This window comes from Rhinopithecus roxellana, chromosome 10 (assembly GCF_007565055.1).
Source record: "Rhinopithecus roxellana isolate Shanxi Qingling chromosome 10, ASM756505v1, whole genome shotgun sequence".
Classification (NCBI taxonomy): Eukaryota; Metazoa; Chordata; class Mammalia; order Primates; family Cercopithecidae; genus Rhinopithecus; species Rhinopithecus roxellana.
The window spans coordinates 57040778-57177858 of record NC_044558.1 but is presented as its reverse complement, the minus strand read 5'-3'; the positions used below and the strand labels follow the sequence as shown (position 1 = coordinate 57177858).

The following is a 137081-nucleotide window of genomic DNA, read 5'->3' as shown; positions in this document are numbered from 1 at the left end:
CAGAATAAGCCTGCACGTTAGAGCTGGCTAGGTCAGGGAGTGCAAGGAGAGGTGCCTTTTCGACCTGGAGAAAGAGTACTCTCCCCCACAGCTTTTGATAGTTAATGCTGAAGTTACCAAGTAAAGGTTGAAGAAATGGAGGAGAGGAAGGTGCGGGGGGGGGGGGGGGGGGGGGGGGGGGGTGGGGGGTGGGGGGATGGTCGTAGGTGTTTTTAACCAAGTTAGATTTTGAAGTTATTACAAATATGTTCCCTGTTCAAATAGCATGGTCCCCATTTTCCAGGCTCCACTGTGTGAGGCGGGTTCACAGCCTCAAGGTTCTCCCTGCGGTTTGGGATAGGGAAAAACGCTAATCCTGCATTCTAAAATTTAAAAAAATAAATAAATAAAAATAAAAATCCTGGAAGCTTAATTATCGAGCAACTCAGATAAGTCTTCTTCCCACCACTCACCTTTCGATTATTTGAATAATTCAAAAAAACACGAATTCTGATTGTTTGTGGAGACTCATCACCCCTGGACAGTAAAAAGAGAGAGAAACAAGGAAAATCGAATAGGGAACAGCGCTCCAAGATGGTGAAATGGGTCTTCTGTGCATTTTTCCTGGTATAGAAAGACAGAGTCGCCTTCCTGGGCATTATTTCCTGGAGGATATTTTATCTGTTGTGATAAAATGTATAGAGTTAGATGAAGTCACCAAAATGTATATACGTGTGTGTATGTGTATATATATGTGTGTGTATATATGAGAGAGAGAGAGAAGAGAGAACAAACAAGGGTTTCTACTTGTCTATGAAAAATTTTATTTCTTGGCAGAAAGAATATTTGGGCTCCATTTTGTTTGTTTGTTTGTTTGTTTTGTTTTTTTTCCAAGATGATCATAGCTGTGTAGGACCAGACTCCTCCACATAGTTTTTAAGCTGAATATGCACTTGCAAAGCATAGTTGGGGCATCACCCACATAGCCTTCAGGTGAAAACTCGGCTTGAACCTGCAAATTCAGATTTGTCTTCCAGGCGTACTGGGCAGAGCATCTGAGATCCCCTGTTGGCTTCACAGCCTATGGAATGAGCCCGGAGAAGCCAGGAGACTACAGTGCATGTTTCTGGACCTTGCAAAGAACTCACTTCCCTAAAGGCTGAACTCAGAGAGCTAGACACCCTGAAGGATCAAGTCATCAAGGATCAAGGAGCAGTCATGTTTGAGGGGGAGAGGGTTGGTTGGGCTTTCTTCTTCCCAGGATAAACCACATTTGGGAAGCTTTTTTCAAGGGTGAGGGTGAGGCTAAACTTTGAAAAGTAGTGAATCTGCTTTTCTTACTGGTAATATTTGGAAGGAAAAATTCACCACTGTTTATGATCTTGCCCCTACTACTTAAAGTACAAAGCATTTTAAAGATAAGACTTCAAACAGAAAATTTGTAGACCCCAGTGCACCAAGTTTAGAAGCAGATTTGAAACATGACCAACTGTAAATGCATATTGTCATTGTAGGCTTCTGTATAAGACATAACCATGCCATTTCATATGTATTATATTCAGCAAATGACAACAAATACACAGCAACATGAAAAGTAATAGTAAGATTCCTGATAGCTGAATAATTTGCTTTCTTCCTTTGCCATTATTCCAGCTAAGATTAACCAGCTTTTCAGAAGTCTATTATCATGGTTTATCCCCCTTTGGTTCCCAGCCCTTGCCCACCACCTCTTGCTTCCCCACATTTCTTTTTGAGCCCAAGATTCACTCAACCTTCTTTGGCAAATCTTTATAGGTGTATGATTATCTTTAAATCACTTCCCTACCCCAAAACTGGGCATAAACAACAGAAAATAGTCTTTTTCTTCGTTTGTTTCCCCATTGGGAGGATCCCTTTCCACAGGGACCTGTGAGGGGAGAAGAGAAGAAAGGCTGATTCTTGGTCTTGGCAGTGGATGTTGCTAAGAGAAATTGGCAGTCAGGATGTGTCTCTCTGGAGGCACAGGGACCTAGCTCCCAACGTTCCGCAGGTCGTCTGTTCACACAAGCAGGCTCATGAATGCCCAGGCCTTAGGGTGGGTCCGCTGTCTACCCACACACTCAGAGCTCTCCAGGAGCTTACTTCTCTCCTACCCCACTAATAAATGTACCCACCGGTGTGCTCGGCAATAGGTGCACATAACGTGCACACAGGGCATCAATCAGGATTGCGTATGTGACTATGCCTGCCCCACTGGACCTGCTCTAGCGCCGGGCAGTGGAGCGGGCGCTTCCTAGTGTGGGCACTTATCCTGCCGCTCGGGTCGGCCATTTATTGTCTTGTGGGGAAGCAGCTTTCGCCAAGAAGCTTGGTCTGGGTTAGTGAAATAAAATACTAAACAATTATTACATGCAACATTTTTAAACCAGCATATTAAAATAAACTAAGGAACTCTCTGCGTTGAGAGAAAGCCACAGGAAAAGGAGGAGAAGGAGTTAGATGCTGGCGCCAAGTTTCTGGCGGAGCCAGGAGGCGGTGACTCCTCAGGCTAAGCGGAATCGCCATCCAGGCTCCCGAAGCGACCCGAATCCCAAAATCCGTGGAAGAAAATCGCGCTAAAAGAACAGAGCCAACGCCAGCGTCCTGCCAAGTTTGGCGAGATGGCACGTTGGTTTCAGGAGCACAATGCCGCTAAATGACGCCTAAGGGAAAAATTTTCCCAGAGAATTGTCTGGGAGCAACAGCAAAGACATGGTGTTTTTATTCTCTTAGACATGGTGTTTTTATTATCTATTAAAAATATAACTTTAAAAAGCATCTCTGCACTTACATATACTTAAATACTATTGCCGTTTAATGGCTAACTGCATTAGAAAACAACGTGAATGGAAATGCATTAACAAAGCCTCTACACTAATACACGTGTTTACCCACAGAACTGTAAGTCGGTCAAGCCTCCCACCATCTCAGCATAGGCATATAAACAATTAAAGCCTTTAAACTTTTTAATTAAACTTAACTATGTTGTCATATTGAAAGAAAACATTATTTTTTAAAAATTTTAAGATTATTATATGGATAATAAGGTAATCCTAATTACATGAATATGGGTATCTGAGGATACATTTCTTATGTTAATATTTATCTGAAGTTCCCTTAACACCAAACAAAACATATATTACATACTTTCTTGTCTAGAAATGCCTATAATAGATGAAAGGAATAAATCTGTATTTCTCCTTTGGAGGGAAATTCATTAACAAGCCAAGCACTGAAAAGAGAGCTACAAGTGCTTTAAATCACAAATACAGGCTATAGCAGACTATTCTCCCAAGGCCTCAGAGTAGGAGAAGAGTTGCACAAGGTCCCCTCTTTTGGGGCTTTAAGAAATACATCTCTGCAAACTTGAGTATGTTCTTCTTTCCCATCTATTTGCTTGTAGTGGCTAAGCCTAAGGAGAGATGACTGCCTTTGAATAGAGCAGTTGGGTCTTTCCCAAGCTCACAGTCTCACCATGTTTTCTTCCTTTTCATGTCCACCTCATCAGCCTGCCCCAACCAGCACCCCTGTTACAACACCCGCAAATGTCTGTCTCCATACTACACAAGCACAATGCATACTTGTTGCAACACATATTCCCCAGGGTGTTCACTGTCCAAAAACCAGGACTTAACAATCATGTTCCCCAGAAATGCTAAAGACTATCAAATTCAAGGTGTCTGGGGTAGTCTCTTTGCCTTGAAAGATATTTCTTCTGATCTGAGTTAATTTTTTTCTGACTATGCAGGTGAATGCATAAATCCAATGTTTGGGAAAAGGAAAAATGGATGTCCCCATTCTCCTTTCTAGTTCCTTAGATTCCATCAGCTTTGCTGCATGTACAAGGCAACACCACAGCTAAGATTTAAAATGTGCCTCTAAATACTCTCTGAAGAGGGGGAAATTTGGATGAGAGGGAGGATGGTAGTGAGGGAGGTAAAGTTTAACAGTCCCCAACCCCAAGGATATCAGAGTGATAGTTTCCCTCCAGTCACTAAAACTGTACCAAATTATATATGTTTAGGATGATTTAATTAATTACTACCAGTGAGAATCATGTCCCAGATACCCAAATATACAAGCTCCCTTCTACCTTTTTGTTCCATAGATCCCAGTCAAGGTTAGTCATTTTAGCAAGAAGTTGTTTCTTTCCCCCTTTAGTTGAGCCTTGGGTCTCTCTTCCCTCTCTTTTGGAAGTGGAGGGGTTAAATTTTCTTTCTTTTGATGAGGCATCTTCTGAAAGTCCTTTAATTTCTTGTGTTCTGCTCAGTGATTTTCATATTAGAATGTACTTTTGCTGCAACTGCTGAGGTGACTGGTCATGGAGAGAACTAGGCTGTGATCCACTTAGGATATAATTTTTCCTCTTCCCTGTGATGAAATACATATATACATATATTCCTTATATATAATTTTTCCTCTTCCCTGTGATGAAATACATATATACATATATTCCTTCCATCATCTCCCTTTTAGGATCCCACCAAATTCCAATTCCCACACCATGGTGGGACTAAGGAGGCCCCTCACCTCATTAGAGGTGAAATGCTCGGCCCTTCAGCTCTGTCTTTTGTATTTGGTCATTCTTTAGGACAGGTTAACCAGTGTACTTTGACCCAGAAGAATGCTGTATTAAGACCCATCCCCTCCCTGCCCTAAGAAAAATGTTATTTTCCATATCTGCTTTTAAAGTAACTGGAAATCTTTTAAAAGAAGGAAAAAAAGATTGGCTGGTCTGCCTCCCTTCTAGGAGCCTCAAACCTAAACTTTAAAAGATGAAGGAAATGATTGAAAGCGATAAATACCTTTTCCAGGCATTCGGTTTGTTGGCTTTCTGACCAGAAGGGGCTTTTGTTAGGTCTCTACGAGGAAGCCAAATTCAGCCCCCAGCAAATACTCTTCCACCTCTTTCCCATCCCCCCTCAGCTCTCTTGTCTAACTTGAAAATGAACTTGGACTTCCCTCTCAGACAGGCCCTAAAACCGGGTGAGATTTTATTTGTCTGTTTCTGAAGGGCTTCCTAAAAGGAGAAGGGTGTGTAGGGGGAGGGGAAGGGGACAGGGGGCCTTTTCCCCCAGTAGAGGACAGGGTGGGGGTAGGAGCTATGGCGAAGCCAGAAGGCGGCAGGAGATACTTTGTTAATTTCTTAACTCTGTGTTTATTCCCTGAACTTCTTTTGTCAATGAAGGGTTAGAGTAGGGAGGGGGCCAAGTGACAGACTGAGATACTGCCCAAAAAGAAAAGGGGGTGGGTGGGGTGAGGGCTAGAAAAGGGCTGAGGAAGGAGGGGATGAGGAGGGTTGGGGAAGGGGCTCTGTGATGAGCTTGACAGGGGTAGGAGGGCGGGGAAACTGTGAAAGAAAGAGGACTGGGGTTAGGGACTCCAGAGACCACTGGAGGAGGCTTTCTGACAGTTCTCCATGGAAGGGGCCACTTGATTTCCCCGGACCAAACCCAGTGCACCACCAAGCAGAGTCTGCACCTGGGGGCATGCTAGAGGAGAATCCAGGAGAAGATTTGTGATAGCCTAAACTTGGACCCCTGTATGGATCCCTGCAGAACCAGAGAGGAAAAGGTCTTCGAGGTGATCCCAAACCTCAGCCAGCACTGCAAGTCCTAACTAGACAGCAGAGAGGAATGGATTTCCCTGATATCTACCACAGGGAAATAGGTGGGGCCTGGAGGAAGGCAAGTTTTGATTTAAGAGCGGAAAACTCTGAAACAAGGAGCAAAGTGATGCCTCAGCTACCCTGGTCCCATCTTCCCTCAAGCTGGGGGCCTAGGGAGGGAGAACAATAAAGATGGAAGATGCCAGGATAGCAGCCGCTGTCCAGGAGGTGAGTTCCCAAGCTAGTAGAAGAGGCCTAGTGGCCCTTTTCAGAGGCTGGGCTGTGGGAATGGAAAGATCAAAGTAGAGCAGGTTCCAGAGGGATGAGGGACCTCCGGGAGCCCAGAAAAGTGGAAGGAACGGAAAAAGGAAGGGAGGGGATTGGACAGGTCCGGGGAACTCCAGGATCAGCCAGTTTTCTTTCCTTCTCTACCAACATCACCCTCTGCAGCCCATCTGGAATTTTTTCCAAGCATGTGGGAGGGTCTTCCCACATAGACACACCCTCAAGGGTATACCTTCTCATATCCCCTTTCTGAACCCCCAATCCCTACCTATAAGTGGCCTCTCTCAAACATCCCTTTCTTGGCTAGCCCAGGCCCTGTCCTCCTCTGTCCTCCACAAATCTCCTCCTCCATCGGCAACCTGAACCTTGGACAGGAAAGGGCCCCCAAACCCTTTGCCTGCCCTGTAAGGCCCCAAGTCTGGGCCAGAATCCAGACCCTATGGTGGTGAGGCTCTTTGTTCTCCTACAGCCTCAACCCACCCCCTCCTTTTTTAAAACTGGAATTTCTCCCATAAAAAGCGGGTGGGGGGAGCAGGAGCTTCAGAGCTTTAAGCTCCCCCCCCCCAACATATGGAGGAAACAGAGAAAAGGGTTGCAGGGAGAGAAATAATTTGATACCTAATTTTCAGAGGAGAAAATCTGGGCATTGAATCAGGGACACAGCAACGCCATTTCTTTCATCCTTCTCCCTAGTCTAGCACTGAAGCTACACCCAGCCCTCAAATGTGTGCATCAGGCTTGCACCCTCCGCTTGCAAATGTTGCTAAGTTACACCTCTGACTTCATCTTAGATACAGTGGGGCATGAATTCCACCCGTTAACTTCAGAAAGACACAGATATTTGCTTCTTCGTTTTTCTATATTTTCCTGGGGGATGTCTTCGTAAGTAGAGTAGGAAAAACATGTCAATTAAAAGTGTATACAGACAGACAAGCAGAGACTTTTATTTGCATACAGAGGATTTAGGCAGAGAGCTGGTTATCTTTAGGAACACATTTGGGCTGTGTCCACAAGGCCGTGTGCTGACACAGTGCAGGCAGCCTGCACCCATCCCTAAACCCACAGGCACGCACGCACGCGCGCGCGCACACACACACACAAACACACACTTCCCGCGAAAAGGTACATTAAATATCTCCTTTATGTGTTGGAGCATTTAAAAGAAAACATTTCAGAGTCGAACTTAGCCGAGAGCTCGGTGCATGGACGGTAGCTGAGGGTAGAGTGGCTCCTGCCGCTCCGCGATGTAGAAGTCCCTTTGAAAAAGCAGCCGGGAGCAGAGCCGGGGCTTCCCGACGAGGCTGAGGAGCTGTTTTCCATTTTCCTTCCGTATAATTAAATGCTCCGTCTTTTTCCGCATACCAGCAGCTGGATTTTCTCTAAACTTCATCCACAGTCAAACCTCACCGCCTAATCCCCGAAGGCCAGCGGGGCGAGCCCGGGTGAGCACTGCAGCCGAGGGTTTCAGCGCCAGGCCCTAGAAAGGCTTTCTAGGGCGAGATCGCCTTGGAGATGTAATTACTACGTTTCTAGTGGTGCATATTCTCCTGGAGTGTTTAATTTGATTTTATTTGTGTCTCAGCGAGAGCCACATTTTTTTTCGGGGGAGGGGAGAGAAACCACCCCAGGCTTAAAGTTAATTAACCAGCAAGGCTTTACTTTCCACCGTCCTCCTGCAAGCTCTTTCTTCGGCGCCTCCCTCCCCGATCCCGGCGCTCCAGACTTGGAGACTGCGTTTGCAGGCGCGAAAGGTCTTGGGGAACCAAGCGAAAGAAGAGGGAATTGTTCAGAGCACGCGGACTTCCTCAGTCGCCTTTACTGCGCTTAGTCCAAAATTTCCCCTCCAGCCTTCCCACTCCTCCAAGTCGCTTTGGAGGCCTACGACTTCGGCTGGTCTTCTTGAGGAAGAGGACTATGGTTCCCTTTCTTTCTTCTCGCCACTACATTTTGGCCGCATAGTGCTCCTAATAAATGGAATTGTAAAGTTGCTGGGTTAATTAAATCTGTATCTCATTGCAATAGGAATAGTTAATGCCCTTATATAAACCTGGAAAAGACCATACTATTAATTTTATTTATTGCTTGGCCACCCTGCACCCAGATCCTTCACGCCGTTCTGGTTCCTACTCCCGCCATTCCGGTTCCTCCTCCCAAAGGCTGGAGATGTGTCTTTGAGTTCTGGCCCACGGAAAACGGGTCCGGCTTTGGGCCTGACCAGGGAGGGGGCCCCAAGAATGGGATGGGCATTTCAGGCCCTTTGTTTCTCCTGGCAGTCCCGCAGAACCCTGTCCACAGCGCCCCAGTTCTTCCACCTGGGCGCAGCACTTCGCAGAAGGGGAGGCCAGGATCTGGGTTCCATCTTTACTACCCGCGGCTGGAAAAAGACAGGCCTCCACCCCCCCACCCCCACCAGCCAGGCCTTAGGCAAGGGGGCCAAGGTCACACGACCCAGTCTAGACTTGGCCAGGCCCTGTTTGCTCTCCTCGTTTTACCTTGACCTTGGACTCCAGCAGCAGGATAAGCAGTTTCCTAGCAGAGCCGGCTCCCGTCAAGACCCTATCTTCCACTGGGCTCATCTCTCCTCGCCCCTCCGTCATTGCCCTCAATACACACTTGAGCTGGTCTCCTTATGTCTCAACCCTCTTTCTGTTGTATTTTTCCTCCTACTGCCAGCCCAGCCCGCAGCCTGCTTTCCGAACTCTGAGCTGACTCTTCTGGCTCAAGATCACGCGGATAAGAATTACTATCCTAATTCACCGATGTCCGAGTGCTCTCAACCGTCAAACACCACCTTCTCCCCACAAAGAGGAGGGTCGCGGCCCGAAGGGGTCTCTGCAGACCTGTCCATTTGCTTTCCATTTGAGGGGTGCAGTGGGTCTGGCTGAGCGAGGCGCTACTGTGTGGCCATGGCCTGTGCGCTGGCTACACACGAGCACTCAGCATTTAAAACCTGTGGCAGAGGCAGGAAAGAAGGAAACGCTGCAGCCCCTTTCCCCTCTTATTTTTCTCTCTTCATTACTATTTCTCAGGGAGGTCCTCTGCTGAAAGGGAACTTGACTCAATTCCACGGACATACTCCCTCAGAAAAGGGTGACTCTATTGAGGCTCCTGACAAGTTGGGAGATTGGGAGGAAAGAAGGGAGAGCTTTTGAAGAATCAGTAAGTTGGTGTTAATTTTTTCTTTGAAATAGGGGGCAGTTTTAGATCATGAAACTATTCCACACTAAAAGAGGGTGACCTAAGAAAGCTGTGGGAGCTCCAGTGAAGGTATTCAAACTGGGGACCAGGCCCCTGAGGGCACAGGTGGGTTCTGCAGGGTCCCCAGAGTGGCGCCAGAGAGGTCCCTCGAAAGCGGTAGCACTGAATCTCCCCCATTTTCCACGTTTTCTTTTGTATAGCTACAGAAGAGAGCGCGCTCTCCTTCGCATCCAGGGCTTTTAGCTTTCCCAGGCTGAATATTACACCCCCGCCACCCGCATTTCTTTAAAAAACCTCACTCTGAGATTTTTTTCTGTTGCATATTTAAATATCAGTCTATTCTATTGTTTTTATTTCCCTCGTTTTATTCTATCTCCATTTATTGCTGAGTATACTCCATTGCTTCACAATCCCCTGCCCCAGGTGATGAATTCTGTATTTGGGGGTTGTCACACCCCTCTCCGCTTGAGAAAAATCCAGCGAGGTAAAGGAGAGTGTCCTTTTCAGACATCTGGGGTTCTGGGGAAAGTGGCTGAAAGTAGGAAATGGAAACACAATCCTGGCATCAAAGGCTCACTACGCGGCATCAGGTTCTTTCCAGCCGCGAGCGGAGGGGAGCTGCCAGGGCTGGAGCGCTCCTGCCTGTTTTCTATTATCTTCATTTATTATTCTTTAAAATCTGGTTTCTTCCCCACCCTTAGCTTCAAGCCCCAATCCAGAGACTTGGGCAGTCACAGTGATCGGTTTGGGGATAGGGGTCCGTCTCCCCCGTGCACATTCTATGCCTAGGAGGAGGCGCCCAGTTACAGCCCTCTCCTCCCTTTGCGTCGGCCAAATTCAGCCTCCCCCACCCCCTCCCTGGGGCCGGCCAGGGGGCGTCTCCCTGTCCCTTTAAATCTCCCAGCTCCCGCCTCCTTTGGCCAACCGAGATCCAATCAGCAGAGACCTTTTTCTTTTCGCCCCGCCCCACCTAGAGGGGAGGGAACCCCAGAAGACCTGACCCGGGCATCACGTGCGCAGAGAGCGTCACATGGGCGCGGGAGGGGTGCTGAGAGGTGGAGGGCGGGAACCGGCGGATTTCTTAATGAAGTCTCACCGCATGCGTAGAGGGAATGTAGGGAGGGAGGTGGAAGCACTAGGAGGAGGGGAGGGGTGGAGAGAAAAGAGGGGAGGGATGGGGGAGGGGAAACAGGAGCGAGGTGTCTCCCTTGCTCGCTGCCTCTGGCAAGTGGAGTTTTTAAAAAGCTCCAGCAGATCATGTCATGACGACTTCGCTGCTCCTGCATCCACGCTGGCCGGAGAGCCTTATGTACGTCTATGAGGACAGCGCGGTGGAGAGCGGCAGCGGCGGCGGCGGCGGAGGAGGAGGCGGCGGCGCGGGCGGAGCGGGGGGCGGCTGCAGCGGAGCGAGCCCCGGCAAAGCCCCGAGCATGGATGGTCTGGGCAGCAGCTGCCCGGCCAGCCACTGCCGCGACCTGCTTCCGCACCCAGTGCTGGGCCGCCCGCCCGCTCCCCTGGGCGCCCCTCAGGGCGCCGTCTATACGGACATCCCTGCCCCGGAGGCGGCGCGCCAGTGTGCCCCGCCGCCCGCGCCCCCCACCTCGTCCAGCGCCACCCTGGGCTACGGCTACCCCTTCGGGGGCAGCTACTACGGCTGCCGCCTGTCGCACAACGTGAACCTGCAGCAGAAGCCTTGCGCCTACCACCCGGGCGATAAATACCCAGAGCCGTCGGGCGCCCTGCCGGGTGACGACTTGTCCTCCAGGGCCAAGGAGTTCGCCTTCTACCCCAGCTTTGCCAGCTCCTACCAGGCGATGCCCGGCTACCTGGACGTGTCGGTGGTGCCCGGGATCAGCGGGCACCCGGAGCCGCGTCACGACGCTCTCATCCCCGTCGAAGGCTACCAGCACTGGGCTCTCTCCAATGGCTGGGACAGTCAGGTGTACTGCTCCAAGGAGCAGTCGCAGTCCGCCCACCTCTGGAAGTCTCCCTTCCCAGGTAAGGACGGGACCTGAGCACCGCCGCCGCCGAGGACCCCTCCCCGCCCTGCCTGCCCCGGGGCTCCGCGCCCCAGCCACCCCCGCCGTCTGGCCCCGGCGCGCCCGCTCGGCTGGGCTGCCTATGGAGCCGGCCGGGCGAGCTGCACTGAGGAATGCGCTGGGGAAGAAATCTGCTCCGACACGTTCTCTGTAGCTGCCCGGCCGAGAATGAAGCAATCACAGGCGCCCGAACGCCGGGCCGCCGGCTCTGCTCCGTTCGGTGGCTCGCCTCCGCCTCCCCTCCCCGGCTCCAGCCTCCCGCCGGGCTCTTGGCCCCTTAACCCGCTTCCGGCCAGGGATGGGGGCAGGGTGGGCCTATAGTGCCTTGGAATCCAGGACAAAACCCCCAACCTACCGAATAAGTGGGGAGGGGGGAGAATAAGAACCCCCACTTTCTTTGACAAAATTTGCAGGATCGTTCAGGCAGTAGACAGTATTTTTTAAATAGGGGACTAATTTGCTGGGGTCTACAGAAATGTGGAATTTCTTTTTTTCCTTTCTTGACATATTTAAAAATCTGGCCACGAATTTCCTGATTGTTGAGGGAACAGAAGATCCAAAATCTCTGGAGAGGGAGTGGAGAGGAGGCTCGAATCCCTCCCTAGCAATGTAAAGTTTTCCTTGCCTCTCTGGTATATTGAGCTCAAATTTATAGACATTTCCACTGCCAACTCCCCCATATGTGGTCGAGAAAGAGAGTTAGTAATTGGTGCCCCAAACACAGAAAGAAGGGCGTGGGGATGAGAAATGGGAGAGGAAGACCTGTTCAGGGGCTTCTGGGGTCCAGGCCAGGCTGGGAACCCCTTGGTCTTGTCTGGCTAAGTACCCTAAGTGAGAATTCATTCCCCTCTTGTTCGGTCTCCAGTTGAAGAGAGAAAGGATCCTGCAAATCCCACCGCTCTCCTTACAAGACCAGTCCCAGGTTTCCCAAAACCACACCAAGAGCTTTGGATCCTGCCCTGTGCTGAGAAATCAGGATTCCAGTCTAGGGAGTCAGGTATTTGAGTCTGTTCTCCCTGTAAGAAGAGCTCAGTGGGAGAGCGTTCTCCCTTCTGATACCTACAGAGGTCTTTGGGGGCTGGGGGCCCAGGGCAGCCACAGATGTCTCCCGACAGTGCCCAGCTCCCCGACCAGTTCCACATGCCAGGCTCAGGAATGTTTTCCTTGGAAAGAATAGACCCAAAGACCTCGTAAGGGTGGGCCTGAAATTCCTCTGCATCCGGAATTGGAGGCAGAGGTAGGTGGTTTAAAAAATAATTACCGAATGATATTAGAGAGTGTAGCAGATAACATTCTTGTGAATATTATGAAATTACTTAGTATAACACAACTCAATACCAGGGTATGACCTACACTAGGCACCGTGACTTCTGATCGCCAGAATTAAGGATGGTACAATTTTAGTACATGGTATTGTGCATCACCTACCCTGTATTGGCTATAATATTTTTACATAATATGATTTCTTTTATTAACTACCTAATATGAAATATACCATAATACATTTCTAGAAGATAGGCAATTCACATGTTCGTAATATAGCAATGTATTTTAGAGAGATGGCCCTTTAATTCTCTATCTCGCCAAAACACAAAGCTTCTTAGGAGATTGGGGTGCAGCAGGAATTCCTGGGGCAGGGAAGCCAATGGGCTATGCCAAGAGGCTAAGGGGTAAGGGAGCAGGTGCCCACCAAACCCACTGTGGATGGGGGCACAGGCCCATAGCAATGTGCAATGGGTTTAGAGTGAAGAGGTAGAAGAGAAGGAGCTGTTCTATGTATGAATGTGGTGTGGAGTAGGGGTGAAGGATTGGAGAAAAGCTGAGAAATATCTTTGAGCAAAATAAACATCTCAAAGATTCCCAGGAAAACAAAACAAAACAAAACAAAACAAAAACAACCTCCACTAAAAATAAATACTTTTTTGATCACAGCCTCCTAGAGAAAAATAACTTTGAAATAAAAAACTATAGCCCAATTGAGATTTAATACACTTGCAAATTATGGCATGGAAATGGATATAAAACCTAGCATGCCTCAGCAGCTATGTGCTCCCACAATCCCCGTGTGGAAATAGAATTGGACTGATGTATCAGTGAGTGCAGAGGTACAGGCAAGAGGCAGATGAATAAGAAATTATCTTCAGACACTCTCCATCTTTCTACCCACTCAGAGATCTTTTAGAAGTAGTGAGATTTCAAGATAACTCTGTCTATGCAATTGTGGTTTGTTCGGCAACATGTAGGCATAAACACCGCTGTCTCTCTACAGTGCCTCTGGCTCTGAGAAACCTCATCTGTGGCAGTCTGGGCTGGTTTGGGAGATGGAGGCAATTGTTCAGCAAGATCCAGATAATTAGGGCCAAGATGTGTCGTGGCTTCTTCCTTCTCCCAATTATACAGGTTCTTGCTTTATTGCTCTGTTTTTTGTTTTTTGTTTTTTTCTCTCTCTCCCTACGGTGAGTGTAGACTTTTTTTTTTTTTTTTTTTTTTTTTTTTTTTTTTTTTTTGAGAGGAGAGAGAGGCAGAAATTCCAGGAGGGAATCAGAAAGGGAGAAAAAAGAGAGATAGGGTTCAGGAGACAGAAAGAGGGAGAAAGAAACAGTGGGCTCTTTGGGCCATACTAGAAGTCCTTACTGACAAGCCTTTGGATTTGGGTTGGAAAGAGTAGCAAGCTGGATTTCTAGCTGGACAAGGCACTCTTCAGAGCCCAGAGCTTGCTCGTGGGGGGTGGGTGGTCAAGAGTGGGTGGGCTGTGGGGAGCTAAACACAGGGGCCCCCAAGCCCAAAAAGAAAGCCATGGCTGAGCATTGATATGATTTTTATTTACTCCTCAAAGGTGTCTATTAGGTTTCCAGGCATGAAATCATTTGTGTATGTGATCTGGATGGAGACTAGGGAAGGGGTGATTGTAAGACTAGTAACTAAGCCCCCACTCACTTTAGGCAGTGTATGCACATCTCCAAGTCTAAGCTACCAGATGTTTCTTCATCTCTACATACCACTTCCTTTCCAGATAAGGCAGCAGACAAAGAAAGGGGGCTTCTTTGAGATGACAAAACTGGAGTTATTTCCCCAGGAGACCAAAACAACCTGCAGTTGGTCTGATCCAGGACAAATTGGCTTAATCAATTCTTGGCATCCTATAGAGAAAAATAACCAGTTTAAACCAGTTGTCTACTTTTTAAACTGATTTTATTTTTTAGGGTTGATTAAATCTCATTGGAAATTTAGAGCTAGAGTTTAGGAAACCAAAATTGGGTAGGTAATTGTAAGAGTTTAAAGAAAGTAAAGTAAAAAATTAGGGACAATTATCTGGCTAATTCAGAAACAAAAGCCCACCTTTACCCTACTTTATTCTTCTCCAGGGAAAAGGAGGTGTTTTAAAGCTGGATTGTATCAGCTGGCCTATTTCCATTTTAAAACTTACTGTATCATTTTGAGAGTCAGAAAGTCTGCCTTTAAAATCTGGTTCTGCCACTTAGATTATTTTACCCACTCTGAGCCTCAGATTCCTGATCTTGTAAAATGAGTTTAACAAAATAAGCCTGAAAAAATGTTCTGAGGATTAAAAACAACAATAACAACAACAAAAGCAACAAACTCCTGGTATCACTACTTACCCTTTTCATTTTATTCTTGTCAACAAATCATCAGTTCCCCAAATCATGGTTATGTCTGTAAGAGTAAAACAAATTTGAGAACTGAGAGATTTAAAGACAAAAGGTCTTGTTCAAAAACAAATCCTTTTTAACCTAAAGGATCCATACTGTTTAAATAAAGTTATTTTGTTTTTAAGATTTTTTTTTTTTAAATCATGGTTTATTCACACAGAGGCAGAGAAAAATGCCAGGTCCAACAGTTTTCCTGAGAAATTGTCACCAGAAGACAGTCAAACAAGGCCATGGGACCCCCTGTCTCCCATTTTCTTCCTGAGCATTTTATTTTCTCCTGTGTATCACTGTGACACTACTCTTCCCACTGTGTATAGATAAGAGTCCCTGAGAGAAAGCAGACCCAATGGGGATGGGTACAGGGAAAGTGTTTTGTGAGGGTGGGATGGGAACAAACATTTCAGAAAGAACTATGTGTCTTCCCTCTGGGCTGTGTCTATAGTTTCAAAAGGCAGTAAGAATGAAGGGGAAACCCCAAATATTCAGCCCTCCTCATTAGCTTTCACCTAAAGTCTAATAATTACATGGAAAAAATTGAGGACTGAGCTATCCAGATAACCTCCCTAGTTCCCCACTTCCCCTTGAAAGTATTGCTGTGACCTTTATTGACAGGGATGAGGGTGGAGTAGAAAATGGAGTTAGAAGTGATATATATTGGTTTTAGTTTCTGTGAAATTCTCAGAGCCTAAAGAAACAGAACTGGTGATATTGGTTTGGATGACAGGTATCTAGGGTATACGATTATGGTTGGTGTATGGGATGTAGACAGTTTCCTTCAGCCATGAAGGAATGGAGAGGGAAGGGGGTTGGAACAGAATTTGCCCTGTTTTGGTGGGACTGTGGTGTGGACCCCCTACTTCTAGCGACACCTGATTCCCTATATCTCAGATTCAGGACCCCCCACCTTGGGTGTTGTTAGGTGGTTCACAACATTGGACCCCAATTCCTAGAGTGTGGACCTCCAAGCAGGCTTGCTTCACCTGGACACTTATCTTCTATCTGTGCCTCACATCCCTAACATAGGGCCACTGTCCAAAGGCATGAAGACCCATCTGGTGATCTGGGCCCACTGAAGCTGACCCCCTGCCTGCCGTGCCCTCCCTGAAACATATAGCAGAATGTCTTCCTCTGACAACGGGGCAGAATATAAACTAATAAGCACCCAAACGATCTAACTCAGGAAGGAGGGATTTTTCTGAATATCTGAAATTCTGCAAGCATGGCAGGCCAGGCTGGAACTTGGAGGGCCCCTTCTAAGCGTACAAGGATCCTAATATCGAGTGCTGTGCAGAGCCATATTGGGGTCTGAAACAAAAGAGAAAATCAGTAATACCGAACCCATGTTTATTTATTTATTTATTTATTTTTTATTTTTTATTTTTTTTTGAGACGGAGTCTCGCTCTGTCGCCCAGGCTGGAGTGCAGTGGCCGGATCTCAGCTCACTGCAAGCTCCGCCTCCCGGGTCCACGCCATTCTCCTGCCTCAGCCTCCCGAGTAGCTGGGACTACAGGCGCCCGCCACCTCGCCCGGCTAATTTTTTGTATTTTTTAAGTGGAGACAGGGTTTCACTGTGTTAGCCAGGATGGTCTCGACCTCCTGACCTTGTGATCCGCCCGCCTCGGCCTCCCAAAGTGCTGGGATTACAGGCTTGAGCCACCGCGCCCGGCCCCATGTTTATTTTTTTAATTGATACTGTGTTCATCATGGATGTTTTTGTATTCGTTTTGCTTTTGTAAACGTTGCATTAAAATATCGTCTTGATTACTGAATTTTTGGCGCCCCCTCCCTTAAACCTTGAGCCCAGTGGCCTCACCATAGTTGTGGTCTTGCTAAAATAACAGAAATGAAAAGCATTTGGGACTTCACTATGCAGAGCAATCCTCTGGCCCCGTTGAGCCCCTGCCAGAACTCTGTGCGTAGGCAGCCTCGGGTCCTCTAGGCCAGTCCAGCCGCGTGCCTCACTTCTTCTCCCTTGCCTTATCTCCCCGCAGACGTGGTTCCCCTGCAGCCCGAGGTGAGCAGCTACCGGCGTGGGCGCAAGAAACGTGTGCCCTACACTAAGGTGCAGCTGAAGGAGCTAGAGAAGGAATACGCGGCTAGCAAGTTCATCACCAAAGAGAAGCGCCGGCGCATCTCCGCCACCACGAACCTCTCTGAACGCCAGGTAACCATCTGGTTCCAGAACCGGCGGGTCAAAGAGAAGAAGGTGGTCAGCAAATCGAAAGCGCCTCATCTCCACTCCACCTGACCACCCACCCGCTGCTTGCCCCATCTATTTATGTCACCGCTTTGTACCATAACCGAACCCACGGAAAGATGCTGCGCGGGTGCAGAAGAGTATTTAATGTTAACGAGAGAGAAGAACCGCGCCGCCCGGAGGCAGAGGGGCTCCATGGCCGCAGTGGGCCATCCCCAACTCCCTATCCCATCCCCAGCCTCCACCCCCATCCAGATGGGACTCACCCGGCTTCAACAGCTTTGGAAATGGGTCCCGGGTGGGCCGTGGGAGGAAGGCTGTCGACCTCTACTCCTCCTTGTGCTCACCTTGCCAGAAAGTCCAGTGGCAGCGCAGAGCCCAGTCATTCCAACCAAAGCAGGGTTGGGGAATCCCGAATGGCCCCAATTCTTGCCTCATCCTATCACCAGGCTAGTAGAGGACCCTCCCTAAGGGCGCAGCTTCAGCGCAGGATCTGTCCAGCTCATACTTTCCTTCGCTGTCCCTCTCGCACTCCTTAGGCAAGATTTCCCAGTAAAAATTTTCTGTGCATATTTTAAAAGTCGTGTTAACATTCATGATAATTATGAGGGATCTGGCAGCGTGATTGGAGTATGGATGGTTCCGTAAAAGCTGGAATCAACGCAGCCCCTACGCTCCATCCCAACCAAGAAACTGCATTTCTTGGGGCCAGGTGGGGGCTGCCTTTGCCCCACTGCCTCCCCCGTTCTGCTCTCTCAGTCAACATGTGGAAATCCAAGGAGGACAAAGACTCCAGCCACGCTGCTAAATAGGGCTTCTCTCTCCTCTCTCTTTCTCTCTCTAGGTGGTAAGGTTGGGGATTAGGCCAGGCACAGAAGCAGAACTTTTTTCTAAGGATAAACATCTCTTCCAAGAGGATGGAGAATGGGTTTCTCAACAAAGTCCCTTTCCAGTCACCTTTCCATCAAGGCACTAGCTCCGGAGGGACTCCTCACACTTTCACTTTTACTGATTTCCAGAGGAAAGCTAGAGGAACTAGTTCAGGAGGCAAGAAGATCTGGCCCTCAATTAGCTAAATGAGCTAAATGTAGATGCTGCCTAACAGTTCCCTCCTCAAAGACCACCTTGGTGCTGTGGGGGTCCTTTGCCTCTTCCCTTCCCACTGGTGCATTACAAAACAGTGTTCTTTTGAAATGTTCATCAGAAATAGGCTTTTTTTTTTTAAATGTTGTGTATCTGTATATAGTATTGTGATGTCTGAATGACAATGTACTGAATGCAAAAAGGAAAAAAACCCCCACAAACATGTTTTTAAAATAAAATATCTTTTTTTGCCTTGATTTTATTGCCTAGATTCTTTCTGAAGTCTCTTCTGTTCACTGGCTCTTCAGGACAGTCTACTATGCCCTGATTCTGCCAGAATGATCGGGGGCAGAGTATAGACATCACTCCCAGCTGGGTAGATTCCAAACCCTTGTTTTGCTCCACTTAAGTTTTTGAGTTATCTATACCATCTATATAGGAGAAAACTTCCCATCCTGACGCCCAACTTAGTTGAGTGTATGTTGAGGAAGGAAAGATGTAATTGGTGACTGAAAGGCCTGGAAGCAGGTGAGTGACAAAAATACATTGATGGTCACTGATTAATAATTGGGGCTCAGATCTGTTTCTGGGTACTGAGAAAATGGCATCCCAGCTGGGAAGTGGGTGAGGTAAATGTGGTGGCCGGCGGCAGCGGGGAACTAACCTTAGGCTCCTGGTGCCCTATGGCCCCCAGAGGGCCCCAGATACATTCAGCCAGTTCAGGACTGGAGTTGGGGCTGGGTTGGGGTCAGCACAGCCTGGCAGGGCACCTTCAAGCTCAGCTTTTCCTGGCTGTACTATTTTCTTCCCCCCACTTAACCTATGCAGAGAGGCTGAGCTGCTAGGACGCCTTTGGCCCCCAGTTTGCCAAACCGATCCCACTTTTACTCTCCACATTCCTGGGAACCCCAGTCTTCAAGGCAATGAGGAGCCTATGTAGATGCTGCCACTAATTTGTTTTCCTGGTCGTGTCAGTGCCTATCTCCCTATCTGGCAGAGTTAATGAGATCATTAAGTTGTCAGGTTAAGAGACTTTTTAAAAGCAATATAGCCTAAAACAATGTTATCTCAGATTAAATCTTTACTGCAGCAATTTTTATTTATATATAATATTTTTCCTCTCCTGAGACGCAGAAACACTGGAGATGTCAGGTTGGAAATCAGAGTTCTCCGTTCTCCCTTTGCCTGATGGGGCTGAAGCTTTAACAATTTCATTTAAATAAATGTTCCTGGGGGTTAAACACATGCACATTTTGCGCGCGCGTGCGCGCGCGCGCGCACACCCACACCCACACCCACACATACACATGGAGGCTGAGAGACAAAGAACCTGAAGAATTTGCCCTCTGTGGAGGTTCTGCTACTGACGTGGCTGCCAGTGCTTCTGGTCTCAACTCTGGGTTAACTACTAGAGAGCCACACGCTGGGCAGTGGAGATTTGAGGGAGAATTTCCAGGAATAAGGTTCATTCTTAATTCCATCTCTCCTTTATCTCCTCACCCACCATCCCAACCTCTCTCTCCAAATCCCTGGGTTTCCCCTGAGATGAAAGGAGTTGGAGACTGAGTGTGTGTGTTTGGTCAGAAAAAGAAACTGAGCGGACAAGAGGCCTGGGGTTCTCTTACTATGACCCCACCCTTCCTGACTGCTTTGGGTAGTCCCAAGCACAGCTGTAGGCAAACTGGAAATTGGGGATTCTGATTAAAGAGAAGTCTAGAGTTCTCTGAGGAATCCCTCTGCTTCTGCACACAAACCCATTTATAATCATATGAGGTAGTCATCCCATACTGAGGGAACCATCCTAAGGCTCTAGAAGGGAATAATGTAGAAAAAGAAGAGGAGCCAGGCGCAATGGCTCATGCCTGTAATCCCAACACTTTGGGAGGCTGAGGCAGGCGGATTGCTTGAGCTCAGGAGTTTGAGACCAGCATGGAAAACATGGTGGAACCCTGTCTCTACCAAAAACAGAAAAACTTTGCCTGGCATGGTAGTGCATGTCTGTGAAGTCTGAGGTGGGAGGATCTTTTGAACCCTGGTGGGGGGCGGGAGGGTGGAGGTTGCAGTGAGCCGAGATCTCACCATTGCATGCCAGCCTGGGTGACAGAGTGAGACTCTGTCTCGGAAGAAGAAGGAGAAGGAGAAGGAGGAAGAAGAGGAGGAAGAAGAGAGGAGGAGGAGGAGGAGGAAGAGGAGGAAGAGGAGGAGGAGGAAAAAAAAAAAAGAGGAAAGCCTGTGCAGGCACACTACTGATGCATTGGGACACTGGTAAGTCTAACAAGGACTGCAGTTCCTGAGTGCCTGTGAGCCCTCGTGCGGTGCATTAAATATACCCAGATTTATTTTGGAGGAGTATCATGCCTGGATTTATTTGGAGATGACTTTCCCATAAGAGTAAGCAAACATTGTGTGAGTGTGTGTGAGCATGTGTTTTGGGGAGGCACAGTTGTGAAATGTACTATTCTTTCCCTGAATAAGGATTTTTTTCTTCAACACAACTCTGATTGTGTTGATCTCTCACCTTTCCTTCTCCCAAGAATTGGCATGGTCTTTGAGGACTCAATGAGATAGTTCATCTCTTAGTCATGTCTCTAATGTGTCTTTCTCTCCAAGGCCAGTCTCCTAGTGTTTGTGTTAAAAGTAAAATTAGGTATGAAGGAAAATATGAGGGTACCAGGGGGTACAGGGTGATCTGAAGAGCTGGTGAAACCACTGTGTGGAAACACAGACACACAGAGGGACTGAGACTCCTGCTATCTTTCTCGTAATCTGATAGCACTCCCCAATCCCCCTATATCCCTAGGCCAGAGCTGGGAGGCTCAGGCAGCCTAGGGCCTCACAGGACTCTCCATCTGGTGGTCACTCCCCGGGGCTGCCAGAGAGGGCTTCAAGAGATCCTTTGCTGAGCTTGGGGGAAAAACCCTTCCCCACCCACATCTAAGTCTCCAGACAGAGGCCCAGCAGAATGGGCCTTTCAGCTAGCAGTCCCACAGCCCGAACCCACCTGAGAGAACAAGGACAGCAGTTCTTTCGGCAGATCCCTCCATGACTGTCTGCTCCTGAGACCATCTGCTCCTGGGGTTGATCCACAGGCGGCTGGGTCAGCAGTGTGGGGACAGCAGGCCAGTGTGGGTGCAAGGCAGGGACAGGCCCTTGGGGCAGCCGCTATCTCTCTGAACAGCCCTCCCATTGGAGGTGGGGTCCTTGTGGCAGGCAGCCCCTTCAGTGGCTCCATCTGTTCAAAAGAGAACTCCCCACCCTAGGATCTGCCTGGATCTGTCCTGGGTGGTACTGGAGCCTACCCCCAAGAAAACTCCAAGAGTGGTTCAGGCAGATGTGTATCTAGACCTGCACTAGTGGAGAATTGAGGGGCCCTGGGGAGCCAGGGGCTTGTGGGAGGAGGAGGAGGGGGCCAGAGTCTTTTCACAACCAACCAGGCTCTTCCTCTTTTAGCCTTGACCGTGACTAGGTCTTTCTGACCTTGACATCACAGGGAGCACACGGAAGGGGGGGAGGGTGGAAAAGGCCTTGATCTTCCGGTGCCAGCGAAGGGGAGGGCTGCTTGCCCCCTTGATGCGCCATCCCCCTTCCCGCCGGAGCTCGCCGCCTCTGTTTACACACAGAGGAGGTGTCGTCTCCAGTCTAGACAAGGGCGCTAATAACGCCCATAAAAGGCGGCCTCTCCAGAGATGCTCTGGCAACTCCGCTCCCGCGCGCCTGCCGCTGGCCGCTTTATCCACCTCCCCCCGCCCCGCCCTCCTCTGATACCTTGGCGAGGCTGGCGCACGGCCTTGGAGAGGGGGAATCCAGAAGATTTCTAGAGGTTGAGAACTCCTATCCCTCACCCTTATGAACCTCTTCTGTCTCCAAAGGTAAGTGGACTCTCGTTCCTATCCGCGCTCTCCCAGCCCAGCGAGCCCCGGAGTTGGTAGTCCATTCCCCACCCCCAACCGCCTCCAGGGCCCGTTGCTCCCACCCCAATCTGCCCGAGCCCTCCTCCTCTGCCCGGAACTGGGGCCCCGGGCTTGGAAAGCAGTTATATAGCGGTGCTGAGCAGACCCTAAGCAGATCTCAGTTCCTCCCCAGAGCTGGGCCTGGCCAGTGGACAGGGTCAAAGCCAGAAAAGGACGCCGAGGAGCGAGGGCGCACCGGGTAGTCCTCACCCCCTGACCCAGTTTAGAGGTCGGTGGAGACGTCTCTGTTGCATTGCAGGCGGCTGTGGGTGTGGCATTTAATGCGATTTTTTTTAACTTGGTTCCCACACCTTGCCTGACACTCAGTAATTCACTAGGTGGAGGAGATCCTCTGCTGGTGGAGGGGGGAAAATGTCAGAGCTGCAGCCCTATTTAACTGTTAGCGCGCCACCGAAGGAAAAGACAAAACGGGGGAAGGTGGTCCATTTAGGGATGCTCATATTGGGGTGGAGAGATGGCCTCCCAGATGCCCTTGCCTGGGGGCTCTCACCTCCCCCGCATTTTCTGAGAGGCAATCGGGCTGGGATCTTTTGGTGACAGAGGACTAGAGAAGCCGCGGGAAAACTGGAGGAGGTAGGGGCTCCGTTGGCCCCAGGCTACTTGCCTGAGCCTAAAAGCCTGACTGGGCTCTGTCCTTCTGGCTGCAAATCCCTAGAAAGCAGCACCTGGGGAAGGGATTTCCCAATCTGCTCCTTACCTCCCGGGCACCCGCAGGGAGGGCTGGGAGCCAGGTGGGCTCCAACCCCTGAAGGAGTTTGGAAACCACGAAATAGGAGACTGAGCTCCCTACTCTGCCCGCTACCCTTGTTTGAACCCGACAAAAGTCAGGTCCCAAACCCAAGTTGCCCCAAAGAGGCAAGACAGAGAGGGCTGCAGGGTTGAGTGGGCAGGCCCTCCCACTCAGCCCCCCTTTCATCTTCCCTTCTCTCCGCGGGCCAAACCCCTGCTCACACCCCTTCTGGGGCTGAGGCCCAGCCTAATTTGCATACAAGGCAGAACCGCTTTCTGCAAACTAGACAGTGACCTTGAACTGGGCCCCTGCGGCCTCTGGACAGACCATGGGTAAGGCAGTACTGCGTGGAATCACTCCCGACCATGGGTCGGCGGGGGAGCCAGAACGCAGTCGCTCACAGCCGATTCCCCGCGGCCTAAACCTCCAGCAGCCGCGTTGCCTCTGCCACCAGAATCAGCGTAGATTTTATAATTAACTCCTTTCGCCGGGCTCAGCCGCAGTGGAGGCTGCTAGGATGCAGGAGGGATGGAGGCACAGAGAAGGTGTGAGAGAGGCGGCGTTGCATCCAGCTGGAGGAAGAGCTGAGGGACGCAGGCTGCTTTGGTCTTCAAGGAAAACCTTGGACCGCATCCGTGCCTTCAGCTTTAATTAACCCCGAGTTAATGAGCGAGGCTTAGTCGAGCCTGGCCAGCTGCGGCGGGAGCAGTGGTCCAGGGGCCAGCAGGCAGGCCACCGCTCTAGCCTTGTGATTTGATAAATGTGCGGGAGAGTTCGCACCAATCGCTCCGCGGTTCGGGTGCCTCGGCCCCACCACCTACAGTTTGGCGCGTGGTCAGCGAAATGTCGGCGGGTTAAGCCCGGCTGGACACGGCTGCCTCAACGCCTCGGGCGGCGAGTCCCTCCCAGTCTCCTCACCCAGTCCCAGCCTGCTTTCCGCGAGCAGCTCTCACCGAGGCTGGATTTAGATTTGAAGGGTCTCACCCGAGCCTCCCGCCGGCCCCGGGGACCCAGGTTGGGAGCGGCATTTTTGTCTGAGTCCTATTAAAAAACGGGTGCCTGAGCTGCGTGTGTGACGGGTTTCCTTAACCGCAAACAGAGCCTCGGTGGTGCTCCGGAAGGCTGGACGCTTAGATTACCTCGGTCCTTGCCAGGGTCCTGAAAACCCATAGGTTCCCAGTGGGTCTCAGGGAGCAGGACACTAGGGATGCGAATTTTGCTAGTGGTTGTCGGCAGCTCTCCCTGAGAGGAATCAGGGTCAGCTACAGAGAAGGAAGAGGGGTTTGTGCGTGCTTCTTTGCCCGCAGAGTCCAAAACCTGGGGAAAATAGACCCCTTTGATGGGGCTAAATCAGGCTAGAAGAAATGCATGTCTGGAAGAAGGAAGCCTTCACCCAATCTTCATTTCTCCTGTGTTGCATCCGCCGCCCTGTGGCCGCTGCTCCTCGCGCTCAGCGGCCTGGCTCGGGAGGGCAGCGAGCAGAGCTCCCGGCCTGGGATTTGCCTGCTGGGGTGGAGGGAATGGGGAGAGGCTGATTCCTTCCTCTCGGGGTCCCTTTTCTAGGAGATTGGAATTATCTAGGAAGGGAAAAGAGAATGAGGAGAATACTCCACCCCACAAAGGCTAGTGATTATTTGGCAAAGTCCAGCTCCGCATCCCTCACACCAACAATAGCGGCTGAGCACAGAGGCCTGGAGAGCCTGGGCGGAGACCTAGCTGCCCGCACGATGTTCTGATTGAAATCAGCAGCAATATTAAAGTCACACCCTGTTTATCTTTATGACCAAAATAACCCTCAAATAAAATGTTTTTAAAAAACTGAAATTTCAGTGACGCTCATCAATACGGCTCGAGAAGGGGAAATAAGATGTTACAGATGCTGTGACCTGGAATTTGCAGCTGAGGGATGTTCCTCTCCGCAGCCTCGCAGCCCCTTATCAATTAGGCACAAAAAGGCCAATCCAGGCTGAGTCTCCTGCTCATTCCTTGCGGCCACCGGCTCTAACCGAAGGTGACCACTTCGGGTTTGCAGCCCATAGCTTGCCCTAAGTTCCGACAAGTGGGCCTAACGCGGGGCGGCTTCTGGGGGCGGGAGGGGCCAGGCCAGGCCGGGCAGCTAGGCGAGCAGGGGCGGGGAAGGGGAACCGGCCTTGCAGGGCGAGGGGCAGGCACCGAGCTGAGAGCTTCGAACTGCTCCGGGCAGGGCTGCGCCCGCGGGGACACATTTCTGTCGGAGTGAGCAGCTACGGTTTGGGATATGAAATCGCCCGGGGAGCGGTGGAATTCAAAGAATCTGCGTTTCTCTCTGCCGCGTCCTGCAGAGAAGAGAAGGGAGGGAGAGGGAAAAAAAGGGAGAATCTTCTCTGCTTGGGTCCGCTTTAGTAGCTTCGGCTTATTCTCAGGCTTTCTCTGATATTTAACTTTCACCTAAATGGGTTTCTTTTGCATTCTCTCCGACTCTCTGTCTTCAATTTTCTTTCAATCTTCTGGTATTTTTTCGTATTTAGACGTTTACCGAACTATTTATCCAACCCTGTATTACTTAAGCTGTGCATTGGTTAGGAACTCGAAAAATCACATGGAAATTCGAGTGTTTTCTCTATTAGACCCCAAAAGGATACATCTGGTTTGGGGGAGTTTTATTTTGTCTTTCCTTTTAATCCGCTGTGTTCTGTGGACCTAGTTGAGATCAGGTTGTGGTTTTGGAGATGTTGATTATCTCACCAATAGCCAGTATTGCTTCTCGGCCTTCTCTGGAGGGAGCTTCTGAGTTTGCACCATAAATATAATTTCACCCCCCAATAAGATAATCCTTCAAGGTTTTTTTTCCTTCAATCCCAGCCCCCTCAGGAGGCAACCTACTGCGGGCCTCTGCACTGCTATCTGATGGTCCCAGGAGAAGGCTGGGCTGGGTCTGGGGTGCGAATGTCTCCTCCGCAGTGAGAATTAGGCCCCTGTCAGACCAGTTAAGCCCTGTTAGGGGGTCCAAAGATTTCCGCTGCAAAGACTCCAGGAGACCCCCAGAAGCTCCTCAGTCCCCCGGAAATGACAGTAGAAGAGTAGTTCTAGCCCCCAGATTTTCAGGAGCAGGCAGGCAGGTCCATGCGGAGCTAGGCACCTCCTTTCGCTGCATTCTCTGCCTCTCTTCCGCATCCTTCCTCTAGCCGCGAGTGGAAGTGTGAGGCTGGGTGGCTCCCGGTTCCAGCGGAAAACCCGGCATTATCAGTTATCCTTGAGTACTGGGGAAGAAGACTCCAAATGTCTCTCCAAATTCCTGAGGATAAAGAGCTGATAAAGAAGCGTGCAGCAGCAGCTGGGCCTGGGAGAGATAACGGCAGGGAAACCTGTCCTTACCCCCACTTCGCCTCTACTGTAAATAAACCCCGAGCCAAAGGGCTCATCCGTCTCCTTAAACAGCCAGTAAACTTTATATGACACAATATCTAATAGTAATTTATTGGGGAGATATTGTAAATTCCAACGGTTTTAGTTAATAAAGAAACTAATTAAAGAGGGACGGGCTGTGCTTGGCCAGCTGTTGGCGATAAGATAATACATGAAGGGGGTGCAGGTTATAGGGGTGTATATATGCGGGCATTTTTTTGGTGTGTGTATGTTTTTTTTCCCTCTTGCTCCGTGTTGGGCAATTGCTTTACTCTCTGCGTTAGATTATATATTTTTTAAAAAAACCTCAGAATTCAGCAAATAAACCTGCCCCCGCCCTTTGTTCCCCCACTAACCCCCAGGATTGAGGAAGGGGGAAGTTGGAGTTGGTGCGGGATGGTAGGGGGGATCGGTTGTCCCCACCCCTCCCCCTGGCGGCTGCGCCCACGTGAGCGGGGCGGCCAATGGGTGGCCGGTGCAGGTTTAACTATGTTTAATGTCAGATAGCAATAAAGTAGAAGCTGCCGGTCGGGCCCCGCGGAAATGGGCGAGCATAATCTCCTGAATCCCGGGTTTGTGGGGCCTCTGGTAAACATCCACACGGGAGACACCTTCTACTTTCCCAACTTCCGCGCGTCCGGGGCTCAGCTTCCCGGGCTTCCTTCGCTGTCCTACCCACGCCGCGACAACGTATGCTCCCTGCCCTGGCCGTCGGCGGAGCCGTGCAATGGCTACCCGCAGCCCTACCTCGGCAGCCCAGTGTCTCTCAACCCTCCCTTCGGCCGCACGTGCGAGCTGGCGCGCGTGGAGGACAGCAAGGGTTACTACCGCGAGCCGTGCGCCGAGGGTGGCGGCGGGAGCCTGAAGCGTGAGGAGCGCGGGCGCGACCCGGGAGCCGGGCCCGGGGCAGCGCTGCTCCCGCTGGAGCCGTCGGGGCCGCCGGCGCTCGGCTTCAAGTACGACTACGCGGCGGGAGGCGGCGGTGGCGACGGCGGCGCAGGACCCCCGCACGACCCGCCCTCCTGCCAGTCGCTGGAATCCGACTCCAGTTCGTCCCTGCTCAACGAGGGCAACAAGGGCGCCGGCGCAGGCGACCCCGGCAGCTTGGTATCGCCGTTGAACCCCGGCGGCGGGCTCTCGGCCAGCGGTAAGGACCCCGGCCACTCACGCGGCGGATTCAAACCCGACATCTTACCAGGGCGGGCAGAGCAGGACTGAGCTAGGGACGCCTGGGGTAACAGAATGTGTGGCGAGGAAGAGCTTCTTTTAAAATGAAGTGCGGGTGGGGGGAGCCTATAAACATGTAAATACCCCCATAAAATAACTAGAGAGAGTTCCTTTTTCGTCCGCCTGCGGCTGGAGGCGGCAGGGATTCCGGAATTGGGGGATCCTGATGGGGACTCCCCAGGCCTGGGGGTGAGGAGGTAGGGACAGAAAGCCTGGCTCTAGTTCTCCCAGGCGCCTCTCCCTCCACCTTCCCACAGACCCCCATTACTTACATTTCAAAAGAAATGCCAGTGGACACATTTACTCTGCCACTCGCCCATGTCTGTTCTAACTGATCCGGGATCCAGTCCTGAAGGATGTGAGAGGAATGGACCAGGAAATAGGGAAGAAGAAAATTGGGGAGAGGTTTGGGGAGAAAGGAGGGGCAGGGACATAGAAGGGTCATGAATACTGCAGCAGGAGGTAGGGTTGTGGAGGTAAGGGCAAGGAATGAAAGAAAAAAAGAGTAAAGAAGGTGGGGGAGTTGGTGGGGATGGGGGTCTGGGTAGAAGAGGGGATTCAGATGACTGGCGGCAAGCAGAAGGCAGAGAAAGGGCCTGGAGTCCAGGCGTGAGGCCAAGATGAAAGGGTCTGGGGAAGGGCCGAGGGCACTGGACTGGTCACCCTTTGATCCTCTGGCCAACCCCTGCCATTCATCTCCACCCAGGCGCGCCCTGGTACCCGATCCACAGCCGCTCTCGGAAGAAGCGCAAGCCCTATTCGAAGTTGCAACTGGCAGAGCTGGAGGGCGAGTTTCTGGTCAACGAGTTCATCACACGCCAGCGCCGGAGGGAACTCTCAGACCGCTTGAATCTTAGTGACCAGCAGGTCAAGATCTGGTTTCAGAACCGGAGAATGAAAAAGAAAAGACTTCTGTTGAGGGAGCAAGCTCTCTCCTTCTTTTAGCGGGCAGGACACGGGCGCCAGCCCCAGACTGAGCCTGTCCCTGGCAAAGAGCAAAAGAGGGGGCCGCCTAGAACACAGTCCCCGCTTAGAACGCCAGGAGTCTCTGGCAGGCCTTCCCTGGACATCCTCTTGTCTGTTTTGTTCGTGGTTCCCTCCCATACACACCCAAAACACCCTGCCAGGTCCCAGAGAGAAGGGAAGAAACCTAGCCAGGGAGAGCCGAAGCCCGCGGCTGCCCGCGGTTGGCAGGGCCAGGAAGGCTGAGGTGCTACCGGCTGGTTTATTTGAGGCAGGACTGGGGCGCTGCACCTCCGCTGAGGATCTGGAGAAGCCGCGGCCCAAATGTCCCCTTCCTCTACTTCCCTTCCGTGGTCTTAATTCTCTTTGCCTGCAGGAGCAGCAGACAGCAGGGCCAGTGGAACCAAGGCACCCCAACCTCACAGTCGGTGGGGCTAGAAGAGGCTGGGAGTAGAGAGGAGGGTGGAGGGTCAGCAGAGAGAGCTGAGGGGGTCAGGTGGCTCTGGCAGGGCTGGAGGAAGTGGGGAACCAAGGAGGAAGTGTGGTTTGTGAGAAAATGATCAAGACCCAGAGTCTGCTTGGGTCTGGGTTCCCCAGGACATCCAGTGGACTGAAGCTTGGGCGTTTGGCTGGCTGGGCTGTGGACAAGGACTATCAGCCTCATGTTCCCTCTAGGACCAGAACAGTGTCCTGGTCCCCAGCCCTCTCCTGAGCCCCTTGCCCGCACCAGGCGAACATCTGTTCACAGGTGTCCTGCCATCCACTCTTCCGTTGCCTGCGGCGGCTGCCGGCCTGATGCAGCAAGCAGGGACCTGAGACCCCAGAGGACACAGCCTCAGGTTCAGTAGCAGGGGACCTCAGACCCCAGAGGTCCCCACCTGGCTCTCCAGAAAGAAAGTCCAAGAGGCTGTAGATGGGGCTACAGAGCACCACACTGATTGGCCGGGCGAGTTTCTGGCAGCCACAGCGGAGGCCTCTGATTCTCCCTTCCCGGCTGGCGTTCATGGTCATGGCCGCCAGAGGCTGGACCAGAGTAATTTATGAGGCGGGAGGAGAATTCGCCCTTAAAGGGGCTACCAGCCATTGAGGCCCCACTCAACCCCAGTTTCCCAGGCTGGTGACAATGAAGGAGGGGGGTGCTGCAGCCCCCCCACCCACCTCCCTTCTCTCTTTTCCCCGCCCACCCACCCAACATTGCCCTTTGTCTTCAGACTGGCTGCCTCTGCCTCCTGGCCTGCAAACCTCCACAGCCTAGCACATGGACCAGACCAGAGGGAGGGGCACAGCCCTAGAACCCATTGGAGGTCTGAGAATGGCTTCTCTGAGTGGGAAGACCTTTCATCCAGACTCCTTCAGACCCCAGCCCTAGTCCAGTAGATGCTGGGCTAGCTTCAGAGAAAGGAGCAGTGAGAGAACCATCAACCTTTCTGCACTTCATTTTTATCCTTCTCCCCAAGTGTCCCCCAGCCTCCCATCTGCTGTCCCGCCCTTTCCAGGAGAAAGAGGAGTGAGAAGCAGGGCACTGATGGGAATTAACTGCAGCCTGGACAGTGTGAAACTGGCCTGCTGACTTGGAGAGTTTCCCGTATGGGGAGAGTCTCCTCTAACAAACTCTCCAAGGGCAATCCACCGATCTTTTTACTCTCCCACCAGCACAGAGCTTCTGCACAGGCAGAGGCAAAGGCAAACATATACACACAGCTGAGCCCAGCACAGCACTGGGCCCACCCCACTCTCCCTAGTGCACTTGCAAGCAGGCAGCCTCATAGTCCCCACATGGCCCAGCAGAGTGGAGATACAATCACATGCCTCCATCCCCCGCTGGTTATCTGACACCTGACAATTTCCCAGCCACACATACTTGTTTCACCCATGTACAAGTTCCCCCAAATTACCACCACTCCAGCTGTCTGCAGTCTCCTGTGGGCTTCCCCTGGGCATGAAGTCACCCACTGTACCCCCTTTATGCAGCCCTTCCTGCGACCTCTGGGCTCTAGGGTGCTGGATTTGAGCTCTACCACTCCAAACTAACCTGATTCCCAACCTAATAGAGAAGAGAGCCCAGAACACTCCAAAAGGAGTGAGGGGACAAAGATATGCAATATTCTCTCTCCATGTGCTTTAAACTTGACTTCTGTGAGCTTCTCTGTCAATCTGTGTCTTGTTCTCTGTGTCTGTTGCTGGTACCTAGGGTAGTCCCCGTGGATAGTTGCCCTTCCCCTAGCTGCCTCCCCAGCTCTCTGTAGTGTACTCTCCTATTCAAACATCTGTCTTTAGCACGTTTTCCCTTTATACAGTCCTTGTACAGAGTTGCTTCATCATATTAATATTGATAATAATAATAATTAAAACATGAATTATGATTATGTGATTTTTTGAAAACAAAAGTTCTACCCCAAAATAATGGGAGTCCCAGCCTCCTAGCTGTTCTCCACTCTGTTTTCTCCAGCTCAGGTGAATAATAAAAATAATAAATGTATAATAATAATACAGGAAGAGTGGTTGCAGGGGCAACAAAAAATGTATAAGCAACCAAGATCGGTTGATGAGCTACCATCTCCAGTCCCAAGCAATTATAGCAGAGAGAAAATTGGGCGGTAGTAGACTTGGGGGAGGAGAGGGAGCTTTGAGGAGTCATGGGGCCATAAAAATAATGTGGACAGCCTAAAGGAAGTTGAAACCAGCTTCAGAAAAGGAGGTCTGTGCTGCAGGAACTTGACAAATAGAAGCTGGGATGGGGCACTGGTGATCTGAGCTGGATACTGGGGCAGTGAGAGTAACCCGTAATCCAGGGGCTGAGATGGAGTGGGGTTGGTGGGCCTAGAGCTTCAACCCTGTGATCTTAATCCTGTGGCTTCACTCTGAGATGACACTGTGTATTGCAAGATGTTGAGAGGGGGCTAAAGACCCCTTGGAACTGGCAAAATAGGCTCCACCTTTTGAAGCCAGCGACTCTCTCCAGGCCATGCCAGAGGTAAGCCCAGGCCCAGGCCAGTAGTAGAGTCCAGATGTGCTCATGAACCCTCTGCACCTCCACCTACCCCTGCCTTCGGTAAGAAATGCCCTCTCTCTTTCTCACCCTTTTGCCTCTTCCCTCCCCTCGCCCCAGTTACCTTTTCTAACGGTATGGCTCCTATCAAAGGAGTCTTCTCTAAATGACTCGTTCACCCTCCTGAGCCTGTACCGGAATCCTAGGGACCCCCACCAAGTCCAGCCTCTGAGCCACACCTTCTGCCCTGAAATCTCTCTTTCTCTCTTTCTTTCCCTTTCTTTATTCCTATAATTAGAGAAACTAGTGAATGTAGATCAAATACCATTCTCTTTTTTACCCCTAATCCCCAGTTGTTTTGAGAAGCTGAGGGGTATGGACAGGAAGGAAACCCAAAGCCTTAGGGTGCTCATAAAAATGCCCCACAGAGTGCAGCATCCACCGAAGACGGGTAGCTTGGGCAGTCATGAGCTGGGGGAGGGGCCTGGTGATTGAGCCTGGGTCTGGATAGAGGAGGGTAGGAGGAGTCTGAATCCCAGGAAATCCAGGCAAAAGAATATCTGACTCTTATGATGTGTCTACACAGGAAGGATCAACAATAGGGACATCTCTGGCAAAAGAAAAAGAGGGATTTAGGAAGGCAGCAAATAACTGGCCTTTAATTTATTCCCAGAGACACTCCCAATTTGAGAGAGAAGGCACCTAGTTGGGTGGTATCTCTGCAGGTCCAGAGACTCAACGCAAACACTGGGGATGTTGCCAGAGAAGGATGTTGCCTCCTCCTTATGACTGAAAAACAAATCGTTGGGTCTCCCGGCCAAAGAGGAGGTCATGGTTGGAACCGCGATCCCAACACTTAGGGCGCAGCTGAGCTCTCCATCTGGGTGAGGATTTCCTCTATGTTACAACTGTTTGTCCAGTTTAAGCCCCTAAACTACAATTTACTCCACTAACTTTAAGACAAAGCACTCCGTGTCTCTCGCCAGGTTTTGAGGAGCAAGAAAAGGGAAGAAATATCCAGATAATTTAGGTAGACAATAATTCTGCTGTTGCGCGTGTATAAACTTATATTGCCCGAGTGAGTTCTGTATTTGGACCTGGTTATTGTCGCAGTTATTCTGCTCCACTCTGACGTGCACAGAGGAAACTGAGTATTTAAGGCCACTAAGCCGCTATCGAGCCGGCAGCAGATGGGTCTGGCAGTCTGGGTTCTGTGGCTGCTAATGTAGCCGGAAATCCAGCGCGATCGATGGCTGAGACCTAGAGCTGAGCAGGGACCTCTGGCTCCGGTCTGCGAACAAGGCAAACTCCGGGGACTTTTGGTTCCGGCCAGACCAGAGCCCCTGCCCACCCTCCCTGCTATATCCAGGAAAGCAGGAGCGGTTTTTCGGCCCCAGGCCACGCGAGAAACGAACTCTGGAGCCGCCAGTCCTCCCTGCACTGCACCTGGAGGCGCGGAAGGTTCCGGTGTAATTCAGCAGGAGGTGGAAGACAGGCCCCTATGCCCAGCCTTTGGTCCGAATGGCCGCCCTTCTGCGTGTGCCTCGGTCGAGAAGGCGCTGCCGGTTTTCCGCGGAGAGGCCGCGGCCCGCGCCAGCTGCTGCTGGACTCCCCAGCTTCGCCCTCTGCTCGGCGCTGCAGCCCTGCGCGGTGCTCGCGGTTGCCACTCTAGCCGAGGCCCCGAAACAAAGACGCGCTGGCCACTGGTGGACGACGCGGGCGCCTGGGCCACTCCCTGACTCGCGCCTGGAGTGCTCAGCATCCCGGGCCTGTGGAGAAGGCTGTGAGACCTTGGTGCAATTCCCCGACCGTCGTGGTCCCGGCTGCGGTCCTCTCCAGGGTCCAGGGAGAGGAAACCCGGCGCGCCCACAGCCCCGGCGGACCCGAGCAGCTCCCGCGCCCGACAGCGCCGGCAGCTCTGGTCTCCTCTGGAGGGCTGCTGTGCCCCCGCGAAGGACGAGATGACCCCTGCTGGCCAGAGCTGTGGAGACTGCCTCGCGGAGACCCGGACCTGTCCAGTCGCTCGTCCCTGAGCACCCTAGGCCAGGGGGGACGCCCTGTGAGTGTGAGAGACCTCCAATAGCGGCGGGAGTCTGAGGCGCTGGCCGGGCTGCGGGAACTAGACCTTTATCCTAAGCTCCTTCCTTTTGCCGGGACTCTGTGTCCCCACAGCGGCTGCCCGCCCTCCTGCCCGGCTTCTCATCGCTAGAGGCTCTGCCCTGGAGGCTCCTGAGACCTGGGCCGCCCTCTGGAGCCTGGCATAGGAGCCAAGAAACTGGGCCTAGACGAGACCAAACATAGCTGGACCTTTAGCCAATCTAAACCAGCCCGTTGCCAGCAGGTGATTTCTCTTCTTCCAGCCAGAGCCGCTTAGGAGGCAAGTCTTCACTTTGTCAGTTTACCTGGCCCAGAGTGGAGAACTTCCTTCAAAGACAGGTCTGTGAGGATTGAACCCACCAACAGCCCTTGCTTGGGAAGCTCTCTGCAAAAGATGCATTGTCCACATGCAGAGCATGGAAAAGATGTTCCATAAAGCACACACCTGGTCATAGTGCTGCCAATAAATTGAAACACAGTCTAAAATGCACAGATATCTCTATTACGGGTATGTTGTTGGCATAGAAAAATAAAATATACACACAGAGGCACTTTTATCTACTGTATGTGAAAGTAACCTATGGGGGAAAGATTACATACAGCATGCATGTTCACCACATGTAAAACTTTATTTACACATATAACCACCACACACACACATCCTACACAAGGAATGTGCAGTCCTGAGTCTATTTAGCTACATGTGAGTATATACTCCATAAGGCATATAAAACCAGTGCATAGAAAATGCATCCAGATATGAATATATCTACATTTTAAAACTGCATGGAAAATACATTATTATATGTACACAAAGTGCATACCTACCCCATGTATGGAAAATATATTCTGTGAGTTGTGTTTATATACATACTGTGTGTGGACTAAATACATTGAAATTGCATTCTTCTGGGTTCATGAACTGTTCATAAGACATAATTCTCTAGCAATCTTAATAGCAGGAGGAAGTTCAGGCTTTGGGAACGGTAATCTCCATCTGCTGAGTCTTTTTTCTGTTCTTCTGTACTTCTATTATTTCTCTTTTAAATACCCTTTCTGTGTCTACATGCATTACTTATTTAAGTGTTCCCTTATGTCTATTCATCTGTTGCAACTTTTGTCCCAAGCTGGGGTCTATATTTAGAGTGCAAAGTCCCGTTTGCAGCAGGGTCCCACAGCATAATCACTCCTGTATGGAATAAGCATTATATAATTACGTTACCCACGTGTCTCAAGATGCATTCTTCTAGACCTAATATAAGCATATTATAGAGTTGCACTGTGCTGCCAGTTAGAAAAGCGGTGCCACTGTGGCTTGGAGAGACGTGTAACAGGCAGGTGGATTCCTGGGTGGGTGCTGAGCCTTCAAGAGCTTCCGAAGGCTAGGGCTGGTTTCACTTTTAAAAATTTGTTTTTGAATCTTTAGGAAGCAGCATGAAGCAAAGGCTGGACCTCTGCTTCTATGTTCCTCTCAAATCCCAGAGCAGCTCAAGTCTCCTGCATCCAGCCGGGACAGAAAGGCTTCCGGCCTACACAACGCCTTCGCTTCCTTGGAATTATTAAACTGGGCTGGGTCTACACAAGTAGCATGGAAAGGCTTTCCTATAACCCAAGGTTTTTTCCAACAAAACACACTCCCAACCCCTTTGAGGAAGCATTTTCTGGCACTGAACGAACTCTGTTTGGGCCTCCTAAAATTAGTCTCATTTGGGTCTTTCCTTAGCAACTAAAAATCCAGAACCCTCTGACACATGCCTATGGAAAAATTCTTTGAGAGACAGTGCACTCACGCCCAACAGAGATATTGTTTATGAGTCCATGGATTCCGTGTAGACGCCGCCATATTTTACAGTCCAAAGGAATCAATTAATTAGCGCCTCCCAGTCCCCCCCGCCGGCCGCTGCTCGGCTGAGCGGGCGCGGTTGAGATAGATGTGCGTGGCCAGCTCGCTGATCTTGTTAACAAGCCTCGTCATAAAGATGGAGATGATAAGAAAAGCAAGGAAGCCCGGGTGGCCGGGAGGGGGGAGTTGGTGGGCCCATCCCGGCACCGTGTGGGCAGCAGCTGACCGGAGCCGGATGCTGCCCGGGCACCCGCTCAGGTTTTTCCAGCGTTCTCTCCTTCTGGGCGTTCACGTGGCGAGCTAGGACCCGGATAATTCTCTCTGTACTCCTGTTCCCCAGATTTTCCCTTTTCCTCATAGAACACCAAATCAGATTTAAAAAGAATAAAAATACATAAACCTCTGTCTGTGAGTGCCTGAATTGCCCTCTGCCACGTTTGTTCCGGGAACTGCCGCCTTGCTCCCTTGCCTGTATTTCTCTGCGTGGTTCGCTTTCACCTTCGTCTGGTGCTCTCTTCCCTCCTCTGGCTCTCTCTCTAGCTTCGTGGTTGCTTTTTCTACCAGGTCGGTGCTGGCTCAGGCCCCAATGAGCTTGTAAAAAAAAAAAAAAAGTACAAATACCCCCTGGTTATCTCTGGTCAGAGTGAACACCCCCAGATAAGCCAGACCCAATGAAAATAAAATTAAAAAAAAAAAAAAAAAACACCTTGGGTGTAATTGCTGGTTTGGGTTGCAGCACTTAATTCTGTTTATTCTCGCCAATGTGCATACTTAACGGAGAGATATTGATATTAAAGGGCAGGGGGGAATTAATTTTACTTTTATAGTCATCCATTAAGAGCAGAAGATGATCTGAGTCTCCTTTAAAGGGACTCAAAAAAGGGGGAAGGGAAAGAGAAAGAAAGGGAGGGGGAAGGGAGAAATATGACTGAAGGCGAACAAAGATCTTTGCCTGAAGAAACAATGTAACACTAGACAGAACTATAAAGTCTGGGAATGTAAGAAGGCAGGACTCTCTCAGCTTCCCCCATTTGGAATTCTGTCCCCTGCACTTCCTGCTGAAATTCTGACCCTGACTACACAGTGGTATTCCAGGAAGAATTCATGCAATTATTCGGATAATTGTAGGGGGGGAGAGAGAAAGCATTTCTCTTTTATTGTCTGACCCTCTCTGATGTCTGTGCAGAGGAGGAGGGGCCAGGGGTGTATGGGATGTAGAGGAAAAGGAGATGGTAGGGTCTCCTGATATCACCCTAAGCCCCACAAAATGGCTACTCCTAAATTAAGGAGACCCTAGGCAGGAGCTTATAGATTTTGGAACATACTCAAGAACGCACAAGAGATCGAGTTTGAATGCCCCTGATCTGGTTTTATTTTCCAGGATATTTGTTTGGCTTTACTTTGTCAGCATAGACCTGCCTCCTGTAGCACTGTAATCGTTACAAGTAAAGGGATAATAGATAATTATAGGGGTGTCAATAATATTATTTTATAGCCACACAAAATATGATTAGAGTTAATGTCGGAGGCTCTTTTGGAGCCTGGGAGGCAGCAAGAGACAAGATAGAGAGGCCCTTATAGTCTTTCTCTATCTTATTTTTACATATGTGTTAATCTCTATAAATCCCTAGTTCTCTACATCTTCTCAGATATCTTAAGGGAAAACTCTAAGATTTTAGGGGCTGAAAGCCAGAGAAGGGTGAATCACAATTGGGTACTTGAAGTCTGCTCCCTTCCATAGTTTCAGGAGCTGTGGGATCTGCTTTCCCCATGCCCCCACAGCCTGAGGCTTTGCTCTCAGTCCCAGGCCACTAGGATCACAGAGACTTTGCAGGTGGGGCCAATGTGAGGAAGACAGGGTCTTATCCAAACCAATTTCATTATCATGCCCAAGTGGGCACTGGTCCCAAAGTGAAGCCTCTTTTGATCCTAAATCAAAAGATTTTGGCCTTCCCCCTTACCCCCAGGAACAGCTGGGTGGGGCAAAAGTCAGGCTGGGGCTGTGAAGGTCAGTTCAGAGTAGGGATGCAGGAAGGACTGAAAATATTGTTGTTGTTGTTGTTTCCGGGATTTGAGACCAGAAGGGACCCAAAGGCTGGGAGAGAGAGAAAGAGATCAAGGAAGTGCCTGAGAACAAGGCAAGAGAGAACTCAGGGAAGCTATGAAACCAGCCGGCAAGGGTAAAAGAAATGAGTGAAAGAAAGGGGGCAGGAAGAACAGGAGGAGAAAAACAAGAAAGGAAGGAAACGAAAAGGAAAAGACAGAAAAAAGAGGAAGAAAAAGACAGAAGGAGGGAAATGGAAATAAGAAAGACGAGAGAAAAAGATTGAAAGATAAAAAGAGGCGGGAGGGAGGCAGAAGCAAGGGTCGGCGATTGCTTTCCCTTGCCCGGCCGCCTGCAGCAGTCTGGGTGGGCGGGGGCGCCATGACAAAGTGAAGGTCAAGTTAGCATCGTACCTTATAAGGAAGGCGCCGGTCCTCCATTTCAGCCTTTTCTCTGCCAGAACGCGGCCGTGGCATTTCTGGTCTTGTAAACATCGGACTCTTTGGGGCCTTAAAAAAAATAAAGACGCCCCTCCTTCCTTTACTGGGGGTGAGCCGGCCGGGGAAAGCGGCGGACAGGGAAATCAACTAATGAAGACTTTGGGAAACTTTTCTCTCTTTTTCTCTCTCTGGCTCCGCTCCTCGCCAGCTGGGAACCCTTCCCTCCCTCCTTCCTCCTCCTCCCCTCCCCCGCCTCTCTTTTTCTCTGTATCTCCTGGTCTTCTGTATCTCTCGCCGCTGTCTGTAACTCTGGGCTCCCTCTCTCCACTCCCCACTCCCCTACTGCAGGCTTCTAAATCCGTTCCATTCTACTGCGAAGCGGAGCAGGACCTAAGAATTGGAGAGAAAATTAAACGTCATAAAGAAAAGTTCATTTACATCTTAAATGTCTGAATGTTACGGTTTCCTTCAGAAAACAAGGCGGTACACTCGGTAAGGAGGAGAAGTGAGGCAGCAGGGGTGGGGAGGGCTGGTGCCGTAGGAGACTTTGTTTTATTTATTCCTCAGATCCAGAGGCGGAAAGAAAGGGGGAGAAGCAGGAAAATGCGACAGAAGCGTTTTACCCGGGCAGCTAGCAAAGAAAGAGGCTGTAATCGGTGGGACTGGAAGCAAAGCGCGTAAGGACCCGGTGCGGGGGCAGCGATCCCCGAGCGCTGAGCGGACTGCGCGGAGGCCTGGGGTGCGGAGAAACAAATATATTGGATATTTGTTGGTCTAGGGGAGGGGTGACCCAAGAATGGAGGGAGACAGGGAGACCGGGAGCTTAAGGCGGCGCCGCAGCCGGCTGGCGATACCGAAAGAGCCCCGGATCCGCCGCGGCAGCCTTTGGCGGTGGGCAGTGGGCAGCCTTAGCTCGAAGACTCAGGGAGGAAGGATCCTGAACTGAGATTCTTGATCCTTTTCCTCCAGGGTAGCGCTGGGGATGAACAGAGAGAAAGAACGAAAGAAAATTAATTGGTGTGGGATATCTGCGGAGGACTTACCTTTTTTCTGGACCTCACAGCTCGTTTTCGCCTCCTCTGGGCTCATTTTAAGGTCTAATCATTACTTTTTAAATTGAAATTCTAATGGCAAGGGAAGGGAAAGATGCACAGAAAACAATGATGGGGAATTCTGGGTCAATCTGATGCTCCAAAAGCCTCTAATTGTTGTCACCTCCACCCTCCTCAACTGGAAAAATGGCCTCTGGGATCTGCCCCCACCCCCCACTTTACCTTTCTGATTGAGAGCACCTCCCGGATATTAGGAACCTGAGGATCTAAGTCCCGGGTGGGAGCCGCCAAGAGCAGGGGTATTGGTTGGTGGAGCTCCAAGGCCTCAGTGCCTGGTGCTCTCTTACCCTGTGTTCTCATCATAAAAACAAAGGGGGAGGATTTGATTATTTCTGGTGATGTTAAATGATCCTGGCTTTCAAAGCAACTCTGACCCCAAGATCTAAGGTGATAAGTGTCTCTGCCATAGACGTTTAATCTGGGCAAAGTGTCACTTACGTTACAAAATGCTTGGGCTCAAGGGGCTGGAGGGGTAGCCAGGAAGACCCAAGGAGGCAACAGCAGGCTCTCTTTGGCAGTATCTAGAGTTCTGTGGATAGTATTTTAAACAGTTGAAATGGACTGGGGAAGCCCTTTCTTATGTCCCCTCCGTCTGGGAAGGGGAGCCCCAGTTAGTGAGGTGGTTTATGAGCTGGACACTTCCCCCTAGTGTGGGAAAGATAGAGATAGCCAGACCTCACCCTGCAAAAATGTGCTTCATGTCTGTGACATAAAATTGGCAGGCACTTTGGAGATTTAGGGACTTGCAGAGAGTGGGGCCGGGTCAGACAACCTGGTGAAGGCAGAGGCTGAGGTGTGATTCAGGGTGGGTGGGGGAATCTGAGGGAGTAAGCCTGGGAAGGTATCACCCAAAACCATTTCCTCAGAGAAGCCAAATATACACAATGCACTCTAATATTGAAAAACACCAGATGATCTGCTTGGAAGGGACATAAACAGGCCAAGCGGATGCAAGTTAATAAAACCCGAAAAAGCCCAGGCAGGAACACTTAAAATGCCCCAGAAACAAAGCATACCATGACAAATTCTCACCCAACACACAAGTACACGCACCGGAATGTTCCCAGACACAGAGAAAAAGAGACTTCCCTACCTTGGGCCTCCACTCATGAACACTCAGGCGTACCTGCCCAGCTTCAAGAGCGTACACAAATGTGTGCACTCTCAAAAACTGACCCAAAGAAACCCCTGGGGCCTGGGGGCAGTCACCGGCTGCACAAACACCCCACAGAGCCAGCCCCATGTCTCCTGAGCCTCGCTAATGCACGATCCATACCCGGAGATAAAAGTCTAGACAATAGACGGCTGTTTATGACAACGAGGCTCTCCAAGTTTGGGGCCAGGCGATAAATCTCTGGCGAATCTTCCTGTAACTCAACTTCTGACTGTAGTGAGGAGAAAGCCACTGAGCCCGCAGAGAGGAAAGCAACAAAATGGGGAAGACTTGTAAATCCTGAGCAGAAGGCACCTTCCCTGCTGCGGCAAGGAGGCATAGGCCACCACACTCACCCCACACAGCCGTTCTCACTGTGGAAGCTTTCGGATCAAGCTTCAGAGCACAGGCGAGTCAGAGCTCCCCACTGCCTGCCTAGGCTTCCAGGTTCCGGAAATCAGGGCCGACTGTGCAGGCAGAAGGCAGGGCCTGGAGGCTGGAACAGATCCCAAACAAGCGATTCTTGCTGGGGGCAAAATATCTTTTTTTGTTTGTTTGTTTTTGTTTTTGGTGACTGGAATCTTTTTGCTTTGTGTCACCTGAATTTTTTCACCCATGCCTTCCCACCTCTCTCTTTTTTTCCTTCTCCTTTTTGGATTGATTAGCTGTTTGTTTCCTTTTGCATTTTCGACCCAGGCATCTGATCGCTAATAAAGAGTCACTGAAGTTGATCTCATAAAAATGCCGCGAGCTCACTTTGATCAGGAGGACTAGGTCCGAGCCTTAAAGTAGGAGCTAAAGCCAGAGAATCAGGGCCCCAGTCAACCCGCCTCAGCTCTGCGGTGAGGCAGGAGATCTGGGTGGCCCAACAGGGCAATCCCCCCCAGAAAAGGTATTTTCTGTGCCACTACAACTGGCTTAGGAAACTAAAGCCCAATAGCAGCGGCTCCATTTCCAGACTGCTTTTAAGACATTTCCTTCATTTTGGAACATTTGGTGAGGGGACCAGTGAAACCGGCTCATAAAATAGGGCTTTTCATGGGAAGAAATAGGGTTGGGTTGCTACCCTCCTGGGACAATCTCTCCACAGAGGAAGCTGGGTGGGGCCTGTGGGGGCAAAGGAGTTGTCCTTCTCCCTCCCCACTACCTCCTCCATAGGTCCCAGGAACCTCTGAGCAGCATCCACCAGCTTAGGTGGCCTGACTTGGGGACTCAGGCTTGGGGCAATGGCCAAGTCTGAGAAGAGGTAGAAGCCAGGAACTAGCAGTCCCAGGAACTTGCTCCCTGGCTGGGGCTGAGGTGTCCCGGGTACAAGATAAACCACTGACCTGAAAATCCCAAAGCATACTAAAGGGATTATTGCAGGCAATGATATTACTGTAAGGGAGAGAAATATAGGCAAGAAGGTGAAAGCCAATTTCTAATAAAGGCTCCTTGCTGGCCCAGCCTGTGAACAAATGAGGTTGTCCATGCGTCGGACTCTCTCCGCTTATCTTTTTATTGACTCCACACAGGCTGAATTTACAATCCAAGCCCATTGGAGCACATGTGACCCCATTTCTCCTTTCAGCATTTTCCTCCCCAGTTCATGGTCTGTGGGGTGGGCTCCTTTCCCTACCACGATCTGCTCTCTAGAACCCAGAGCAGTGGGAGGAGGTAGACAAGCTAACAGGAGGCCCTAACTCTGTGTGCGGGAGTTTGCTCTGGGAGCTGCCCAGGGCAGAATTTAGGAGACACTGTCCTCTTCTGAAGCTGCCCCTGTTGTCCATGTGTGGGAGGGAAGGGTGCTGGAGTCTGCCTTAGCTTTGGTCAGGCTAGCGGGATCGCTGCCCAGACCGCAGCCGCCTGCTAGCGGCCAGGCTGGCTGGTGGCGCTGACTGAGGACACCAAGAGCCAGTGGGGAGGGCCGGATAGCCCTGCTGCAGAGAATTTCAGGTGAAGGCCAGGACTCAAAGAAGATGGAGGGGCCACAGGCATCCACCAGATAAGGTACAAATAAGCCACCTGGAGCGGGCTTGACAAGGAAGGGGTTGGGGGCTGGGGATGGGTCCTATATGGGGAAGCATTGATGCTCTGGCCAGAATCCACAGGCTGAGAGGGTGCAGCCTGGGGCAAGCATCTCAGCTGAAGCTTCCAGGTAGCCTGGACCCCGGGCTGGGCAAGGCGGCTACTCCAGACCATGGGCGTTTTTGCCAGTAAATGCCTGGCTGACCTCAGTGGCCAGGACCTTCTTTCCTTGACCCTAGCAGCAACTGACAGTTGCTAGGGGTTTTTTGATTTGTTGAAAAACTAAGCCATACCAACACTAGAGAACATTTTAAACTTTGTGGCTTACTTTTAAGAGGAAGAATATTACTTTCCAGAAGTCTCTGTTGGGAAACCCCAGCGTTTCCTAGACATCAACTCTTTGACATTCTTTCTTGCCTTTCTTTTTTGTTTCAAGGAAATAGGGCCGCCAGCAGCATCTTGTTGCCACCTGGCTCACTTTTATGGTAGCCCGGGAATAAACTTTGGTGGTCAAATTCAAGTGCTCAGGCCAGCAGCTGTCTCCTCACAGGAAGCAGCCCCTACCCCCACCTCAGCCCTAGCTGTGCTGAATCTGCCTTGGGGGACTGGGCCCCACATCACCCTGGAGGGCCAGGAGGGGGAAGGAAGCAGAGCCTTGGGTGGAAGTGGAGAAAGTGGGAGCTGAGACTTGAGCCCTCATCCACACCTCTGCAAGGATAGGGGTACCTCTCGCTTCCCTCTTGCTGGTTCCTATCACTGTTTGGGGAGCGTATTGCCTTCAATAAACTCGAGTTTAATGAGGTCTCTGTGAACCCCATTAAAAGCCACAGTCCATAGTTCCTCACCATTATAGTTAAAAATGCTGGCCCCAGCTCACCCTATGAAAAGGGCTAGAGGAAAAAGGAAATGCAACAGAGAAGCCTCACACTTCAGCAAAGCCCCAATCTAGTTATTCTTTGCTTCGGTTTAAGATCTGACCAGAACTAAAGAAGCAGTGCCCAGCATTGAGTGGGTAGGGAGGCACCTGAGACCTATCCCAGAGTATTCCAGAACCGCCCTGAGATTGGGACCCATGATGGAGGCAGACTCCACCCAGGTGTCACTCTAAATGCTGAGCAAGTTTGAGGAGGCAGGAGCGCTGAGGAGGAATGGATTTTAGGGGTTACATATGGAGACAAGCTACAATTTTTTGTGTCCTCCCTATCTGGTTTGGGAGCCGCAGCACCTCATCATGTTTCATCAAGACAAATCCAATCTAATTTCTTTAAGTGGAAACTAATTTTAACTAAGGGTTATGGGTGTAAAGAAAGTTTGGGCTATTATTTTTTCCCTGAGTGTGCATTGGGCTGAGCCCTTGGGGGCTTCGGTTCTTCCCCTCCTTCCCAAACAAATCATGCCCTGGCAGCTCCTCTTTGGACCCAAGGTTGCTTTCAGCTCATGCCGGTTGCTTTTTGCCCCTTGGACCCAGTCCAGAACCTCTCAATAAAGTGACTTTCAGATGCCCAGATGTGTCCTGTGGTGCTCAGAGGGGTGGAAGGCAAGGGGTTGGGGATGCAGAATCACTGAGCCTACTGCTTGGGCTACAGTTACCCAGGAGGCTAACAGACTTGGAGGAGGGCAGGGCAGGACTGAGAAATAGGAAGGAGGCACTAAGATCTGGTCACAGCCCCAGGGACAGGGGCTGGGGACTTTGACTAGGGAGTGGCCCCTGGGTCTCCCCTGATGCTACAGCATCCACCGCTCCTTTCTGCTGTCTGGCTAGTCTCTTCTGGAGACCCATACCTGGCCCCACTCCCACCTTACAGTCCCCAAAATCATCCAAGGATAAGAACCCCAAACCTAGTCCCCTCACTATATTCTATCTGGACCCCTACACTAGGCTTCTTTTCAGCCCACTAGCTGAGACTGAGCCACTAAGCCAAAGGGCCCTGACATAGAAGATACATGGCTCTCATTCCAATCCTTTTCTTTGGGGTTTGGGATTTGAAAATCCACAGTGGATGTAGCTTTCTTCACATTGATTGACAATAAAGGCAGGCATGAAATATTCACCCAGGGCCACTCTCTCATACTAAATATTTAACACAACATTAGAGAAGGTTTCTCCCAGACTTCGCCAGGCACCGGCTGGGCGGCTGGCGCACTGCTCACCACTCGTTTATGACTAATCTGACTCCCTAGCCAGCGGCAGCACAGCAAGCCAGACAAAGTTGGGACACTGGCTTGCAGCTGGGCTGCCTCACCTTTGGGAAACTTCAGATACTCTTCCGGGAGTCTCTCTAAGGACTCCAGAAAGGTAGTCTTGACACCCAGCTCTGGCCAGGAAAAGAGTGGACTTCTTCAAATTCTTGTGAGCAGGCGGTGACTCTGCAGGTTGGAAGGGTAAGAGTCCCTGAGATTTAAGGGAAAGGATTCACTTCTCTGGGGAAATCAGGCAGTGGGGAAAGAAGTCCTCACTCCCACCCTTCTGGTGCTGATCACAGAGAGGAGGCAAGACCCCCATACGTGAGAGACCTCCTCCTTCCCCCAATCCTGGGGGAGAAAAAGAGCAGCAGCTAGAAAAAAATACAATTACCCCCTCCCAGCCACCACCCTCGCCCGTCCCACCGCCCACCCCACCCCAGCCCTCTCTCTCCTCTTTTGCTCGCGCTGTGATATGGAGAGAAGGGGAGTGACGAGAGAAAAACGAATACAAATCTGCAATTGATTTTCATAATGTTTCTGCGGTGTTTGCAAACCAATCGCCTGAACGTCCCCGATCTTACCTAAGAGAGAACCCCTCCTACGTCTGCGAAGTGCTCCGAACTGATATATGACAATATCTACTTTGGATCACGTGCTCAGGGAGAGAGACTAAGACGGATAACGCGTCATCTCGCCTTCCCAAATTTTCCCCCCTCGCTAGACCGGGTCCAAAACCTCCATCCGGAGCCGGCAGGAGAGGAGAACGATGTTTAACTCGGTCAACCTGGGCAACTTCTGCTCGCCGTCGCGCAAGGAGAGGGGCGCAGATTTCGGCGAGCGAGGGAGCTGCGCCTCCAACCTCTATCTGCCCAGTTGCACTTACTACATGCCCGAGTTCTCCACGGTCTCCTCCTTCCTGCCCCAGGCCCCCTCTCGTCAGATCTCCTATCCCTACTCGGCCCAAGTGCCCCCGGTCCGGGAGGTCTCCTACGGCCTAGAGCCAACCGGCAAGTGGCACCATCGGAACAGCTACTCCTCCTGCTATGCGGCGGCCGACGAGCTTATGCACCGGGAGTGCCTGCCTCCTTCCACCGTCACCGAGATCCTCATGAAAAACGAAGGTTCCTACGGCGGCCACCACCACCCCAGCGCCCCGCACGCAGCCCCCGCCGGCTTCTACTCCTCAGTCAACAAGAACAGCGTCCTGCCTCAAGCCTTCGACCGTTTCTTCGACAACGCCTACTGCGGTGGCGGCGACGCTCCCGCCGAGCCCCCCTGCTCCGGCAAGGGCGAGGCCAAGGGGGAGCCCGAGGCGCCCCCGGCCTCGGGATTGGGGTCCCGGGCTGAGGCGGGTGCCGAGGCGGAGGCTGAGGAGGAGAACACAAATCCCAGCTCGTCCGGTTCAGCCCACTCCGCGGCCAAGGAGCCGGCCAAAGGAGCCGCCCCCAGTAGGTAGCAGCGGCCGGGGAACGGGCGGGCAGCGAGGGAGGGAGCGAGAGAGGGAGGGCGGGAGAAGGGGGGAGGCAAGAGGAGCGGGGACGGCCTCGTGTTTTGGGTCAGTCGGGTTTTATGTGGAGTTTTATAAGCATTCAAAGGATTTTATTATAACCTACAAAGCCCTCTCTCCCAACGACTCGACTTTTTACGATGGAGAAGGGGTGGGGAGGGAGGGAAAAGGGCTCTTTGGAAAAGCCGGGTGAACCCCCCCCGTTATCTCCCTCGGTCTGTGAAATTTTTAAAAGCGCCACCATTGCGGGCGATATTAACTTTGATCGTGAACTTAGAGGAGCATTTAAGGAAGGATGGGGAGCCGGGCTGCCGAGGAGTGGGAAGGAGGGGAGGGGTGGAGGGGGAGAAAGGGGAGGGCGAGGGAAAGACAGGGAGAGATCCAGAGAGGGGGAGAGGTGGGGGAGAGGAGCAATGGAGCAGAACCTGAGACCGGAGAGGCAAGCCAGGGCCGCTATGATCCTTTTTAAAACTAGTTTTGAAAATGTTCAAACTATGTGTTCGCGGGTCCTCCAGCAGAAACCCAAGCAACTCTGGGGTCAGCCGCGACAGGGGAATGGGGCGAGGCGCCGCAGGACTCCACTGCGCTCCAGGCGGGGGTCTGGGCGTTTCTCCTGGGTACGCGGCCTCGGTGCTGGCCTAGAACTGCGGTGTGGAAGGCGCGGCCCCGCGGGCGTCCCGGGGCGCCAGGGCCCCGGAAGCGGCTCTCTGGTGTCCCGGTGCCTGCTGGCCGGCTTCCTCCCCGCCTCCCCACTGCTGTCGCCAGATCTCACTGCTTCGCGCCTCTTCTCAGCTTTCCCTCCAGATTTCTAGGAGGGGGGAGGCTGGGCTTTCCGAACCACTGGGAGGGCGGCGCAGGAAGGGCCCGAGGGCCGAGGGGGAGCAGACTGGGGGCCCGAGGGCACGCACGTGTCCCCGGAGGGCTTTCCTTCTGTCCCAAACCCTGTCAGCCAGCCGCGGCTCTCGCCTGAGGACTGGGTACGAGGTCGCGCAGTGGCCGGGGGTCGGGACCCGCTAGACCTGGCAGGGGGTCGAGGCTTGCTCCGGCGCTGCAGCTGCAAGACAGCCAGCCGCCTGGCGGGAGGGCTGCCAGCGGTGGCCTAGGAGAAGGGCCGCTGAGCGCTCAGCGGTCTGGGGTCGCCCAGGTCTCACGTGTCTCTCTCCCCCCTCTCCTCGCACTTACCCCCTCCCCTCCCTCCAGACGCCCCCCGCACCCGCAAGAAGCGCTGCCCTTATTCGAAATTCCAGATCCGGGAACTGGAGCGAGAGTTTTTCTTCAACGTATATATCAACAAAGAGAAGCGGCTGCAGCTGTCCCGGATGCTGAACCTGACGGACCGACAAGTGAAAATTTGGTTTCAGAACAGAAGGATGAAAGAAAAAAAACTGAGCAGAGACCGGCTGCAGTATTTCTCGGGAAATCCGCTGCTGTAACCTGCAGACCGGGCCCTTTTGGGGGCGGGGGGAGGGGAAATTTATTTTATTTTATTTTTATTTTTTATTTTCTAACTCGTCTTCTTTCCGCGGGTGGAAAACTGGACTGTGGCCAGGGGTGGCCCCCACCGCTGTGGCCGGCACTCCATTCTGGAACCTCCTGGACCCTCGGTCTGACTCTCGCTGTGGGACGGGGACCGGGCCTGAAAAGGGGGTGAAGGGAAGTGTCTGATGCACGGCGAGTGAACACCGTTGGCGCCGAGGCCAAGACTTTTATTTAAAAGAAAACACACCTCGGCGACAAAGTCTTGCTGCTGCTCGGATTGGGTGGGGGAGGGGCGACAGTAGTGAGCGCCTGAGCCGAACAATCCACGAACTAAAAGCCTTCCCTTGCCCAAGTGAAAAGATCCGCTAAGACAGCATGTCTGCCAGCGGAAACTTCTCGGGCTCCCTCTCTACCCCGCCCCACCCAGCCCCACTACTTTAGGGGGCAGCTAAATGTGATCCTGCCTTGCTGTGAAATTTCTGTACCTTCGACCTGGTGTTAGGTGTGCAAAGTCCGTGTCCTACCTCCGTCTTCGCCAAGGCCCCGCCCGAGCCTAGTTGTTCTCCCCGTGAATGTGTAGAACCTTCCTTTGAAATTTCTTAATTGGTGCATTGAGGTTTCCAAACCTTTTTCCAAGCAGTGCCCCCACTTCATGGATTTATCTATAGTCTATGCAGTCGTTACCTCTTTTTTTTTCTTTTTTATTTTTTTTAAGAAAAAAGAACATTGGGGTGGTGGAGGCAGTAGGGAGATGGGATTGGGCGCCTCCCGCTTGCTGGGGCCTGGATTTTTGTAAATAAATTTCTTTCCACCTGGAGGGGACGGGGGACGCCCCCAATGAGATTCAAATCACCCATCTCTCCTCCTATGCATGAGTGCGTGTGTACATGTGCACTCCCCACCCTGCTCCCTTCCCAGAGGGATTGCTGTGAAAATTTTTTTGGTGGCAAATAAAGATAAATTTCATTCTGTTCAATATTATGATTTTATTTGACCCTTTTATTAACCCCTCTCCTCTTAAAATCCTCCATGCTCCCATGGCGGCGGCGGAGGAGGAGGAGGCAGGAGGGCAGAGCCCAGCGGGTGAGGACAGGCAAGCAGAGGTGAGATAGGCCGGTGCTGGCCGGCCTGGAGCTCCTCTCCGCTGGCAGGGTCAAGAGTATTGCCGTAGTTTCCTCACATTCTCAAACTGAGGACATTCCATAGCTACTCTGAAGCTCTCCTTTCTCACGTGCAGCTCGAGCTGTGTCCAAACGCCCAGCAACGCTTTCTGTTTAAGTACACGTTTGTTGTGGAGTTAATTGTAACCATCATCGAATTTAAATTTATAGGAATTTTTTTGGCTCCACCGCCCTTCTGCCAGATGTCTCCGTCTGTCGCAGTTAAATGTGTAGTGTGAAGGGTAGTGCTTTTTTTTTTTTTTTCTCTCTCTCTCTCTCTATGAGAAGTCTGTATTGGAATTTTTACACACTGTTTTTAAGGAAGGAGGGGACAGAAGGAGAAACCAGCCCCCTCCCTCTCCTCTCCACAGCTCCTGGGGGTGGGAAGGTGGGGCCTGGCTGCTTTCCCTCTGGCACAAATGGCCAGGCTCTTCCAGACACAACAAGACGCCTGTACTGGGGCCACCCTGATGTTTATACATTGGGTGTCCCACAGTAGAAAGCCCCAGAGATTTGTTTTGTAGGGGTTGGCACTGGGGATGGAGATGACCTGTGGGGACAGTCACCATACCCATCTATATTTGCTGCAGGTTTCTTCTGTATAAAGATAATCATGGCCCTTGCAGTGCTTTCAGTGAGGGCACTTCGTTGGTCTCTGTTTCAAATTCGTTATTTGGGAGCAGAGGTTCGGGACCACTTATCTCATCTTTCCCCTCTCTTTCTGTCTTTGTATAATTCAAAGAAAATGTTTTTGTCAATACAATTCTGTTGGATGAAAGGAAAAAGCATCATGACTATCAAATCTAGGTTCTGTCATTTTTGATGGTAAGAATCCCTGCAGTTTTGGCATCTAAATTTCTAATTTGTAAATGTGGGTCGGGTTGTGAGACAGGATTTGCAAACTAGGGTGTATATGCAGCCCACAATTCCCTCATGTGCCCACACACAAACGTTTTATTTAACTCGGTGTGCCTATGGGTGCACATAAGAAGGAATATTATTTGTATGCTTTTGTCTGTTGTATGGAGTAAACCTGACCACATGCACATCTAGAATTTGTATCTCTGTGGTGTGTAACCACTGGCAGTGTTTGTTGAGTGTGGGCAGGAATGCAACTGAGGGGCCTCTGTACGTTTGTGTGTGTGTGTGTGTGACACTTCTCCAGGTATGATGTTTATCCACTAGCCACATTAGGAAATATTAGCCTGCTGGTCATGTTTCCTGTAAAATTAGGCTAGAGGAAACTCTATAAGATGAACCTATTTATAAAGCAAAATATTAGCCTCCAAGTGCCTGATTTTGGAGAAAAATATTTAAAACCCACAGGTACCACTTTCTCTGCAATGTGCAGCCCAGAAATGTCCTCTGCTCCAAAAGAGAGTTCTGCTGGATGAGAGGAGAAGGTCATCATGAAAGAAAAACAAAGGCTTCTGTGACCCAAGCCAGGAATCTGCCAGTCCTTGGTGACCCTCTAAAAAGGAGGAAAAAGGGTTTTTTGGCCCCCAAACAAACCCACCTTCGGTCTCCCAAGGTGTCCAACCCCCCTTGCAGGTCAGGGGCACTCTGGGCTCAACCTCTTGGGGTAATCCTCTCCAGCCGCAGCACTGCCCAGGAACAAAAGATCCTCGTCTAGACGCTGCCATAAAGCACCCCCTCCCCACCATGTCTCTAAACCCAGTTTCATTTCGACCTTAACGACTCAGTCTGGCCTGTATTAGAAACCGCTTCCGCCCTAAATAGTAAACAAACCTGTAGTGGAGGGTCTTGGTTCTCCCAACACACCCCAGACCCCCACCTCCTCAGCCCCTTGCCCCACATTTTTCCTCTTTTCTCCAGCCTTTCTCAGCTCCCAGCTCCCCAGCCCCTTTCCTCCCCACCGCCCCCCCACAGTAAATAAACCTGAGGCCGAGTTCAAAGTTTCCCGGAGCTAAGGAGGAATGCTGGTTGTAAAAATCCAAGTTTATAGCGCACGTGGGAGTTTACAAGGGTATTAAGTGGTATGGGCTGAGAGAGCACTCTGGGCCCCTCCCCCTCCAACTATGGGCTTTGGGGGTACAGGAGGAATCAAGGGCACTCGAAATGAGAAATGGGTTTGGGAGTAGCCTTGAGTTTGGGGTTTCTTTGTCACTTAGACTCTTAGGTGGCTGAGGTTTGGCGATGCAAGGGCCCCTTGTAAGAAGACTCAAAACCCCTGCCAAGCACCTCTGAGAGAAAGCCCCCTGGCTCTAGGTGTCCCAGATGGAAAGATTGGGGAGCCCTGTTTTGGGGGAGCAAAAGGTGCAAACCAGGTGTCTGAAAGGTGAACAAATTTGGGGATACCTAGAGTCAGTTATCAACCAGAATGAGAGAAGCTACCTTGGGCTAATTTCTCCAGTGGGCTGAGAGCAGAGGGGGCTCTTCTCTTAAGGGCAAAGAAGAACTTTGAACTTCAAGGGAGTCAAGGGCACCACCCCTTCGCTTTCTCCGCCTCTCTCAGGAATCCGTAGGGCAATTGTTTCTGGGCCAGTATTCCCTGAAGGGGGGAGCCACTGGGGTTTTCTGGTGCCCTAGGGTTGGATAATGCTGTTTGCTAACCCCTCCCTACTCAGAGCCCGCCAGAACCAGTGCACGCGACTGCACTCTTTATTATTCATATAAACCTTTGGAAAAGGCAACGCCCGGGAAGTTTTTATAACTTTGTTTGGCATAAAAATTTTACAAGATTCCCCATCCCTTAAAAAAAAAAAAAAGTAAGTTTTCGTCTTGCCATAGGATGAAATCACAGGTCTTTGAAAGGCAGGGGTGAGAGGGGCTCTGCGGGGTGGCAGTGCAGGGAAGGGAGTGTATGGGAGCTGCCTTTCTCTAAGGCAAAAAGGCTTGAAGGTCTGAGTCAGTCCTTCCTGAGGCCCATCTTGGACTCAGCTTTGGAGCATCTTTGGACAGAGTCCTGTCCACTCTGCTCTTGCACACTTACAAACTCTAAAGGTTTGGACAATATCAGCATGACAAGACCTTCCCCCATCACACCCTCTTGTTCTCGTGTGGGCACTACTCTCTCTCTCTCTCTCTCTACACACACACACACACACACAGACACACACCTCTCTGCACAGCCCCCGTCCAATCCACTGCACAAAGCAAAGACCCATAACCTTGACTCAGATGCTGATTTGGGAGGGTCTCTGCACACACAGCCCTGCATCCTGGCCTGCCGCCTGTGAAGTCAACAGTGGGTTTGAAGAAAGAATCCAAAACACCAAGAAACTCCTGCCCAGAGGTTGCAGTGGTTGCAGGACCAAAGGAGACAGAGGGCCAGCAGGGCTGCAGTCCAGGAGCAGAGAACAAAGGCGGCCATGTGGGAGATGGACTTGCCCACGGATGACCCCTGGACCTGGGACTGACAGAATCCCATTCGCTCATTTCTCCTGGCTCCAGCCTTGGGAGCACCAACTGGGCTCAACTTTGGGCCATTTTAATGTTTCAGCTTTGGAGGTCAGGACAAAGATGGGACAACTTCTCCAAAGGCAGGCCTGGTAGACAAGCCTCCTTTGGGGTGATGGAAGTGAAAATACATGACCCCTGAATCCTGGCACTTCAAGAAGTCATCAGCATTAGTGTGGATGTGCCCCAGAATCCGATTTTTCCTCCCTCTAATGGCGACTGCTGAGGCCTGGCTGCTGGCAGCTGGCAGCCCTACACTTCGCCTTGTGAGGAGGAGCTGAGCTAAGGCCGTGGGCGGGAGAAGGTCAACTCCAAGCCTTAGCAGCTGGGCTAGGGAGGTATGCGACTGAGCCTGGTGCTGTCCCCCTCACTAAGCCCAGCACACCGGAGAAAAATAAGAAAGGCTAGGAAAGAAAGTCAGGGGGAAGGAAATAATTGGAGAGAGAAAAGAGCAAAGAAAGAAGGAGAAAAGGAGAAGGAGAAAAGAAGAAGGAGAAAAGAGCAAAGAAAGAAGGAAATTAGGAAATTCGAGAAATAAGGAAGAAAATTAAGAAAGAAAGGATTGGAAAAAGAAGGAAAGAATATATTACAGGCAGAAAGGAAGAAGAAGAAAACCAGAAAGAAGCAAATAAAGAGAAAAGAGAAGGATGAAACAAGAAGGAAAGAAAGAAGAGAAAAAAAGAAAAATAGGAAAGAAAGGAAAGGAAGGCAGAGATCTTTGAAAAGGAATTTAACCGGTAAGAAAGGATCGGTGTTTTTCTCCGGAGCAGGCCAGCCTAACCACAGCTCCGACTCTAGCTGGAAACCTGACTTACTGGGGGCAACTTAGAAGCAAACCACTAAAGTGGGGAGCAGGGCCTGCCCCTAAGACATCCTCCCACCCGTCTCCTCCCCACAAAGCTTCTCTCCGAGGTGTCTTTGGTCTGGTTTCAATTCAGGGGACAAAATTAAATAACTGGCCAGCTTCGGCAGGGCCAGGAAGCAGTCAGACTGGTACGGGTTGTCAGAATTCGGGATTCGGAGATCTCAGACAGCACTTTGGGTAAAAGTGAATATTTGTGGCTGTGTACACATATTTAAGTGCAAGTTAGACACGTGTATAGATGCTGAACTCCGTAGCATCTGTGTGCAAGTGTGTACAATGTCAAGATGTGACAGATTCTGCTGGCCGAGCTACCCCGGGGGCTGTGAGGTCCAGAGTAGACAAGAGGCCCCGCTAAGCGTCCTCGGCCTCCTACCTTCCTCTATTACCTGTTTGAAAATATTTTTCTTTTCTGGGTCTCTGGGCATTCCGAATTTTGCCTGGAATTTCCCTGCTCCCAATTCAGCTGGGGCACAGCCTGGTGCTAGTGAAGAAGAAAAGGAAATCTTTTCTTCAAGTTTTGGGAAGAGAAGGATTTATCTCGGCCTCCAAAGCAAGAGGAAAAAAACTACAATCTCTGGTGTGATTCTGTTTTCTCTTTGCTTAGAAAGATTTCAATACACACACTTTGTTTTTATTTTATTATTTAACCCAAAAGGGAAAGACATTCTTCCTTTTTCACTTCATCTTCAGAATTTCCCAGTTGACTTTCTTAACCTCTTGGGGAAACTCTGAAATTTTTGCTGGAGAAACCAGGGTGCTTCTGGGGTGTGTTGAGGGTTACAGCCAGGAAAGCAACCAAGGTCCTTTTTTGTTCATTGAGCATATTTTCCTTCTGCTTTCACGTGGGGACCCCTAGCGCCCCAGCCCTTGGGCTGCCCTGTGGAACCCGCTGGATCCTCCCAGAGTATTCATAGAGCTCCTGAACCCTCCTCCTCTGCACTGCTCACAGTCCCACAGGCAGAAGGAGGCCCAGCCCCGTCCTTGCTGCCTTTCCAGGATCTGGGTACCCCGGAAGGGAGAAAGGGGTCAGGGCACTGGCCCTGAGTGGGATTTGTCAGGTCGTATGCACAGCCTGGCCCCACTGTGGCCTGCACCCCTTGGATTTTCATGTTCACAAGTTGAGGTAAGAAGGGGGAGCCCCAGACTTAGGCATAGGCATAGGTCTCTCGGCACCCTCGGAAAGTTGGGGAAATTGATTAATTAGAGTCCATATGTGGATGATTCTAGCAACACAGGCCTTCCCTGGATCCTAATCCAGTTGCCAAGGGCACAGGCTGAAGGGTCTTGGTCCTGTGGGGAAGGGCGGTAGGTGCCTGGCAGTGGCGGCAGGCGGGGTGGCTGTGGCGGCCCGCATGCCTTTGAACGCCAGGCCCGGACAATAGGACGGAAACAGCCTTTGCTCGTGGCCTCAGGAAAGACCGAGCCCAAGGGGGCAGGGCTGGGACCCAGGCCCCCACAAATGCTCCCTTCGCCAGGCTCAAACACTCACTTTTTCCTTCCTTTTACCTCCACTGAAGCAGAATCCCAAAGTCTGTGAAAACCCAACAAGTTATTCAGGTCTGTGTCGTCCAAGAGGGCTCTAGTTTAACAGCTCTGGGTTTTCGTTTATCTTGCGTAATTAGAGGCAAACATTTGTCCCACCGGGGGTCCCACTTAGGCTGATGAATTTGATTTCTTTTTTCATTAATGGGCCGTGTTTATCATACTTCTAATTATTTCAACTTTAAACACTATTCGTTCTTGTGAGGAGGTAGGAGTCGAGGCGGGAGGCTCCTCCCCGGAGTATTATTTTCATTAATGATGGCGAGCGACTCTGTGCTCTCCCTTGGCTAAGGTGAGAGGTGGGCTTGGAAAGAGGTTGGGTGGTGGCGCCCCTGAGGCCGATGGCTCTGCTCCCTGTCTGCTGGTTCCCTAGGCTAGGCCTTGTGGCTTGTCTGAAGTTTATCTCCTTCACCCTTTGCTGCCGACTGCTTCACCCCCTCCCAAGCTGGGCTCAAACCCTTTGCGGTTCTTCCCTGGAAAACTTTCTCTGATCCCAGCCTGGCCTGGCCTGGGCAGAGGCTCGGGTAGTGCTGTCCTGGCCCCCAGCTACTAACACCTAGAGGAAAAAACAGAAAAGGCTGAGGTGGCCAAGGGGCACTTGGCCGTGGGGAAAAGGACGCACCGGACTCCAAAATGGGGGGTAAGGGTAGGGAACTGGAACGCTAAATTCCTGGGAAAAGCACACCAGGCAGGAAAATAAAGGAGACGTGAAAGAGGGGGGAGGGAACCCCCAAAGTCATATAATTCTCAATTGCTTTGGTATTTAATTTCATCGTCCCATAAATGAGAAAATATCAGTTCCCATACTAAATTTTTATCCCTGACTGATAAATATGACGGGAAATTTTCGTTGGGTCCTCGTAAAAGGGAACGGTTTCGATCAAACTGGTGGGGAAAGACTAATGCAGATAATACAAACAGAGTGGCCATAAAGTCTCGCCCGTTTCCCGCGGGATGGGCGGTGGGACAAATGGCTCCCTGGATTAACTGCTGCCCGGACTGTCCCAAGTCTGGGGCCTAAACAGCCTAACCTTGCCCTGGATAACCCCCATGCTGAGGCCAGGGTGACCCTGCAAATGAAAACACAAAACCATTTCAAATCTCCCCTGGCAGGTCATGCAAGCAAATCATACACTACACATTTCCTTCCAGTTTTCCGGAGGTTCAGGAAACCCTGCGTCTTCTCTTTCCACCCCTGGATGGGGAAATTCGGCGGATTTCTTTCTGTGGTCTTCTAGCCGCAGCGGGCTTGGGCCTCCCTGGAAGCGGTCTAGCCTCCTCACTCCTCCACGCCAGGGCGCTGGACTCCAGTCCTTTCCCCGCCAACCTCCAGCCCTTCGGAAAGTCTGAACCCCAGGCTGTGTCCAGGGAAAAATGTGGGGCGACCGGAAAGACAAGTTGTTCTCCAGATTCCGTTTCCTGAGGAAGGGGTGGAGAGTTTAGTTCGCTTTGGAAGAAGGCGATGGAGAAACGGAAATAACTATTTGAAAAATACGGTTCCCCTTATTTCTTCCTTTTATTTAAAAACAACCACAAAAATAGACTGGTCTGTCTTCTTTCAAACATGCTCCCAGCCCATGCGCTCTGTAAAGGACGCCTCTCTGGGTCGGGTTTTGTTGTGTCTTGTGTGCTGGTTCCCGTGTCATACGTGACTCCTCCAAACTGACCGAGGCTCCGCAGGTTCCCTCTTTCTTTCCCGGAATATTCCCTGTTTTAGTGGGGGCAAGGTCAAGCGGAAAGCGAGGGCCGCCAGGGCCTGAAGTAAAGTAGCAGAACCGGCTCCAAGGCCAAAGCCTTGTGGGCCCCTGAGATGGTGACCCAGGAGCCGCCCACCCTGCCAGGCCCAGGCCGCAGCTCTCGGGTCGGGGATCGGGTGCCTCTGGTCTCTGGCTTCCTCTTTCTCCTACGCCGCGTCCATTCGGAACCTCCTTTTCCGAGCAGCCATGAAGTGACCGTGACCCCCTCCCTGGCCCACCCTAGAGGCTGGAGATTCCCCGTCAAACTCCACAGGAAACTTGCAACTCCACCAACCTCCAGCGCCGCGGCCCCCAAGCTTCCAGCCTCAAGGGCCAAGTCCGGAGAAAAGAGGAGGCGGGAGAGCAGAAACTTTAGTCCTGTTTGGGATTCCTTAACTTTTTTTCCCCTTTCTGTGCTCACCAGATCCCCCCACTACCCCCCCAAAAAAAACCCTCACCCCACTCCCATCTCCAAGGGAAGAAGCGGGAGCCGGGGCCGAGGAGATGAAAAGGGGAGATGAAGAGTGGGGAGAAGTACCTGATTCGTGTCTCGACCTTTTAATTTGAATTTGACTGTTTTGAGCCCCGGGTAGCCTCGCTCTCACCCTCTCTCCCGCATTTTCCCCCTCTCCGCCCCCTTCTCCCCAGGAGTTACAGGCTGGTTACTGGATAAACAAACCCCACTCTTTCCAGAACCCTCACCCCCATCCCCCTCCACCCCCCTACCGCCCCTGCAGCCCGGGGGGCGCTTCCTTTGTTCGCCGGGAAGGGCTCCGGTGCCCCTACCCCGAGGCAGCTGCTAGGTGGCGCTGTTACTCCACTCTGCGCGCTCCGCCTGCCGACAACTTGACCCCGCTGACGTCACGGCCGTCTGAATCATCAAGGCCATTTTCAAATCCCATTGGTCTAGCCGTCACATGGTGAGAACCGAATGCGCGGATAATTATGGAGCTGATATTTCCCCCCCTCCCCTTCTTTTTCCTCCCTCCCCTCCAACCGCGCCCCCCCTCCCGGATGGGGGAAAAAAAAGATGTCAGCTCCTCCGCTGTAGTATTGCTCCTTAAAAACCCCTCTCTCTGAAAATGACATGCCCTCGCAATGTAACTCCGAACTCGTACGCGGAGCCCTTGGCTGCGCCCGGCGGAGGAGAGCGCTATAGCCGGAGCGCAGGCATGTATATGCAGTCTGGGAGTGACTTCAACTGCGGGGTGATGAGGGGCTGCGGGCTCGCGCCCTCGCTCTCCAAGAGGGACGAGGGCGGCAGCCCCAGCCTCGCCCTCAACACCTATCCGTCCTACCTCTCGCAGCTGGACTCCTGGGGCGACCCCAAAGCCGCCTATCGCCTGGAACAACCTGTTGGCAGGCCGCTGTCCTCCTGCTCCTACCCACCTAGTGTCAAGGAGGAGAATGTCTGCTGCATGTACAGCGCAGAGAAGCGGGCGAAAAGTGGCCCCGAGGCAGCTCTCTACTCCCACCCCCTGCCGGAGTCCTGCCTTGGGGAGCACGAAGTACCCGTGCCCAGCTACTACCGCGCCAGCCCGAGCTACTCCGCGCTGGACAAGACGCCCCACTGTTCCGGGGCCAACGACTTCGAAGCCCCTTTCGAGCAGCGGGCCAGTCTCAACCCGCGCGCCGAACATCTGGAATCGCCTCAGCTGGGCGGCAAAGTGAGTTTCCCTGAGACCCCCAAGTCCGACAACCAGACCCCCAGCCCCAGTGAGATCAAGACGGAGCAGAGCCTGACGGGCCCTAAAGGCAGCCCCTCGGAGAGCGAAAAGGAGAGGGCTAAAACTGCCGACTCCAGCCCAGACACCTCGGATAACGAAGCGAAAGGTAAGGCCGCCTGGGCCGCGGGCGCTACTGGGACGTTCCGGCACTTGGTCTTCGCGGCCAGGGGAGGCGGGCAGGGGAGAGGGTTGGGCCCAGGAGGCCCCAGACCATTTCGGGAATGCGACCCTGGCTTGCGGCTAGTGTCTGCTGAGCTCCAGGCTGGTGGCGCGTCACTTAGCTGGGGAAGGTAAGCGGCGACGTGGAGGTGTCTGCCCGGCCCCCGCCATGGGTGCTAAGGCGGGGGCGGTACGCACCGCTGGCAGCCTGCAGGCGCAGTGTGCTGCCCCGGACGGGTGGCTGCTCTCAGGCGCGTGCTGGCTGTGGTTTGCTTTCTCAGTGCTGGTGTCCTGGGGAGCTGATGTCCCCCAGCTCAGGTCAGGGGCTTGCAAAAAGCCTAAAATGGCGATCTTGGGCCAGGGACTAGGGAAGCTGGGGAGATGGGGGGGTTCTCTTTACTGCGTTTTCCCAGTTGAAAATTGTTTCCTGCGAAACGCGATTTGTTGTTTGTGGGTCTGATCTGTGCGTGCGGCTTGGGCTCCTGCGGCTTTTGGCTCGGCCGGGGGCCTTGGGCAGCGAGGCTGGGGCCGGAAGAGGTGGAGGTGAAGGGCTGCCGGCCACGGCCCTCCCTCCTCCAGATGCCTGGCTTGGATGGCGTTGGAACAGGGCATTTGGAATGTTGTAAGTTTTCTGTTTCCTCTTTTAATTTTTCTTTTCCATTTTTTCTAGCTAAATTATCTTTTTTCTTGGTTTCCAAAAGCAGCTTACAAATGAGTGGTTGGGAAATTTCTGTGTGCGTGGCAAGAGGTTTTCTCCTGAAAGGGAATGTGGCTTTGGTTGGATTTCACTGTAATTTGGGTTGAGAGAAAGCCCAGCCAGAGTTCAAGCTCAGGGTTCAAGATTCATTTCTGCTGTAGGAGCTGGAGGCCTTGGGGATCTTTCTCTGATACTTGGGGAAAGAATGTGGAGGAAACGGGAGCAGGGGAGGGAAGCTGAGGGGAACGACTTTTCCTGAAAAGTTGTAGCAAAGAGCTTCAGAAAAAGGCCCAACCAACGGGGAAGAATAAACCTGCTCCCCACAACACCGGCTACTGGTGACAGAATATAAGGGGCTCATTGGGTATAGAGGCAGATGAAATATTGAGAGTGGAGCAGGCTAGGGGCGGCCTGGATCTCCTGGTGCTTTGTATATGGACGCGACGCACACGCATGCCTACGGGCGACCTGTGCCACACTCACACACATCCATATCGCATGCTCCTTGCACACTCACACATACCACTCACACACGCATGGGCACTCTTTTGGCGGGCAAGGGCAGAGCCTCATCCTCTTGGGTCTGCAAAGGTGGCCTTGGCAAATCATCCCCATAGAGACACTGACTGGAAGATGAGCACTGGTGTGTTCATGAGGGGGAGAGTGAGGCGCCTACAGCCTCGAAGCCTTTCCTGTGGCACGTGTGCAGTGTGAAGGTTTAATCTTATACCCTCTCTACTGACCCTGAGCTTGGTTAGGGAGCAGATTTGAGGCAGGAAAAGCTGCATTCTAGCCCCACCAAAAGCAAAGTCAAGGTTAACAAGTTCACCTCTTAACTCGACCTGCACCCATTCCCATAGGCTCTCCTTTTTCTCTAGCTGTCCCCACAGCAACCTAATCCCTCCCACCCCAAGGAATCCCTCTTACCCTGTACCCTGTCTGTGTCCTTCTTTCCTCTCCTCCTATTTTGATGTCTCCACCAGTCCAGAGGCAAGAGAGCTTTTGGCTAAACTTCCCCATTTATAATTTATCTTGTCCCCCCGCCCCACCAAACCTAATAACCTCAGTAAGAAAATAAACAGGACATAGTTACATGTGGAGAGCCTGTAAACAATCTGGCAAGAAGCTGCAGGTGCAGAGACAGGAGAGAAAATTCGGAACATTCAGATTTTTTAGACTGCAGCCTCAAGTTTGCCTTTTTTGTGTCTTTTCTGGTTCCTCTTAGGCCCCCGCCCCACCCCACCCCCATCAAGATAAGATCCAGGAATCTGGCAGTCTGATTTGGAATAGGGAGGAGAGAGAGCTCAGAGCCATCAGCAGAGTCCTTTGCTGGGTATCCTCTCAGGTCTTTGGACTCTGTGTTTTGCCCTTAAAAAGATGGCCAGGTTCCCTTCTGCTGCTTGAGAAGCAGGGCTGGTCCATTTCAGTAAAAATGTGTGTCAGGGAGAGAGGCTGTCAATAAGATCATGGGAAATGCACAGTATTCTATAGTATCTCCTTACATAAATAGACACATGTACATATCTGTGTGTGTGTACTTACGTGTATAGGTGTGTGTATCTCTGCAGGTATACATGTGTACTTGCAGGCATACACATCTATGTATGCACAGACTGGGCAGGAGGTTTCTAGGAGGCTGCATTTCCTCAGGATATGTCTCTCCCTTGAGCTTAGGTCCTTTGACCAGGAAAGTTGTTTGAGGACCCTTTAGGATACCCCAGCTCTGTTGTCCCTGACCTCTGCTGCTCTCACAAGCTCCCCTGCCTCAGCTACACATACCTGGGGGAAATGATTAAGAGAGGAAGAGATGGCAATGGGAGACCTAAGGGAGCAGTGTCACTTTGTGGCAGCTCAGGCTGCGGTAAGAGCTAGGGGTCCAGTGCAGGGACCACTGCAATGGCCTCTGGCCACAGAACCTACAACAAAGTCCCTCCACCAAGTTGAAACAGGTCAAAGCTCTCTGGGAATTTATCTGGGCTGTGGGTGGACTCTGCTCTGGTCTGGGGCCTGGAAAATGCTTTTCCTTCTGGTTGGATTTTTCCAGAGCTGGAATGGAACAGAGAGAAGGGGGGACCTGGCAAGATGTAGGGAATCTGCCAGGGTCAGCCAGCTGGGGGAAAGCGAGGGTACTCAGGATCTTTTAGATTAAGGTGGACTTGGGTAATTTAAATTTAGTAAACGCTTGGAGGCAAGAACTTCGTCCCTTTATCTCCCTAAGTCTAAGCCCCAAAGAAATTGTAAGAACACTGAGCCTAAGAGGAGCCCACTGGCCAGGCCCCTAGGGCAAGAGCAGCTCCCCTATGCTCCCTCAGCCACCCCACAGCAGGCTGGCAAAGGCTGCAGCGCTGAGAGGGTTTTCGACTTCGAGGGATACTTATGCAAATAATGTTATTTTTAACAGAGGAGATAAAGGCAGAAAACACCACAGGAAATTGGCTGACAGCAAAGAGCGGAAGGAAGAAGAGGTGCCCCTATACTAAACACCAGACGCTGGAATTGGAGAAAGAATTTCTGTTCAATATGTATTTGACGCGAGAGCGCCGCCTGGAGATTAGCAAGACCATTAACCTTACAGACAGACAAGTCAAAATCTGGTTCCAAAATCGCAGAATGAAACTCAAGAAAATGAACCGAGAGAATCGGATCCGGGAACTGACCTCCAATTTTAATTTCACCTGAGCGCGAGGCCTCTCCTCCTCCCTTCCCCCGCCTTCCTTTCCCCGCCCCTCCTCCCTTTGTGCCTGGTGATATATTTTTTTTTCCCTCCCTGAGTATAAATGCAACGCGCCTGCAAAAAAGGCAAAGACCTCAGACTCTCCTTCCAAGGGACCTATGGTTCGTGCTGCAAAAATGCTTCCACTTAAAGCATGAGAAATGGGGTGCCGGGGTGTGGGGTGTGGTGTGTGCCCTCATAGATGGGGGTGGGAGTGTGGCTGGTGTGTGTGTCAAACCCTCACTCACCCATGCACTCACACACAGCATTCTGTTCTCTATGCAAAGTTAAGATCGAATCCACCAGCTTGTAGGAGAAAAAGAGGAAAAAAATTAACCAGAGAGGGTCTGTAATCTCGCAGAGCACAGGCAGAATCGTTCCTTCCTTGCTGCATTTCCTCCTTAGACTAATAGACGTTTTGGAAAGTTCGGCTAGTGTTCATGTGTTTGTCGTAGCACCCAGAGCCTCCACCAAACCCTCTCCGTGTCTTTACCTCCCAGTCGCTCTAAGAATCTGCTTGAAGTCTCGTATTTGTACTGCTTTCTGCTTTTCTCTCACCCCTCCCAGCACCCCTACATCCCCCATCTATTAACATCTCAGAAATTTCATCCAGAGGAACAAAAAAATTAAAAATAGAACATAGCAAAGCAAAAACAGAATGCCCCCCCCCCCCCATATTGCCCTGTCCCTGTCTGGGAGTTGTGTTATTTAAAGATATTCTGTATGTTGTATCTTTTGCATGTAGCTTCCTTAATGGAGAAAAAAATCCTAATAAATTTCCAGAATCATAATCCTCAAACGGATGTTTTTTTGTTTTTAGTGATTTTTAGCGACACCCCCTCCCCCGAAGAGGCTGTGTGTGGATGTGTGTGTTTTGTGTTTGACTCATCTCCTAGAGCCTTTCTAGAACGTCTCTTGGCGGGTTTAATGTAAGTGAGAGACCATAACGTTGATTTAAATATTATCCAGGTGACCACAATAAGTCAAGGTCATAAAACAGTAATGTCAGGACGGTCTTGGTGCGCGCGAGAGGTGGATTTTATGATCTGCAAATATAATGTGGTGCTGCAGTAAAAGATGCATTTAAAGGTGACTGGAGGAGGGAAAGAGGCAGAGAGCAAACTGCAATCTTGAGGAGCAGACGGATCTGATTGCCTGGGGTGCTGGGCTGGGCACACCCCACTGCTGCTGGGGGTCACCCAAAGAGCCCCCCACCCATCCAAGGAAAGGAATAAACTTAACCGCTGGAGGGGCATGAGGAGCTCAGCCCCCCCAACCTCAACAGCAGCTAACAGAAACGCCAGGAGCAGCAGGAGGAGGAGGCAGCGACAAGGTAAGAGAAGCGGTTTCTTGTTCTTTTCTTGGCGGCGGAGTGGGGACGAGTGGTGTCCCCAGGTGCCCGGCGTCCAGCAGACAGAGCCTGGAGGAAGGTGTTTAGGGCATCTGTGCTTGCCGGGAATCCAGGCTTTCCTTGTGGCCGCTGGCAGCGGAGGGCAGCGACTGGGAGCTCCCTCTCCTCCCCTCCCCGGCCCATTGCCGTGGGAGTTCCATGGTTAAAGGGATAAATTGATGGTTTTTGGCTTCTTTATGTTTTCGGGCACTTTGGGTCTCCTTGAGGTCGACACTCTGGTCTAGGTGTTGCTCAGTCTGGTCGTCTGTTGGTGGGGGAGGGGGAGTACAGCGGGTTGAAGCTTGAAGCTTAGGTTTTCCTGCTTTTCGCTGGTTTGGGTATGAGCCTTGTCCAGCCTCTTGTTCCCTGAGCTCCCTGGCTATAGGGTTTTGCCAGGCAAGTGGCCTGATTGGAAGTGGCTCCAGAGCACAGGGCTATGATTCAGCCACCCACATTCGCTGAGAAGCCTAAACCGAACTGAGAGGGAGAGGATCAGAAGAAGTCTAGGAGAAAAGAGCAGGAGAGCCAGATGGACAAGACAGGGGACCTAGCTCCAGAGTGGAAGGAAGATCCAGCTTCCCCCAGGGCCAGGGACACATGCAAGGGAATAGCTCCACTGCGGTGCTGGGGGTGGGGCCGGGATTTGGCGGCCAGCGGTCCCATTTCACCAGATTTTTCCTGAGCGATTTGCTTAGACCAGAAACTAATGACGGCAGTCAGACCCCCTACCCACCCAGCAACCCAAAGTCTACTCTCTAGTCCTTAGGGAGGTTGTGGGGGCGGAAAGGGGGACGGGGCTGAATTTCTTCCTTCCCCAACCCCCTTCCCTTCTCCTCCGGATAGATGCAAAGCTGAATCTCCCGCCCTGCTCGCTCAGCTGATCTGTGGCTTAGGTAGTTTCATGTTGTTGGGATTGAGTTTTGAACTCGGCAACAAGAAACTGCCTGAGTTACATCAGTCGGTTTTCGTCGAGGGCCCCAACCCACCTCTCCCACTCCTACCTTCCCCAGTGGGACTGCCCCCCTGCCCCCTCCCAGATAGGGCAAAGTGGGTGCAGACCAAGGAGGGGAAGCTGTGAGTGGGGTTGGAGAACAAGTCTGGAGAACCCTGCTTTATGCCGTCCTCTCCTCAACCTGTCCCAATCCCTGTGACTAAGAGAGAGGAGTTTTTCCTGCAGCTATTGTCTCCTGGGCCCAGCTGATGGAGACAGACAAAGAGGGTCCAGCCAATTCCAAGGAAATTCAGGAGTTTGAGTAAGAGGTGGCTAGGCGGGCCAGCTCAGTTGGGCAGCAGGGTGGGGCAGAATCATTAGCAGAGAGAGGAACACAGAAAGAGAATAGGGTCTCTGGAATGGTTAGCCTCTCCCACCTACCACCTCCAGTCGACTGGGGCTCGAGATTCCCCTTAGAGAAGTGGGGCACCTGGAGGTTCCAAGAGTTGGGGAACTCTGAGTGCCAGCCCAGCCATTTCCCCTTCCCCTTCTATAGCTCCAAATCCAGGGGAAGGACATGTTTAGGGTGTTGGTAGGTTATAGAAAAGCCATCAAGTCCAAGTAGAACCCTTCACACACGCACACGCAACTGGGAAACATCAGGGCAAAAACCTGACTCTGGTCTCTGTTTAGTCGTCTGTGGCCCGTAGGCCTCGGTCTCTGTGACTGTGACTGTCAGGCTGTCTTTGCACTATGTGGAAACGTATGGGTGAGCAGAGGCTGTCCGTGCCCACCATTGCTATGTTGGTGGAAAGGTTGTTGGCTGATGCCAGGGGGAGGAGGGGAAGAGAATGGGGTAGAGGAAAATCTGAGCCCTGTGAAACTTTGCAAAGGTTCTTCTAGTCCTTTCCCCTTCTGGTTCTTCGATTCCGCCCCTGGTTGCTAGAGAGAAAGTTCTCAAAAGAGGTTTCTTTGCCTGCCTGCGGGCGGAGTGGCGGGGGGGGGGGGGGGGGGGGTGGGGGAGATAAATGGGGGAGGGGTTAAGGAGACTGAAGAGATACACCCCTGTTCTCAGAGATACTGGGGAATAGAAGCCAAAAGAAGGTCAGGTTCTTGGTTCTCTTACTGTGAAATTATTATGATTATTAAAACATTATAAACTTCTAAACAGGGAAACAAAATTATGTCCCCGTAACAAAATGTATACAGAGTTCTATATTCTCACAGTAATCTGCTGGGAGGGATATATGTGACCTTGTATGAGTGTAGGCTCTGTGTCTGTCTCCCCTAGGCTCTCTTAAATACCCTGCATGTATTTATACACACACACATTTATTTTCCCTTCTCTCTTATGCAAACATATTTGACTGCTAAGGAAGCTGGAGGAGAAAATGGGAAGAGTTTCTTGTCTCTCTAGCTGAATTGTTGGTCTGTCTATCCCCCATCCCTTTGTGGGTGAAAAAATTTCTTCTCTTGGAGAGAAGTATTCAAACCTCTCTATGGCTCCCAGGGAAATGGGGAAGTTTCCAGAGAGGCAGGCCAGCTGGTGGGAGGCAGGCAAGGGATTCCCCTAGGTTGGGAGCTCCTAGCAGCCTTTGAGTCTTCAGGCTGCCCCAGGCACACAGTCAGTTGGGGTAAAGGGTATCCCAGGCAGGGGCTGGGTGCTCAGGAGCATTTGGCTTAAAGATAGAGTCCCTGATGGGCCGAAATTCACCAATGAACGACTTCTGTGCTTTGGGTCTCTGTGCCCCCATTTCCGTTTCAGAGCTGTTGAGCTTATGTGTGGGAAGTCATAGAGCCAGGGGTTGAGGTGTCTCCTCCCCAAATCCAGAGAAATGGAGTGAGGTCTCATAGGGCCAAGGTGAGGGCCAGTCTGGTGGTCAGAGTCCATCCCCGGCCCGAGGCAGTGGATCATGGCTAAGGCGATGGTAATTATTTATTCGCTTCGCTGGAAGGGAGTCTTCAGAAGGAACAGCGTGAAGAGAAGAGAAAAAAATTACCTCTCTCGTCTGCGGATATTAAGATGGATTTTTATTTCTTAAAGGACCCTCCCCGCCGAGAGCGCATAAGCGTAAACTTAATATATGCTCCGCAGCCCAACTCCAGAAATCGCAATAAAAGTTAAAACCTCCCCTACCGGTTTTTTTTAATTATGATATGGGAAAGAGGAGCAGGATTTATAGAGCTGAACTCTCAGTGTGTGAGTGTTTGAGACTTGCGAGAGGAGGAAAAGGCAAGAGCTCGCCAAGGCGAGCCTTGGTCTCTGAGATGTCTCGTCGGCTGCTGGGGTTCCGGCTCAGCCTGACAGATCCGCTGTGGCCTCTCTGGGACCTCGCCCCGGCCCACAGCCTGGCTTCGGCTCGGAGATGCAGCCCTTCCCGAGAACAGGTGAAGAAGGCGGCGGCAGCGGGGACCGGGGGCTGCGGGTGGCAACGTCAGGGCTCAGGGCTTTGTGTGGGTCCCGCAGGGGGCGAGGTTCGAAGTCCTGGGCCGGGCCGCAGCCCGAGTGTGGCCCGGACGGCTGCGTGGCCAGGAGGGGTGTCCAGGCAGGGCGCGAGAGCACCGACAAGGTGGATTGCGTATGGACTTTAGCCGCAGACAGAGCAGAGCGGGGTCCCGGGCTGTGACCCGCGGCGAGGCGGGCAACCGGATGTTGAGTCTGTAGAAAGGACCTTGAGGTCCGCTGGGTGTTTGGGCTGCCGTGGGGGCGGCGGCCCAGAGTGTGGAGCACGCGGCGCACCGGGCGCGGCGGTCAGCGTGGGCGAGGCAGCAGGCCCTGCACACCTCTGCAGCTGCCGGGCCGAGTCCGGGACGTCTGAACTGATGCCGACCAATGGTCACAGCATGAAAAATAAATGCAATGGACGGTCTATCTTTCTTTTCTTTTCCACGTAAGAGGCCCTTTCTTTTTTCTCTCTTTCGGAGATACTTGGATTTGGTCCAGAGCAGGTTGCCCGCGGGAGGGCCCCGCGAGCGGCAGCGCGCGAGGGAGGGAGAGAGAGGGAGGGCGAGAAGGAAGGAGGGAGGGAGGGAAGGAGGGCGGGCGGCGGCGGCCGTGGTGGCCGGGGCTTCCCTCCCCAGGCGGGAGGCGGCTGTCCTGCATCTATGGCCGTGGGGAGCGGAGGAGCAGGTAACGAAGGCGCTTCTGAAGCGGGATTGGACCAAACCAGAGGGACCGAGTCTTCTGGGTCTCTCTGCCTGAGGCCCTGGAGGGAGAGAAGGTAGGGAGATCGGCGCCCGCCGGGCCTGGCAAAGAGGCCTCCGGAAATGTTGAACCTGTATGTGATCTCAGGCTCACACTCATGTTGTGGGTCTGTCTGCCTCAGGAGATGCGGTTTGCCTTTCTGTCTGAGACGCCCCAAACCCTGAGCTCTCCTTCCCAAGGCTGGAAAAAAAATCAGGAAAAACGGCGGAATTTGCACTTTCATTCATTGGGTTCTCTGCAACTCAGCGGGGCTGGTTAAGGCGCCCCCAAGTTGGAAGGGCGCTTTGCTTCTGTTTTCTGGATGCAGAGTCCTCTGACTCCCTCTGCCACGGGTTGAGTTTCCGGCTCCAGGTTCGCGTGTCGCCCTGAGGTTTGAGGCCAGACAGCTCGCAGTCGGGCAAGGAGGGCGGGGGAGAGACGAGCGGTTCTGGCCCCTTAATTGTACTTCGGACCCGTATTGTCTCTCCTTTCGCCACCTCCGCGTCCTCAGTCTGGGCTCCAAAGTCACTGCAAATTTCCTTGCGACACATACATCACACAAAAGATCAGGTAACAAGGCGCTCAGGGCCATTGGGCCTCCGGGCAGGGCAGGGAGCGGCTCTAGCTCTGGGGCGGCTCCCCCTCCAGCCACTCCCAGGCTGGAAAACCAGACCATGTTGGGGGAGCCGGAAATAGCCCCGTTTGCTGCGGAGCGGCAGGGCGGGGGCGCCGGCGGGAATGCAGGCCCGGCAGGCCGTGGCGTTGAGAGGGCCACGTTCACAGGCCCTGGGGATTTCACTCCTGCTGGGCTTGGGGACCTGACTCCTGGCGTGTAGGGATCCCAGATACCCACCTGGGGTGGGGGCAGGACGCGGGTCTCCTCGCGGCAGGCCAAGAGAACTCAGTTTCTGCTTCCAGCGCAGGCCTTAGCTAGGAGGAGTTGTGTGTGGGTGTGTTTTTCCCAACAAAGAGGGATCAGGAGAGAGAAGGGGGGAAAGTAGAGGGGAACTGGGGAGGGGGCGGGGAGGGGGAGAGGGCAGTGGAGAGGTGAAATGAGCCCATTTCAGGGGGAGAAGGAAAATGAAAGCAAATGGAGTACGGCCTTCTCCGCGCAGGGCGGGTGCTGACGAGCCGGGAGCGGGCTCCCTGCCTGCGGCAGCCGGGATGGCCTGCTGGGGGCACGGGAGAAAGCCTGTTTTAAATTTAATCCGAACTTGACGGTGTGGATTGAACCGGAGGGAATTTAAATCACTAAAAGGAAGGCGCGGGGCAGGGGGAGGAGACGACTCTAACCTGTCTATCTTTCTGCCTGTCCTTCCCACGGTGCTAGTTTGGTTATGGCTGCAGCTGCCCAGGTTTCAGGTGATGGAATAAGGGTGCCCCTCCCCCTCAGGGGTCTCCCCTGTGCCCAGTGAAGTCTTTAGGGGTTAGGAAGGAACTCTAAGAAACAGAGCAAATGCACAGCTGCGAGCTAAAGCTGGGGTTTCCCCCTCCCCAATAAGAACTCCCAGTGGCCTCCGGTCCCTGGGTTTGCCCCAATGGTGCTGAGGAAAATTGAAGGGACTGTGTGGGTGAGGGGGAGTCTAGAGTATGGCAGAAGATTCAGAAGGAGTAACTGAACCCCAGGAAGACAGACCTTCCTTCTTGGTGCCCCCATATACTTTGTGCCCCGCCCCCGCACCTACAAACCTGGATTTGAGGGAAATCTGCAGGTCCGCTTCAAAGCCCTGGTTTGCCACCCACCCCCCTCCAAATGTGGAGAATGGGGGCTACAGGCCATATGCAGTTGTGGACCTGCGGAACCTCCGCCCAGTGGACTCCGGGACTCCCAGCCTCTTCTAGCCCCCCTCCCCAAGGCCGCCTCTCTTCGAAAGGCGCAGGGAAAATGAGGCATTGGCTGGGAAGAGGCTGTGGGCGAGGCCTGCTTCCTGATCCGCAGTCGTGCCTGCCTCTGAGTGGGAAGAGTTCGGAGTTCATACTCCCGGGAAAAAAAACAAAATAAAATAAAGAAAAGCGACAGTCTCCTTGGTTTCACAGGGGATTTCATGGCAGCAGGGATCCCGCCAGTGATCCTCACTGCCCGCTGCTGCCGCCTCCGCAGAGTGGGCAGGCAGAGTGCTCAGGCAGCTCAAGAGTTGAAAAGAAGGAGGTGTTCAAAGGGGGTAGGAGAGAAGGGGGCGTCTCTTTACAGCCCCAATGTCTATTTGAGGAACTTTCCCAAATAGCAGAGGCCCATAGGGGAGGCTCCTTAGGGACTCTTTCCTCCAGGAAAGCTGAGGCTGGGGCAGCTGGCCTTGTCGCCAGGAGAAGACGCAAAGGAGGAGCGGGCGTGAAACCTCTTTCCTCTTCTGTTTCTTCGCCCCTTGACTAGAGCAGGGCTCAGCCCCCAGCCGCCTGAGCGGCTGTCTGGGCCAATATGGGGTTCTATATCCTGGAGGCCTAGTGTACCCACCCGAGCAAGTCTCCTGGGAGGGGCAGGAAAGGAGGCCTCTTCCGCCTTTGTGTCCAGACAGAAGTGGCTGCCGCGCCCGGAGCCGGTCCCGCGGCAAAGGCCCGGCAAGCCTGCGGGCTGCACAATGCCACGGCTGCTCCGCCAGCTCGCCCCTGCCCCGTCCTGCCTGCGTACGGCCGCACTTCCTCCGCCTCCCTCTCTGCACGCCTGCCTTTCCCGGCTCTCCTATCTCTTTTCGTCTTGCCTTCCTTCTTTAATTCTCCCCCTTTTTTCTCTTTATTCTAATGCTCCGTTTCCTTCTTTCCTCTCTTGGGCCTGGCTCCGTGTTTCAGTTGGTCTGTCCCAGGCTGTCTCGGGTTCAGTCTCTCAGACTCTGTCCCCTGATGCCCTCTTGGTCGCAGTCTGGCCCCGGGCCCCGCTGAGGGCTAAACGTCTCTGCTCATCGCTGCCAGCAGCCGCCCAAGAGCCGGGCGGGGTCCTCAGCCGCCCTGGGCTGGGGGAGGTGCTGGCTGCACTGGGGATTTGGAGAAAGCCTCGGCAGGGGTACTGGAACCTTCTGTCTTTTCCTTGAACTAGTGAGGGAGATTTTTTGATTGACAGCTAACCCAACTCCATCAAGGCCAAAGAGATATTCTGTTTCTTGTTGTAAGTTGGGTTTCCCAGCTCAGTCCAGCTCAAGGGAGGGGAAGACAGTGGCGCCAAGGAGCTGAACCCCCAAGTAGCCTCTCCCCAACCAAACACATCCTTCATCCTCCCCCATGCGTTGAAATCGCAGCCTCGTTAAACCGCCCCGCTAGACCGAAAAGGAAAAGGAAAGAACGGGAGAGGGGGAGGAGCAGAGACTTGGGAGGGGGCCTATGGAGCTGGGGTCGGTGCTGCCAGCTGCAGCTGTCTCCCCCCAACTTTCCTCCCCCGCAACACACATACTATACACACTCTCCCCAGCCCTTCTCCACCCCACAGGGGAAAGATCCACAGAGATGCAGGAGAAAACTAGCCCCCGCCCCCACCCCTGGCATTTGGTCCCCTCCTGGGGACAGGACAGGCAAAGAAGGGCAGGCGTGGCTGGGTCTGGGAAGACTCCTACCCTGCCGCCTCCAGAGCCTGCATCTCAGCCTCAGCTCCTGCCTATTTTCCCTGGCCACAGACTGGGACTCTTCCTTTCTGACCCTGAAATTGCACCCCTCCTTCAAATTCACTCTACTCTGCCTCAGTGCACCATATCTCTGGAGGCATCACCTGTCCCTTCCCCCCCCCAGCCAACCTCCATGCCCCCTCTTCTTCACCCACACTGATAATTTCCTACTTGACTAAAGCCCCCCTTTACTACACCACCATGGGACAGTCTGATGGAAAGCAGAGGGCTGGGCACAAACCCTCAATTGAAGGAGGAGGGTAGCAACCAACTTATTGGGGGGAGGAATCCAAGTTGTCTGATATTCCTCTACAATCACACTGCCCCCTCTGGAATTCCTGCATCCGACCCCAAAGAAATTGCTTTCTCCCGTCCCTCCGTTGCTTTTTTCCCGTTCCAAAAACAGCCTACAATTTTATTTAATGAAAGACACATTTATGAACAATCAAATGATCCTCATAAAAATTTTATTGAAGGACGTAAAAACAAGCTACTTGCCCACGACCGAGGTCGCTCTCTTGCCTTGCCCGCTCTCACCCTGGCTCTCTGCAGTCAGAGCCCAGGAGTGACTTCTTTTTTAGGGGGTGGGGGTGGGGGAAGTGTCGCAGAGATGGAGTTGGGGGCAAAGGAGGGTGAGTAGGAAGATGGGATGGGGACGCCCCACTTAAGTTGTGTGGATCTCTCCTACACTTCTTCAAGCTGGCAAAGAAATAAATATAGACAATAAATTTAAAATAAAGGCGCCTGTATATCTGTGCCAAAGCAAAAAGAAGACTTTTGAGGCTGCTGATAAAGGTGTATGAAATCCTGAGGTTCTACCCCTCCCACCCAGGGAGCACCTTTCCCAGGCTTCCCCAACCCAGATTTGGGGGGCTGAGTTGGCCAGTGGCAGAAGAACGCTCCCCTTCCCTCCTTCCTTCCCTGTATCTCAGCTTCCCCAGTCCCCTCCCACCCTCCCTCCCTCACCGCTGCTGCTGCTTCTGAAAGAAATACATACATACACACTATTTAAAAACGCATTTTTAAAAGCCACGTTCCGAACTGACAATCGCTGATCTCGGCTCGCGCAGAGACTGCGGGAGCGTCGGGGCCGACAGAGACGGATTACGTCAAGAAATAGTTCCTCCACCTACCTCGGTCGGCCTCCCCGCCCCTGCGGGGCTCCCGCGCCCAGCTCGGCCCTTGGGGTCCGAGAACCCTGGCTTCGGGGACTGGCATTTTCACCCCATTAAAAAATCCTCATGGTTGGGGGGAGGCCATCTGCTTATGGGTGGACATGGGCACAGGGGCTTCTCAGATGAGCTAGGAGCCGTCCTGAGCGGGTGACCGGTGCCTTGGGTCCAGAGTTCCGGACCCCCAGGAAATCGCAGGTCGCGGGGAGCAGCAGAGGGAAGGGGGTGGGAGAGGGGGAAAAAAAGCAAGGAAAAAAAAGCCCCTGCGCATTGATCCGCGCCGTATTTTTGGGTAAATACGATCACGTGGGGGCCGGGGAGCCAATGAGCTGCGGGGAAAAGGCTGGAAAAATAATTACCTGCCTTGATTGTTCTGTGAGCAGATAAAAAGTACATATACAGTTCATACAATAATCTTATGTATGTAAAACCCCGTTACGATGTCGGCGACGGGGCCCATCAGTAACTATTACGTGGACTCGCTCATCTCTCACGACAATGAAGACCTCCTAGCGTCCAGGTTTCCGGCCACGGGGGCTCACCCCGCCGCCGCCAGACCCAGCGGTTTGGTGCCGGACTGTAGCGATTTTCCGTCCTGTAGCTTCGCGCCCAAGCCGGCAGTGTTCAGCACGTCGTGGGCGCCCGTGCCCTCGCAGTCGTCCGTGGTATATCACCCGTACGGCCCCCAGCCCCACCTCGGCGCCGACACGCGCTACATGCGGACTTGGCTCGAGCCGCTGTCCGGCGCCGTCTCTTTCCCCAGCTTCCCGGCCGGGGGCCGTCACTACGCCCTCAAGCCGGACGCCTACCCCGGGCGCCGCGCGGACTGCGGCCCGGGCGACGGCCGCAGCTATCCAGACTACATGTACGGCTCGCCCGGGGAGCTGCGCGACCGCGCCCCGCAGACACTGCCCTCGCCCGAGGCGGACGCGCTCGCCGGCAGCAAGCACAAAGAGGAGAAGGCCGACCTGGACCCCAGTAAGTTGGGAGCAATTTTCCTTTACAACCGGCGCGGGAGGGGAGGGGAGGACGGGCGGGGGCAGCCGGATTACAGCCCTCCCGAACCGTGCAGGGAGCTCGGGAGAGGGGCGAGGGGGCGAGGACTCAATAAAAGCGAATTACCTTGGGGAGCTTTCAGGGGCTGGAGGTCTGAGAAGGGGGCCCAGGGAGACAGGTTGGGAGAGGGCCGAGGGGAGCTCCTCTCTCAGGAGATGGCTTTGATGAGAGACCCCTGCCCCCTCCTCCCAGCCCAGGCTTTTTGGCTCAGTCACCACTTTCGAAGAAATGCAGACAGGGCCAGGGGATGGGACTGGGGGCGAGGTTCAGTTTATGATTTGAGATGGGATGGGGAAGAGGTGAGGAGGACACTGGGGGCACAGAGGAGATACCCCCAGCGAGAAGAATTATCCCTGCTTCCCAGTCAGCGTGGAGGTCCTCACCCCACTAGAGATTCATAAAACAGAAGGTCCATGGACTTCTCCCCCAGGAGCACTTGGTGAGGGGTCTGAGATATTCCGAAGCCTGGGAACTTGGGGAGATCAGGACTTTCAAAGAGAAGTGGGGACAAAAGTGGGGTCTGAGTCTCCTTAAACTTGAGAACCCTCTTCTGAGGGTCTTGGAGGTTAAGGGTTGAGAATGGGGATCAGGGATAAGGAGTGGGCATCACCCCAGATTAGAGAATTCTACACACACACACACACACACACACACACACTCCAATCAGGGAGACAGGCACCTTCTGAGGATTGCACAGGAGGGCTAGGGTGGGGGGCAGGTGGGAGCTGCAGGGCCAGAAGAAGGGGAAAGAAGGAGAAACAGCAGGGGAGGGGGTGCAGCCCCCTGGGTGTGAGGAAGTGTCTGGGGGAGTCCCAGGAGGGGGCTGCAGGAAATCTTTTCCTCCAGCCCCATAAGGGGCCAGGGCCTAATTATACCCCTCTGAAGGCTTCCCTCCCTGCCCTCAGCTACTCCCATAAACCTGAAATTGGAGGCTTGGCTCCTGCAGAGCCTGTCCTAGGGCTGGCAGGAGGGGGGCACTGGAGGCCAAACAGGAAAACTAAGATATAGGGGAGCCTGTCCCCAAGGCCAGCAGCTCTCTGGGGAGAGGAGAAAGACTTTTCCCGTTTCAGCATCACCCTGAGAATTCGCCTCAGCAGGGTTGAACTCCAAGCGGGAGGAGGGTGCTGCAGAGGGAGGTGAGGGGTTTAGGGACTCTCAGGGTCAGGAAGCAGAACTGCTAAAATTTCAGGACTTGGTCGTGGGCTGGGAGGATGGGAGGGGGCAGAGGAGGAGGGAAGTGGGGAGGAGAGAGACCTTGCTATAAAAATAAAAAACAAGGGAGAGAAGCGTTTATGGGCCTATGAAACGGTTGGGAATTTGGACTTTTTATGAGGATATTCTCAAATTACTACTCTTGAAGCTGAGGACCAGATTGGAGGGGCTTTGATAGCTTTGGATTTCCTACAGTTTTAGGTGCTGGAAACTGAAAAGGGGGAAGCTAGGGAGGGGACAGAATGCAAAACAAGGAAGGAGGAAAATTCCTAAAGCAAAATGTGTCCAAATTCAGGTTCAGTTATTGCGTTTGGGGAGCCTGGCTGAGTCTGGGGGTAGAGTAGCAGAAGTCCTGGGCTGGAAAGGGGCTCCACTGACCCCTGCTTGTGTTTGGCCCTCCAGGCAACCCCGTGGCCAACTGGATTCATGCCCGCTCCACGAGGAAGAAGCGCTGCCCCTACACCAAGTACCAGACGCTGGAACTGGAGAAGGAGTTTCTCTTCAATATGTATTTAACCAGGGACCGTCGGTATGAGGTGGCCCGGGTTCTCAATCTCACCGAGCGGCAGGTCAAAATCTGGTTTCAGAACCGAAGGATGAAGATGAAAAAGATGAATAAAGAGAAAACCGACAAGGAGCAGTCCTAAACACTGCCCAGCCTGCTGCCTCAGCACAGCCAAGGGAAAAACAAAAACCCCACAAAATACCCCAACACAGGCGGGGGAGAGACGAAAAAGAAAAGGAAAGAGCAAGATAGAGAAAAGCCAATCAGCTTAAAAAGAAAAAAAAGGAAGGGGAAAAGAAAACTCTTGCGATTTGGGAGGGTTCAGTGTTGAGATATTGGTGTTTTAGAGTTAGTTCTACCCAGCGAGGAGGAGGCGGGGAGAGAAACTGCGTTCTCTTTCCCCAGCGCAACCGAAATAAATGACACACACAAATGTGATTTTTTTTCTCCTTTCTTCAGAGAAGCCAGTACTTGAATTGCTATATTTCTATTTTTTCCCCCTGTATCGTATTTGGTCCAGGCCATCCCTCCCCGGGCCTGGGGCGCTCTGCGTGCAGATTTTGTACAACAACAAAAAAAAGACACACACACATACATCATAATGATTCTCAGCCCAGGAGCTGAGGGGCGAGGGCTGGGGACCACGCGGCGGGCTGGGTCGGGCCGTGCAGGCCGGCAGCTTGGGCTGAACATAGCAGTGTTTCTTCTCATCCCCAGCGTTTGTCCCCAGCGTCCATCCTGTAACGTGCTTCTGTTTGTTATGGTAGAACAGCCCTGTGTTAATATATCGAAGTCACTTAAAAAACCAGAAACCCAACTGTATCCAGTTCTCGTTATTTCTCCTCCCTATGGTTCCCAGTCTGCTGTTGTGGAGGAGACAAGTGCTCAGGTCGTCTAGCGGAGGCTGGAGCCAGAGAATGGGCTCCTTCTACCTTGGAAGGGCAAATGCCTGCTGCTTCTCTCCAGTCAGGGAGGGGTGGGGGGGCTCTGGGGGCGGGGTGGAGGCTGCTGAGGCCCAGGCCCAGCTTGTGCTTGCCCCGGCTGGCTGCCTACAAGTTTCCTGGTGGCTAGATGGAGTGCGGGGGAGAGGCACGGCATGAATGGCTTTCCTTGGCTGTAATTAATTGTAATAATTTATGAGTACAAGAGATCGGAGGGAAGAGATAGGTGAAGATGAAAGTTGGGTGCTGGGTGAGGGCCCAGGCTGGATTCTTGCCTGGCTGCATTGGTGCTTTGGTGCTTCCAGGGATGGCTGGGAAAAAAGGCTGGGAGGGGGTGTGCGACTAGTAGGAAGGCCAGGCAGGCCTCAGGGAGCAAGACAGGCACTGGGGACTGCAGTGGGAGAAAGAGAAGAAAAACAGAGAGTGAGAGAGAAGAGACGGGACATGGAAGGAGAGAGGAAAGAAAAGGAAGAAAGGAAAAAAGCAAGGAAGGAGAAAGATGGCAAAGCCAATACAATCAGAATTAGATGTAGTTTCTACTTCTCAATGCAGTCTCAGCTCCTCTCTGTCTTCTAGTTCTTTTCTTCCCAATTTCTGTCTCCCCTACTCTGGTATTTAGTTTGAATGTTTGTCTAGGGGTGACTGGGTCATGTTGTGCAGCTGCAGCATTTCTGGGGGATGGTGTGCCCAAGGCCCAAGGAAGCTGGCCAGAGATTAGCCAGGAGTGGGTGCTCCCTGGTGGCTGTGGGACCCCAAGCGCAAAGGTGTGGGGATGTGTGTGTAACAGCCCGGTGGGGCTGATCGGCTGTACTGTACCCCAGAGCGCCTTCCTAGAACCAGCAGTTTTAATCTGCTAATCAGAAGCAGACATAAGCTGCGGGTATGCCTCGGCCCAGCGCCCCCTTTCTCGGAAATCCCCCAATCTGGAAAGTATTAAAATCAGGCTGTTTGAAATATAGAAATATAGTCCTTTAATATCTCAAGCTGCCCATTCTGCCAAAGGTGCAGGATGTCGCTCTGAATATTTGGGGGATACCTCCGTGAAAAAAAAAAATTAGAGACCCCAGCCCATGTGCTGCTCCCCGTAGCATCACCTTACAGGATGGTGAGACACTTGTAGGGACCAGCCCCTTCCCCATCATTTGAATCTCCTACTCTCTCCTTCTATTTAAAAACTCCAATTTCGGTGACTGGAGGAAGGTAGGAAGGGGTGAAAATTTTGTTTCGATAATAGTGGGGGGCAATCAAGTCGCAACAAGGGACTTCGCAGTCGCTGAAGCACCAGCTCCTCTTTCAAGCTTAGGAGACCGCCTGCCCAATTCCAGAAGCATTGTTTTCTTGGTCCATTTGAAAGGTGCTTTGCCTATAGTTTTTCTCCTTCCTCACACCTCTCTTTGGCCATTTTGCTGTTCTGGAACTCGGACTCCTGTTCCCCACCCAGTGGAGGCCAAGACACCCCTCTCTCCCCTGGTCGGGAGAGCCAGGATGCGGGCTTCTCTCCCAGACCGAGAGCGGCGTTTCCGGGCTTCCACCCCGCCCCTGCTCCCAGGCTCTGTCGCCTCCCCTCAGCGTCCATCAGCGCGGCCTGCTTCCTGCAGCCGGCCTGAGCGGCCTTACTGCGGGCAGGAAGGAGGGCCGCGGGCTTGGAAGACCCTGAGGAAATCATGGGATGCAGAGCAGGCCCACCCGGCCCGGCCCACTGTTCAATCCCAGCCCAGCCTGCAGGTCAGGATTGGAATCATTTTTTATTCGCTATCATTTACGAATTAAAACAACAACACAACTTGCATCTGGGGAAAGAAATGAAAGCTGGGGGTAGAGAGGGGCTAGCAAACGCCCTCTTCCCCTAATCTTCCCCTCCCACCTCTCCTCTGCTCCTTTGTCAGAATCACAAAACCCTAAAGGTTGTTCCACTTGGGAAGGCAGCGGATAGGTACATTTCCGCAGCCCCGAAATGCCACTTTTATGGCGCTGTTTGTCTCCCTGTTCTGAGTTCTGAATGGGGCCGAACAAAACAGCAGCGCGGAGCTGGCTAGACGTCTGGGCTTAATTGTTTTATGGTTTAAATAAGGTGGACACTCTTCCCTTTGAAATCGGATTATAGGAATGTTTTGTCTATGGCTCACGGAGAACAGGACCTCACTGGCTGAGAGGGAGAGGTGGTGAGCGCGCGCGCGAGAGGGATGGGCTACAAACCAGGGGTCAAACAGCCTGGAGAAGTCAGAGTCCCACCCCAAAGGCCTGCAGGAGGCGGCGGAATAGTCGGTGCGGGGCCAGCATCAGGGTAAGAGGAGCGAGGACTTTAGGGTGCGCGCCACGGGCAGGCGGTCGTGGGAGCCTCGGAGCGTGCATCCGCGTTCGCGGAGATGTTCCAAGCCCAGAAATGTGCCTGAATGGGGGTAGATCGCGGTAGTTGCTTTGCTTAGAGTCTCTTAATTCGAGAGGGAGGGTAACAAAAAGAGAAAACAGTGTGGAACCTTTCACAAGGTTTTATTTCAAGAACTTAGAAAACAAAAGAACAGCAGTCCTGGGGCAACTCCCTTCCCGGGAATCTCTCCCCTGCGCACCCATCTGGAGGTTCCTTCCTCCCACTTCCCACCTTTGGGGTAAGCCTGGGACCTCTGTTAGCTTTTTCCCAGTCGGACTGCATTGGAGCAAATGGACGCGAGGTGGCGCTGTTGCTCAATGATAGAGGCGGCCGTGCCCCGGGCCGCCCTGGCCGCACTGACATTTGAGGCCCGGCCCGCAGCCGCTGCGAGAAGGCCCCGCGCCTCTGCCGGCCCGGCCCCACTGACTCTGAGCAAATCAATCCTCTCACCTGCGAGGTGTAAATAATTCGCGAGTGGCAGCGGGAGATGGGACCTCGCTCTGGCAGCGGACTCAGAAGGCTCGGGAGGGCAGGCATCAAAAATAATCGCTTTGTGGAGGAGATAAGTGCAAAGCAGGCAGCGAGTAATTAACACAAAAAGGCAGAATGACCCGGACAAACGAACATAAATCCGTGGTACCTATGAGGGCGGTGCAGGCTTCGGGGAGAGGGACAGAGACGGCCTCGGCGAGGATGGCTGCTTTCGGTTCCTTTATTTCCAGGCTCGGGGAGCGAAATAAACCAGATAACGTGTAAAAGAAAGCAAACAAACAAATGAAAGAATGGCGAGGAACCCCTAAAAGGGGAAACCAAGTCCGGCCAGGGGTTGCGGGACTGGTGGGCTCTCCGGGCAGGCGGCGGTGGCGGCACACTCGGGACAGTCGCATTCCAAGACACAAAGGCCCGGAAGAATAGCTCTCTGGCAGGGTTTTCGCTGGACCATAAAATGTCGAAATATCCCCCCACCCCACCCCCTAAATGATAAGGCGCAGGCCCCAGAGCGGATCCAGCCCTCTGGGCCTCCTATTTCCAGGCTGGGAAGAGAAAGTATTTATGACAGTCTCCAGTGACCCAGATGCTGGGAGCCCAGAGTCCACTCTGTTCATCGCAGCACCCGAAGAGCAGGCTCAGAAAAGTCAGGGCTGAAACCAAAGCTGAAGTGAGCAGTGGTAGGGGTAGAAACGCCCTGTCCTGACTCCCACTGTTCTGGACCCTAGGGAGGCCTGTAGCCCTGGCACAGCCCTCTTCTGACCCTTCCCTCCTGCTGCTCCAATGCCAGAGTTCCGGGTGTCTAAGAGTTTGGGCAGCTCCTGATATGGGGGTGGGATTCCCCGAATGCAGGGGATCCTGGAAGGAGCCTGCACCAGTGAATCTTCTTTGGGAATTTGACAGAGAGTGGCCATTTCCCCAGCAATTAGTTAGATAATAGAGGGACTGGGTTGGGTGGGGGGAGGTGTTCATTCTCTCTAAACCATCCTGCCCTGAACCGCCATTCCTTTTTCCATCTCCAGAGCTGGGCTCCGGATAAGGAAGGAAAAGATCTGGTTGCCTAACCACCTCCTTCCTCATCCAACCCTGAAACCCCCAGGATGTGGAAGAAAAACAGGTAGCATTTTGTTTTCATAATGCAAAGACCTAAAGATTCATCTGTGTTTGTCAGGCATGTGTGCATGTGTGCCTGGGTGTGCACATGTGCGCACAGTGTCTATGAGGTGGCAGGGATGCTTCCAGGCATGTGTGTGCTAGTTTACACTGAGCATGGACTTGATGTGTCTCAGGGTGAGAAACAGCACGTACAGTGTGTGTGTGTCCTGAGTGTGCTCCAGGATTTCCTGGGTGTAACAACCTCACACACTAGTGAGGGAGAGGACTGGAAAAATAATTCTTATTCATCTTTTTCATTTGTATGCACACAACACGCATGTATTCTCACTTTCTCCCTTTTTCTCTCTATCTGTGTTAAGGCCAAATCACTGTACACACTTATGGCCAGAGAAGGGTGCTGATGGACTAAGGTTCTTTAATCCATTAGAATTAACTTAAATGTATTCAGTCTTGGGGTTGGGGGAACCCTCCAGGGAAAGTGTGGATAAATATTTAAAGAGTGTCTGTTGACAGTTTCCATCCACATCCTGGCCTGGGCAGCCTGCCTGGGGATGAGGGGGCTGCAGTGAAGCCAGGGGCCCCACCAGGCTGAGCTGGCATTTCCTCTGGCATGGGGGTATGTGGGGACAAGTAAGAGGCCTGCTCCAGTCCCCTTCAACTCAGATGCAAATAGTCTCCTAAGAAGAAATGTCCTGAATCAGCCCAGCTAGAAGCCAGGGACACACAGCTGCCCTTTCCTTTTAGTCTCCATAAGCAGCTTTGCTCTCAGAGCCCCTAGCCAAGCTTGTGGCCATTGCCTGGGTTTCCTGCTCCATGCAGGGGCTGGTGTCTGAAAGGGCAGTGTGGCCCTGACTGGGTATATGGAGTTTTCCCCAGCCCCACCGCCTCTGACCCTCTCCTCTACCCATAGCAGGTAGCAAGAGAGTCTCCGGGATGGAAGGAAGAAGACAGAACAGATTTGGACCCTGGAGAGGGGCCAGGGGATGGAGGGTCTGATGCCCGAAGTATTTAGGGGTATGATGTGCTTGTTCCTCCTCAAAGTCTCCAGACTTAGGGACCCCCTAGGGAGCCCATCTTTTGGGTTGGGGCCCTGCTCTGGCTTGCAGGTATTCATCCCCTTGGAGATCTTATACCTGTTGAGGTAACCTGGGTTGACCTGCTGGCTCAGGTATCTCTCTCTCTCTCTCTCTCTCTGAGCAAGAAGGAAAAGAGAAGCGAGGTTGGGGGCGAGAGGCACCTTCACATCTAAATTCGTACCCTGGAAAAGCTGGCCCCAGCCATTAGCTGAGGCTGGCTCACCAGCCCCCTACACACACCACACACCCCCATCCCTCCCCCTCTCCTCCCCTCCCCTTCCTCCAGGTCCCCCCAGCCCCGTACCCCTCAACCCCCACCATCTCTCTCTCTCTCTCTCTCTCTCTCTCTCTCTCTCTCTCTCTCTCTCTCGCCTGTCTTCATGTCGTGGATTGATGAACGCGAATCGCGTGTAAGCGCCGCCACCGCCGGGAGTCTGAGGAATTCGCCTGGGCTGTTAAAGGAAAGAGCTAAGTGAGAGAGCGCGAGCTCTACCTACCGACAGTGAGGAGCGCCGTCGCCGCCGCCGCCCGCTCGCCGCCCGCCGCCGCCGCCCGCGCCCCAGCCCCGGGAGCTCTGCTGAACCGGCCGAGCTCAGCACCCAGGCGCCCCCCAACCTGCCCAGCCCCCAGCCCACCAGCCCAGCCCAGTCCCGGGGAGCCAGCCGGCCTGGGGTTTGGTCCCGGGGGGAGGGGGAGTTTCGGGGGTACCGGGCTGAGTAGTCGCGAGGCAGAGGGGAGGGGGCCGCGGGTTTTCATGTACCCAGCATGAGCTCCTACTTCGTCAACCCCCTGTTCTCCAAATACAAAGGCGGCGAGTCCCTGGAACCGGCCTATTACGACTGCCGGTTCCCTCAGAGCGTGGGCAGGAGCCATGCGCTGGTGTACGGGCCCGGCGGCTCGGCGCCCGGCTTCCAGCACGCTTCGCACCACGTCCAAGACTTCTTCCACCACGGCACCTCCGGCATCTCCAACTCAGGCTATCAGCAGAACCCGTGCTCGCTTAGCTGCCACGGAGACGCCTCCAAATTCTATGGCTACGAGGCGCTCCCCAGACAGTCCCTTTATGGGGCTCAGCAAGAGGCGAGCGTGGTGCAATATCCCGACTGTAAATCCTCCGCCAACACTAACAGTAGCGAAGGACAAGGCCACTTAAATCAAAACTCGTCTCCCAGCCTCATGTTTCCATGGATGAGACCCCACGGTGAGAAGCCTTTTCTCTTTCCCCCTTGGTCTCCCGCGCTCCGGGGTTTTCCCCCCCCTCCCTCGCCTCCTTTTTGTCTGCCTTCGCTTTTTCTCCTGGCTTTGGGGTCTCTCCCGCCCCACCCCCGTGCCTGGGTGGGTTTCTCGAGGTTGGGAAGGCTTCGCTGGGGCGGGGCAGGGAGGGGGTGCCTAGAACATTTAGGGGATTGGGGTGAAGGTGGGGGAAAGCTGGTGTGTGGCTACAAAGGGTTAAAAATCGTTTTCTCCATCTCTCTCTGTCTGTCTTTCTCTGACTCTCCCACTCCCCGTCTTTAAAGTCAAAGTTGGGGAGGTGGCTGGGAATGGTACCCTGAGTACCTTGAGATTATCAGCCTTTGGAACGAACCAGTTTCTCCAGAGGCAGGGAGCCTGGAGTCCAAGACAGTGGCCAGGCTGTCTTGGGGCAAAGGGAGACCCCTGTTTCTCTGCCCTAGCCAGAGAGTGGTGAGACTCAAAGGACAGGCTCTCTGGCTCTCTAGGGCACCCAGAGCCTCCTCTCAGAGAAACAGCCTGAGGGCCACTACCCGAACTTTTCTGTACTTCCCCCAGTTGGGAGAAGACAGGGGAGCCTGAGAGAAGGGGGAAAAAAAGAATGCTCAAAAGGAGAGGGGCCATGGAGATTAGGGGTCCCTGAGCTCCAGAAAACCCTAGCCAGCCCCCCAATCAAGGACTTGTGGGGTCTGCCTGAGACCTGCAGAGTAGCTCAGGTCATGAGCCCCTCCAAGGGTGGCCCCTCATGGCTCAATTTCGAAGTACAGGGGGAAGCGATAAAGCGACAAGTTCCGGCGGGGATGGCCCATGATTTATTTGCTGGTCTCCAGTTAGCAATCAAGCGGAGCGGTGATACATTCCAGCAGATCAATTATTTTTCGTATTGGAAAAGCATTAGGCAGAGAGAGACAAGGAGAGGGCAGTGGGCAGAGCCCCTCTTCTTTACCCACAGCTTTTTATCCTTTCTTTTGGAAGCACTCCGTCCCCAGCCTTGCTCACTAAATGCCATGCTGCACTTGTAAACAAAGCTGCAAAGGCCACTTCCTAGAATTACAGGCCTGGTGGGGGGGGGGATTCTACAGGTCTCCCCCAGCCCCTGAAAGGCCCCAGTTTCCAAACAGACCCCAGTCCCCACCCCCACCCCACCTCCCAAGGTGAAGCCAAACCAAAACAATCCCCCAACTTTCCTGCCCTTGTCTGCCTACTGCTCTAGCTAGCCTTTTCCATAGAGGGGAGGGGAACTGAGGACATCACAGAGGGGAGTTTAGAGGAGGAAGAGTGGCAAGGGAAAACCGAGCCCCCACCCAAATGTAACCAGACTGGGGTTTTCTTCTGTCCAGCTCCGGGGAGGCGCAGTGGACGGCAAACTTACAGCCGGTATCAGACCTTGGAACTAGAAAAGGAGTTTCTCTTTAATCCTTATTTGACACGGAAGCGTCGGATTGAAGTCTCTCATGCCCTGGGACTGACCGAGAGACAAGTGAAGATCTGGTTCCAGAACCGAAGGATGAAGTGGAAAAAGGAGAACAACAAGGATAAACTGCCGGGAGCCCGAGATGAGGAAAAGGTGGAGGAAGAAGGAAATGAGGAAGAGGAGAAAGAAGAGGAGGAAAAGGAAGAAAACAAGGACTAAGCAAAAAAGAGAGACCCCCCCCCTTTAGCAACTCCCTTGAAGTTTCGTTTTATGGTAGCAGATAAATTGAGAAGTTTACGACTGTCATTTGCTTTTATAGAGAATGGAATGACACTCACAACTCTAACTACCTGTCAGATACTTGCAGCTCTGGTTTTATTACCTTTGGACTTCCCCCTTCTTTATTTGTTTGGGGGCTGGAGGGGGGAGACCGAGACACAGCGAAAAGTTCGGACTCTCTGTCTCACTCCTTGCCCCACACACACTTGTCCCTGCCCCCACCCTTCTGAGTCCTTCCTGGATTTTAAGGTCTGAGACCTGGCCTCTGTGCTCCTGGGTCTGTCTCTTGCCACACTCCCACCTCCCTGCTTCTCTGGTATTTATTTTAGAGGGCAGCCCCCTTGAAATGCAGAAGAGAACTTGTGGTTTTGTTTTTATGCTAAGGCTAGTGTACTAGATGTACTTTTTTTAAAAAGGAAAGGACAGAAAAAAATGAAGAAAGGAAAGGAAGGAAAGGAAGACAAATGTAAAGAAATAAGGAAAAAAGCAAGGAATATCCCCTCCCCCTCCCCAGGGCTCCCTGCTTAGAAAACCCCCCTTGACTTTCTCTAGGAACCTGATGGAAACCTGAAGGAGATGTGGGTCTCTCCCCTTCCCACATTTCCAGAAGGGGATATAGGAGCCTGCAGTCACCCCTAAAATCCTACCTAACCATCCCATGGTCACTCGGGCCCATGCCTTCCTCTCCTTCGCTGTTTGATTTCTGTTCTGTTGGGCCCGGCTTCCTCTGAGCTACATTAGTGTTAGCGCTCAGAAATCACCATAATCATGAAAATAATAATAATAATAATAACAATAATAATAAATCTTTAACATACTACCTAAAGGGAACCTGCAATAATCTTGAAAAAGAAAAAGAGAAAAAATTTAAAATCCTGCTATAGGAGAAAAAAAGAGAAAAAAAATAAAAACCAAAAAAAGAAAGAAAGAAACCTCCAGCGTATTTTATCACTACCTATAGGAAGAAATCCTGCTTTGAGAGTATTCGTAATGCGGTTTTGTTGTCGTTTGTTGCTGCTTATTTCACTAAGAAAACCCAACAACTGAGACTGCCTAGCCCGCCGGTCCTGTGCGCTTTTATTGTGCTTCTAACCCCAGTAGAGTAGAACTAAATTGCACTGAATGTATAGTTAACTCTGTCTTGAATTCTCTGTTTATGCAACGTGCTTGAAAGGAAAAAAAAACGTTAAAAATATATCTATAATAATAATTTTTTGTCATTTGTCTTTATGTCCAGCTATGAATGTAGATTTTGTGTCCTGACAGCCCTGTTCCTTGTCCAAGTACTTTGTATTGTATACGTGAGTCATAATAAAAAAAAGAAGAAGAAAAATAATAGAAGCTGGAATGACTTGGTTTTTCTCCATAGCTCTTCCCCATTCTCTACCCTCTCCCTCCTTATCCCCCTGTCCAGCTCTCTGGAAATGGTCTGCTTCACTGCTCTGGCTTTGGGGTTGAGAAACTCATGTGGAGTGAAGCCTGGGAATTGAGAAAGCATGCTGGCCTGGGAGGGAAGGTGAAAGGGGTGAGGGGTTGAGAAGAGGAAGAGGAACAGTCCATTGGTTGAGAGAGGAAGCAGTCTATAGGTATGCCCTTGGGGGAATCTTGGCTCCAAACAAAGTGGGTTTCCAGATGCCAGGATCCCAATGGGAAGAAAGATTTCCTCACTCATCCACCCTCCTCCTCCTCAGCCCTAGGCTGGGCCCAGACAAAGAATCTGCCCTATGCAACTATGACTTTTTCTTCCAGGGTCTGGGGCTAAGAATGTGATAGTGGGGTTCCTTCTGATCTCCACATGCCCCTTGTGGCCAGACCTTAGCACCCAGCACCCAGCACTAGAATAGTGAACCAAGTGGGAATGTGTGAGGCTCAAGGCAACTGGCTGGCCTGTATGCAGGGCTTGCCTGAAGATGCCTGAAGATGGGAGATGCTAAGAATGGAGGATGAGGAAGCTTAAGCCTGAAGGAGAGGAGAAAGGAAGGGGAAAGTAAGTAAGCTTCTAGGTGACCAGCCTGAGCCCACATCCTGAAATTCATATTCAATCCTCTGCACAGGAGGATTGTCATCACTGTCATTCAGCCTGCTTGTGTGCACTCCAACTTCTGTTCAGGCTGTTTAAAGTCCACTCCCTGCTTCACCTTGACAATTGGGCAGGTTACCCAGCCCCCATAGTGTGAGCCATTGGCCTGGAAGATGGGCCTGCTGAGTGGACAGCCTGCCACCCCAGCCACAGCGCGGTAAGAGGGAATCTTTACTGGTATCTTCATTCCCCAAAATGAAGAATTGAAGGCTCAGGGACCCAGGGGGTAGAAGGGTCTCTCACTTCTCTCTGGAGAGTCCTGGACTTAAAAATTCTGTTTATGCCAGTAAGATTCTGGTCAAATAATCCCAAATTCCAGAGATACAAGTCTTCTGACTCAGTCAGGAGAGGGGAAAAGGGAGGGGAGGGATCTTCTGGTCTTAAAAACCAGACCCCCAAAGGCTGAAATATTTTTGAGGCCAGATTTTCTTTCTTTCCTCTTCTCTTCTCTTCTCTTCTCTTCTCTTCTCTTCTCTTCTCTTCTCTTCTCTTCTCTTCTCTTCTCTTGTCTTCTCCCTCCTCCTCCTCCTTTTTCTTCTTCCTCCTCCTCTCTTCTTCTTCTTCTTCTTCTTCTTCTTCTTCTTCTTCTTCTTCTTCTTCTTCTTCTTCTTCTTTTCTTCTTCTTCTCTCTGCCCCCCACTCCTCTCTCTCTCTCTCTCTCTCTCTCTCTCCCCCTCCCCCCCTCCCCTCCCCACCGCTCATCTATCTAGCTCCTGGTCAATGATTTTCCCAGACCTAGGCCCAGGCCAACTCTTGTTTTGTGTAATTTCACCCGGGTCCCAGTCCCTGGCCCCCACGCAAATCTGGCCTGAAAATCGAGCCTGTGTACAGAATTGAGTCGGACTTCCTTCACAGGGGACTCCTGCAGCCCGAGAAAGGTTGTGAATTGGAAGCACACGCTGTAGGCAGCTGGGGCAGCTTTGAGTAGGAGCTCCGGGAAATCTACCCTAACTAGGGTCCCTGCTGTGAGCAGCGGCACCAGCCAGGTAACCCTGTTCTCAGTGGGAGACACCGGTTACCCACCAGGGAGGCCAGAAAAGAGAGCATTTCGCTACGACCTCGGGCCTTCCCACAGGCGTGTCCTCCATACTCCGAGGGGCGGCCGAGGTTCCGTTTCGTTTTTAAACGTGGAATTATGATTGCTGTTAATAAAAATATCTGGCCCAATAGCCTAGTGGGATGAACCTAGCATTAAATGGCTCCGAAGGGCCTCGCCGCCTTCTCTCCACACCAAATGTCCCATTCATCCCTTGTCCTGCTCAGCAATGTCCATGGCCCCAAACCCGGCGCGTCGGAGGGCGGGGTGCGTCTGGCGCCCGGCTTTACTCGAGATGCCAGGCATGGGGAGGGCTAAGCCGAGGGAGCCCCAGCCACCCCCTCATGAAGTACCCTCTCCCCCACTCCTCCTGCCCACAGCCTCTGTTTTCTCGTTTGTAAAGAAAAGGAGGTAAAAACCCGTTTTATGGGGGAACATAATTGTGAGCGGGATGCGCTCTCTTTAGAATCGCGTCCTCCCAAATGCTCCCGCCGTCCCATTACCGGAATGAGGACCATTCGGCTGCTGCAGATAGGACTTTCTCTCCCATTCTTTACTTTTTTATTAGCCAATCAAAGTGGCTTCCGAAAGCTATTTGTGATTTGTGAAAAATAGTATCTTTCAAAATGCTGAGTTGAAGCATCTTGCTCATTGCTCCTTGAATTTATTATTCTAATCTCAACCGTAGAGATAGAATAATGCAGCTATTAAGTTGGGGGACAAATTCGTTTCTCTGCATTAAATTTTTTTCTTCCCCACTCCCTCATTGCATAAGCAAAGGAAGGTGCGGACCTGCAAGAGATCTGCGGGTGGGTGAGAGAGGTAGCGAGCGTCCTGAAGGGCTCCTTGAGGGACCCTTGGATAGGCGAGTGGTTTGGTCTCCCCAGTCTTATCTTCCCCAGATAAGATGCCCCAGTGACTGCCTGCTGGCTGGGAAAGTTACCCCGCTCCAATTAGGGAGAACTCAGGACAGGTTGTGCCACAGTCTAGAAGTGAAATTTCCGGTGAGCTGCCCGCAGCGCCGTCCCATTCTCCCTGCTGCCCATTGTGAAAAGCTGGGCCAGCGCTTCCTTGTCGTAATTTTTAACTACCTGTTATAAAATTTATGGGTGGGTTTGTAAAAAAGAAACGAGGTCCCTGCATCCGGCCTAGGGAACTGCTTTGCTTTCTATGGAGGAAGTTTGGGGAAGGCATGAGGTATCCCCTCTTGGTCCGGGTTGAGGCACCCAGCCATTGAGATTCCCATGCCAGCTTGATGCGGGACCAAGTGGAGAGCTGCTGGCCTTCAAATCTGCAGCCCGTAGGGAGAGTGACCTGGCTGCAACCCCTCCCCCGGCAAATAGTCTATATGGGGGAATTTATTCTGGACTCACCTTCAAAATTATGGGTCTGGAAAAGCAGGCTGCTCGAAATTTTAGCACAGAAGGTGGAATTCAGGGCAGTAAAAGGTTAGTTTTTCAGGCCTCGGTAGTACATCCCAGCTGCCCAGACACTGAATCAGAAAATTTTTCTGAGAAAGGCAGGTGGGTGTGGGCAATCTAACACGATCCAAAAGGCTTACTGCCTTGCACCCCTCCCCCCAAAAAGGAAGAAGAGACCAAGATCTTGGGCTTTAATTTTATTTTTAATTGTAGAAAGATTTCAAGTAAGCCACCGTTTGAACTGGGAAGTGAAACTAGGGATGGTCTTGGGGGGAAATGTTTTTCTCTCTAAGAAAGGGACCCCCGGATGAGGGTCGTTTTGAAGGTCCTAGAAGTTGCCCCCAATTCTCACCTCTCTTGCTAAACTGCAGGATTGCCCAGGGTAGGTCTAGTCCCCTAGGTTCTTCAGACCACTCCAGGTCAGGTTTGGCTGGGTGGTTGCCAGTGGTCTTACACTACTGTTCCTGTCTAGGGTGGAGTAGGGGTTTTCAGGGGTACCCCATAGAGGGGATGTTGTTCTCTTCCAAAAAAAAAAAAAAAGGTAGGGGTAGGGAGGCACCCTTTCAATCCCTGCAACTCACCAGCCATCACTGCCTCAAGGCCACAAATCTTTGCAAAGCTTTGAATTCCCCCTGATCCAACCTTAATGCCCCCATTTATTAAGGACAATATTTAAAACTCGGCAAGCCAGGAGAGACAACCGACCCTCCGTGCTTGAAGCTTTCTTTCGTCTGGGCGTCCGCCCTCAGCTCTTTCCGCGCTCGCCTGCAGCAGCCCGGCCCGTGGGGAGTGGGCGGTGGGTGGGGGTAAGGGTGGGGTGGGGGTCCGGGGATGCTCCCTCTATGAGAGAATTGGGTAAACATGGCGACCGCGGCGCCCATTTGCACACGCTACACAAATGCATCGCATTCCCGGTTGTTTGCAGAAAATTTACAGCTGAGTAATAAAAGTTTACGATCGACTCACAAGTTGGATTGGCCACAAGAAGTCATGTGGATTCCATCCATGAACGTGAACTTTTTATTGTGGTTTGTCCGTTCCGAGCGCTCCGCAGAACAGTCCTCTCTGTAAGAGCCTAACCATTGCCAGGGAAACCTGCGCTGGGCGCTCCCTTCATTAGCAGTTTTTTTTTAAATTAATCTGATTAATAATTATTTTCCCCACATTTAATTTTTTTTCTTCCCAAGTGGAGTTGCCGAAGCTGGGGGCAGCTCCGGAGGGTGGGGACAGGAGGGGAGAGACAGAAGTTGAGGGCATCTCTCTCTCCCTTCCCGACCCTCTGGCCCCCAAGGGGCAGGAGGAATGCAGGAGCAGGAGTTGAGCTAGGGAGCTGCAGATGCCTCCGCCCCTCCCCTCTCCCAGGCTGTGTCTCCTGCCCCCTTCTTGCAACTCTCCTTAATTTTGTTTGGCTTTTGGATGATTTTAATTATTTTTATTTTGGAATTTATATAAAGCATATGTGTGTGTGTGGAGCTGAGACAGGCTCGGCAGCGGCACAGAATGAGGGAAGACGAGAAAGAGTGGGAGAGAGAGGCAGAGAGAGAGGGAGAGAGGGAGAGTGACAGCAGCGCTCGGTAAGTGTTTCCTTATTGGTTCAAATATGTAACTAATGGTCCGTAGCTGGGTGGCGGTTTCAAGATAAGGACAGCAGCGGCTTGTCTTCGTTAGGGAGTAGAGGAGGATGGCGAGAGGGTGGGCGCGTAGGTAGTAATGGGAAGGAAAAGTGGGGGGTGGGAGAGAAATGGGGTTAAACTGGAATACTGGTAACTGGTAGTGGGGCGATTGTGTTGTCCTGATGTCACTGTGTGCCAAGTTGGGGGTGGAGGGGCAAGGGAACAGCACCTGTGGGGCTCAAGCTGGCGGTCTAGGGCGCCAGCTTTTACTGCCCACTGTGTCAGTACCTGCTTATTATAGATCTTCGGGCTCTCGGCTAATGGAACTGGGTCGGAGGAGAACTGGAAGCTCAAGCTCCAGGCGGGAGAGAGAACCTAGAGGCTGTACCCATTGCCCCCTAAGCAAAGTCAGCCTCCCAACCCCCAAACAAACTTTCCAGCGTCCCCTCCCTGTCTGGCAGCCTCCTCCCTCCCAGAGAGCGCGACTCTTAGAGCTCACACATGCGCAGTGTGGGCCTAGGGCCGGGCCGCAGAGCAGGAAGCGGGCGCATCTAGGCTGCCGGCGGAGCCTGTTAATTGGCAATTAGGGGGGAGGCTGGTGGCTGGTGCGCGTCAGCCGAGAGGAGAGCGTCTGCCCACCCCCTGCTCCCGCCCCCACTCGGGCGGATGGAAGGGTGGGAGGTGCCCTGCGTTGGGTGGAGGGTGGAGGGTGGAGGATGGAGGGTGGGGGTGGGCGATGCAGTACTCAAAAGCCATCTTGTGCTTGGAGAAAGAGGCCTACCGGCTTTCCCTTCCCGGGTCCTGCGCCCCTCACCCCCAACCGCGGCCATCCCAGCCGGGATGCCCACTGGACCGGGATGCCCGCTGGCCACGCATGGCTGCTCTAGGCTAGGACCTGCCTCGCCTAGGGCAGAGGTGGGAATGGGGAAGGCCCTAGGCTGGGTGGGGACAGGCCCAGTCCTCCTGGCAGGGTCTCCTAGGTTCTGTGGAGGCAGTGAGGATTCCGGGGGCTGCTGGCTTATGGGGTAGGGGCGTCAGCCTGGGGCGGCGGGAGAGTCCTGGGCACTCGGGATCTCTCTAATAATTGGTGCTAATGGCCTGTTGTATAGTCTTAACCCGACGCATATGGTTTCATAACACAGTGGCTTAATTTCTTCCAAATGTACGTGGCCCTGAATGTGTTGCAGTTTGATATATGACCCCGGCCCGGGTCTGAGGCTCCAAGGCGGCCCCTATAAGTGTGAATTTCTGTCTATAAAGGGCGACGCACACGCAAACGCCTACACACCCAGGCAGACACACCCGGAGGCGTGGGGGAGCATATTCCAGACGAGGTCCGAGAGAGCCTGGGGGCCAGACTCACCTTCAATCTAAGCCAAGACACCCCCCCACCCCCACCCTCTCCCAGAGGCGCGACTGGGATTCTGCGCCAAGTCCCAGTGGGGGAGGGGATCGCTCCACGATTTCCTGTTTAAACCCTGACCCGTCGCCTGTGGGGGGCCGGGGGAGGGGAAAGAAACCTGTTTTTATCACATTCTTAAAAATACAGTTTGCATTCAGATCAAACCGCTTGGGCCCGAGCTGACGGTGAATTTTATCTCCCCTCCCCCCACAACCGCCTTCCCTTCCTTTTCTGCCCCCCCAAAATTCCCCTTTCGCAGCCAACATAAAGGCCTCTGAGGTATTCTCCCGGGGGAAGAAATGGCATTTTCTCTCCCCCTCCCCCCCCTCGGTAGGACTTGTGTGTCGGCAGAGGCGTCTGACGAGGGGCTAATTTCGCGTTCCTTGTTTACGATCGAGTAAAACGCTTGGCTCTCCCCAAATGGGCCCGGCCCGCCGCCTGCTCCGGCTGCCGCGCGCTCTCCCGCCGCTCAGGCACGGCCCAGGGGCTGACGCCCCGGAGATCCAGCCTGCGGCAGGCGGGAACCCGGAGTCTGTGGGACCTGAAAAGGGCAAAGGGAGTGCGGTGGGACACTGGAGGGGCCCGAGAGGCCCGAAAAAGGGAGCTTTTCTCCTGGCGTAATGTGGGAATCGCCTACCGGTGAGGCCTGTATTTCTCTCTTTCGCCTGTATTTTGTCTGCCCCTGCCCCTGTGGATGGCCGCTGATTGGGGGGGTGGGAACACAAGTATCCTTTGTCCTCCCCCGAAAGAAAACCTTTTCCAGAGAAGGCCATTCAGGCCAGTGGAGATTCACCTGGAATATTAGAAGCGCCCCCTCCCACCAGAGGGGCGGGCCTGGGCGAGGGCTGGGGTATTTATCTCAATCCTGGAACGACCCGAGTGTGTCCACAGTGAGATTTGGGGGTGCTAGAGTTCGAGGTTGGCCGCTTAACAGCACCATCCTGAGGTGTCTTTATATAATATTTTAATTGATTTTCTGTTCCTTCCTGTCTAGAGCCCTGCAGCTCCCCCACCCCCATCCTATGCCCCTCACCCCTAGACCCATCCTCACAAGACAGAGGCAGGGAGAGAAGGCAGAGCAGCAGCGACTGGTGCTCTGTTTTCATTTTCCACCCTGGCCAGGGGATAAACTGGACCCCAGTGGACTCCAACACCAACTCTCTGCTTCCCAGTTACTTTCGATTTTCTTTCCCTTCTCCTTCTTTCTCTCCTTCTCTGGCATTCAAACAGAAGCACAAGAGGATCCACCAGTGGCAACTCTCAGCCTCCTTGCAGGCCACATTCCCTGCTGACGTGGTCCTTACTGCAGGAGAGCCCTTCCGTGATTATCTAATAATAGCCAGGGTGGCTGAGAATAGAATCTGGCTCAAGGACTCTGCACACCCCAGGCAGAGACACGGAATCTGTGGGTCAGGGCCTGGCAACATTCCTTGGAGCCTCCCACTCTGAGCCCACTCTTTGGGCACCCTTAGGCCTGCCTGCTCTCCTTACAAGGGGCTTTGTCAGCCCTGCCATCCGCTGTATTTCACCTGCCGGTTCCTAGTTAAGGAGAAATGGGCAGAGCAAACCCTTTCTTTCCCTGGTCTGACAGTTGTGATCCTGACAGAATGCAACCTTGTTTAGAGAAGGCGACCTTGTTGGGTTGGCTGTTGTGTTCTGAAACCAGGCTTGGGAGTGTTATGTATTTATTATATACAGGCTCAAATGTACAGACTCAGGCTTATGCATGAATATATACATACTCATATTTCCTTGGTGGTTAATTGAATATTACCATGCCTATATTCGCTCAAACACCATTTTATGTGCATGCAAAATTTTGTTAACCCTCACTAGATGAGAATGGGCTCATGGAGGCACCGGGTGCACTGAGCAGGCCCTCTGTGCACGCTCTGCTGGAAATATGTGTGCACTGGAATCGCAGTATGCAGGTTCCAGTAACCAATGGATGCCATAAAGGCTTTCTCAGACTTTATTGCTTTTGTTGCCTGAGCAGCTGGACTGGGGAAATACTAAATCCCTTCTGCTTTCTCTCCACACCTTCTAGCAAACTCTGCCAACTTACAAAGTATTTTACAGGGGAGACCAGTTGTCTTGAAATTGAGTTCTGCGGTACTCTTTTCACGGGCGTGGTGGGTCTGCAAGCAGTTCTGAGTAGACAGAGACCTGGCACTGGAAGCCTCCCTGGGGCGATGAAGGGATAAGAGTGGTTAATAAGGTGGCCTCTAGACAGTGGTCTGGGGCGGCTGCTGGCCAGGGTGCTTGGAGAAGCTGGTGGAAAAGGCAAACCAGAAGGGGTAGGGATGCAGTGAATATGTTTCTCCCCCTGCTTACCCAAGCCAGCCACTGACCCCACCCCAGCCCGATTTGCCTGCATCCATGGTGGCGGATTGGGAGTTCTCTAAGGTCCCCCAAATACCCAGATCCGGTTACTGGATGAACTACATTTTAATCCTCATCAATATCTGAGCCAGGGCAAGACCTGGTCAGGGAGAAGGCTGGTCCGAGCAGCATGGGAGAGGACGCTGGGCCCTCCGCCTGTGGCCTAGAGCACTGAGTATGGGCTACCGAGGCTGAGAATTAATGGGCCTTCTTTCCCAGCCTTTTTCCCTTCCGGAGACACAAAAAGAGCAGAGGGGAAATATCAATGTCACTGGAAAACCCCAAAAAAGAAAGCAGGGACCAGAGCAGGGCTGGAGGGGTTTTCCGCCACTCTCTAGGTGATCGGGTTCCTCCCAAGACTCTTGTCCAGACTGGCTGCACCAAGAGATGTGCAGCTTTCTTCCACCTTCCTTCCACCCTTCACGGAGGGCAGCCTTAGGCTTTCTGGGCCTTGGTAACCCCGGGCACTGGGGTGACGTTACCTCAGGATTGTGCCCCTGGCCCAGCCCATGGCCTCTGCCATGGTGCCGCTGCCGCTCCTGTTTATTGTGTCTGTGAGTTGTTTACTTGTTTTGTCTGCTGCCACCCTGCGTCAGAAACCCGCCAAACCAGCGAACTCGCCCAGGAGAACAAAGTGCAGTGCTATCCCCGAACTCCCTCCCCTTTCCAGCAACCCCCTCCTGCCCTCACAAGCTCCTGCATTCTCCCTTTCGGAGGGGAAGAAGCAGAAATAGTCTTAAAACAGGGCAGCTGTTTATAGGGTAAGGGGAATTATGGGGACACCATAAACCTCCGGGTGTCCCTGTGGTGGAGAGACTTCTGAGCAACCCTTCCCTTGCCTAGGCTTTTCTTCCTTTCCCTGGTAACCACTTGGTTAAGGGGGCCACACTCACTGAGAAAGTTGAGCCCACCCCCGTCAACCCAGTCCCCCACTACCCCACTTCTTTCTGCAGGAGTTTCCCTGAGACCGGGTTGTTGGGTTTTAAATTAGAGTAATGCTAGTGGATTCATAAAGCTAGATATAGCATGTCATTCTCCTCCCACACTCCCTTCTCCTCAGCCCCCCAAAATTGCAGTGAATTTAAGCAAATCCTACAAAATTAAATTGCCCCTTTGCTAAAGATCCTATACGTTTCCAATCCCGCCAGGTGTAGAGTCAGATAGTTGGCTTTTGGCCTTTAATTTTGCTCCTGGCTATTAAATTTAAAACAGTATCATTCAAGTAAGTAATATTCTCATTTCTGAAATTAATTTTCCCCTCCCAGTCTCTCTCTCTCTCTTTTTGCCAGCGCAGATTAAATGGTTCTTTCAGATCTGCAAACAATAAAGGATAAAATTATTTATAGGGAAATGAGGATGCTGTTTTATTGTTGGCTTATTGTTCCAGAACATAACAACATTTTATTTTCAAGCAGGAGAAGCTAGACCGGGGGAGAAAGAGGGGGAAAGGAAAAAAACATGAAGGGAGGGCGGGAACCCACACACAAAACTCCTGCCATGTATAACTGGTAGGACATTTACAATTTCTATATGACAACTCACTGTGACGTCATAAATACCGAGTTCTTGAATTTGATAATTCTCATGAACCTCTCAAATAGGTCCAAGCAATGCTTCATGTGGAGAGAGGTATTGAAGAAGCCAGGAAGCTGGGGATCCCTTGACCCAGCGCAGAGCAGCACACCCCCTGTTGTGGCTTCTTCTTCATGGGACATCCTCTTGAGGCCCTATTCTGGGGGCTGAAAATATTCTGGATATTCTGGATTTTAATTTTTCTCCTGGGCCAAGCAGGACCACTTGCTTTGTCCCCCTCAAGTGTCCCTAGGTGTCTAAGCTTTCTCCCCATTCCCAGCTCAGAGAGCTATATCCCCAGGCTCTCCCCAATCCCCTTCCTGAGCTGATACTCAGCTGCTTGGAATAGAGGTGGGAGGCTTGGGCGCCAGCCCCCAAAAAGCCAGAAATGATTTTTTCCAGATGGAGCTGGAAGGGGGCTCAGGGTTGAGCGTGATGGGGTAGAGATGTTTGGGACCTATTTTATGTTAACCTTAAGTCAGAGAAGGGAATTGAGAAGCCAAACAAATGCCGATGTGAGAGTTTGTGTCTGCTGATGGTAGCAGCAGTAAGTGAAATGCTGGTTAGGAAAGGTCAGGCAGAAATCTGGAGAGAAAGAGGGAGAGGAAATGTGACATGAGTTAGCAGAGCCCCTCCATATACCTTTCTTCTCCGTTTAATTGCAATAAAGCAAAAGCAGCTCCGGTAGCCTCTCAACCTCTTAGCCCAAAAGAGGAGTCACCAGTGCAGGCCTCGGAGGTGTTTGGGGGCAGTTCTCAGCAGCTTAACATGCTCAATCTGGCCTCTTCCTCCTTTCCTCCTCCCTGCTGATTCCCCAGCTCCCTTCAACTGGTCAGCCCGGGCCCTGTCCCCAAAATATTAGCACCCCAAAATGGAATCAATTTCTGTGTTAGGTATGTCAAATTTCACTTCTCTCCATGCCTAAACTTTGAAAGGAGGAGTGTTCCTTTTTGGAATGTGGTGTGTGTAGGGGGGGCAGGTATGTGTTCAGACAGCTTCCCCATCATATCTATGGGAAACTGAAGCCCCTTAGGTGAGCCATGCTTTAGTGTTCCCAAGCAGCATTCCCTGCATTCAGGTTCTCTGGCAGACCAGGAGGCTTTCTTTGCGATCTGATCCTTTGACTAGAAGTTCCATGGAGATCAAAGGAGCTTATTTATACACAAAACAGCAGGCATTTGGAGTAGAATTTATTTTTAATTTCTAAATAAAAAAGTCAAATAATGGACCAATCGGGCCAACTAAGCAGTCGCTCTAGAACAGCAAAGCCTTAACCAAATAGTGGTTAAGGGGTTGTGAGGGGAGCTGAGCAATTACTGAAACTCGGCTTTCTCCGTAACAGGGATTTTAACCCTCGTCCAGTGGCACAAAAGGGGCCGGCGGGGCAACCGCTCTTCTCTTGCTCAAAAAAGTGAGAATTGGGGGTGGTGGGGGCAGGGTCGGGCAGCTACGGTCGCGTCCAGGCAGCTGAGCACCCAGGCCAAGCGCTGAGACGGAGCACTGAGTCCTGCGGCTCCAGTGCTTGGGTCCCTGAGCAGCCTCCGGAGGCACCGAGCTGTAGTTGCGACGCAGCAGCCAGGAACGGAGCATGTGTATCTGTGTGCGAGGGTGGGTGAGTCACAAACATCCGCGCAGAGTTGGGGGATCTGGGGAGAGAGAGGAAATAGAACACAACTCAGGAGGACCTCTGGAAAATATTGTCCCCTAATAAAAATTCCAGATCTCATCCCGCTCACTTCAAATATCCCTCCCCAAGAAATTAATATATTTCCCAGAGCTGAGTGGAACGCAAAAGTCAGCAAGGTGAGGCCTGCCCACGAACCTCTTCAGGCTGGGTCCAGTCCCACCCAGCCTTTCCCCAGTTCAAAGCTCACAGGCCCCCAGGCTTTCCCTGGCCTAAAGCGGAGTAAGGCTGGAGTGGTAGCTTTTAACTTGCTTAGGGAAATCCCCAAGTGCCCAGGCTGCAATGCCACCCTTATCCTTGGGGACTCCAGGCCAGTGACTGCACCCCACTCAGGTCCAAGGCGCAGGCAGTAAATTTCTCTCCTATAATTAGCGCTATCAAAAGCATGTGTTTTGCACTGGGGAGGACTGGAGAAGCAAGTGGCAACTTTTCCCCTGTATTCTTTTTGTGTGTTTTTTGAATTCTGTTTTTGAATCCACTAATTAAAACCTCTCTGAAAGTGAAAATCTGCTCTTGACACCAAGCCCCTTCCGAATGCCTGATTCGGGAGGCCAAGGGGCCAGAGCAACAGCAAGGAGACCTGCAAGCCTGATGGGGTTGGGGCGGGGGTAGTGTTCTCTGATTTCTCTGGGCTGGTTTTATAGAAACAAAGAACAAGTTCTCTCCCCTCCTTCCCAAGACTTGTGCATATTTACAGAGCACAACTGCAGTTTTAATAAAACATCTGTTCTTGCTTCTGCTGATGAGTTTCCATAATTGTTTTCAGACAAATTTAACAGGAAAATATAAATATATTTAGAAAACTCTAAGTCCCAACTTTCCCCCTATAGACAGCCATTCTTTTGCCAAAAAATAAAATAAAATAAAATTAACATGAAATGGGAAAAGGAAAATATAATCCAATGGAGGGAAGATCGGGCTCATCTGACCTGCTCTCCCCCCTTGGAGCGAATTCTTTCAGCAAATTTCAGCTGCGTAATTAAAGATCTAAGAGAAAGAAGAGGGCTTCTTTCCTCAGGAATGAAAGGTAATGGAGGGGAGTGTGTTGAAAATTAATTTTGCCAAAAGTCTTTAAGCAGTGGAGGAATTTATTTGTATTTCTGTTTCCCCTTCTCTCCCCCTTCCAGCATTTCTGCCTTTTTCACCCAGCAGCTGGTTTCTGTTCATTATAAATCGGCGAGACCTTTCAGTCTCTGCCCTCTGTTTAGGGACGTCATAAAACACTTAACTTTCCGGGGCTGAGGCTCACATTCTGCTTCTCAGGTTGCCAATCCCCCTGAGCCCACCGCCTTTAGGCCCCAATAGAGAATCTCCCCAACTTTGGGGCCCCTTTCCTCTCCAGACATGGTTGAGGAGGGGCTCAAGGAAACCTAGGCATCCTTGCTGGGGGCTGTAGTCCATGCTGCCCCAGAAGCCCCTTCTTTCTTCCAAGGTCCTTCCCTCCCCCACCCAGACATAAAAGATTTTTAAATACACAGAAAATCAACACTCACTGAAAGCGAAACCTCATTAAGACATCCTATCTTCCATCATTCAATTTGTTGTACATTGCAACAATTCAGTATCTTGAAGGAAATATCACTGACATGATTTATCCCTCTAGCAATCTCTCTCTCTCTCTGAAACTGGGGTAGGGGGGACGGAGTTACTCTCTCTTCCGGCCTCTTCTACTTGTTACACCATTACCCTCAGGGCAGAAAGGAGGCTGGGAACTCTGAGAGAGGCTACTTGTGTCCAGGGGTGCACTGACTTGTTCCCTAGCTCAGCCCCCAGAGTACTCCTGCCTTGTTGTCTCTCCCCCACCTCTTGCCCTCCAGGGGGCCTAAAACCTCAGCCAGCTGTTAGAAACCTCTGCTCAGGCATGCCATGAATTCGAGGACAGCTGGATTATAGGGCAAAAAGCAACTCACATTGGTGTCTGTGTTTGTGTACCTGCCAAGTCACCCCAAAACGAGATAACTCATATAAAAAATTTTTTTTCTTAATTTAAAAATCCTCCTCTACGCTTTCCCCTTCATTTCCTTGGGGAGAAGAAAATGTGGTCTAGAAGGAGGAACCTTTATAATTATAGGAGTCTTTCCCCTTCCCTTCCAAATACCGACAAATTTCTGTCCTTTCTATGGGATTGGGGCTGTATTTTTTAAAACCAACACAAATTGTCTGACAGGAAGACTCTTCAACCCCCTAACGAGGTTCATGTATTAACTAACGTGTTATCTCCACCAGCTCCTGCACACTGTCTGCTTTTGGGTTCGAAACTTTAGTTTTCCCTCCTAGCGACACTCCAGGGAAACCTTAACGTTACAGAAGATGAATAAACGAGTTTTTTCTCAGCATAGTCCCGTTTATGGCTTTATTGCTACCCATTGATTACTCCGCTTTGTTACACAGAAGGAAAAGATCATAAAATCCCGCGACATCCGGGTTCTTGTTATAACCAGTTTTCCCCCCCAACCCACCCAAAAATGGTGGTGGTGGGGGGAAGAATATGAGCTTTCACTGCTCCCTGCACACTCCCCACCACCCCTCTTTGTCAACTCAAAGCATTTTCAGCCTATATCACGATATCAAATTAAGTTTGGACTAATCAGGAGAAAACCCCCATCTGCACACTTTCCGCTGTTTCAGTTCGCCTACTGCGGCTCTCTCAGAAGCCTCGGATTCAGCGGCCTTTTCGTAACCATCTCTTCCTTTTTTTTTTTTTTAGCCTCAAGATGGAGGGAAAAATGGGGGTTGAGGCTGCTGAGAGGCCCATCCCCACCAGGGGTGACTGGCACTTGGGTGAGAGCTCCTTAGAACCCCTTTCTGAAGTCTCCAAGCCTCATAGCTCAGGTCCAGGGGCGCCTCCACTGGCGGTGCCCTGAGTCTGGAGGGGGCAGGGGCTTCTGACCAAGGCAGGGGCTTGAGCTTGCAGGAAGCCAACTGTCCATCAGAGCCCCACCAGCCTTCTCTTTCTGGCTGGATCCTATGTGAATTACCCCACCGGCCCTCACTGGCTCCAAATCATAAATTCTCACCAACATAAACAGGAGTTGATGTCTCTAGAAAGATTCTCAGAGTTTTCATTCTTCCTTTCTCTCTCTCTTTCTCTCTGTCTCTCCCCCTCCGGTGCCACCTCCCTACATTTTACTTCTTTTTTCTCATTTTTCTATTGCATTTTTATACATTTGCTCTTTTAGGCAGAAATGCTGGAAGAGTTTTCCCAAAAGAGGGGTCCTGAGGAGGAGGCAGAAGGGAACCAGGAGGCAAAGGAGAGCAGATGCGTGGCCCGTTTGCCCACTTCAGCTCTGCCACTGTACCCTGAAGTCTTGCCCCTTTAGACCTAGTTGTTCCCCACATCCCTCCTACATTCAAGACTCTCAGCCACACTCTACTTACTCAGGGGAACAGGTTTCATGAAATTTCTTTCTACTTTTGATTTTTTTTTTTTTTAATTATTGGAGAAAAAAATACTAGTTTAGTGATGGGACTCACTCCATGGAGTGTCAAACCAGGATTTCCTGCAGGATTTCTGCGGACCCCCTCCTGTGCTGGGAGGGAGTTCCTTCTTCCTCCCATGGAGAAATCAGGGTGTAATTTTACAAGGGGGCAGATATAAAAGATGAAACCAGATTGAAAATACAGGGATTTATCTAGCCCTGCTCTGGCCACAGCACAGCAAAGTTAGCTGGGGCTAAGAGATTTCCTGGGAGTACAGCTCTCCTTACCTAAGTCCCAAGGCCCTGCTCAGGGACGTGCACCCCTCTTTCACCACCAAACCAGTTCCCCTACATATATATTTTTAAAAGAAATCCAAGTCTTACTTTCAAAGCACACACTTAGTCTCAACTAGGGAATCAACAGAAGCAGAAGCGATTTTTTTCCCCCTTCTTGACATCTGGCTTGCGATTGGCTGGGAGGGGGTCAGCTGACTTTGTCATTTTGTCTGTCCTGGATTGGAGCCGTCCCTATAACCATCTAGTTCCGAGTACAAACTGGAGACAGAAATAAATATTAAAGAAATCATAGCCCGACCAGGTAAAGGCAAAGGGATGAATTCCTACTTCACTAACCCTTCCTTATCCTGCCACCTCGCCGGGGGCCAGGACGTCCTCCCCAACGTCGCCCTCAATTCCACCGCCTATGATCCAGTGAGGCATTTCTCGACCTATGGAGCGGCCGTTGCCCAGAACCGGATCTACTCGACTCCCTTTTATTCGCCACAGGAGAATGTCGTGTTCAGTTCCAGCCGGGGGCCGTATGACTATGGATCTAATTCCTTTTACCAGGAGAAAGACATGCTCTCAAACTGCAGACAAAACACCTTAGGACATAACACACAGACCTCAATCGCTCAGGATTTTAGTTCTGAGCAGGGCAGGACTGCGCCCCAGGACCAGAAAGCCAGTATCCAGATTTACCCCTGGATGCAGCGAATGAATTCGCACAGTGGTGAGTTTTACAGCTCCGAGATATAAATTAAATAAACTGAACTGGCTTTATGACCGGCTTCCCTAGAAGAACGGGCGGAGAGAGTTTTTTATGGCCCCATAAAAACAATCACGCTCGTCTCCTTGCCGAGACAGGGCCCCCTCTTCTGCACCCTCAACTCGCCTCCCGCTCGCTTGCAGGGGCCTGGCCCCCTTGGCCCCTGACGGATTGGAGGTCTCCAAGACGAGCTGAGGGGGCAGGAACAGGGCAGGGGATGAGGGGAGGGAGCAGAAGATGGGGGAGCCCCCCAAAGTGGAGTCAGTCTGAGGAGAAGGGAGGGGAAGAGGAGAGGCAGAGAAGTGGGGAGAAGTTTCCAAGAAACTAGGATACTTGAGGAGATGGGGGAGCCCAGTCCTTGAGAAAGGGGGCCCTCATCCCCATTATCTGGGATTTTTCAAATATCAGCTTTTAGACTTGCAGCTTTCCGTTTGCCTTTTGCCCCGCCCCCCCCCCCACACCTTTCTTTGGGACACACACGTCCCACCTATGGGAGGTCTGAATGAAGTTGGGGTCCTGACTGTACCCCCAGTGGGGGTGGGGCAGGGCAAACGGGAAAAGGCTAGAGCCCTAATGGGGCTGCGAGCTGCTGGCCAGGTTGGGAGGGTCAGGACTTTGCTAGGCGAAATAGTCTGCAGAGGACGCCTTGCTGATTGCTTTTAGTGTGTTTTGTGCCCGGATCTTTAGGGGTCGGCTACGGAGCGGACCGGAGGCGCGGCCGCCAGATCTACTCGCGGTACCAGACCCTGGAACTGGAAAAGGAATTTCACTTCAATCGCTACCTAACGCGGCGCCGGCGCATCGAGATCGCCAACGCGCTTTGCCTGACCGAGCGACAGATCAAAATCTGGTTCCAGAACCGCCGGATGAAGTGGAAAAAAGAATCCAATCTTACGTCCACTCTCTCGGGGGGCGGCGGAGGGGCCACCGCCGACAACCTAGGCGGAAAAGAGGAAAAGCGAGAAGAAACAGAAGAGGAGAAACAGAAAGAGTGACCAGGACTGTCCCTGCCACCCCTCTCTCCCTATCTCCCTCGCTCCCCCCCAAACTCTGCCCTAATCACACACTCTGTATTTATCACTGGCACAATTGATGTGTTTTGATTCCCTAAAACAAAATTAGGGAGCCAAACGTGGACCTGAAAGTCAGCTCTGGACCCCCTCCCTCACCGCACAACTCTCTTTCACCACGCGCCTCCTCCTCCTCGCTCCCTTGCTAGCTCCTTCTCGGCTTGTCTGCAGGCCCCTTTCCCCGTCCAGGCCTTGGGGGCTCGGACCCTGAACTCAGACTCTACAGATTGCCCTCCAAGTGAGGACTTGGCTCCCCCAACTCCCTCGACGCCCCCACCCCCGCACCCCGTGCAGAGGGCCGGCACCCGGGCCTGGGGCCTCTGCTTCGGGCCTCAGGGCCCGGCTTGGCAGCCGGGGAGGGCCAAGAGGCCCAAGGAGGGCGCGCCTTGGCTCCACACCAACCCCCAGGGCCTCCCCACAGTCCCTGCCCAGCCCCTCTGCCCCAGCAAATGCCCAGCCCAGGCAAATTGTATTTAATGAATCCTGGGGGTCATTATGGCATTTTACAAACTGTGACCGTTTCTGTGTGAATATTTTTAGCTGTATTTGTGGTCTCTGTATTTATATTTATGTTTAGCACCGTCAGTGTTCCTATTCCATTTCAAAAAGGAAAAAAAAAAGAGGGAAAATTACAAAAAGAGAGAAAAAAAGTGAATGACATTTGTTTAGCCAGTAGGATAAAATAAATAAATAAATAAATCCCCTCGTGTTACCCTCCTGTATAAATCCAACCTCTGGGTCCGTTCTCGAATATTTAATAAAACTGATATTATTTTTAAAAGTTTATACCGGGAATTCTGTTAATTCGCTAGCCCGCCGGCCTCGGGATGAGAGCTGGAGCAGGCTCCAAGCGCTCCCGCGCCTGCCCGCCGCCTGCAAGCCCACAGCCCTCTGCACTCGCCATCCCCGGAGCCCAGGCGCCCGGCCCCGGCCTTCTGTTGGTTCTCGCGATCGCACTGGAGAGCCTGGGAGGCCTCTCTAAGCTCCTGCGCGGAGCAACACACACACCCTGCGGCAAAAAGGCCGCGTAGGATTTTGTTCCGGGGGGAGCTCCGATCGGTCGGCTTGGGCACCAGCCCCACGCAGGCCTTTCTTCTTTTCTGTGGCGCCGGGATCCTCGGCGTCCGAACCCCGAGGCGCCCCGAAAGACCAGTAAAGAAGCACTATCCAGGCACCAGGGTCTCCTCCGCCCACTCCCGGGAGTTGGAGGTGGGGGGCGCCGTGAGAGCAAGCCCCAGGCCCGCGCCAAGCCGGCTGTTGCGAAACGTGGCGGAGGCGGAGAGCCGAGGGAAAGAGAAGACAGCAGGACTGGAGCCCTGTCGGCAGGGATTGAGCCATTCAAGGACATCTTGAGAGAGAAAGCCTGGAAACTGAGCTCTCGCCGGTTCTGGGACTCCTGACGTGGCCGGGACAAAATTCCTTCTTCATTACAGCTCCAGCCGGGCTGGTTCCTTACTCTTCTCTCCTCAAACGGGTGAAGAGGCGGGTGAGGAGCGCAGCCGGACCCTAACCGTTTATCAACCCTGGCCTTCTTTCTCCAAGCCTGACCAAAGAAACCTGAGTGGGCCTACGGGGAGAGGTGTTGAGGGGGGTCTCCGGAGGGAAAAAATCCGCCAGAGTGTTCCAGGCCCTTCAGATTCCCTCCAGTACCCCCACCCTCGCCTCCAGCGCCTCCACCAGTGAGGAGGGGGCCTTCTGGTGGGGGCGGAGATTTCCTGGGAAGAAGCAGGCGGGAAAGTATGAGATTTGGGGCTACTGGGGAAGAGGATGGGGCCGAATGGCTGCAGATACCCTGCGAAGGCTACCCAGGCGCCTGCCCTGCCCACCTCCCAGTCCGCCCCATTCCTCTTGGTAGCTCAGAAATTGCTCTCCTGTGGATCTTATGGATTCAGGTCCATGGAAAGCCTGGCCCAGAGACCTTTTCCCCAAAGATCACAAAACGGGCCTTTTCCTCTGCCGTGCTCACGTAATATTTGTGGAGGCTTCAATCTTGCTTCTCCATGCCCTCAATTAACATCTATTTTCTGTCTAAAACCTCTGACATAGGTACCACACAAGGATCGCACACAGGGAGACAGAGCAGTCCTCTAGACCATTGTCTGCTCTGTCCGTGTCCACGCACACACTTGAAAATTGCCTTGTTGCCACTCTGGGGACCATAGCATGGTGAGGTCTAGCCAGCTCCACCTGGCTCCTCACCTCCAGATCCATCCCAGACAGCCCGCAGCACCCTCAGCTTCATGACCCCCCTATCTTGTTCTGACCACTCAGGATCCCTCCTCCTGGGCGTCCTGTCTATCTCTCCAGAGGCTAATTCTACTTTCTCTTGCTGATAGGCACCTCTTCGGCAGTAGTGGGGCCTTAGGGCCTGCGAGGGACTTCTACCTTTGGTTTAGGGAACCTAAGTTAAACCCCATTGGGTCTCCAGCCTGGACATGGGCCACCCTACCAAACTAAATCTCCTTTCCTCAGCCATTTTTGAAGATTGGAAGACCCTGGCGGTTGGGAGAACGGGGCTATTCATTACAAAAAAGCACTCTGTGCATTATAGGTGGGGCCTCATCTTTTCCCAATTTTAAATAGAATTTAAAAGGCTAGCTCAGAGGTTGCTCCAACAACCAGCTTCTCCTTCACAGTGCAGGAAATTCAGCTACCGGAAAGCAAGCTGGTGCTCCAGGATGCAATTTCCCCATATAGGCACCAGGTGTCGCTGTGGGCTTGTTGTCCCGGCTACCCCCAATTCCAAGAACCATTTTTTTTCCCTCCCCCTTCCTTCTTTCTCACTCCCTCTCCCCCTTGGTTGGGCTTTGCCAACATATCGAGATGCGTTTCGCCGGCTTCCATCACTAACCTCCCGGAGGTCATCAAGCCAAATTTATGAGTGGCCGCTCGAGTCACGTGACTCTATTTAAGGCTCCCTTATTTGGGAAGAGCGCATAGGATAAAGAAAGAGATATCTCCACCTATAAATTGTGCACTTTGGAGAACAAAAAACCCCTCAACTTCAAAGAGTCACAAATCACCCTTAATCAAAAAGGGTGCAGAAATTTTTTGGGCCCTCCCCGCCATGAGCTCCTACGTAGCCAATTCATTCTATAAGCAGAGCCCCAATATCCCTGCCTATAACATGCAAACTTGTGGGAACTATGGATCGGCCTCAGAGGTGCAGGCATCCAGGTACTGCTACGGCGGATTGGACTTAAGCATCACTTTCCCACCGCCTGCGCCTTCCAACTCTCTCCACGGGGTAGACATGGCTGCCAACCCCCGGGCTCACCCCGACCGCCCCGCCTGCAGCGCCGCGGCCGCTCCGGGACACGCTCTGGGCAGAGACGAAGCGGCTCCTCTGAACCCCGGGATGTACAGTCAGAAGGCGGCTCGCCCGGCGCTGGAGGAGCGAGCTAAGAGCAGTGGGGAGATCAAAGAGGAGCAGGCGCAGACAGGGCAGCCCGCCGGACTGAGCCAGCCACCGGCCCCGCCACAGATTTACCCGTGGATGACCAAACTGCACATGAGCCACGGTAAACTTTAGGACTTCATTTTGCGCGCTCGGGTCCGCCTGGGTTTTATAGGCCATGCGGGGCAAATAAAGAAAAAAAACCTGCGGCCATAAATTTTACGATCCAGGCATCAATGGCTCGTAAAACTGTCCACTAAAAGGCTTAGAGGCTGTGTGCGCCCAAATTTACGACGACATAATTGGATCATAGGAACAAAACGTGTATAAAAGGCAATATTCAATTTTTGGGGGAGAGGGAGGGAGTTAAAAAAATAGAGGGATCTGTAGGGTGAGGAGCGCGGGGCTCCCGAGCGGGGATCCCCCCGCTGCTCCCTCCCTCCCTCCCCTGCGGAGCCGGCTCCGCCGGCGCTCGCGGCTCCGGAGGATTCCAGCGACTCGGGAGGGGCGGGAGGGGGGTCCCCGGTGCTCGGATCTCGAGGGTGCTTATTGTTCGGTCCGAGCCTGGGTCTCCCTCTTCCCCCCAACCCCCCGCCCTCAGCCCCTCCGGCTGCAAAGAGAAGGCTGCGGTGGAAAGTTTCCTGCCTGGGCGGAGGCGCCTCTCCCGGGGCTGGGCTGGGCCGGGCCAGGCCGGCCCGCCTGCGGCCCGCGGGGCCTGTCTTGGGACTCTCGCCTCCTCTCCCTTCGGCCGCGGGTGGGGGTCTGGGGCTGGGGTGGGGACGGGGGAACGCTGCACGCTATTCACCCCTTCCTGGCTTGGGGTGGGGTTTATGTTCCAGAGACGGACGGCAAGCGGTCCCGAACCAGTTACACGCGCTACCAGACTCTGGAACTCGAGAAAGAATTCCACTTTAACCGCTACCTCACTCGCCGCAGGCGCATAGAGATCGCCAACAACTTGTGTCTCAATGAAAGACAGATCAAGATCTGGTTCCAGAACCGCAGGATGAAGTGGAAGAAAGATTCCAAAATGAAAAGCAAAGAGGCTCTTTAGACGCAGCGGGGGAGGCCCGCAGAGCGCGCCCCTAGCTGGTTCCGGTCCCTGCGCCTTTCCTTTTCGCCTTTCCTCTCTCTATATTTCGGGCCGGGGGCAGTTGCTGGAGCATTGGGCTCCCGGACCTCACAAACAAAAGCGCTTTTCCTTGGCATTACGCATCCCTACTGACCCAGGGTTCCCGCGGGGCTGCCCGGGCTGCCCCATCTCCCCTCAGCTCGGCTCAACTCGGTACCCGGGGCCCAGGGCAAGCTCCGTAGGGCTTCCCCGGAGGGCTGCGGCGTACAGGCTGGCGCTGAACGAACCTTGGCCTGGGCCGTCTCTCCGACTCTCAGCCTCAGCGCGGCCCTCCGGAGTTAAGGTGGGCCCGGCCTGCGCCACAGGACCCTCGCCCAACCCTCTAGCCTCGCCCTCGCCTTTGTTCCCGGCTGGACGGGTTAGACAGCGCAGGCTGGCGAATGCCTGGCCCTAGACTCGGGGTGCTTCCTTGTAGCGACTAAACTAGATTTTCACTTATGAATGATTTGCATATGAAAGGAGAACATCGGCCTAGGTCCCCCACGGTTGCTCTATGCTTTCCAAACCTTATCTCCACAACCTCTTTCCCCCCAAACCCGGGAACCTCCCCAGCCTGCGCCTGCTGCATGCCCTCTCAGGCCGGCAGCCCCAGCCTGCTAGCTAGCTCAACTATTGGGGTTTCCTGACACTGGACCCCAGCAAGTGGTCCTAGAGGCCCTTTGCTGTCCCATAGTCCCTGCCACGACTTTCTGTGCCCACCTGACCCGTTGCTGTTGTCCAACTATTTATTGACTCTGGGTCCTTCCTGAAACTATATTTTGTCATATCAAATAAAGACGAAGAGAGAACAGGACTAAAGATGCAGTGGCTCCTGTCTGTTTGGGGCATGTATTGGGTAAAATTGTCTAAATGGGCTGTGAGGTGTAGAAGGAGACCCACAAACTTTAAGCCTCCCCTTTAAAACATTTTCTAGCTTCTAGGGGCAGTGAGTAGAGGAAGGTGAAATTGAGTTCCTTTCCTGATCCTTGGCTGCAACAAGAGCCTCTGGGGGAAGAGAAGGGCACCTAGGCCTCAGGTACTGGCTTTTCCCATGCTGTGGCTGTCCATGGCCTTCACACTTCTGCACTCCATGAGGCCTCTGGACTGGCAGCATCCCCCACTGTATGCCAAAGCTCTGGTGCAGGAACCAGTGGCTCCGCCGTGCTCAGCCTCAGGCCCTTCTTGGCTTCTGAAGATCTTTCCTGGGCCTAGGTGGTCCCTGAGAGGCCTTGCTGGACATAGAGGGAGGGCTGAGCCCTCACTCTAGGGACACATTTGGTCCCAGAAGGGCCTCTAGAGGGAAGTGGCATTGCTTGGTAAGGGGGTGTTGGGAGAGTTGGAGGAGGTGTGCCTCAGTATCTTAGATACTGGGGAAGCGGGAGCAGGGAGGGCAATCTGCAGCATGTATCAGCCTGGCAGGAAATGTTCAGACTGTTTCCACCACCTTCTAGGGCCTAGGGCTATGCAGGACAATTAACTGGGAAAGGAGCTGCATAGACCAATGCTGGAGTCACGTCTGTTTGCCATCATTTATCTCAGTCTCTGGGATTTTGTGTGGAGGAGAGGATGGGTTAAAGGTGGGGGTGGGAGGAGGCAGATAATTCAGGTAGTGTCTGAGGCTCAGGTCCTTCTCCAGGTTCCTGGGATGGGCTGGGGAAGGAAGCACTTTACAGTAGAAACAAATGTGGGAAGGGTCCATAAAACTTTACTGCATTTCCTCTCCCACCTCCCACAAGAGGGTGATTTCCCCCCACACTAGGCCCCCCACACTGGTGGGGTGAGGGTCTGGAGCTGGGCTGCAGGAGTAGCCAAGAAGAAAGGGGAGCAGAGAGGCTCTGGGGAGGGGCAAGGGAATATTTATGATTATTAATGCTGATGCTCCTTGGATTTATTATAAGTACTAACTTACGCTGCATCCCACTGCCTAAGCTACCCATCAGTCATTTTTTAAAAGACCCAAGAGCCTTTCCTCACCCCATGCTTGGCACATAGGCAGTCTCAACAAATGTTTATTGAACAGTGCCCACAACTGCCACCCTTCCCCTTCACACTGCACTCAGGCCAGGTTAGGGCGCCTGTTGTCTCTCCTCAACTTGCACACAGCAGTCAACCCAGACCAGCTCGCTCTCTCGCTCTCGCTCTCTCTCTCTCTCTTTCTGAAATAAAATGTGTAATTTTCTTCAGGGAGTTATTTTAATTTTTTCTCCATGCTGAGTAAAACTATTGGGCGAGCAGTGAAGCGTGGAGAAGCACTGGCGTCTCCGGTGGGTAACAGTTAACTAAAAAAGAGGCTGTGGCGCCCGCATCAGCCCGCTCCAGCCTCCCAGGCTGCCCAGGTCCTGTGCTCCCTCCCCAGGGGACAGGTGTAACACCCCGGGGGAAAACCAAGGGCTTTGTCATGGGTGGGGCAACGTTGGTTAGAGCTGCCAGGCAGGGCACACCAGCCCCACCATGCACTGACTGCCTCCTCCCGGCAGGGTTTGGGCCTCTCCTTCCCTGGAGGAGCTGAAGGTCTGACTCATTTTGGCCAGGCTTGGGTGGACACAGAGTGCCTGCCTGCTCTCCTCCTTCCTGTCACAATCTGCGGGTCTGCCCAGGCCCCAGCCTCGGCTTCTGCGGCGTCGGTCGGCATCAGCGGCGGCAACCAAGCCAGAGGCCTCGTACCTACTTCCCTACACTGGGGGTGTGTAAGGCCCAGATCCCTGATTTCTCCCTGAACAGGGGCTTCTGCTTTGGGACCTGCGGTAGTTTCCCCACCTGCCAGCCTCCTAGAACATAGTTCCAGGTACCAGGGTCTGGCATTGCTCTGGGGGAGTTCATGGAGGGGGCTTCTGGGTTCCAAACAGAGACCATGGAGCCTGCCTATCCACTTTGCCCCGGAACCCACCCCCTCTGGCAGCGAGAAAGAAGGGGAAGAAGCGTGACTTACCTTCCGGGGGAGTGGGAAGAGGGGGGACACGGCCCACTCTGAGCAATTAGAGGAGAGAGGAGGAAAAAATAAGAGGACAAAAATATCAACACGACCTCGAAGGCGACAGGTCCTTATGGAAATAAGTAAGTACATAAATAAATAAGGATCTACCCTCTCCCCGCTCTCCACCCTGCAAGGGGGATGTGGGGGTTGGGCAAAGGAACAGCACCAGGGCTTTTTAGTGTAACAGAGCATTAGAGAAATAGGCATGGCTTCTATGTGAATTTAGGAGTTTGAAACTTTTGGAGGTTATTTATGTGAATAGCCTGAAGGCAAGCCCGTGAGTGGCTCTTGGGGGACCACGTGATATCATTAAACCAAGTTTTATGGTGTAGGGAGAGCTGACAAACCCACAATATATTTACATCATATATAATCTTAACTGTCCAGCCACGCAGCTGCTGGTGAGGTTTAATGCTAGGACAGAGGGCCTGGCAGTTAGAGGGGATTACGGCGCTGGGGACGATGGTGAGAGAGGTTACATCTTCGCAAATGAATCCCAGGCGAACGCTGTGAGTTAATTCTCTTTTTCTCTCTCAGACCCTTTCTCCCATTTACCTAGCCACCCCCCTCACTTGATAGAAGGCAGTTCCCACTCATTAGGGGGAGGGGAAAAGGCCTTCTCAGGCTGGGGTGGGAGAAGAGAAGAAGCCTAAGAAGCTGCTGGAAGTAGGAAGATGGGGGAGCTTGTCTACCCAGAGCAGCCCTCCCCTTCCCACTCCTTATTCTCTCTGACTGCAAGTCAACTGGGGTAGAGAGGCCTTGGTTGTTTAGAGTTTTGTCAGGTCTTCCTGACCCTTTCAGTTGAGAAGAAAGCAAGCGGCAGCAACAAGGGTGTTTGGTGTCTGTACGGGTATGTAAACTCTAGACACAAGTTCGAAATGCCTCTGGGGCCCCCTGTTCCAGCGAGGGGTGAGTTCAGCCATTGGCCAGTGGCCCAGAGTCCACGCAGGGTGGGAAGCTGGGGAGAAAGGCAGGGAAGGAGGGTTTTGTGGCTTCTAAGCCCACAGGCTACTGCTGCCTGAACTGGCAAAAGCATCCCAAAGGTGGCTGTTTGAACCCAGAGGTCCCAGAGTGCCCCCTCCCTCCCTCATCACCAGGTTTGGATGGGCAGCTGTCTCATCCTCTGTAGTTTGGCATCTTAGTCCGTCTAGAGCCAGTGTGGTTTCATGCTTCCTCCTCTCCCTCTAGCTGCTTGGGTCTTCCTGGCATTCTCAGCCCTTGCCTCAGATAAAACTAGGCCCTAAGAGCCCTAGAGGTTCCTGCTGTGAGTGGAGTGTAATTGTGTGTTGAATGGGTGAGGGAGCAGAGGCAATGTCTTTGCTAGGCTGGGAAAGTAAGTCCCCCAACCTTAAGGACAGAGTAGCCCCTCGGGGATGGAGCTAGCAGGGCCCAATCTGAGCACTGCACCCTGGGGTCAATCCTAATGCTAGGGCGCTCTTCAGGTTTCTAGGAAGGAGCAGCAGAAGCATTGGGCATGAGAGGCACGTGTCTTCCACACCTGCGAGTGCTATCCCTCCCTGTGTCACCGGGAGCTAAGCCAGGAAAGAAACAACATGTGAATTCAGGCTCCTGTACTGGCCAGCCATGAATAGCCAGGGCTTTGGAAGCAGGGCTGAAGGCCAGCGGACCCATAGGGCAACTCCTCCAGGCTGGGAGAAAGGGGTGGGGAGCAGAGGGATTGAGCCAGATCTGCACCTTCCAGAAGCGGGGGCATGCCTGGGGAGCAGGGGTGTCTGGGCGCCTGCCTTGTGGAAAGGTGCTGTTGGGGGATGAGGAGGGAATGCTGTTAGCCTCGCCCCTGCTGCTCAAGGGACTGAGGAAGAACCGAGAAGCAGGTAGACTCTGGGAGAATGAAGGGGGTACAGAGGCCCAAATAAATGGAGAGTCTTAGCTGAGCCCCATCCTTCAGTCTAGGGGTCTCTCATTTGCATGAGGAGCTCGGGAACCCGACATGGAGGATTCCCTTGACGCCATCCCTCAGGGCCTCAGTCTCGGCCAAGATTCAGCCTCCCCCACCCTCCTCCCTGATACCTTTATTTCCCTAGGATCACAGGGAATTCTCTCCAGCAACGCATTGGAAAAAACTAATTACCAGTTTCTCCCTTCCTCATTACCCGTCCTTTTTGGCTCGCTCCTTCCCTCTAGTCTGTGATTTTGAGGGTTTCTGGAAACTTTCCTATCCAAGCAGCAGGGCGACGGGAGTTTCTCTTGGTCTGTAACTTGACTCTTTCCCTCTCTCCAGCCTCCCCAGGGCTCTAGGGAGCGAGTGCAGTGGTCTTTAACGGGGAATTTAGCCAGGGCCGAAGTCCCACATCCAGGCAAGACTCCACCCTGACACTCGTCCTGACTCCCGGCCAAATCTCAGTCCCATTCCCTTCCTCTCTGTGTAGACGGGCATTCGAGGGTGTTTAAAGATTTACACAGCGTCCCTTGAGCCCTTTGATGACTTCTTCACCCCCTTTTCTGTTCTTTAGGCTCAAAAGTTCCATTTAAATACCACCCCTCTTCCTGTGATAATTGATTCTCCTTCCCCTCAAATAGTTTGCCTCAGCTTTTTACTGTTTTGTAAAAACAGTTTCAATTTCCACCTGGAAACAAGGCAAACACAAAGGAGGCCTGAAATTCTTGGTTTTCCCACCCACTATCCTAAATCCGAATTTGGAGTCCCTCTGGATCGGGAGGAAGGGCAGGCAATCAGGTGCCAAGCTTTCCAGCCAACCCGGAAAGCTTTCAATTTTGTTCCTAGGTCTTTAACCCAAGGAGAGGTCAAGCAACCAATCAGAAATGCACTAAGCAAGGTCACATGGTCCCCATCAACCAATCAGCAAAAAATACTTGGGTCTCTGTCTCGCTTTTCCCATCCGGCCCTGTTCCTTCCTCCCTCCCTCCCTTCCCACCACAGCCTTAGCTCGTGGGTTTACCCTATCTCAGGTTTGGAAGGCTGGAGTGATACCCAGCATATTCTGGCCTCCTCTCTCAGTCCCTGAACCATCTCAGGAGTCTTTGGCTTGTCTCCTCAATTTCTTACAAAGTTGTGTCTGGGAGTCAATCTCAAATGCACAAGGATGTGAAGTTGTGGGGGCAACCTCTGGATTATTCCCACGTTCGCCAGCGTGATTCTACCCAGTTTTCTGGGTGTTGTAGTTGTAGACTCTAAATTAGACTTTAGAGCAAATGCGGATATGAACTCCAGCCCTAAATTCAAATTATGGCTGTGATTATTCCCCATACACTTACAAGTATTCACTCTTCTGATTTTCATGAGGGCAGGTGGGGTGATTAGAGGAGAGGACTTTTGATTTATCTTTCTGGAAATGCTCCAATAGCCATTAGCTCTATCAGACTGCCTCAGGCTGATAAAGTTAGGAAGGGAGCAAAAGTGGAGTTTTTTTTGAAAGTTGTGTTTGGTACCTCTCGTTTGTCAAATAACTTTGAGCTAGTTAAGGGTTCTGGAAAGGAATGAGCACAGAGAATTCCGACTCTCCTCACTCTCCACATTAAATAGTTGATGGATTTGTTTAAACCCCTTCCTCTTCCATTCTTTTAACAGGATATAATAATAGTAATAATAATAATAGACTAGGTAATGATCCTATGTCCTGGCCAATAGCCATCAGAAGGTACAGCTACTGAAGGTGTGGATTTCAGTGTTTGAGTTTACATGGATTAGACCAAGAACAAGCAATAGGCGAGAAACTATTGCTGAGTAGGAGCATCTGAGGCACAGGGAGTGCACATCTATGACAGAAATGCTTGTGTTTCCTGAACGCTTGGGCTGGGCCCTGAGTCAGTCCACTGCTGGGTCCAGACCCGGGCATTCTCCCCCAACTCCTTCTCCAGAGCTTTGTTTCAGAGTGAATTTTCTGGTTGGGTTCTCCTCCCCTTCTCTTCCTGATCTCTTGCCCTCTTTGAGCTAAGGGGCAGGAGTTCTGATGGACTGTGCCACCTGGACCTCAAAGCCCTCCCCTGGGGGCATTAAGAGGACTGGAATGGGAAGGATAGTCCAGACTGAGCTGGAGTTTTTCAACACTCCCTTCCTTGTTTGTCTTCTGGGTGGAGCTGGTTTGGGGACAATGCCACAGGCCAGGGGGCAAAGATAAGGATGACAAGCCAGAAAAAGAGCAGCTCTTCTCAGAAGTCATTGAGCCCTCACTTCCCAAGTTACCTTCAACCACACAGCTCCATCTGCCTCTTCTGAGACTAAGTTTTGCTCTTGTCGCCCTGGCTGGAGTGCCATGGTGCAATCTCGGCTCATCACAAACTCTGTCTCCTGGGTTCAAGCAATTCTCCTGCCTCAACCTCCGAAGTAGCTAGGATTACAGGTGCCCACCACCACACCCAGCTAATTTTTGTATTTTTGGTGGAGACGAGGTTTAATCGTGTTGCCCAGGCTGACCTCAGGTAATCTACATGTCTCAGCCTCCCAAAGTGCTGGGATTACAGGTGTGTGCCACCGTGTCCAACCTTTTTTTTTTTTTTTTTTTTTTTTGAGACGGAGTTTCACTCTTGTTGCCCAGACTGTAGTGCAATGGCAGGATCTCAGCTCACTGCAACTTCTGCCTCCTGGGTTCAAGCAATTCTCCTGCCTCAGCCTCCTAAGTAGCTGGGATTACAGGCATGTACCACCACGTCTGGCTAATTTTGTATTTTTAATAGAGACAGGGTTTCTCCATGTTGGTCAGGCTGGTCTCAAACTCCTGACCTCAGGTGATCCACCTGCCTTGGCCTCCCAAAGTGCTGGGATTACAGGCATGAGCCACCGCGGCTGGACCCATTTTCCTCTTTTATGAGTTAGGATTAAAGGACACACTTATTCTTCCCCAGTGAATGGTGTGGCAGGTTGTTGGAAACCAACTCTCCCCTCAGTGTGGACTTCTCACACTGGGTACCAGTTCTCGTGAAGAGTTAGGAAACAAAGATGGGGGAGATTGGTTCCATCCACACAGGCACTGGGAAAAGAGATTTTATGAGTGCCTCGACCCCTCCTAATATCTAGGTAAACTTTCTCTTTTTGACTATTGCTCTTCTTCCATAGCTGCTTTGGACTGAGTTTTTGAGAGGGGGAATGCCGAAACATCATTGTTCTATGATTTAATTAGGTCTTTTTTGCTGAGAAGGCAAGTACCACCACCCTGAGCCTCTTCTTTAGTGGGACTAGGGCCCCTGAAGCCCTTTGAGGTAAAGAAAGAAAATCTGGAATCAGGATGCCAAACTAGGGTTTTGGGGTGAGGGATTCAATTTAAGGAGAAGACAAGGCTATTTGAGAGCCAAGAAAGTCACATCCTTTCCTACCCCTCCCCACTTTTATTGGCTCCTTGTGACCCAGATTGGTGTCTGTTCTGATAATATCTCCGCTTGCTGCTTTGATGGGGCCCCAGGAACCCAAGGAATTGCCAGACAAGGTCTGGGCTGAGGAACTTGGGTGATACAGATCTCTTTATTTTTGAGCCCTACACAACCCTTGTAATCATCTCCCTCTTCCAATCCTAAGGTTCACTGAGAGGCAAAAGGGGAACAGAGATACCTCAGAGGAAGCAGTGTGGCTGTGCAATGTGGGACTTGGGAAAATTGAACTCGGTAATGCAGGACCTTCTTCAGCCTCTAAAGACCACATTTTGCCGGGCGCGGTGGCTCAAGCCTGTAATCCCAGCACTTTGGGAGGCCGAGACGGGCGGATCACGAGGTCAGGAGATCGAGACCATCCTGGCTAACATGGTGAAACCCCGTCTCTACTAAAAAAAAAAAAAAAAGATCACATTTTAGCAGCTATAAGAAGAGGTTGAACACTTGGGCTGGGCCCTGAGCCAGTCCGCTGCTCCAGGCATGCTAGGGAGCCAGTGCAGGGAAAAGGCTGCTTCTCTACACCTGCACACATGTACAGAAAAAATTCTACAGTGATCTGCAACCCCATGTGGGCTGGCTGAAATGTGTAGCCTGGTCACCTAGGATCCTTTCAGTTCTGCGCCACAGGTCTGAGAGAGGCAATTCAGGCTTGGTTCTTCCCTAGGGTTCATTTCCCCTAGTTCCTGGCCCTGAACACCAGAATACTTGAACACACAGAAATACATATATGTGCCCAAGGATGGTATGGTAGAGGTCAGAAGCCTGGGCTGCATACAGTAAGCAGCATGGAACCAACTTCCCACTCCTTCCCTCCCACTCCATTCTTCCTGTCAGCCCAGCTTCGAAACCATTTGTCCTCCCTACCCCACCCCCACCCCTCAAGCCCTGAGCAGCTGTTTTTTTTTTTTTTTTTTTTTTTTTTTTTTTTTTTTTTTGCGACGGAGTCTCGCTCTGTCGCCCGGGCTGGATTGCAGTGGCCAGATCTCAGCTCACTGCAAGCTCCGCCTCCCTGAGCAGCTGTTGAGTTTCCTTCCTTCTGCCTTTCTGGAAAACCCAAACCCTAGAGCTGACTCCAGGGATGGTGGCAGCCAGGCTTTCTGTGATCAGTGTCATGTTGTCCCAGATTGAGTTGTTGGGAGTTGGAGAGACATGGAGGGTCTAAACAGGCCAGAATCTTATCTGATCTAATCCCCCTCTCCTGCTGTTCCAAGCTCAAACTCCAAACTCCTCAGGGCTCCCTTGCTCAGACATTAGAAAGAAATCTTGTCTAGTAAATACTTCTTTTAAAAGTCAACTTTCTGGCTTGAAAATACAGGGTGTGTGTGTGTGTGTGTGTGTGTGTGTGTGTGTGTAGGGAGTAGTAAGGGTCAGGTCTTTCATTTTATGTTGTGTCTCTCCCCATCCCCTGGGTGGAGGATGGGGACATGGGCTGAGGTTTTATTGAGGGTGCTTTTCCTGTTGGGAGTAAAGACAGGGTCGTAAACACCTAGAGGAGGGTGTTTTGATCTGGTAACTTTTCAGGAAGTAGCATCTGAGGTTTTGCTTTGTAAATCACTCTCCCCCAAAGCAGGCTTGGTAGATTGGATTGCACTTCCCCAAGCCCACCTGAGGCCCCTCCTTTCCTCCCTTCCCCAGTAAACTAAAGGAGAAATATAACAGAGCATCTGGAGTCTTCAAAATCCTTTGCCTCCAATTTCTTTTTTAAAAGGCTAGTTGGTGATTTTTTTTTTCCCCTCAAAGTTTTCCCCTAAAAACTAATGCAGCCTTTCATTTCCTTTTGCCCATGCAGTCCCTGGTCCCCCAACCCCTCAATCACAAAGGAACTAACATTGAAGGTAAATAGCTTCAGAGCCTGGCTGTAGATAGCAGGACTCTTCTGTTCTGGGGCTCATCTCTCCCTGTCACTCTTTCCCCAAGCCCCAAACCCCCTTGGACAAGGTAGAACCTCAGATGTATAAGAGAAAGAGTTCATGGGAGCTAGGAATAAGAGGAGATGGGGGGCATAGGGGAACCCCATCATGTACTGCTTGAATGGAGGGAGCTCTGCAGTCTGTCACTGGGTTTTTTGTAATTAAGAGATGGGTGCAGGTGTGTGTGTGTGTGTGTGTGTGTGTAAGCCCCCAGCCGTCTTATATCTCTATCTACCAAACAAACAATATATTTTACCTATTAAATAGCTCCATTTCCTAAAGATAATGAGTCTTCCCCTCCTAAGGATCCCCCACCCCCTCCCTGGCAAGTCCCTCCTTTGAGCCTGGCGCTAAGGAGCTGAAAGAAAATGAAGTTAAGAGCCCTCTAACTCAGCCTTAGTTCAAGCCAGATCAGGTCAGGAATCTTTCAGGCCCAGGCATCAGGGCTTATATTCATTACCAGGTAAAATGCCCCTATATGCTGGAAATATGTCATAGATTATATAAGTTCCTGGGCCCTTTTAGTACTTGTGAAGGCTCTAGTCCATCCTCATTTCTTTCTCAGAGAAGCCTGGACTGGGATACCCTAAATCCACAAGCACTAGAGATTCCTCTTCATTCCTAGGACTCCATGCAAATAATCTTCACAGAGAGCTCGGCACTCCTATAGTTATATATGTGAAAATGTATTTGTAGATAGTTCGTTCTACGTCTATATCAGGATGTATGTTTTATACTCCTTTTTACTCCACGTTTAAATGCAGATTTATAGATCTTTAGATTTATAGAACCATAGTGAACATAATGGTCCTCGGTCAAATTCCTGTGTGCACTTTACCAATCTTTCTATAGTGGTTGGATGTATATGCTAGGATGTATTGGTACAACTCTCTTGAAACACCTAGTGAATAGTTGGGAATTTTTTTCTTGGTTGGAAAGAACTATGTGTGTGTTCAATGTGCATTTTGAAAATTTTATCTAGATTTATGCAAGGATCCTAACCCATAAAATAGCTACATATTGAAGCTACGTATTTAGAGGTCTTTACAGTCTTTGCATTTTTGCTGAAAAACTTACATGTTTGGACATATGTTTAGGGATGGTTTCATAATGCATGCATTTGTGTATAGGGGCATAGATCTCCCTTCTAGAAGGACTGAAACTTACTGCATCTCTCTGTCTCCCTCTCTATCTCTGCATCTGTGATATACAAAGATATTAGGTGAGTGGGTGTAGGGAAAAAATATATTTTGGATGTTTAGCTTACTAAAGCAAGTAATTCTGTCTCTATTTCCAAGACTATCTCCAAAGCTAGTCCCACTGAGTTATCTGCCCCCAAAAACCGACTCTAAGGGTCATAGCCTGCCTCCAGGCTGCCTCTGTGACCCAAGATCCAAGCCGAGGCTCCCTACCTCTCAAAGTAGCCACTAAAAGGAAGGGGGAGAGAAGGAAGGGGAGAGTCCTCCAGCCCAGTTCCTCTTGGATCCCCAGGGCGAGAGGCTGACAGGGGCTTGTAGGTCTCCCTACAACCCCAACTGGGCCTTTGAAATGTGGGGGAAAAGGGGATCAAGTCCCCAACAATTTTTGTAGGGTGCCCAAATGATGCCAGGGTTATTGCACAACCCATAGGTTCCTCCTCCCCAGTTGTTCTTGGTGCCCAGGGCCCAATTAAGCGGCCGCCTTGCTCCCAGCAACCCCGCTCTTATCGGCTGGGATTGATGCCTCAGCGGCTCCTGTATATCATTTCCAAGATTTTTTCTGTCCAACTCCTCGGCTCCTTTGGCTTCCGCGGCTTTGACTAATGATTGCTACAGATGCCAACGTCTCCAGAATCCTAATAGCCAGGCAGGCGGACTCTTATTTACCCGGCAACATTGCTGTGGGGGAGGGGGCGTGGGGGGCAAGTATTGGGGTGTCGTAGGTCAGGGGACAGGGAGAAGGTTGTGGCCAAATCGAGTGTCACTGAACTTCTTCCCAGTCAGAAAGACATTCCCAATCCCCTTCTGTCCTTGTATATACATATATACACACTGTTAGTAGTAACTCATTGCTGCCTCGTTAGAAAAGATCAAAGAATGAACACAACGTAGGAGAATAAGCAGAGCAATGTTTATTTGTTGTAAATAAATGAGAGATTAAGTGGAAAACCAGCAGTTTGGGGAGGAAAAAGAGAAATGGAAAGAAGTCAGCCACAGTGGGAGAAGGAGCTCCTTTTCTTCATTTCTTGTCTTCCCCTTTCTCCTCTCACCCTAAGTCTACTCTTCTCATCAATTTCTCCCCTCTTTCCCTTCCTTCGCCTCACCTTCAATCCCTCGGGTGGAGGGGCTGAACAGCGTGTTCCCGGGCGGAGGTGGGCGCAGCCACCCCAGGCTGCTGCAGGGTGCCCGCTGAGGCTGCCAGGGCGAGGGGGCCTCTGGGCTGTGGAGCGAAAGTCAGATCCACCGCCTACTGCGGGGTAGGGGCCGCAGCGGGGTGGTCCCTCTTGCGCTGACTGGCGTAAAGTTGTGGCCGAATTCGCGTCTCTTCTGGTGCTTCTCGCCCGCCAGCGCAGGGCCCAGGTGTCTGGGGCGAAGGGGAGCTCCCCCGCAAGCCTGGAGCCAGGCGTCGCGCTTCTTCCGGGCTCAATCCTGACCTTCCAACACACACCTCATTCGGGGGAGGAGAAAAGCACAGAACCGCGGAGAGCCCAGCTCTGAGGCCAGGCCTGAAGGGATAACTCACACAGGGAACGTTTTCCTATCAGAGAATAATGGAGCACAAAATAATTCAGAAAGCGAGTGGGCAGCACCACAGCCTGAGAGTACCGCGCCACCGGGCCGCTGCAGAGCCGGTTGCCGCGCGAGCACCGCGGCGGGACCATTTCGCTGGAATGTAGGGCGAGGCCGCAGCCCGCCCCGGACCCAGGCCGCGAGGTGCGCGCCGGCAGCCGAGGGGCCGACTCTAAATTACAGCCCGCCGGGAAGACTCGGAAATACAAAAAGGGAGCCGAAAGATTTAAACAGTCGGAGGGAGAGGCGTCCCGAGGCGGCCAAAGCGGAAATCAATCACGTAATTAAAACAGGGAGGGGGCGAGGCCCGAGGCTGGGGGTCCCGGGTTCGGAGGAGAGGGCCAAGGTGCAGGCCGAGGCTGGCGAGCGGCTTAGGGACGTGGCTCGCCCGCCAGGAACAGAGCGCGCGGAGGGGCTTCGGGGAAGTTTATAACACATCGCTATTGATTCCCACTTGGCTGGGAAGAGCAGACTCTGGTGCCCTCTCCCAGGCCAGACCCTGAAACCGTCGATGGCCCTTTCTCCGACTTTCCCATTTTTGTGGGGTTGAGACGCGCAATTGCAGTTGAAGGCCGTTCCCCAGATCCCACTGGTGCCACGATTTTGCCAAGGCAAGTTTGCGAACCCAAATGGCATCAAGATGCTGCCTCTGGGTTTGACGGGATGGAGGGAGGTGACACCTCAGTTTCAGGCACTTAGAAATCTGTCTCGGCCTTGATTCCTCCAACCCAGGATTCAAGGCATGCCGATCTATGGGCCGAGGCTTGGAAGGGGTGTGCGAGGCAGACGGGGTTATTAAACGGGGAGCTTGGGGCTGAGCAAACTGGATCCCTTTGGGCAGGAAAGGAGAAAGAACAGTTCCTGGAAGGGAAAAAAAGGCACCCCGGGAGCTGTGTTTTGTGAGGGGAAGATGTTCTTCTTATTGAGGTTAATCATGGTAATGATCTGATACCGCTGGGTCAGCCCAGGAGACCGCGCTCTCCAAAGTTCTTTCTCACAGAGGTTTCTCGAGGAGTCAAGGGTTCTCCAACTTGACTGTGGTTGGGGAAAATAAAATAAAGACCTCCGATCCCTTCTTCTGCCTTTTCATCTCCCTCCCTTAAAAACTCCAGAAAAAGGGAAAGCTTATAAAATCTCCAACACCCCACTTTTTCCTCGACTCTCTCCAGTTTACTAAAATGCATGGTCTTCGGGAATTGAGCTTTTCTGGATCACCCTTCTTGTGAAGCAACAGAGGTGACCCGACTGAGTCCCCATGAATTCTGACGCTGACCCTGGAGAGGACCCAGGATTCCCTTGCCTGCTATAGAATTCTCTCTCTATCCTTAGCTTTTCCCAGTCTCTGCCTTCTTTGCTCTTGGGTGCCTAATCTCATGGGTCTCTGGCAGTTCAAAGGCCAAGAACAGATTAAGGCACTTTGAGATACCCTCATAAACTCTTAAAAGTGTTTCCAGCTTCCTGTCATCTCTTTAATACTGGGAGGACCAGGCCAGGGAGCCCTCCATAAACTAACCTAAGGCCAGCCTGGTTTCTAGATCTTTTCAAGCCAAATTTAGGTTCCTTGAAAAATAAAACTCCCCCTCCCCAGCAAGAAATTCAGGTTACAAACCTGCAGCAGAGCAAGGTTCCTGCATCCACACATCAGAAGTTTCAGCAACAATTTTCATAATATGAAGAATTAAAGCTTGCATCAAAGTTAGCAAGGGACACCCCAAACCAAGTTTTAAAAAGCAGTCTTGAAGAGGGGTGGGGGTCAATGAGGCTGGGATGAGGGAGGAAGGTGGTGGGGAACCCAATCTCTAACTAACAATTTCTCCAGCATAAAAATGAAACATCAAATTCGTTAGCCCAGGGCCTTCATTTTTCCCCTTCCACATTATAACTAGTTATTGAACTCGCTGGAAGATCTAAAGGCCATTTGCGAAGAGACAAATTTCAATGGAGTTTCCTCATCAATAACCCCATGGCAGTGACCTATTGGAACAAGTCAAACACCCGAGGTGAAATGCAGGTCACTCTGTCTAACCAATATTAAAATGCGGCCACTTTTTAAAAAGCCACTTTAAACGAGATTTAAGGAAAATTGAATTCCAAGGAAGGCAAGGCAAGGCAGGGGAAATCCATGAGAGGACCTCGCCTACGGTCTCCAAACAAACAAGAGAAATTCATCTTCAATATTTTAAAGGGGGGCAAATTAACATTCCATGATTGCTTTTTTTTTTTTTTTTTTTTTTTTTTTTTTTTTTTTTTTTGCTAGACTATAAGCTATTCCAGGAGAAGAAAAAAGGTTGAGTATTTTCTGGTGACACATCCAGGTTATTAAAATCATTTTAGACCAATTCATTACTTTTACTGACAAGAGATTTAAGAAAAAATCAATTAAGCATTTGCATATTCTTTTGCATACATTAGCCCTCGCTGGGGCATTAGAAAGGGACACACACACACACACACACACACACACACACACACGAAAAAAAATGGGATAGGAGCCTTGATTTAGTTTGGGGTTTTCAAGTTGCCCAAAGGAAAAAAAATCAAAGTGAAATGAATTCCCTGATTGCATAACATCTAAAAGTCAATTTATATGAGTGAAAGTAAACAGACATGTTACAATTTTTAATCCCTAAAACAGCAACAACAACAACATTCACACACATAAACCCTGCATTTTAAAGAGTAGGGAAAGGAATGACCCTCGTTTTCCTTCCCTTTGCCCTCCAAATCCTGAATTGGTTCACCCATTTATTTTTCTCCCTTGGAAAAATCAGAGATGGGTGAGATTTTAATGCAGCAGAGAATCTGTGGAGCCGCTGAGCTCTCTCAGCCGGCAGCTTGTTACTGGGGAGGGGAGGAATATGGGTTATCCAACGGTCAGTATGGTAATCCAGGCACAATAAGGCCTCACACACAATGGACACATATTTTTCTTCAGCGATGTCAGAAGGGAAGCACTTTGTACTGAAATGTGTTTCCGAAAGAGAAACCAAATCGAGATTTAGAAAGGAGATGGGGTGGAGGGGCAATTGCAGAGAGCATTTGTATGCTGGCAAAAGGTAGTCAGAAAAAATAAAAATAAATAAAACTGGGGCAAAGTAAGGTGGAGGACAGGGCAGAGGTGCGGTCCCTGGGCCAGCAAGGCAGGAGGCAGGAGGGTGAAACACAAAAGAAGCCAGGACCAGATACAAGGATTCATCACAGATGAGAGCTGCTTTAGTACCCCCACCCCCTCCCAATTAAGCCATTGCTAAGTGCAAAAGCCCTTCGAACGGATTTTATTTCTGTGCTTGTAATAATATCCAGGTGAAAATGTTTGTGTGTATGTGTGTGGTATTTTACCCATGTGATAGGCGACTTCCTTGCCATTAAGCTATAGGAGCCCAAAGGGAGTTGCTGTTGTTGTTTTGTAAATGATATAGATGAGTGTGGGCACATTTGGGGGAACCTTGGAGATTTCACTTTCTGGATGTGCATGTTGAATTAGCTGCACAAACCTGGAATGAGAACTCTACATATTTATAGCTGCATAAAGAGGCATTTAATATATTAATAAATATTAATAGCGTGCATGCATATATGTTAACCATAATAACCAAAGACAGACTTGACATTCAGTTGGGGGCATCTGAACCCTCTGTGTCTACTACTTACACTGGCCCAAAGTCAGTCTCCTTGACCCACCTGCAGAAGTTCAGAAACCTGGCCGGGATGGGATGTGACAGGCAACATATTGAGGAGGACTCCTTAACAAGTCCAGGAGGGTGAAGATTGAAGAAAAGAAGGTTAGGGCCAGGGCAGGGATGGTAGAAGTTGAGTGTGAGGGCTGAGAGGAGGAGAGTCAGGCTCACAGCTCACCTTTCCAGGTGAGGCAGCTGTATCCAGGTACAGGCCTAGAAGGGGGACAGGGAGTGGGGCCCGGTTTCCTCCCTCTTCATCAACCCTCTCCCCACGGTACCAAAGTTTGCTGAGCTTTGGACTTCCCCATGGAGTCATCTGGGACTATAGTTCAGACTTAGGTACTAGGATTCAGCACTGGTTTCCCTTTGCCCTCTTCCAGCAATTTTTAATGAACCCACCCCCACCATCGATGATTAAAATAAGACAACCCTCACACAACCCAAACCACTGTTAACCAAGCAGTAGTCTTCCTCTGCCCCCTCACTCACAGTCTCAAGTTCCTCTCCAACCTAATCAGCCTGTCCTCACATGCAGAGGGTTCCAGACAAGAGTGGGCAAGGGTTCTCAGCCAACTCTGAGAATTTGGGAATCTCCATAAGAGGTGGTCAGCCTCTGGGGAACTCCTGTTCCTTCACCTGGCCAGGTGACAGTGGGGATGGGCACTGTCCTCTTGGAGAGAGAGTATTCAGGGACCCCCAAGAGCCAGCTCTTTGGAAGCTAAGCGCTGGCCCTGCTGAGCCTGGGGTGGGGTTGGGGACCTAAACATTAGAAGAGGGAAGGCAGGGAGGGCCCAGGCGGGAATCGGCACCCTTTGGGCACTGCCTGTGGTCCAGCTTCCGTCTCATTCCAGCCCTCTGGGGAAGCCCTAATTTGGAAGTGCGAACCCTCTCCAACATCCCAAAGGTGATGAAAAAAGGATGGGAATCTCTTGCCTTCAGTCTCCCTCTCACAAGGGCTTTATTTTTTTTCCCTTTCCCCTCCTTATTCCCTTAATTGCAGATGTTCTAATTAAACCCTCAAATAGTTGTTATGCCGTTTTAAAAGGTACTTATTCAAGTGTCAACCAGGCTGGGCTGGGAGGAGGCAGCGTAGGGCGGCGAATTAAAGGTAGATTGACTAATCACGGCGGCGATCATAATAATAAAATCAGAGGGGAAAAAATCACATTACGACTTTTCGTGGAAAGGAGGGAGCAGGCAGCCAGCGGCCGCCAGCCCCGCGCCGCCGCCGACACAAAGAGTGCGGGCGATTCCGCGAGACTGATTTATGACGTTTTACAGCCCTATAAAAGCTGTAGCGACGAGGCAAGCGCTCCTACCACCGCTGGCAGATTTAGTCTAATAAATAAAACATAAACAGTTAACTTTATGTGTCACTTTTATTGTTATCAAGTAAAATATAGCCAAGCCTCGGCAAGCTATGATTTTAAACTATAATTGTTATCAAGTACAACAAGGGGACCCGGCTCCCTCCCTGGGCTCTCCCCTCTGCTACCCCCCCCAACTCTGAGTTATGGGCGATCAGTTAATTGGAATCAGTGGCCTGACAGGGCCACCCCTAGCTGGGGGGTGGGGTGGTTAGGAAAGCAGCTTTTCCTGGCCCCCTCCCTCCTCTATGGCCCTGCCACCCTCCTCCATCAGAGTACTACTGTGAGTGGGTGGCAGAGAGAGGGAAGGGGGTGTGAATGGGCTGGAGACCCCCAAGGCTGGCCCTGCCTCCCCAACTTGGTGAGCTTAGCCTTCCGTTTTTGGAAAGCAGCCTGGAGCTGGCCCTTAAGAATTCGTGTTTACATGTAAACACACGTGTTACACGGATACAGCTCCTAGCCAGAAGCAAGCAGGCTCTACCCACACAGGCCTCCCTATTAGCTAGGTCTGCCCTCTGTGGGGACAGAGAAAGAACTCTCAGGGTCTTGGCTGGGCACCATCAGAGGGCACTGACTCCTGGCAGAAAGCTCTCCTCTGTGCCCCATCTCCTTGGAGATAATTGTCAGAAAATAGCAGGCCAGGCTGAATGGGGAGTGGAAACAGGAGCCAGCAGTAGAAGAGATTCTCTGCTCTGGGGCTGGGGCAGGGAGGGTCAGTGGGTAGCAGGGGAAGGCGAGACTTCTGAACTCTGCTTTTGCCAACCACTTCCTGTCTCTCTTCAGCGGGGGCTCAACCCCCAGACCTCCAGAAATGACGTCAGAATCATTTGCATCCCGCTGCCTCTACCTGCCTGGTCCAGCTGGGACCCTGCCTCGCCAGCCCCATGGCCAGAGGGTTGGGTGAGTGTGTATGGGGAAGAGGGCTGGACTCTGGTATCCTTGGATGGGGGGTACTCCAGGCTCTCCAGCCTCCTCGGCTCAGCCTGGGCCCCTCCCCATCCAACCTCCACTCCAGTCCTCATTCAACTTCCTCTTCCTGCGAAAGAGGGGCGCTGCCCGGTGACCTACACAGACTGAGACACAATCGCCATGAATGGAGACCTCTGGAAAAGCTCAAGAGCCGAGGCCCACGGGGCCCAGCAGAGGCCTGAGGGGAGACCCTGGGCGGGGGCTGAATCACTGCCTCCCTACAGCCCCCCAATGCCCGGGCTTTGGAGGGGAGCCGGGAGCTTCCCATCTCCTTTTGCAGGGGAGGGTTGTCAGTCTGGTGGGATGTGCACTGGCGGCACCCCAACCCCTGCCAGCTAACCCCACATCACCACCACCCACCCCCCAGCACCACCACCACTACACACACAAAAAAATTGGATACATTTTGAATAAAGCGATTCGGTTCCTTATCCGGGGACTGGGTTGCTCCGTGTGATTGGCCGGCGGAGTCACATGGTGAAAGTAACTTTACAGGGTCGCTAGCTAGTAGGAGGGCTTTATGGAGCAGAAAAACGACAAAGCGAGAAAAATTATTTTCCACTCCAGAAATTAATGATCATGAGCTCGTATTTGATGGACTCTAACTACATCGATCCGAAATTTCCTCCATGCGAAGAATATTCGCAAAATAGCTACATCCCTGAACACAGTCCGGAATATTACGGCCGGACCAGGGAATCGGGATTCCAGCATCACCACCAGGAGCTGTACCCACCACCGCCTCCGCGCCCTAGCTACCCTGAGCGCCAGTATAGCTGCACCAGTCTCCAGGGGCCGGGCAATTCGCGAGGCCACGGGCCGGCCCAGGCGGGCCACCACCACCCCGAGAAATCACAGTCGCTCTGCGAGCCGGCGCCTCTCTCAGGCGCCTCCGCCTCCCCGTCCCCAGCCCCGCCAGCCTGCAGCCAGCCAGCCCCAGACCATCCCTCCAGCGCCGCCAGCAAGCAACCCATAGTCTACCCATGGATGAAAAAAATTCACGTTAGCACGGGTAGGCAACTTTGCTTTTTGCTCCCCCCCCCCCTTCTTCCCTAGCTCTCCCCACCCTCCTCGGCCCCCTCTGGCCCCCGTCCTCCTTTCTCTCCTTCCCCCTCTCTCTCCAGGAGCGACTCTGGGTTAGCACAATTGAACTGGATTTACGAGCGAGAATGGGTAATTACATCCCCCATAAATTTTATGGCTTAGCTACTCTGGGCAGTCCGAGCCATGTGCTACGATCTGTTATGTATGTGTGAAAACTATGCTCGCTTTCTAAGGGCGCATAAATAATTCAGTGTCGTTACAATGAGGATTCCCCTCTTATTACACTACAAAGTCTTCAGCTTCCTTCAACTTCTTTATAACCCATTTAAGCTTGATGACTTTATTTCCACCACTCCCTCCTCCTGTTCCTCAGAGCTGAGGATGGGGGGTGGGGGGCGGGGTGCCTGCTGCCTCTGAACCCCACTATTTGCTTTTCCCCTCCCCATCCCCCAGTGAACCCCAATTATAACGGAGGGGAACCCAAGCGCTCGAGAACAGCCTACACCCGGCAGCAAGTCCTGGAATTAGAGAAAGAGTTTCATTACAACCGCTACCTGACCCGAAGGAGAAGGATCGAGATCGCCCACTCGCTGTGCCTCTCTGAGAGGCAGATCAAAATCTGGTTCCAAAACCGTCGCATGAAATGGAAGAAGGACCACCGACTCCCCAACACCAAAGTCAGGTCAGCACCCCCGGCCGGCGCTGCGCCCAGCACCCTTTCGGCAGCTACCCCGGGTACTTCTGAAGACCACTCCCAGAGCGCCACGCCGCCGGAGCAGCAACGGGCAGAGGACATTACCAGGTTATAAAACATAACTCACACCCCTGCCCCCACCCCATGCCCCCACCCTCCCCTCACACACAAATTGACTCTTATTTATAGAATTTAATATATATATATATATCGGTTCTTTTCTCTCTTCCTCTCACCTTGTCCCTTGTCAGTTCCAAACAGACAAAACAGATAAACAAGCCCCCTGCCCTCCTCTGCCTTCCACTGTTAAGGACCCTTTTAAGCATGTGATGTTGTCTTAGCATGGTACCTGCTGGGTGTTTTTTTTTTTTTTTTTTTTAAGGCCATTTGGGGGGTTATTTATTTTTTAAGAAAAAAACTGCAAAAATTATATATTGCAAGGTGTGATAGTCTGGTTTGGGTGAATTTCAGGGGAAATGAGGAAAAGAAAAAAGGAAAAAGATTTTAAAGCCAATTCTCATACTTCTCCTCCTCCTTCTTCCCCCCCTCTTTCCTTAGGCCTTTTGCATTGAAAATGCACCAGGGGAGGTTAGTGAGGGGGAAGTCATTTTAAGGAGAACAAAGCTATGAAGTTCTTTTGTATTATTGTTGGGGGGGAGTGCGGGAGGAGAGGGGGCAAAGACAGCAGACAAAGCTAAATGCATCTGGAGAGCCTCTCAGAGCTGTTCAGTTTGAGGAGCCAAAAGAAAATCAAAACGAACTTTCAGTTCAGAGAGGCAGTCTATAGGTAGAATCTCTCCCCACCCCCATCGTGGTTATTGTGTTTTTGGACTGAATTTACTTGATTATTGTAAAACTTGCAATAAAGAATTTTAGTGTTGATGTGAAATGCCCCGTGATCAATAATAAACCAGTGGATGTGAATTAGTTTTACGTCAATGTCTGATGGTTTCTTTTTATCCCCCTCCTTTCTCTGGCCTGGTAACATCCCATCTTCTCTATAGTTGCCTAAGTTTACTTTAAACAAACACAAATCTTAGCTCTCCATTAGTCTTCCAATGTCCTTAGAAGAAACAGCAAAAGGGTTGGGGTATGGGATCTTCAGAAGAGGGGATGTGGAAGATTAAGGCTAATTTCTCCAGTCCCCTTGCTTCCCCCTGAGTCTGCAGAGAGGCCAGACTCCTCTGGGGGCACTTCAGTGGAGCTAAGGGTGGGGGGTGTCTCACTTTTCTATAGTTAGGTACAGTTTCTTCTTTCTGTATATTCTCTCTCTTCCCTTCTCCCTCCTCTGTGCTGAGTAGGCCTGCCTAATTTGTAGACAAGAGGGCAAGTTTAGGGAGTGGGAAGAAGAGTTTTCTTTCATCTTTAGGGCTCTTTTGGGATGAGGGATTAAGGAAGACATCCCCTCAACATTTGAGTTCTTAAAAGAAGAAAGGTTTCGAGCTGGTGATTCTGAAGCAGCAAAGTGACCTATCAGGATGCCTTCTCTGTTTGGTTAGGCTTGGAAAAAGGGGTAAGGTGGAGGCCAGAGGCCTGGGAATTACCCTTGTTATGGATAGGCCTCAAAGGTTGATGCCTGGAGATAATAAAAGATTTTTACCTTTTTATTCTCTTCTATTATGGACCTGCCAGGTGTTAAGAGACTTAGGGAGAGTCAAGGACCAACCTCTCTTTCTATAACCTCCTAGGTCCTGGCAGTGTATGGGGATAGCCTGAACAAGCCTGTCTGGCTGTAAAGAAATAAATTAATTAAATAAAATTGTTTCCTTGGGGCTAAAAAAGAAACAAAAAATCTTGCCTGGATTACCTGAATAATACATTCAAGCCAAAGGCTCCCAAATAATTCTGGTCTGAGAACCAGGCCCTAGCAAGGCCTGCTTAATTTTTTGCTTGTTTGTTAGGAGAAAGTGGGAGGAGGGCTGTTGGTGAGCTTCTTCTCAGATAATTTATCTATATTTCAAGAAGAAAGGCAATTGGAAGTAGAAGACAGAGGGAGAAGAGATCCAGGGCATGCAGGGAAGCCAGGGATACCCCTTCCCCCATCCCCAAATTCTGGAGTGAAAGGCAACAGCAGCACTAAGTTGTACAAATCACATTGGTGTGATTTGAATTTATTTCCTTTTGAACCACTTGCTGGATGTTACTTGCTGTGTGTGCGTGTGTGTGTGTGTGTGTGTGTGTGTATGCATGCCCTCACAAGTGTGTGTGTTGGGGGGAATCTCTTAGTCCTTTAGGTCTACTTTTCCTCCCTCAGTGGTACCCTGGAGACAACAAAACATGCTGCCTACAGTGCGAGGAGGCAGGCCAACAATTATCTGGAGTTTTTTATGTGATCAAGTGAATTAGGGGCCAAATCCAACTGTAGCCCCTATCGTCTTGAGGCGATTGCCCTTGGAACAGAAAAAGGGGGTTCTAGCTGCGCTTGTGAAAAGGGAAGGAAGGTCTAAGGGCACCAGGGTGTCTTTTCAAGCCTGTAAAGGAGCTAAGATGGAAAGCAGGGAAGGGGTAAATTGAGATCCATGGTTCTTTCCTAAGTTTGCTCGTGTGACTTTCAGGGAGTTTATCCCTCTCCTCCCAAAAGTGGAAGAGATGAGAGTGAGGAGGGGGAAAATTACTACATTTTATTTCCTAAGTTTTTGCCTGAAATTGCTGAAGGAACACTCTAGTTGAGGAAAAGCAGCATAAAAGGGTTGGAACACTTATTTTATTTCCCCTTCTTTATGTCTTCTGTTTCTTCTTCCTCTTCCCTCACATACATGGTCATTCTCTGTGTGTCTCCTTCTGTCCTTTATGGTCCGAAAAGGAGAAACATCAGAAATCCATAATTCTTGACAAATGAACCCAAACTAAAATCCCTTACATTTGAGTTTGAAGATTTTGTCCTCTGGCCTTCCCTCCAGTGGGCTCCATTTTCTCCCCTTTCCCCAAAGTTCTCCTTTGCCTTGGACTTCGACACCCAGAATGGCAAGGCAGGGTTGGGGGGGGGCAATCTGGGCCAAGGGCCGCAAGCCCCAGCAGTCTTGGTCCCTGCTGCTCTGCCTGATGCTGCTACAGCCTCACTGGAAGCTGAGGGCTGAGCTTTTATTTAAGTTGGGTTGAGCAGTGGGGAAAGGCTGGGGGGAGGACACAGCCCAGGTTCACGGGGAGGACACAGCATTTTCTCTCCCATTGCCTTTATATTCTGCAGCGCCTCTGACCTCTCCCCCACCCCCATCTCTGACCCTCCCAAGCCAGCCCTTGCTCAGCCCTGGTCTCCAGATAGGATGCCACTGCTTTTGTAGGACTGGGGATTTCTTGCCCAGAGTAATGGGAGAGGCAAGGCGCATGAATGCCTGTAAGTGCATTGTATCCCTCTGTCTTCAATGGCTAAGTAAAAAGAAGACGGGTGAAACGGCGACACCGATCTTCCAGGGTTCCTTCTCTCCAAGTGCCAGGAGATCCCCACAGGCCAAAGATCCCTTTGACATGTAAGTAGTTAGCACTCGGTCTGCTCTGGGGGTGAGGAGCACAAAAGTTTAAACTCTATTTGCCAGTCAATTTTTGTCACGATCCCCGGTGTTAGGGAGTGAAGGCGGGAAATCCAATTGTGAGCGGAGGGGTTCTGCTTGGAGAAAAAGACGTTTCTGTGCCGAGTCTGTGTACCTGGGGAGTAAAGAAATTTGGCTCAAAAAAGAGAGAGTCTGAGAAAGTCAGACTGAGGGAAAAGGACTGGGGCACTTTCCCTGTCCGAGGGTCTCTTGCTGTTGTTTGTGTAAAGTTTCCTACGAAGTTTTCTCTGCAATCTGTGCTTCAGTTTTCTTTCTGCTTGGATTTGGCAGATTGAAATCCAGAGACAGCTTCCCACAGCTAGGGGTGTGTGTGTGTGTGTGTGTGTGTGTGTGTGTGTGTGTGTGTGTGTGTTGGGGGAGTGGTAGGGAAGTGAAAACAATTAAAAGGTTTGCTGGGAGCTTGGGGCCAGGGTGTCCTTCTCTGCTTTTCTAGGATTAGGGGAGACTGACTCTGAAAGGGGCCCTTAAGATCAAGGGTGCTATGACCCGGAGGAGCAGTGCGCTGGAGCAACTGTACCATCTTTTTCTCTGCTTTTTGCCCAGTCGTGGGGGAGCATGCTATTGCACTCACAAAACCACCGCTCTGGGTTTTCCACAGCTTCTATCTGGCACCATACCTATGGAGAGCTAATTTTAATTTAAATGTTCCGCTTCCAAGAGACCCCTCTCAGGCTTGGAACGAGAGATGGAAGATCCCCGAACACCAGAACTCCAGCGGCCACCAGAGCAGAGGGAATATTTATTACCTCTCTGGATGTCATTACCTAAGAATACAATTTTATGAACTTCCTAATCTGTTAGCTTGATTTATCTGGATGGGCAGGAGCCCAAAACAAACATTTGGGGGATTTGGTAAAAAAAAAAAAAAAAAAAAAAAAAAAGTCTACCTCTTACCAATCTTGTTGATAGAGCTGACCACCCCTCTCAGCCTGCTTTTTCTCCACCCAGCATTGCCAGCCCCATTTTGATTTTTCTCCTGCAGCTTGTGGCTGCTCGGGTATTGGAGTTTTAGCTGCCTCTTGATAATTAAAAATGGGGGCGGTGAACTCTGAACCACAGACCTGTGAGAAGCCCTCCAACATTTTAAAATCTGCACAGCTCAAGGAGCTGAGAGCCCTTTGGAGCTTGGGGAGCAGAAAGAAACTAAAGCCCATCTGGAGTTTGCTCATCGCCCCTCCAAGGTCAGGAGCCCTTGGGTCTCCCTGCAGTCCTCCTGGTTTTTCTTCTCTTCTCTCTCTGGTGTCAGTTCTGTAGCTCTTTGAACGGAGAGCCAATCCAGCAGAGCCCACATCCAGGCCTGCCGGGATAAGGGCCTCTGCAACCCCATCTTCCTGCTTTTCCTTTCTGCCAGGCCTAGAGGATAAATCGGGAGGAAGGGAAGACAAGGATGGGTAGGGAATATCAGAGTATGTTTGAGGGTGAATACGGTTACAGAGCCTAATAAAGAGGAAGGGACTATTTTAAATTTCCAGGCCCCATCAACAATTTTCAGATTCCTGAATAGGCAGCATCCTCTAGGGTCAGCTCTGCCTGCCTCCATGGGGTATGAGTGAAGCCAGAAGAGTGTCGCCTCTACTCACTCCTCCTTTCTGACTCCCTCTTCCCAGCATCAAGGATTGGGAAAGGAAAGTATACAGTATTTCAATTTCCAGGCAGAAAAAAACACCCTGGAACTGAGTGTGCAGGAGGCATTGCCAGATAGCCAAACCCTAGGTTCCACTCTGGAGCTCTGGCTTCCCGGGAAGCCTGGCCGCGAGAGAACGGGGCAAAATGTGACTGTCTTCATAGGGTGGGGGTGTCCCAGCTCCCCTTCTCACAGAGGCCGGGGTCTTGAGAGTCACGAAATGGGGCCAGCCCGGGCAAAGGCGAGGTTTCAGGGGCCGGCGGCAGCCAGGCTCCTCCTCCGGGTTCTACGCCGCGTCCGCCCTGGGCGCGGTGTCGCCTTCAGCTGGGTCACGACCCCGGGCTTGGGCGGACAATAGGGCGCGGGGTGGGGAGCGCGGGCTGCGTGGCCGACTGAGCGGGTTCGCTGCGTGGTGGGGTTCACTGCGCGGTGAACTCCGCTCGGCCTGAGGGTCTCGCCCTTTAGATCCCAGCCTCTCTTTTCTTCCTCCTATCTCACCTTCCATTTTTTTCGTGGAAAATTGAGAGGACCCTCAATCGCTGCTTGACTGATACCCTACTGCTACCACCTCCAAATAATTAGATTTCATTTTCTTTAGAAATGAAAAGATAGTTTCCTCCGAGGCACAAGAGCAGGAAATGGGACCCTCTCAGGATCTTTGTGGGGATGGAGAGGGGAGATCTAGTTCTCAGTAGAAGCGTTCTTATCAGCAGAAGCGTTCTGGACCCGGGACTCAGGATGGCCCTGAAGAATCCCAGGCCATCAAACCGACAATCCCCTCCATCAGAGGAATTCCAGGCCAAGAGTGTCCCCTTCTCCCCCAGTTATAGGGAGAATTGCCCTCTTTGGTTCCCTGGCCTTTGTCTCCGGATGTGGGGTTAGGCTTAGGGCTCTTGTAAACGGGGAAACACTTCTCAAATCCGATGGGCAGGGACAGAGCTGGACGTGAGTCATTTGGGAGAAGTTCTCCAAGCTGGTCTGTTCTTGTTGAGGCCATCTCACCTCACCGCAGTGACAGCCTGGCTCTTATTTGAGGCTCTGCCCCTTTGGGTGGTACCATTGTGTTTGTAACTTTGTACATGTGGAGTCTTTCCATTCAGCTGGAATAGATTTTGGAAAATAAGGTTACTGAATGGGGCTTGAGTTTCAGCTGGAGGAACAAAAAGGCAGCCAGTTTAGAGAAAGGAAAAAATGGGGGAGGGAGGCAAGGAATATTCGTAATACACACTTGCTTGGGCCTCCCCACCTCATCCCTATCCTGCCTGACCCAGCTCAGGTGTGATGGGGAGATGTGGGCCTCCCAGCTGGAAACCTCCTCCCAAGGATTCAGTCTCTGATAATGTCAAACCTTTCTGGAATGTGACTGCCTCCAGCTCTGTCTGTCTTTTTTTGGCCATTTCAGAGTCTCTGCCTAGCATTTCTGCTGCTTTCCAAGCTCCATATTTCCTCCTGTCCTGGCCCTGGTTCCAATCCTTGGACTCCCTTCCAACCGTAAAAGCAGAAGAAGAACCAAAAGGTGGTAGGTGGCAGTCTGGGAGGGACAGCTGAGGTTCAAAATTCCTGGCTGAGCCTCCAGTCCGGGCCACCTCAGGGGCTGATCTGACCACTCCAGAGTGCCCCCTGGGCCAGCAGCAAATAGAACAAAATTTTATAGCCCGGGGCAGATGTTGACTCAGCCATCTCACCCGGATTCCCCTTCATCTCTCTTCCACTGAAGAGGCTCCAATCTCCACTACACCTTTGTTCTCTTTCCTTTCCCCCTCCTCCCCCTTCTCTTCCTCTGTTTGATCCTGCCCACCTCCCAAATTGTTTCTTTAGATCTGAAAGCATCTGTTCCTGTCTGACCCTCCCCCAACACCCTCCTCTTTCTCCCTCCCTCCACCTCAAGCAGCCAAAAAGCCCCCAAATGGAAGGCCTGTGGCCTCTGACCTATTCTGATACACCAACGTCCAGATACCTTTGATGCCAAACCTTTAGGCCCCTCCCCAGTTACTTTTCTTTCATTCTACCAGCTGGAGAGGGTCCTGGAAGTGAATGAATTGAGTCTTGGCCCCTAGGGACAAGTCTCTTCTCTGCCTGGGACAATTATCCATTTTTCAGGTAAAAGCAAGGAGTCCAAGGTTGAAGGGTTTGGTGATGAACTATTTAGTAACTACCCCAGTCCTCTGCTGGGCTTTTGGGGGGCTCTGGATTTTGAACATATCCATATTCTGACCATAGACAGGAGATGTCCTTTTCTAACCTCTACCTGGCCATTTCTTTTATCACCCCTTTCTGACCCTTCTCTTAATTGCAAAGTCATTTTCTGAGCAATAAAAAAGCCCCTCCAATCCCTCCCAGAATTCACTAATCTAAACTAGGAACATCAAGGCAGTTTCCATACTGTGAACATTGGAGTGCCTCTTTTCTCTGTTTTTCAAAAAATAAAAAAGAAACAAAAAATTACTCCCTCACCTCCTCCTTCCCTCCACTCATACCCACAGAATATATAGAGAGTGTTGTATACCCAGTGGAGGTAGACAGTAGCCTGTCTTTTCCTCTTTTTAGTCAATTCACTTGGATCCAAGTTCAGATAATTCAGGCCCAAGGCCTTTGAACTCTGCTTGGTAGACCTGTCTCGAGCAAAAACCCGCTTTATGTCTCCAAGGCACCAGACTGGAATAATCCTTGTCCTGGTGCCCACAGTTGAAAACTGGTAGAAGAGAGTAAACCTTTCTCATTCCCTTCCCTCCAGCTCCATCCTGAGATCCAGCCACTGCCTGGGATCCTACCTCCTCTTCCATCCTGGAAGAGCAGCAGTTGGCCAAGAGCCCCAGATTCATGCTCCCAGTGGCTTTGCTACCCAGTTTCCATGATGATGAGAGGCAAACTAACTACCTACCACTCCCAGTTCTTTCTTTCTGTCTCTCTCTCTCTGTCACACACACACACACACACACACACACACACACACACACACACACAGAGGTTGGGCAGACCTGCACCAGCCCAGGATGTTGTTCTTGTCTGGGGGAACCTTACCTCGGGAGGATACAGGAGGTAGGAGCCTGAATTTTGTGATAGCATCTTTGCTAATTAGTTGGGAGAGAAGACTGAATTGAATCCTTCTCTCTAGTCTATAATTTCACACAGACCTTTCTATACACATTTACCTAGAGGCATATCCTCAAAACATACGTGACACATACATTCAAGGACCTTAACATACTTATGTTTTATTTGTTCTGTTCACATGTGCATGGGTAGGTGACTTTGCTGAAGGTGATGGTGAGAGAGAGAGAGAGTGTGTGTGTGTGTATAGAGGTAATGAGTGATAGGAAATGACATCCCAACCAGAGCATCTATGAAGTGGGTTCTTTGACTTATCACTGATGTCACTGGTGCCGGAGGTTTTTGCTGTCCCCTTTTGCCCTTCAAACTGCTCCAAAAGGCCTGCCTCTTTGCCGCGACCATGTGGCCTAAGGTCTCACTCTTGATCCCATAATTTGGCTCCTTAGGCCTCCTTAAAGAGGAATGAGGCAGGAGTCAGAAGACTCTCTAGAAGATCAGATCTCTCACTTAACCCTCTCACTTCTGTATCAAGGTTAATCAAAACCATGAACATTTATTTAACTCTCCAAACTATACTATTTTGCCCATAGGTAGGACCTAGAAAACAACCACTCCACAATAGCAGCAACTGAAAAATAACTATCTCCTAGGGTTGTTCACTGCCTTACAGTGGTATTAGAGGATTAAATGGATTAATGCATGACTAGCACTTAGATTCTTGCTTAGAATAGAATAAGCTTTCAGTGAGTGCAATCTGTTATTATTAGTAACATCATCAGGCATTTTCTTAAGTGCTTGCTATATACCAGGCACTGGACTAGATTCATTGTCTCATTCAAGCCTTATAATAGCTCTGTAAGGAAGTTACTGTGTTCCTGTTTGACACAAAAGAAAGCTGAGTGAGCCTTGGGAGGATAAGGATGTACTCCACTGGCAGAGCCCAGACTCCAGTCAGATTTGCCTGGCCCCAGAGTTGGTGTTCTGAACCACTCCAATTCTTTGCTCATGATAGGCAAGGAGTGTTGGTAAGAATATGGGGGTCGTGTCAGCCGAGGGCAAGCAGGACCTAGATTAGCTTGGGCTTTGCTACCTGGCTTGGTCTCACCTAGGCAGATTCTTGTTCTCATCAACACCAGGCTCCAACCCAGTGGTTCTCAAACTTTTTGATCTCAAGACCCCTTTACACTTTTAAAAATTATTAGAGTTTCAGGCCTGGTGCAGTGGCTCATGCCTGTAATCCCAGCACTTTGGGAGGCCAAGGCGGGTGGATCACGAGGTCAAGAGATTGAGACCATCCTGGCCAACATGATGAAACCCTGTCTCTACTAAAAATACAAAAAATTAACTAGGCATGGTGGCAGGCGACTGTATTCCCAGCTACTTGGAAGGCTGAGGTAGAAGAATGGTTTGAACTCGGCAGGCTGAAGTTGCAGTGAGCCGAGATCGTGCCATTGCACTCCAACTTAGGAAAAGAGCGAAACTCCATCTCAAAAAAAAAAAAATTATATGAGTTTCAAGGAGCTTTTGTTTACCATTTTTAAATTGTTTACAAAGTAATAAACATTACATGTTAAAATAACTTTTATGACAAAACTATATTTTCCCAAACAAAACAATTTAGTGTAAAGAATGTCATTATTTCACATTTTTGCAAATCTCTTTAATGTCTAGCTTGATAGAAGAAAGATTCTCATATCTG

General features: G+C 51.6%; 9 protein-coding genes and 4 long non-coding RNA genes across 15 annotated transcripts; 9 read left to right on the top strand and 4 right to left on the bottom strand.

Annotated features, from left to right (window-relative positions):
* Positions 1-6810: 6810 nt before the first annotated feature.
* Positions 6811-11087, bottom strand: LOC104670582. The gene is made up of 3 exons (XR_749157.1): positions 10915-11087; positions 8648-8840; positions 6811-7854 (listed from the first exon to the last, which is right to left on the bottom strand). It is a non-coding gene; the product is annotated as an uncharacterized LOC104670582 (long non-coding RNA).
* Positions 10202-18336, top strand: HOXC13 (homeobox C13). Its single transcript, XM_010373883.2, has 2 exons — positions 10202-11086; positions 16791-18336. The coding sequence occupies exons 1-2, from the start codon at positions 10351-10353 to the stop codon at positions 17045-17047; spliced, it is 993 nt and encodes a 330-aa protein (XP_010372185.1). The 5' UTR covers positions 10202-10350; the 3' UTR covers positions 17048-18336.
* Positions 18337-26686: 8350 nt separating this feature from the next.
* Positions 26687-30711, top strand: HOXC12 (homeobox C12). The gene is made up of 2 exons (XM_010373882.2): positions 26687-27311; positions 28098-30711. The coding sequence occupies exons 1-2, from the start codon at positions 26708-26710 to the stop codon at positions 28334-28336; spliced, it is 843 nt and encodes a 280-aa protein (XP_010372184.1). The 5' UTR covers positions 26687-26707; the 3' UTR covers positions 28337-30711.
* Positions 30712-44875: 14164 nt separating this feature from the next.
* HOXC11 (homeobox C11) lies at positions 44876-48185 on the top strand. The gene is made up of 2 exons (XM_010373881.1): positions 44876-45671; positions 46931-48185. Exons 1-2 carry the CDS (start codon positions 44990-44992, stop codon positions 47161-47163), a joined length of 915 nt encoding a protein of 304 aa, XP_010372183.1. The 5' UTR covers positions 44876-44989; the 3' UTR covers positions 47164-48185.
* A 7516-nt stretch (positions 48186-55701) lies between these two features.
* LOC104670577 lies at positions 55702-57301 on the bottom strand. Its single transcript, XR_749156.2, has 3 exons — positions 57231-57301; positions 56719-56838; positions 55702-55904 (listed from the first exon to the last, which is right to left on the bottom strand). It is a non-coding gene; the product is annotated as an uncharacterized LOC104670577 (long non-coding RNA).
* On the top strand, positions 56901-62027 carry HOXC10 (homeobox C10). Its single transcript, XM_010373879.2, has 2 exons — positions 56901-57765; positions 60917-62027. The coding sequence occupies exons 1-2, from the start codon at positions 57015-57017 to the stop codon at positions 61192-61194; spliced, it is 1029 nt and encodes a 342-aa protein (XP_010372181.1). The 5' UTR covers positions 56901-57014; the 3' UTR covers positions 61195-62027.
* Positions 62028-66592: 4565 nt separating this feature from the next.
* Positions 66593-128092, top strand: HOXC4 (homeobox C4). 2 transcript variants are annotated; one of them, XM_010373872.2, is made up of 3 exons: positions 66593-66770; positions 125236-126433; positions 126919-128092. In XM_010373872.2, the coding sequence occupies exons 2-3, from the start codon at positions 125995-125997 to the stop codon at positions 127272-127274; spliced, it is 795 nt and encodes a 264-aa protein (XP_010372174.2). In that variant the 5' UTR covers positions 66593-66770; positions 125236-125994; the 3' UTR covers positions 127275-128092. The 2 variants fall into 2 exon arrangements, with proteins under 2 accessions (XP_010372174.2, XP_030795325.1); XM_030939465.1 differs by lacking the exon at positions 66593-66770 and adding an exon at positions 109859-109896.
* LOC104670576 lies at positions 66763-68538 on the bottom strand. Its single transcript, XR_749155.2, has 3 exons — positions 68423-68538; positions 67587-67663; positions 66763-67272 (listed from the first exon to the last, which is right to left on the bottom strand). It is a non-coding gene; the product is annotated as an uncharacterized LOC104670576 (long non-coding RNA).
* On the bottom strand, positions 70771-71761 carry LOC115900006. Its single transcript, XR_004059679.1, has 2 exons — positions 71454-71761; positions 70771-71019 (listed from the first exon to the last, which is right to left on the bottom strand). It is a non-coding gene; the product is annotated as an uncharacterized LOC115900006 (long non-coding RNA).
* On the top strand, positions 71814-75077 carry HOXC9 (homeobox C9). Its single transcript, XM_010373878.2, has 2 exons — positions 71814-72470; positions 74163-75077. The coding sequence occupies exons 1-2, from the start codon at positions 71933-71935 to the stop codon at positions 74405-74407; spliced, it is 783 nt and encodes a 260-aa protein (XP_010372180.1). The 5' UTR covers positions 71814-71932; the 3' UTR covers positions 74408-75077.
* On the top strand, positions 80660-84082 carry HOXC8 (homeobox C8). The gene is made up of 2 exons (XM_010373877.2): positions 80660-81456; positions 82826-84082. Exons 1-2 carry the CDS (start codon positions 81021-81023, stop codon positions 83116-83118), a joined length of 729 nt encoding a protein of 242 aa, XP_010372179.1. The 5' UTR covers positions 80660-81020; the 3' UTR covers positions 83119-84082.
* On the top strand, positions 88736-102686 carry HOXC6 (homeobox C6). 2 transcript variants are annotated; one of them, XM_010373875.2, is made up of 3 exons: positions 88736-89289; positions 100454-100799; positions 101523-102686. In XM_010373875.2, the coding sequence occupies exons 2-3, from the start codon at positions 100646-100648 to the stop codon at positions 101828-101830; spliced, it is 462 nt and encodes a 153-aa protein (XP_010372177.1). In that variant the 5' UTR covers positions 88736-89289; positions 100454-100645; the 3' UTR covers positions 101831-102686. The 2 variants fall into 2 exon arrangements, with proteins under 2 accessions (XP_010372177.1, XP_010372175.1); XM_010373873.1 differs by lacking the exon at positions 88736-89289 and having other exon boundaries at positions 100242-100799.
* HOXC5 (homeobox C5) lies at positions 104905-107232 on the top strand. The gene is made up of 2 exons (XM_010373876.1): positions 104905-105426; positions 106142-107232. The coding sequence occupies exons 1-2, from the start codon at positions 104973-104975 to the stop codon at positions 106354-106356; spliced, it is 669 nt and encodes a 222-aa protein (XP_010372178.1). The 5' UTR covers positions 104905-104972; the 3' UTR covers positions 106357-107232.
* Positions 128093-137081: the final 8989 nt, after the last annotated feature.

Coding starts and splice junctions, on each gene's coding strand:
- HOXC8 (XM_010373877.2), top strand. CDS start 81,021: ATGAGCTCCTACTTCGTCAACCCCCTGTTCTCCAAATACAAAGGCGGC. Junction 81,457..82,825: donor TCCATGGATGAGACCCCACG/GTGAGAAGCCTT, acceptor TCTTCTGTCCAG/CTCCGGGGAGGCGCAGTGGA.
- HOXC13 (XM_010373883.2), top strand. CDS start 10,351: ATGACGACTTCGCTGCTCCTGCATCCACGCTGGCCGGAGAGCCTTATG. Junction 11,087..16,790: donor CTGGAAGTCTCCCTTCCCAG/GTAAGGACGGGA, acceptor ATCTCCCCGCAG/ACGTGGTTCCCCTGCAGCCC.
- HOXC4 (XM_010373872.2), top strand. CDS start 125,995: ATGATCATGAGCTCGTATTTGATGGACTCTAACTACATCGATCCGAAA. Junction 126,434..126,918: donor AAAAATTCACGTTAGCACGG/GTAGGCAACTTT, acceptor CCCATCCCCCAG/TGAACCCCAATTATAACGGA.
- HOXC5 (XM_010373876.1), top strand. CDS start 104,973: ATGAGCTCCTACGTAGCCAATTCATTCTATAAGCAGAGCCCCAATATC. Junction 105,427..106,141: donor CAAACTGCACATGAGCCACG/GTAAACTTTAGG, acceptor TTTATGTTCCAG/AGACGGACGGCAAGCGGTCC.
- HOXC6 (XM_010373873.1), top strand. CDS start 100,400: ATGAATTCCTACTTCACTAACCCTTCCTTATCCTGCCACCTCGCCGGG. Junction 100,800..101,522: donor GCGAATGAATTCGCACAGTG/GTGAGTTTTACA, acceptor CCGGATCTTTAG/GGGTCGGCTACGGAGCGGAC.
- HOXC11 (XM_010373881.1), top strand. CDS start 44,990: ATGTTTAACTCGGTCAACCTGGGCAACTTCTGCTCGCCGTCGCGCAAG. Junction 45,672..46,930: donor GGCCAAAGGAGCCGCCCCCA/GTAGGTAGCAGC, acceptor CCCTCCCTCCAG/ACGCCCCCCGCACCCGCAAG.
- HOXC12 (XM_010373882.2), top strand. CDS start 26,708: ATGGGCGAGCATAATCTCCTGAATCCCGGGTTTGTGGGGCCTCTGGTA. Junction 27,312..28,097: donor CGGCGGGCTCTCGGCCAGCG/GTAAGGACCCCG, acceptor ATCTCCACCCAG/GCGCGCCCTGGTACCCGATC.
- HOXC9 (XM_010373878.2), top strand. CDS start 71,933: ATGTCGGCGACGGGGCCCATCAGTAACTATTACGTGGACTCGCTCATC. Junction 72,471..74,162: donor GAAGGCCGACCTGGACCCCA/GTAAGTTGGGAG, acceptor TTGGCCCTCCAG/GCAACCCCGTGGCCAACTGG.
- HOXC10 (XM_010373879.2), top strand. CDS start 57,015: ATGACATGCCCTCGCAATGTAACTCCGAACTCGTACGCGGAGCCCTTG. Junction 57,766..60,916: donor CTCGGATAACGAAGCGAAAG/GTAAGGCCGCCT, acceptor TATTTTTAACAG/AGGAGATAAAGGCAGAAAAC.